The following is a 144,179-nucleotide window of genomic DNA, read 5'->3' as shown; positions in this document are numbered from 1 at the left end:
GTCCACAGCTGTTGAATGTGTTTCTTGCAAAAAATTAAAATTGTTCTTACCGCCTTTACAGAACAAAAAAACAGATTTTCTTTTAATATTGTTCCTTAAGCCCCTAGCATTAACAGATAAACAAGAAAAAGAAGACATAACACAATGTTGCTCAGTAACTACTAATTAGTGCAACGTTTTAGAAAAATACCAAAAAGTGTCAGTAGCTCAAACGTAAACCGTCCCTTATTAACATTTACAATGTAAACCATCCAACCGGACATCTTATTTAAAGTACACAACTTTAAGTCATTTGAATAATTGCATACTCTGCCGAACCCTGTTCACCTGGTGATTTTTCGCCCGTTGATGAATCCATCTCCACCGCGGTAGTGCGGTAATAAGCTTGTTTACCTTCTGCTCTCGCTTGCTGAATTTTCGGCCATAGCGCCGCACGCGTCTCCCGGTCAGCCGGACAAAGATCTTCGGTGAAACGGACGCCAAGCTCCCTGCAGACCGCACACTCCTTGGTCTTCCTCCACAGCATGTCGCGGTGTGTTCTCTGTGTAAACTGCACAATAACTTGCCTCACTCTGTTCTCCTCCCGCCGACCGAGACGGTGAACTTAGGCCGTAAGGTGAACCCCGTTTTCGTTCTGATCCGCTCCGCGACCTCCGAACTACATGCCCGTTAGCTGATAAAAACGATCAGGTTATATTGCACTTACCAAAAAAGTTTCGCGTCACAGAATCCTGTACTTTGTTTGAACCGAGACGTTTTCTGAAGAACTATTTTCCTCACGCTGAATGACGATTTTGACGTCAAAAGACACCGCGTGACCGCGCTAAACCAATCACGTAACCGATTTACGACAACAAACGGGAAAAAATGACAACCTGCCTAGTGCTGTCAAATATAATCTACAGAAAGAAATCTCCCAAAATATAATTTTATAGTGTGCATAAAATAATTATTATCAACAATATCGTTGATTAATATTATTTTATGCCCACTTTATATACAATAACGCACTATTTAGTATTTATTTGGCCCTCAGAAATACATGAATGAGCATTATCATAATCCTCATTCATGTATTTCTGAATTGGGCCAAATTAATACTAAATATTGCTTTATTTACAGCACGAATTACAATTATGCAAGTGACCTTTCATGTTGTCAGTTGATCAATTAATGGAAATAATTCCAATAATTATTGATAGCCATCCATGTGTTTGTAACAGGGGCTAAATGAATTCCAAGCAGCGCTTTATTTATAGAACAAACAACTATTGTGCAAGTGGATGATAAGGTTACCCTTTCATGTTATTTTTATAAATAAATGGAAATAATTTTATTTATCAATAATTATCAATAAGGGAGGGAGGCCACTCAGGTCCTTGTCCAGTCCCTTGTTATCTCAAGACTGGACTACTGCAACTCCCTACTGGCTGGTCTTCCTATGCATGCCATCAAACCCCTGCAACTGATCCAGAACGCTGCAGCTCGGTTGGTCTTCAACCTTCCCAAGTTCAGCCATGTCACTCCCTTGCTGTCCTCCCTCCACTGGCTTCCGGTAGCTGCCCGCATCAAATATAAAACCCTGGTGCTGGCCTACAAAGCAAAGAATGGTCCAGCTCCTCCTTACTTGATGGCCATGGTAAAACCCAGATGCATACCTAGAACCCTCCGCGCCTCAAGTATGTCTCGTCTTGACCCTCCATCATCCAGGACACATGGGAGACAAGCATCCAGACTTTTCTCTGTCCTGGCTCCAAGGTGGTGGAATGAACTTCCCTTGTGTGTCCGAACATCGGAGTCACTTGCTGTCTTCAGACGCCGACTGAAGACCCACCTCTTTCAAGTGCACTTTGCATAATTATGCTTTGTCTATTGTACTTTATCGTCTCTTTCCTCAGGTATTGTGCATAATTGGGTTATAGGAATTGTTTACTGTCTTTTTCCTCAGGGGATGTGTATATTCAGGTATAATTGTTAGGTATCATTTGACTTTCGTCTAGTGGTTTTTCCAGCTTAGAGTACCTTGTGTTCAGGACTATCTATTCTACCTTGGAGATTCCAAGCAACTACATAGCACTTTTGTAAGTCGCTCTGGATAAGAGCGTCTGCTAAATGCCATAAATGTAAATGTAAATAAGGACCCTTCAGGTATTCATTTATTCACTAACAACACATAAAAAACTATCAAAACAATGAGGGTATACACATCAACTGGCATAAACTTATGTACGTATATACATAACCATAATAAAAGGAATGACAATGACACAAATAGAATAGAGGTAAAATCTCACACACACACACACACACACACACACACACACACACACACACACACACACACACACACACACACACACACACACACACAGTGTATGACATGTAGAACAGAATCAGGGGCTGGATTTCTTGTCATCCATGTCACTTGAAGATTTCCATCTTCCAGTCTCTGTCCTTGATGTGAATGAGGATGCTCTGGTCATCCTTCACCTCAGCAGCTTCCTGCAACTTGCCTTGTACAAAAGAAAAGAACAAAGGATGAATAAATAGGCAGGCAAAAAATGAAGACTTCATTTTTCCTGGTGGTGTGGTGTTGTAAAAATGGTGCTAGGTGTTGCACCCAAAAAAAGTATTTCTTGTGCACACAGATGTACAGCACTGCCAGGACACACCTCTAGAGACAAGTCTGGTTGCTGGGGCTGCCCAGCAACACACAGGGACAGTCCCAAGTGTTCAAGTGTGAGAGAGGGGCAGTGGGGGGTGGGGGAATGGACCGGGGGATGGGCTTGCTGCTGTAAAGCAGTGTGTTGACCAGACAGGGCATCAGGCTGAGGAGCCACAATTCTAAACAGGTATTCAGTGGCATATTAACATCAGGCATGCTATGACATTTATACAAACATACCCAGTACCCCATTAAAGTCAAAGTGTGCTTCATTCTATATCAAAGATCTCAAAACAATGGCAACACACATCACATTATGGCAATTCAGACATACATTGATATTAGAATTAGACAAATACAAGGATTGTGTAGCAGTATAGGCTACATAGTCATTCAACTTCTCCCAACATCTGTGTGTGTGTGTGTGTGTTGGGGGATGGGATGCATTTGCATAGACTACCTACTGTGTGGTGGGGGGAGAGGGTGATACACAGTCTTACCTGCAGTTAAAGTCTGTGTTTTTGTCAAAGCTTCTTTATGGCATCTGCCACCCGCGACGACAAATTTGCAGCCTTTCTTGCAAATGATGCAGATGGCAGGAAGAACGGGGCCAGAGCTGGAGATGGACAGGCTTGATCTGGACCGAAGTGTCCTGGTCAGAGTATTCCCAGTAGTTTGGGGGTCCTGTTGGTCATCTCCCCTCTCTGTTTCTCGCACGAGACGCCGTTTAGTTCTTCCGATCTCTCGCTGGTCAATAATCATCCGTTACATGTGAGATGTAAACCCGTATCATCGATCATCGGGAATTTCTTCAAATGCAGTTCAAGAGTGTTTGAAACTTTCTGCTACGTCTCTGCACTCGCCCCGCAACTCTAGCCACTGCCGAAGACTATTTCGAAAATTATTCCACCTTGTGCTGGTGAAATTCTGTATTTCCTCATGTTTAACAGATGATATATGCATGTAACCATAGACATATATACATAGACGCCTCATCGAGCAGGGCAGCCCGCTGCTGCGATATGTAACAGCGTCCGCCATATTGGTGAGGGCATATGTGCCAGTAAGGCTAATGCAAGTGAATGGAGCGAACTTCAGAAAGTGCTCTTCTACAAAGTATTTTTAGCTAATGTTCGTCATCGACCCACTCACATATAAACGTTAATATATTTGGAAATTAAACAATCACCAAAGACAACATTTATGACTTTTCATTATATTTTAATTGTAATTTCTGAATAAAAAAATGTCAACCTATGATACAATTGATTCCGTTTTTATATTTACAGTAATTAACATTTATGAACATATGTACACACACATCATCAATATATGAAATAATAAATAAAATATCTTTTTATATATGTACACATTAATATCTATATCTATCTATATATATATGTACACATTAATATCTATCTATCTATATATGTACACATTAATGTCTATATCTATATGTACACATTAATATCTATATCTATATATATGTACACATTAATATCTATATATCTATATATATATATATCTATATATATGTCTATATATCGATCTATATCTATCTCTGTATATACTGGGATCTCTATTGTTTGAAGCTAATACCCTTGGAAAAGAACAGTCTTGCACAGCTTTTTCCGTGTGTTACCACTCTGCAACTTAAGAGTGTTCAGCTTGGCAATATGGTGCAGTCTCAGTTTGTGGAAGACAGACACAACTTGAGACATCAACATGAAATGAAAATTTTTTTGTTTATACCTGAGTATATATCGAGCTGCTCTTTCAAATCTTCATTAATCAGTTTCTTCATCCTGAGATCCTCCAAAAGACCACTCACAGTGTTCTTTGCCCTCTTCTCTCTGTCCTTTGCATTCCTCCTCTCCCTTTCCAGACTCTCCACCCTAGCCAAGGCTTCCCTGAGTCTGGCCCTCAGATCCTCATTGGATGAAGGCAGAGCATAGGAGTGATCCTATAACAGAGATGTGAATATTGTTAATATCTGTGTGTGTTTGAAGAATGCTCCATAATGACATGCTTCAGCGTTTGTTCATGGCTGTCATAATGCTAACAGCTGCTTAAGACAAAGTTATCATGTATTGACTCACATGTTTGCCCACAGACACTGGCTCAGCCTCCTGAACAGGTTGGGAGCAGTCTAGTGACGGGGTCTCCTGAGCCTTCTTTGAGCTCTTAGATGTCCTGGTAGACACGTGCTAAAACCAATGATAAAAGATAAAAAATTATCTAACAAGCAGATCCAAAAAGGGAAAATACGTTTTCCAGGATGGTGTGGCTCTGAATCTTGGCTTTCTAGAAGCACCGACCTTTTGGAGGTGAGCTGGGAAACAGAAGACTGAAGGAACAGCTCCAGTTCTGATCCTGACTGCCTGACCTGTATGGAAGTTATTCTGTGTCAATATTCAAATGAAAATGTAATACGCATTTGCATTTACATGTTCCACTCATACAAGCAACTTTGAGCTCAAAATTCAAATTCAAATGCAATAATTCCATTTACATTTGCAATGTGATGGACATCTATTCACATTTCATTTACACATACATTTTGATGCTTTATTTGTGCCTTTATTGAAATGAAAATGTATTTCCCGATTTGAATTATCAAGTTCATGTGATCATGCAAAGGTTGTATCAAAATTATAATTAAAATGCTATTCGCTTAATATGCTGTACATTTCGTGATAACGCGTTTGAAATGTAATTTTCAACCTCACCACCACGCTAAAAAGATGTCAATATTCAAACGTTAAAGGAGAAATAGCGCCACCCCTGTTTGCAATAATATTACGATACCAACAGCGCTCAAAATGTGTCAAAATGCATCTTGAAAATGCAATCCGAGCAGATTGCATTTTCATTTCCATGGTCTTCCACTATAGTCAAATTATAGTCAAATTAGATCCCATCAGCCTTCCAATCAGATTCCACAGTCCTTCACTTTATTCAGCCAATCGGGTTCCATAGCTTTCCACCTCAGACAGCCAATCAGGACAGGACTATAGCACACTAAGCAGTACAGACGAGATTTTTAAACATGGCAGCAGAAGAACTTATCAGATTAATCCGAAGGGTAGCAGACGAGGTGGACGAGAGTCCTCATGGTGAAGTTACATTTACACTTGATCAGTGTGAAAGCTTAATCGATCAAGTATCAGAATTCTCGGCTTTATCTGGCACTGATGTGACTGGTGTCATTGCCAAACTGAGAGCCGTTGCACAGCAACTGAGTGTGCCCATGGCGGTGGGAAGACCCGCTATAAACATTTCGGCGGATGCCATCGAAGGATATCTTCTTTTCGGAATGAAAATTAAAGATATTGCAACTGTGTATGGAGTGAGTCGGAGCACTATTGTTCGTCGTATGCTGGAGAATGGATTAAGGTAAATTATTTTTGTTGGTTTATTCATTCACCCGCTCACGCACGGCATTTTTGCGACCGTGGTTAAACCACCTGTGTTTCGACAAAAACATACTGGTCGCACGTAAGATATGAGTGCGCGACTACAACACACTTAGCGGTAAGAGTCACAGCACTTGATCTGAGAAAAGGTGCAGAATTAAAAATCACCAGTTGATAAGTCATTTCTAATAAATAGTTCAGACGTCCTACAAATATAAATTCATCATGCTTTGTAGCTATAAAATATGAAGTGGTTTTACTCTAGAATTTAAATATTTGACATTCAAATTTTGGATTGCATTTACTTTAAACCTGGACAGTGGAATCACTTCATAATTAATGTCTATATATGACAGAATTGAACTGATATGTTGGATTTATGCTTATTATAATGACTACTGTGGTGGAATTGATGGCACAGAAGTTGAGGTCTCGTATTAAACAGTATTTATTTGATAGCAAGAGAGTTACAAAATATAAAAGTATAAAAGTATGATGTGAAGCTTACGCTTCATGCAGTAACTCTGAACTGTCTCTCAGTCCAGATTCTTATAGTCAAAGTGTGTGTGTGTGTGTGGGTAGAAAAAACTAAGGATGCCTGCTTCCCAGGAGCAGTTATCAGTTTCCCTGGTATTCAACCTTGGGCGCACATGCTAGATATCTGCCAGTCGTCTGCGATCAGTCGGCGACGGCTCGGCGAGCGTCTTTCAGCAGTTCACACTACACGACTGAGCGAGTGACGAGTGATCGCCGATTTGCCTCCGACCACAGTTTTTGTCGGCGATCAGTCGGCGACTGAAAAACCAGCCTAAAATCGTGTAGTGTGAACCAGGCTTAAACGGATAAGCAATATTATCACTAACTCTGCTACTGCACAGAAGACTTCAGTCTTACAGATAAAACATCTTCAATATGGTCATAGTTCATTACTAAGCAGTGCTAGCAGTACTTTTCACAGACTGCGCTATAGTATCTGCATTGACATGATTACAATGAATTACACATGAATATAACAGAAGTGTCAATTCCAGGTTTAGAAAGTAAAAGTCCTCACCAGGATGTTGCTCAGGCTTCCTGGATTGTGTTGATTCCACTAATTTTACCTGGATTGCACTAATTAGAAAATCTAGAATGCTTGAGCAAAATCCTGGTGAGGACATTTACTTTCTGAACCTGGAATTGACACCTCTGGAATATAATCAATATTTATTTCACACTACTTATTTGAAATTTAACTTGAATCCAATTTCTTTCTTTTTGTATTCCAGAGTAGCAGCATTGTACTCTAACATAAGTAATGCAGAGCTGGATAATTTGGTTTTACAACTTCACCAGGCTCACCCACAGTCAGGATATCGCATGATGAGAGCCTTACTCCAAGCAAGAGGACATATGGTACAAAGTATGTTTGAAAAATGTTTACTGCCACATTTCATATCGCCTTTGTTACAGCAATATTAAATGTCATGTATTACACTAATCATTTGCATGGTTTTCCAAAGTTACTAGAGTGCGAGAGTCATTGAGAAGAGTGGATCCAGAGGGCACTGAACTTCGAGCCTTGGCCAACCGAACTCTTCATCGAAGATCATACTCAGTTCCTGCTCCAAATTGCATGTGGCACATTGATGGAAACCATAAACTAATCCGGTATTATTTGCTTTCTTACACCTACTTTTTTGCTTCACTCATTAGCAATTTTATCAGGTATAGTTACCATATGAGTGTGCTTATACCATATAAGTGATATCTGCCATGTCCAGACATTATTTGGGTGGTGGATGATTCCCAGCACATCAGTGACACTGACATGGTAGTGTGTGTGTACGTGTGAAACTCAGTTTCAGATGCTCAGATAAAAGTAAAAAATACTGTTATTAAAGTGGGGCAATCCAAAACACACAGGCAGTGAACTGACAGTAAGCAGAATCCAATAGTACAGCATCAAAATAGTCCAGGGTCAAAGAACAGGAGAGAATAGAAAACCAGGCATACAAACCAGAGGGACTAGGCAGAAACAAAATCCAAGATGATCCAGGTAAATAGGTGGGCTACACAGAAGAAAACACATGGTATACAGACAATCAAAGAAAGCTGTCAATAGTCTCAGTGGTAAGAGACATAATAGTGTGGTGCTGGTACATGTCACAGCAGTGTTACTGGGTTTTTACAGGGTGTTTTTAACTTCATCTGGTATCTAATTAAAATAAATATTTAAATCTTTGTCATTGCACTCAATATGCTGTTTCAACTTGTCATGTATTTTCCTCTTCTCAATATTTTTTGTCTTACATCAACTGGCGATTCGTGATTCATGGAGGGATCGATGGCTTTAGCCGTGTTATCGTGTATCTTGCTGTTGCAACCAACAACTATGCTACTACTGTACTGGATGCCTTCCTTGATGCTGTTAACCAGTATGGCATGCCGTCTCGTGTTCGTTCGGATAAAGGAGGAGAAAACATTGAAGTGGCACACTTTATGGTACAAAACCGTGGAGAAAACCGGAATTCTCACATTACTGGGAGAAGTGTTCACAATCAACGGTAACAAGATGTCTTTTTCCTTGTTTTACTTTGAAGGGGACAGTTTTATCCATTTTTGTATTCTGCATTATCCTACACTATTGTGTTGATTACCTTTTATACTGCAAGATTATTTCAATGTTCCAATTATACTATAATGTACAATCTTATTTTAATGCAAAATAATAGCTTGAAAATGTTGTAAAATGGAAACCATATCAAAGTACTGCTGTTTATTTTATTTTTTTTAGCATTGAGCGTCTTTGGCGAGATGTGTACACACAGGTTCTTGACTTGTTCTACACGCTCTTCCACAACTTGGAGGCAGAAGGGATGCTGAGTCCTGATGATGAGCTACATCTGTATGCTCTACACTGGATTTTCCTTCCCCAGTTACAGCATCATCTCAGTGTCTTTAAAGAAGCCTGGAACTTGCACAAACTAAGAACAGAGAACAATCGATCGCCATACCAACTTTGGCTACAATACAGAGATACTGCAGAGGATCCCGAGATAGTAAGTATACATGTTTAAAAAATGAAATAATGAGTGATGTGGGATGTTGTGCAATGAAGCAGGATAGTAAAACCATTTAAAGGAAATATGTGTATAATACTGAGGAAGAGTATGTAATCTGTTATTTTAGGTTAATGCTGAATATGGTATTGACTGGGATGGCCCACATGAGGTGGAAGATGTAGACTCCCTGGCAGTACCAGATGCCCAGTTACCTCGTGATCTCACTGCAGAGGAGATTGCAAGCCTGCCCAACCAACATGTATCCCTTACTGAAGCAGTAGACGTTATTTGTTGACAATAGAGCGTCTGGTCGATATATTTAGTGTAGCTTAAAAGGATTGATCTTGGCCAGAACATCTAGAATAATTAAGCAATAATAAATGCAGAAGTGTATTTTAATATTTTTATTTTTTTCAAAAAGCCAATTTGTATGAAGTACAGCTTTGCATCTGTCGTGGTAAGATTTCAGTATTTAACATTTGATTTGAAATAAAAGTCACAAGTACAAAATGAACCATGTATTTTGTTAATTCTTGTCTAACAAGTATGCATTTCATAGAACTAATTTCTTGAATACGTTTTAGTAGAATAAGCAATTTTCAGTTTTTCAAAAGCTTAATGGCTTAATTCACACTACCTGAATATCTAGGGTCTCCCTATGCTCAGATTAGACCAAAGCCAAACTTTGTGGATTTCACAGCAGCCTTCATGTTTTGTGTAAAAACAAGGAAAGTCTCACATTTCAGAGGAAGTTTAAGGGTCGTAAGGCAGGTTGAAGCCACTGGCAAAGACAGGTCAGGCATTACTTCAACATAGAGATGATCTGGGAGGACTGACCAACCAGTCCAAAACTGCACCAGCTCATGTAGTTCTGATGGAGAACCTGCAAGAGGTTTGTTAAATTCAAACGTTCAAATTCAAATTAAAAAAAGCAAGAGTGCTTAGCATCACTTCTATTAAGGAGAGGCCTGTTTGACAGACGAACCTTTCTGAATATATTCTCTCAAAAAGCCTGTGACTTGGCAAGATTGTTCCAAGTTGAGCTGGTCCTCCTCTTCATCACTGTCAGGTTCAGGCCAGATAACCCTTTTAAGTATCATCTAAGGGGCAGAAGTTATTGAATTAAGTCTAAACCAATCATGATTCCAAAAATGAAGTTTGCCTGCATTTCATCAAATATCAAGTTATGTGACTAATGTAAATCACCGAGTGTTGAATTCTGTTCCATTCATATGCATAAAACAAAAATATTTAAAAATAGGAGGATGTTGGGAATATTACCTCTGGGTCCAGCAATAGAGCAGAGGATCTGGGGAACAGCACCACTGTTAAATCTGGCCGTTCTTTGATCATTCGCAGCACCCCCGTGTCCTTCAGCCCCCTTAGAATTTGTGCAAGCTGCTTTTCACGTCTGCCAATAACCTGAAAATATTTATTAAAAATAGACTGAAGAGAAAATATGCAAAGACAACCATTGGTATGAGAATTACTTTGATACAGATGGAGTGTGCACCCACTGTCTGAGACAGCACATACACCACCATAAATAAAATGCAACGCCACAAAACAGCACCCTCCAACATACCCCATGGTGGAGGACAGCTTCTGCTAACCACCTTCTGTTCGAGTTGGTGACTGGAGGCAGATCCCAACTTAAGGCCAGGCTGTTTATTTAGGCTGTCTTTTTCCTGTGGGCTCAGCTCACTCTGGCTTTCCAGCTGTAAAATTATAATTTGTGAGACAAAACCGCCAACAGGCTTTTTCAATTTCTGTTTTAAGATAATGTAAATTCTTACTAGAGTCACAATATTGGCCACATCTATATCAGGGCAGTCTTTCAACTCCAAAATAGGAGCAGCATCTTTACTGCCACTTAGAAGGGGAAGGAGAGATGGGCTCAGCCCTGAGAAGAGTGGACCTCCATGAATAAATGTGTGGCCAATCATTCTTCCCACAACTCTAAACAGGTCACCATCTACAAGTGCTCTTGATGTTGAAGGAACCTTGTGATCATCTTCTCCATTGAATAGAAGTGTTTTTCCACAGTTATCTGGGGGTTAGAGGTTAGGAGACATTTTAAAACCTAGATAAAAAGTCACACTAATTCTTTGAATAGCAATGTTGATTAAGTGAATAATTAATTGCCTGAACATGACTGCCAAAAAACTGCAAAAAAAAATTGCAATAGCACAAATCACCCACAGTCTGAAACAATCAGTGGTTTACCAAAACAACCAATTGAATAGCGCTGTACATCGTGGACGTAATTCTGAACTTGAAATAATGTCTGCTAAATCCTTTTCAGGCAACATTTACCTTTTTTGAAAAACTGCACACATTCCATCTTATGGGAATTACATCTACTCACCAAGGTCAATGTCAAATCCAAAGTGCAGCTTGTCCATTAGTAGGGAGAAAAAATGTCGTGTTACTCCGTCCCCCATTGCAGCATCTCCTGTTTATGATTATAATGAGCAGAAAGCTATAAGAATCATTATTAGTCTATAGCAACAAAGTCAGTCAAATGTAATTACATAGACCATGTTACCTTTAAATCTTACACTGAAGGGACTTGTCCAATCAAGATTTTGTCGTTTATAGAAGGTAAGCATTTCTCGTTCACGATCCTGTTCACTGGCATGTACATCAAGTGTCACAACTACATCTGGCTTTTCCTCAGCATTCCTTAAAATGTGCCTTCGATACATCTTGGCAGCTGTGTCAAGATCAGGCTCCATCTTCCACTCTGTGGTGTTTGTGTGAAATATTAATAATACAATAAGTTAAATATCCACATCAAAAAGACAAAGGGCTTTTATATGATGTAAATAATGTTCAGAACAGTTCTGATTCATTAAAGAAAAAGTTTATCATTGGTTGGCCTCTTAAAATGCAAATGAACACATGTACAGCTCTGCGATATGATTAGGACTGAACCTTCAATGGCAAACTCTGCTGTTGAACAATGACTGGTTGAGGGACCATCAGACACTGATGCTGAAACCCTGTCCTGCCTTTCAGTGTTGCTCTCCGCCACTATTACTGATGTTCCTTCCTGCCCTGCATCATCATCATCCAACCTCTCTCTGTCTCTCTCATACAACCTAGTGTAATCACCAATATGTTAAGGCTTGTGACATTTTGCAGTAGACATTATGTTCACTGGTGCTGCATTTTAATGCCCAAGTAATTACAAAACATCAGAGATGTGTATTCCTTTAACACCAATGCACCTCTGGGGGAAGGAATAAAAAAAACTAAAACAGACACCACTTAAAAATGACCAGCTTCTTTGCTTCTGATATTTAATATCCAATCACTGACCGCTTGTGTGAAGTGAACCATTCTGCCTTTGACCCGCCCAAGCAGTGAAACATGTAAACAGAGCACAGGGGAGCAGATGCAGGTTAGGTGTCATGATCAAGGGCTCTTCAGTCACATCCTGGCAGGTCGATTTGATACAGTGACCCTCCCGCTACCCTTCAGGCTATGCTTGCCCAATTTATAATTGCAAAAAATAGCTAAATTATTATTCATTTTGGAATTGGAGAAATGTTTCAATAATTTATAAAATAAAAACAAATTCAAACCAAAAACACAAACCTAGGTCAGTCATTTTTAAGTGGTCTCGATTTTTTTCTAGAAATAATTTTTGTAGCTAAATGAAGATACCTAAAGGGAAACAAAATACCTAATGTATAATTTTAGAATAAAAGTATTATTCTTGAGATATGTAAACCCTGCCACTTACTTCTCACAGACATCAACATGGCCTGGCATTTCTGACAGGCTGTATTTCTCATTGCAATACAAGCATTCAGTCAATGGGCCAGATGATATGGACTGATCATACCCAAGCTCAAGGCTCTGCAATATCATGTAAGCACACAAAAAATGCAAGCTTGAAAACAGAACTCTGCAAGACTCCAGTCCTCTAGCACAGGGGTTCAACAGACCAGATTTTAGCACATGTACCCTTCAAGTCATGCTTATCCAGCTATTTTCCACCATGGACATCAGCACACCAACAAGCCTGTATTGTCAGAAACTAGCAGAAAGATGTGCATGCAGAGTTTCATCTGCACTTCAACACATGTAACATTACAAGTTGTTTATATACCTGTACATCTATGTCCTTCTGTAGTGGTCGTATATATACAAGAGCTTGTCCAACCATGAGTGATTCACTCAAGAGATACTCAGGAGAATAACCATCATCTGGACATGGTATTTCCTCAAGCAGTTTACAGCGAGTGTATCCCTTGGATCGCAACAGCTGAAATCCACCACATTCCTTCAAGGCAGGGAAATTTAAAAGTATACGCTCTGAAAAATCCTGTGGACTGCAGCATTTGTCTGAAATGAAGGGACAATTTCAAAGTTCATTAGCAAACCTTCTCAATAAAAAAGGCAATTTAACCAGCTTGACCAGCTTAAGCTGTGTTTTGGAACCTGGTAGCTGGTTTGTAGCTGGTAGCTGGTTAAACCATTCAAAACCAGCTGTTAGCTGGTTCATAGGTGGTAGCTGGTTTATAGCTGGTTACACCATCTTAAACCATCTTGTTGCTGGTGGGTGGTTTTACTGTCCAAAACCAGCTTGTACCTGGTATTCTGTAAAATAACTAGTATTTTAAATTTACAATTAACCTTTGATAGCTTGTTGCAGAACTGTCAAGTGACCAGAATATTATACAATGTGCCTCAACCATGGTCGTGGATTTTCTGTCTGGAACATTTTGATGTTTTCCTAAATGACAATTAAATTAGGCATGCTGGAGGAGAGCAACACTAAAACAAGCAGGGAATGTTTAAACATGTGCACACCTGCCCTAACACCTATGCTTTACTGTTAATAGACCAGTTTGCAAAATAGGCAAGAAACAAAGACAATTTTAAAAGACAACTCAAAAATATTTATTTTTCTTAATTTACTGAGAAATTATTATAACAGCTGCTTTAATAAAATGCTATTTGTACAAACGACATTTTAAACAAGTAATATAATTTTATCAAATAACAAATCATGTACTTATTGATTTTGTTTTTTTTGTTTTTTGTTGATGTCTTGGATTTTTTCTGTAACATAACGTCCAAATTTTCCTGCTCTGGTCCTTAGCTCGAACTCTTCCAGGTTTTTTGTCTCGAGCCACTTTTGGAAGCAATCTTTAACAAAACAAAATAAAGCAAAATGTCATGAGAAAACTTTAATATGCATAAAATATGCATGTTACTGCACAACAATAAAATCATATAGTTTTCTAAAGACTTCAAAAACTATTTACTTGAAACAAAGTACAAATCATTTACTTGCATGTATAGGCCTTCTCAGAGGAGCTAAACTCCTAAATGTGAGGTATAAACTTCTAGCCTATATGAAGACTAGATAACCTGCTCAAAGGCCACATGACTATTATTATGAACAGTTTTATTAAATGTCAACATTTTGCACAGAAGATATGTATAAGATTATTAGCAGGTCATTGAGAAATTTTAATAAAATTCAAGTGTCCTGGTCCAAAAGAGACACATGTAATATTTCATGCAGCAGTAATATCCTCCATCATTTTCAGATTAGTATTCTTTATCAACATTCTTACTTACTTTTTAGTGCTCTTAATTTGTGAGGGGTTAGAGGGGGCCTGGGGGTTGTCTTTGTTGTTGGACAACTTTTACCCTCCAGACTCCGGTTGGCCAAAATGTTTGTGCCCCAAATGCACACTGCCAGCTCCTTCACAAACAAGCTGTCCTTGCTGTTTCCTTGGACTCTCTTCCACTGATTTGTATTGATGTAAATTCCTTCACCAATGTGCGTCTGTGTGAAATTTTATTTTATTTCACGATTATATGTAAATCATATCAGTATAATCAAAGACAATACCACCGTTACTGTACATTTATAATTAAATCTAAAATACCCTTTCTTCTTCTGAAGCTTGCTCTTTCTGTTGGCTTATTTCTACTGCAAATATAAAATAATTGAATAATTATTACCTTACTTTTGGTAAATGACAGTTGTAGAATGATTAAATAGTACAATATTATTGTGCATGTCTCTTATCTCTTATCAGAGATAGGATGAATGTATAAGTGTAACCAAGTCATTCATGTTTTATTAGCAATATACTTACCAACTGTTGCTTGAGAAGTGTTTAATGGGGGTGACAAGTTGGATTGCCCTGAAATGTATAATATAATGATAATAAATCTTCAGTACAAGTTTGTATCACAGATTAAATGAACATTAACTAGGGCTTTTTTATTAGACAATAGGTAGACGCAACAAGCTGTTAGTGTTATATGCAACAAAACCACAAACACCTTCTCAAGCAAAACAGATAATGTTCAAAATATAATAACAACAGTAATAGTAATAGCAGTATAACTGAAAGGTCTTACTAATTGTTTGAGGGGTGTCCATAAAATCAGGAAGGCTGTTATTCTCTATAACATAAATGAGACCTTAAATGTAATTCACTGTCATTACATTCAATAAATAGTACAGCTTTAAATTCCAGTTTAGATAAAATGATAACGATTGTTTTGTGTTTTGTGAGGCAGCCTTTTAGGAAAGAAGGGTGAGTGTTACAAACTTACCAGGAAGGATTTTGGAGACCAAACACTTTTGGAGTTCAGTGTTCAATTTTCTCAGTTGTTCCAGTTCACTAATGGCTTCTTGATATTTATGCCCAAGTACTGTGTGCTTCTTCTTTAATTCATCAAATTCAGATTTGGCAATTAATTCATCATCACTGCCACTAGATGTTTCATCATCCAGCAGAATCCTCTGCCTCTTTGATTGACTATTAGAGGCACACAGTGGCTGGATTCTTTTCTGGCTTTGCCGCTCTTTTAAAATTTCTATTAGTGAGGCCCGCTTTCCCTCAATAATGCTTGCCTTTTGTGACATCTGCAAATAATAATAGCACATAACATCTCACTTGCTCTTATCATATATATATATATATATATATATATATATATATATATATATATATATATATATATATATATGCATGCACATATATACTTACAGCAGTATCTTCAATTTCTTTCCTTTCTGAGTTTCTCTGGCTCTCCACAGGATTTCTCTCCAGTAACTTTGGAACCCGAATCCTTTTCCCTGCACCTAGAATGTCCTCTATTTCTTCAGAAGTGTCTGTGAAGAAAAATATGTAACACTTTAAACCGTAATACTGGTCAGGCACACTCAAGTCTTCCCTCTTATAATTTTTATATATGATTATATAAAATTTATATACAAAAAATTTATACAAACATTTATATTATGCTCAGTTTCTTTTTCATGCTGAATGTCGAACCCAGAATGATAGTTTAATCATTGAATGTTCAGTATTTGTCTTATACAAATGGCTCAGCTAAAACATGAAAATCACAGTTTACAGACCTCCGTGTTTAATTATAATTAAAGAGCAGATATTGTCAGTGCGCTTGCGGCATTTTGGTCCTCAAAAGGGAAGTGAAAAGTTCTCCACCAACATTCTCAGTTAAGTATTACCCAAGAACAGGTAGAAGGCAGCCTTTCGGTTAAATCGTGCCCTTTTAAACTTGATCAACTAATATGATTCTCAGACCAGACTAATTATAAGAATGTAAAAAATGAAAGACAACGCATGGGATGTTGCATCGGCTGTTGGTGCAGAAGGTAAGTCTTTTGTTTTATAAATATATTTTAACGAGCAAGGTGGTCCATGGTCGCCAGGCTACCGCACGCGACACAACTAACTATATAAAGGCTTATTAGGTCTTATTAGGTTCGTAGATGATGTTGCTGAGTAACCCTCTTAATGGTAACACGAGTAGCACAACCTGCTAACTAATATCCAGTTTTGACAGTGTAGACAGCTTCATACAGACAGATCAAAGTAACATTTAATGAACAGACCACGGACGATTTTGATCGCTGCGACAGGTAATGTTTTGTAGATCCCGGTTCGGGTAACTTGTAGCCAAATTGTATCAGATAGCGACAAGTTTAACTCACGTCGTACGTCAAACCAAATGTTGAATTGTTATTATTATACGATATACTATTATTCTGTATTATAAAAACGTTAGCTACTTACCTTTTAGCATCAAGATTTGGCCAGCGAATAACTCCCCTTTCCACAGAATCCAGTATGCGTGTACTGCAGAATAGTCTTCTGTATTTTTTGGGTCAAAGTTTTTGATGTCTTTAATATGTACAATATTTTTTACTCCGTCGTCGATGTATTGTACGTAGGCAAACATTTTATTAATGCGAAAAAATCTTAAGGAAAGAACAAGGAAAAATATGAGAGAGCTAGGTGGCTAACAAACTTGTAATGGTATTCGAACGCAGCCTCCATTCGAACAATTCTGAGGCTCGCGCAGCTCATCAGTGCAGGACATTAAAGTATGACACGGTGATGCGATTTTATAGCCAGCAATAATGAGGACACACAGACACATACATATATAATTATGCTGTGTGTGTGTGCGTGCGTGTGAATATGTGTATATATATTAGTGGTGGGCCGTTAACGCCGATAACGGCCGACCACTAATTAAATTTAACTCGCTTGCAGACCGTTTTTATCTGTATATATATTCATGAACATTTACCTGATGCATTTTAATGTTGCTTTGTGTTTCAGGTTTGAAAAGTGCTGGAATTTAGGCTAAAGTACATTAAAATGTTGAAATTACGTTAACAAATACGAGCCTCTTGTAATTCCAGGACGAAACATGAGAGAACGTGAAGACGTTAAGATTGAGCGTTTTGAAAATAAACAACCATCAAATAATGTGATAAAAAAGCGAATTATTTTGAATCATTTCGAGTATATGTATTAATATTTAACTTAATTATGTTTATCATGCTGGAAAATATTGAAATGGACCTTGAAAGTGCCGTACAAGTGCTTTAATTCCACCTTGTATAGGTGTATGAACCCTGCAAACATGACTTTGTCGATCGCGCTGAAGCGCAGCGCACGCGCGAAGTTACAAAATTCGACAGGTGCACGACCGCGCGAGGCACTCGCGCACGGGCGGAGCCTCAGCGATTACGTAATTTTCGCCGCGCGGACCCTCGCGCCGCTCGCGGCGTGTCAATATTTAACTGAATGAATTATGTTTATCAAGCTGGAAAATATTGAAATGGACCTTGAACCCACTAAACATTAGACGTCTTATGGACGTGCAGATCAAGTCTATATTGCGTCCGTCGGTCCAAGACCAATTCTGGACTTCTACTCGACGTGCAAACTAGGTCCGTTATTTGGACGTCTAACTATGACCCCACTTGGACGTCGATATGCAGTTAAACACTTGAACGTCGGAATTTCAACGTCACGGAGACGTCTAAGAAGGGTACAGAAATGTACATGATACATAATATTTGTTTTTTTTATATTAATGAACATTTCTAAATGTTGAGTAAAGCGGTATGAGAAAATTTGTCTTTTGGGCGATAAACACTTTTGCTCGACTCCGTCAACCTAAAACTCCATGTCCTCAATGGTGCAGCCTGTGAACTGTAATAAATCCATATTATTATACATTATTTAATGTAGACACGTATAAGAAAATGTATGTATTATCAAAATATTTGTTTATATATAATATTTATGTATAACTATTATGTTAAATACAATCAATTGACTATGATACAAAAGTGAGCCTACATAAAAAGCTCGAGCGAGTTGCCTCGCGCATTTAGGAGTTTAAATTAAAAAGAAATCCGTTACTTTTTACAGTTATTTACTGGCGATTTCAAGGTAACATTAACAACTGGTCTTTAACAAACCTCAAAATATTAACCTAAAATGTTTATATGTTGTAGTAACAGATCAATAGATATAATCACATTACCTTGTACTTTTGTAATGGATTTTTGTAAGGTTTGTTACGTTTTAACGTTAGCCAAAAGGCTAGCTAGCTACTCACGTATTGGATGGAATTTACCACAGACATTACTACTTTTATAAGTTGGCGTTTTGGCCAGTGATCAATAAAAATGAAGGTGGAAAGAAATTGGAAATGCCATTCATGTGATTTATTTGTAAAGCATATACAATTGTAACGTGTGTAACTGGTGCCAGAAGGTGGCGGACCTGTTTATTGTTCCCGTTCATCTTTCTGAAGTTCGTTAGGCTCAGCAGATTTGAACCTTACACTTTTGTATACGTTTCCAGTTATCTGCTGCGACGGAAAGGAAGCTAGGAAAATTTACCAGGACAAAATGCTACCTTCTAAAATGGCACTAGTTGTGCACAGAAACTATGAATCCCCATGGAAATTGTGTTTTAAGAAAGCATTTCCTTCGATATTACAGCTCTATTTAGAAATAGCTGTTGGTAGGCTTATAAAAACGATGTCTAAAAGGAGTCAACGTTTTACGCAAAAAAGACCTACACAAGACTTCATTTGGACTAGAAATGGCCCTTATCCGGACGTCCCGGGGTCGTCGATACACGACGTGCAGAAGACGTCGGAAAAAAGACGTCATCTGGCGTCACAGTCTGCACCTTCAGGGGACCAAAATCCGACGTGCAAAAATGACTTGGAAAAGACGTCGTTTCAACGTATCTTTGCGCAGTGGGAAAGTGCCGTACAAATGCTTTAATTCCACCTTGTATAGGTGTATGAACCCTGCAAACATGACTTTGTCGATGGCGCTGAAGCGCGGCGCGCGCGCGGAAGTTGCAAAATTAGAGAGGTGCACGACCTCGCGCAGCGACAGCGCGCGAGGCACTCGCGCACGGGCGGAGCCTCAGCAATTACGTCATTTTCGCCGCGCGGACCCTCGCCGCTCGCGGCGCGTCAATATTTAACTTAATTATGTTTATCATGCTGGAAAATATTGAAATGGACCTTGAAAGTGCCGTACAAGTGCTTTAATTCCACCTTGTATAGGTGTATGAACCCTGCAAACATGACTTTGTCGATCGCGCTGAAGCGCGGCGCGCGCGCGAAGTTGCAAAATTCGAGAGGTGCACGACCTCGTGCAGCGACAGCGCGCGAGGCACTCGCGCACGGGCGGAGCCTCAGCGATTACGTCATTTTCGCCGCGCGGACCCTCGCGCCGCTCGCGGCGCGTCAAGTATAAACCAGGCTTCAAGTATAAACCAGCTTAAAGCCTGCCCTGCTGGAAAAACCAGCTCATACCATCTTAAGCTGGTCAAGCTGGTTAACCAGCTTGACCAGCTTAAGCTGTGTTTTGGAACCTGGTAGCTGGTTTGTAGCTGGTAGCTGGTTAAACCATTCAAAACCAGCTGTTAGCTGGTTCATAGGTGGTAGCTGGTTTATAGCTGGTTACACCATCTTAAACCATCTTGTTGCTGGTGGGTGGTTTTACTGTCCAAAACCAGCTTGTACCTGGTATTCTGTAAAATAACTAGTATTTTAAATTTACAATTAACCTTTGATAGCTTGTTGCAGAACTGTCAAGTGACCAGAATATTATACAATGTGCCTCAACCATGGTCGTGGATTTTCTGTCTGGAACATTTTGATGTTTTCCTAAATGACAATTAAATTAGGCATGCTGGAGGAGAGCAACACTAAAACAAGCAGGGAATGTTTAAACATGTGCACACCTGCCCTAACACCTATGCTTTACTGTTAATAGACCAGTTTGCAAAATAGGCAAGAAACAAAGACAATTTTAAAAGACAACTCAAAAATATTTATTTTTCTTAATTTACTGAGAAATTATTATAACAGCTGCTTTAATAAAATGCTATTTGTACAAACGACATTTTAAACAAGTAATATAATTTTATCAAATAACAAATCATGTACTTATTGATTTTGTTTTTTTTGTTTTTTGTTGATGTCTTGGATTTTTTCTGTAACATAACGTCCAAATTTTCCTGCTCTGGTCCTTAGCTCGAACTCTTCCAGGTTGTTTGTCTCGAGCCACTTTTGGAAGCAATCTTTAACAAAACAAAATAAAGCAAAATGTCATGAGAAAACTTTAATATGCATAAAATATGCATGTTACTGCACAACAATAAAATCATATAGTTTTCTAAAGACTTCAAAAACTATTTACTTGAAACAAAGTACAAATCATTTACTTGCATGTATAGGCCTTCTCAGAGGAGCTAAACTCCTAAATGTGAGGTATAAACTTCTAGCCTATATGAAGACTAGATAACCTGCTCAAAGGCCACATGACTATTATTATGAACAGTTTTATTAAATGTCAACATTTTGCACAGAAGATATGTATAAGATTATTAGCAGGTCATTGAGAAATTTTAATAAAATTCAAGTGTCCTGGTCCAAAAGAGACACATGTAATATTTCATGCAGCAGTAATATCCTCCATCATTTTCAGATTAGTATTCTTTATCAACATTCTTACTTACTTTTTAGTGCTCTTAATTTGTGAGGGGTTAGAGGGGGCCTGGGGGTTGTCTTTGTTGTTGGACAACTTTTACCCTCCAGACTCCGGTTGGCCAAAATGTTTGTGCCCCAAATGCACACTGCCAGCTCCTTCACAAACAAGCTGTCCTTGCTGTTTCCTTGGACTCTCTTCCACTGATTTGTATTGATGTAAATTCCTTCACCAATGTGCGTCTGTGTGAAATTTTATTTTATTTCACGATTATATGTAAATCATATCAGTATAATCAAAGACAATACCACCGTTACTGTACATTTATAATTAAATCTAAAATACCCTTTCTTCTTCTGAAGCTTGCTCTTTCTGTTGGCTTATTTCTACTGCAAATATAAAATAATTTAATAATTATTACCTTACTTTTGGTAAATGACAGTTGTAGAATGATTAAATAGTACAATATTATTGTGCATGTCTCTTATCTCTTATCAGAGATAGGATGAATGTATAAGTGTAACCAAGTCATTCATGTTTTATTAGCAATATACTTACCAACTGTTGCTTGAGAAGTGTTTAATGGGGGTGACAAGTTGGATTGCCCTGAAATGTATAATATAATGATAATAAATCTTCAGTACAAGTTTGTATCACAGATTAAATGAACATTAACTAGGGCTTTTTTATTAGACAATAGGTAGACGCAACAAGCTGTTAGTGTTATATGCAACAAAACCACAAACACCTTCTCAAGCAAAACAGATAATGTTCAAAATATAATAACAACAGTAATAGTAATAGCAGTATAACTGAAAGGTCTTACTAATTGTTTGAGGGGTGTCCATAAAATCAGGAAGGCTGTTATTCTCTATAACATAAATGAGACCTTAAATGTAATTCACTGTCATTACATTCAATAAATAGTACAGCTTTAAATTCCAGTTTAGATAAAATGATAACGATTGTTTTGTGTTTTGTGAGGCAGCCTTTTAGGAAAGAAGGGTGAGTGTTACAAACTTACCAGGAAGGATTTGGAGACCAAACACTTTTGGAGTTCAGTGTTCAATTTTCTCAGTTGTTCCAGTTCACTAATGGCTTCTTGATATTTATGCCCAAGTACTGTGTGCTTCTTCTTTAATTCATCAAATTCAGATTTGGCAATTAATTCATCATCACTGCCACTAGATGTTTCATCATCCAGCAGAATCCTCTGCCTCTTTGATTGACTATTAGAGGCACACAGTGGCTGGATTCTTTTCTGGCTTTGCCGCTCTTTTAAAATTTCTATTAGTGAGGCCCGCTTTCCCTCAATAATGCTTGCCTTTTGTGACATCTGCAAATAATAATAGCACATAACATCTCACTTGCTCTTATCATATATATATATATATATATATATATATATATATATATATATATATATATATATATATATATATATATATATATATATATATATATATATATATATATATATATATATGCATGCACATATATACTTACAGCAGTATCTTCAATTTCTTTCCTTTCTGAGTTTCTCTGGCTCTCCACAGGATTTCTCTCCAGTAACTTTGGAACCCGAATCCTTTTCCCTGCACCTAGAATGTCCTCTATTTCTTCAGAAGTGTCTGTGAAGAAAAATATGTAACACTTTAAACCGTAATACTGGTCAGGCACACTCAAGTCTTCCCTCTTATAATTTTTATATATGATTATATAAAATTTATATACAAAAAATTAATACAAACATTTATATTATGCTCAGTTTCTTTTTCATGCTGAATGTCGAACCCAGAATGATAGTTTAATCATTGAATGTTCAGTATTTGTCTTATACAAATGGCTCAGCTAAAACATGAAAATCACAGTTTACAGACCTCCGTGTTTAATTATAATTAAAGAGCAGATATTGTCAGTGCGCTTGCGGCATTTTGGTCCTCAAAAGGGAAGTGAAAAGTTCTCCACCAACATTCTCAGTTAAGTATTACCCAAGAACAGGTAGAAGGCAGCCTTTCGGTTAAATCGTGCCCTTTTAAACTTGATCAACTAATATGATTCTCAGACCAGACTAATTATAAGAATGTAAAAAATGAAAGACAACGCATGGGATGTTGCATCGGCTGTTGGTGCAGAAGGTAAGTCTTTTGTTTTATAAATATATTTTAACGAGCAAGGTGGTCCATGGTCGCCAGGCTACCGCACGCGACACAACTAACTATATAAAGGCTTATTAGGTCTTATTAGGTTCGTAGATGATGTTGCTGAGTAACCCTCTTAATGGTAACACGAGTAGCACAACCTGCTAACTAATATCCAGTCTTGACAGTGTAGACAGCTTCATACAGACAGATCAAAGTAACATTTAATGAACAGACCACGGACGATTTTGATCGCTGCGACAGGTAATGTTTTGTAGATCCCGGTTCGGGTAACTTGTAGCCAAATTGTATCAGATAGCGACAAGTTTAACTCACGTCGTACGTCAAACAAAATGTTGAATTGTTATTATTATACGATATACTATTATTCTGTATTATAAAAACGTTAGCTACTTACCTTTTAGCATCAAGATTTGGCCAGCGAATAACTTCCCTTTCCACAGAATCCAGTATGCGTGTACTGCAGAATAGTCTTCTGTATTTTTTGGGTCAAAGTTTTTGATGTCTTTAATATGTACAATATTTTTTACTCCGTCTTCGATGTATTGTACGTAGGCAAACATTTTATTAATGCGAAAAAATCTTAAGGAAAGAACAAGGAAAAATATGAGAGAGCTAGGTGGCTAACAAACTTGTAATGGTATTCGAACGCAGCCTCCATTCGAACAATTCTGAGGCTCGCGCAGCTCATCAGTGCAGGACATTAAAGTATGACACGGTGATGCGATTTTATAGCCAGCAATAATGAGGACACACAGACACATACATATATAATTATGCTGTGTGTGTGTGCGTGCGTGTGAATATGTGTATATATATTAGTGGTGGGCCGTTCACGCCGATAACGGCCGACCACTAATTAAATTTAACTCGCTTGCAGACCGTTTTTATCTGTATATATATTCATGAACATTTACCTGACGCATTTTAATGTTGCTTTGTGTTTCAGGTTTGAAAAGTGCTGGAATTTAGGCTAAAGTACATTAAAATGTTGAAATTACGTTAACAAATACGAGCCTCTTGTAATTCCAGGACGAAACATGAGAGAACGTGAAGACGTTAAGATTGAGCGTTTTGAAAATAAACAACCATCAAATAATGTGATAAAAAAGCGAATTATTTTGAATCATTTCGAGTATATGTATTAATATTTAACTTAATTATGTTTATCATGCTGGAAAATATTGAAATGGACCTTGAAAGTGCCGTACAAGTGCTTTAATTCCACCTTGTATAGGTGTATGAACCCTGCAAACATGACTTTGTCGATCGCGCTGAAGCGCAGCGCACGCGCGAAGTTACAAAATTCGACAGGTGCACGACCGCGCGAGGCACTCGCGCACGGGCGGAGCCTCAGCGATTACGTAATTTTCGCCGCGCGGACCCTCGCGCCGCTCGCGGCGTGTCAATATTTAACTGAATTATGTTTATCAAGCTGGAAAATATTGAAATGGACCTTGAACCCACTAAACATTAGACGTCTTATGGACGTGCAGATCAAGTCTATATTGCGTCCGTCGGTCCAAGACCAATTCTGGACTTCTACTCGACGTGCAAACTAGGTCCGTTATTTGGACGTCTAACTATGACCCCACTTGGACGTCGATATGCAGTTAAACACTTGAACGTCGGAATTTCAACGTCACGGAGACGTCTAAGAAGGGTACAGAAATGTACATGATACATAATATTTGTTTTTTTTATATTAATGAACATTTCTAAATGTTGAGTAAAGCGGTATGAGAAAATTTGTCTTTTGGGCGATAAACACTTTTGCTCGACTCCGTCAACCTAAAACTCCATGTCCTCAATGGTGCAGCCTGTGAACTGTAATAAATCCATATTATTATACATTATTTAATGTAGACACGTATAAGAAAATGTATGTATTATCAAAATATTTGTTTATATATAATATTTATGTATAACTATTATGTTAAATACAATCAATTGACTATGATACAAAAGTGAGCCTACATAAAAAGCTCGAGCGAGTTGCCTCGCGCATTTAGGAGTTTAAATTAAAAAGAAATCCGTTACTTTTTACAGTTATTTACTGGCGATTTCAAGGTAACATTAACAACTGGTCTTTAACAAACCTCAAAATATTAACCTAAAATGTTTATATGTTGTAGTAACAGATCAATAGATATAATCACATTACCTTGTACTTTTGTAATGGATTTTTGTAAGGTTTGTTACGTTTTAACGTTAGCCAAAAGGCTAGCTAGCTACTCACGTATTGGATGGAATTTACCACAGACATTACTACTTTTATAAGTTGGCGTTTTGGCCAGTGATCAATAAAAATGAAGGTGGAAAGAAATTGGAAATGCCATTCATGTGATTTATTTGTAAAGCATATACAATTGTAACGTGTGTAACTGGTGCCAGAAGGTGGCGGACCTGTTTATTGTTCCCGTTCATCTTTCTGAAGTTCGTTAGGCTCAGCAGATTTGAACCTTACACTTTTGTATACGTTTCCAGTTATCTGCTGCGACGGAAAGGAAGCTAGGAAAATTTACCAGGACAAAATGCTACCTTCTAAAATGGCACTAGTTGTGCACAGAAACTATGAATCCCCATGGAAATTGTGTTTTAAGAAAGCATTTCCTTCGATATTACAGCTCTATTTAGAAATAGCTGTTGGTAGGCTTATAAAAACGATGTCTAAAAGGAGTCAACGTTTTACGCAAAAAAGACCTACACAAGACTTCATTTGGACTAGAAATGGCCCTTATCCGGAAGTCCCGGGGTCGTCGATACACGACGTGCAGAAGACGTCGGAAAAAAGACGTCATCTGGCGTCACAGTCTGCACCTTCAGGGGACCAAAATCCGACGTGCAAAAATGACTTGGAAAAGACGTCGTTTCAACGTATCTTTGCGCAGTGGGAAAGTGCCGTACAAGTGCTTTAATTCCACCTTGTATAGGTGTATGAACCCTGCAAACATGACTTTGTCGATGGCGCTGAAGCGCGGCGCGCGCGCGAAGTTGCAAAATTAGAGAGGTGCACGACCTCGCGCAGCGACAGCGCGCGAGGCACTCGCGCACGGGCGGAGCCTCAGCAATTACGTCATTTTCGCCGCGCGGACCCTCGCCGCTCGCGGCGCGTCAATATTTAACTTAATTATGTTTATCATGCTGGAAAATATTGAAATGGACCTTGAAAGTGCCGTACAAGTGCTTTAATTCCACCTTGTATAGGTGTATGAACCCTGCAAACATGACTTTGTCGATCGCGCTGAAGCGCAGCGCGCGCGCGAAGTTACAAAATTCTAGAGGTGCACGACCGCGCGAGGCACTCGCGCACGGGCGGAGCCTCAGCGATTACGTAATTTTCGCCGCGCGGACCCTCGCGCCGCTCGCGGCGTGTCAATATTTAACTTAATTATGTTTATCATGCTGGAAAATATTGAAATGGACCTTGAAAGTGCCGTACAAGTGCTTTATTTCCACCTTGTAAAGGTGTATGAACCCTGCAAACATGACTTTGTCGATCGCGCTGAAGCGCGTCGCGCGCGCGAAGTTACAAAATTCGAGAGGTGCACGACCTCGCGAATCGACAGCGCGCGAGGCCTCGCGCACGGGCGGAGCCACAGCGATTATGTCATTTTCGCCACGCAGACCCTCGCGCCGCTCGCGACATGTCAAGTATACTTTCGCGAGCGACCGGAGTGCGCGACTTCGCCCACCTCGCGCGACCCTGCGCAAGCGGTGTAGGCGTTTATACTTTCGCGAACGTCGCGAGCGTCGCTGCAGTGTTCTCCGAAACGATAGGTGGCAATAGGTGGCAGTGGAGAATAAAAAACCTCTGCAAAAACGGGGAAAGAACATTTTTACCTGACCAGAGACCGTATATATACACCAGGCATCAAACATAAATATGGCTTTGCAATGTTGTCCGAAACGATATGTGGTAGTATAAAGAAACACCCCTCAAAAAAAGGGGAATGAACATTTACCTGACGCATTTTGATGTTGCTTTGTGTTTCAGGTTTCAAAAGTGCTGGAATTTAGGCTAAAGTACATTAAAATGTTGAAATTACGTTAACAAATACGAGCCTCTTGTAATTCCAGGACGAAACATGAGAGAACGTGAAGACGTTAAGATTGGGCGTTTTGAAAATAAACAACCATTAAATAATGTGATAAAAAGCGAATTATTTCGAGTATATGTATTAATATTTAACTTAATTATGTTTATCGTGCTGGAAAATATTGAAATGGACCTTGAAAGTGCCGTACAAGTGCTTTATTTCCACCTTGTAAAGGTGTATAATCCCTGCAAACATGACTTTGTCGATCGTGCTGAAGCGCGTCGCGCGTGCGAAGTTACAAAATTCGAGAGATGCACGACCTCGCGGACAGCGCGCGAGGCCCTCGCGCACGGGCGGAGCCACAGCGATTACATCATTTTCGCCGCGCGGACCCTCGCGGCGCGTCAAGGCGCGGCCCCCCCGCAGTGCGTGCCTTGCGTGCCCCTCCCCTACGCCAGTGGGGGCCACATGATATCTTGAACTTGAGCGTCCATACAAATCAACGGTGAACATTACATAATTTATACTAGTCAGAATGTAATTGGAGATATCTCAAATAGACATTTTACCTAGTTAAAATATAGAGATATCTTAATTAAATATACAGATATCTGTAATGTAAGTGGGGTGAAGCCCATTTTATGTTAAAACGGCCTTCCATAGCGGTTTGATCCGTCAAATTGAAATTGAAGATATTATTATTTTTTTTTCATTTATTTATTTTTACAGGGACAGTACAACAAGACATTATCACCCATGGGCAAAAGATGCAGCGTACACAGGGATTCTAGCCAAAGGCTAATTTACAACCCTTGTCCCTGGTTAGGCTTTTAATAAAAAAATTCAAGGAGAATAACAGATAAATAAGTACAATGCAATCACAGGTTAGACAAATACACTTAACAATTACATATCCAGTTTGAACCTCAATGTTCACAATGTTGTTGTTCTTTCAGCCAATGCTTCAGTTTTATTGTGAACAACCTCATGTCTGACTTTAGATCCTGTGGTAAAGCGTTCCATAACTGTGACCCTTTAACTGAGAACGATGACTGTCCCATGGTGGTTCTGCACCTTTTAACTCTGCAGTTCCCACTGACCCCAGCTTTTGTTCTCACAACTTCAGTATTATGTTTTTCTATTAACTGACAAATTACTTCAGGAGCAAGACCATTAGTACATTTAAATATTGTTTTTATAAATGAAAATTTAAGGAAATTTTCAAAACTCAGCAAATTATATTTTTAAATAATTTGGCAATGATGCCACTTTATTGGTTTCTTATCAAACACTTTTAGGGTTTGCTTGTATAATGACATTAATGGCTTAACGACAGATTTAGAGGCCTGACCCCAGATGATAGAGCAGTACGACATATGTGATATTACCATTGCATGCATATACATTTGAGCGGCTTTGGTAGATATACAGGGTCTTATCAAACGGAAACAGTTTATATTAATAGTTATTATCTTGGACATTTTTTTAATGTGAGAATCAAACCTTAGTTTAGAATCTAAAATAACCCCCAAATATTTGAACTCAGATACTTCCTTGATTTCCTGTTGGTCCATATTTACTTTAAACTCTTGAATTGTTCTTCTTACTAGGTAGAATGTAAATGTAGATATATTGAATTGCTATTCCGGATCGTCAAATTGTAAATTGTTACTAGTCAAAACTAATATTTAGATATCCAGAATGTAATTACAGATAATCAGACGAAGCCCATTTTATGTTAAAATGGCCTTCCATATGTTTGCAGGTTTCAAGCACTTGTACGTCACTTTCAAGGTCCATTTAAATATTTCCCAGCATGTTCAACTTAATTAAGTTAAATATTTATACATATACTCGAAATGATTCGAAATAATTCGCTTTTTTATCACATTATTTAATGGTTGTTTATTTTCAAAACACCCAATCTTAACGTCTTCACATTCTCTCATGTTTCATCCTGGAATTACAAGAGGCTTGTATTTGTTAACATAATACAAGATAACTAACCCTAACGCTAACATACAGCTATTTGTTGTGAAACTAAGTAGTTACAATTTCAAGCATTTTCAAGTACTTTAGCCTAAATTCCAGCACTTTTCAAATCTGAAACAAAAAGCAACATTAAATTCGTCAGTTAAATGTTCCTCCCTCTGTTTTGAGGGGTTCTTGTTTGTTGTATTCCTATAAACTTGATCAGCTGTTTGTTGTATTTCCATTGTTTGTGGAGATGAATGATGAGTAAGTTAAAAAATATTTGCACTGATTTAATGATTGTGTTTTCTTCTCTACACCAAAATTTCACCACTAATTATACATATTTTCACAATAGTTTTACCAGTACCAGCTATTCAAAATGTATAATTTGGTGCGTTTTACAATTGAAGAAAGTTGAGTAGAATTAAGTTCAAGTTATCATTTGTGTGGTCCTCTGACACAATTCAGGTTTCTCATGTGGCCCCTTGTAAAAAATAATTGCCCACCCCTGATTTAACCTGTCTGCATTCACATACTCATTATGAAGGACTAGAATGTCTCCTTCATGCATACTGATGTGGGGCTTTGCTTGGTTTGGTGTCATTTGCATTTATTTATGATTTGTTTATTCTATTAGACACTTTATTTATTATAAATGTAAATTATGGAGTTAATGAAGAACATGGCAGCAAACAACATGATTAATTTTCATAATTCAAACATGGTTTATTAGTCATCATTAAAGGGTAAAGAATCTCCAGACCAGTCTAGAAGATGTAATGGAGAAGAAGGAACGTTTACTCAGGGTGGTCCAGTCATCACAGCAGAGGTTAGAAAACAGGCAGACAAATGAGGCAGACAGGCAGACACTGGGGGCAGTGTGATCTCAGTGTGTCTTCATGCCCAGCACACTTTAACTCCTCTCAGTCTGTCAGGCAGTGGAGGTCTTTGGCTCTTCCCATCTTCAACCTGTACTACAGGTGTTTGGCTCCTTCCACCTCCCACCAGTAGTAGAGGAGTTTGGCACCTCCCACTTTCCTCCAGCTCTGCAGGGCCTTTGCCCCTCCCACTTTCTACAGCAGTGGAGGGTCTCTTGAAGGTCTGGAAGCCCACTGCTCTCCCCACTTGTTCTGTCTTCTTTGCTTTCTTTTCTGCCTTCTTCTCTGCCCTTTTCTCCTCCCACTTTCTCCATTGAGCCTCCCACTCCTGTCTCTTTTGCTCCTGTTTTATCAGCTGTCTCCTCCTCTTCTGCTGAACCTGAGCCACGGTGAGCACTTCATCACCGTGCCAGATTGCAGAGCCTGTTTGAAGAGAAAACATCTTGAAAACTGGTTGGAATTCATCTGTTCTCTCTTTTCTCTCTTTCTTCATCTAACACACTGATTCTGGATTTTATGTAATGCATGTTAACATACACTATGTACTGTTGAAAAAGGCCTTAATTACATCAAACTATAATGTAAACAAACTGTAAAGTGTTTATATAAGACACTTATGGATAGAGATGAACTCCAGATGAATTCCATGTTTTCTCTCCTTCCTGATGCTGTTCTGTATCGCTCTGTTGTGGCCCTTTTTTACCTCTCTGTTGACCCAACCAATCAGCCTCCTCCTCTTGCTCTTGTATTTGGGCCCATCACCTTTACCAGCTGTGGGCTGAGCCTCCGTGCTCTGCCCCTTTGGCCCACTAGAGGTCTGAGGCTTAGCAATATGTACCTCAGGCTGAACTCCATCCAATAAAGAGGCATGGTTGATATCTCCAGCAGTTTTCTGCTGATCTCTCTTCTTGGGGGTAAATAAGGTCAGTCTCTGAGAGAACATGTGTTTCACACGCTCTCTCATGCTCTGCCTCTCTCCCCCCATGGGTTGCTTTCTTCCCTCTTTTATTTTCTGGAGTTCCACGTGTCCGTCTTTCCGCTCTGTCTCCTTTACCTTCAAATCAATCATTGTTTCTTTCTCATTTTCTCGAAGCATCTCCAAATATTTTAGATGCAACTTATCTTCCTGTTTCTCCCATCTTTTCTCAATTCTTCTTAGAAATTCTTGTCTTTCCTGTGTCATGCTTCTCTGCATTTCTCTCATTTTCTGTTCCATCTCAGCCCATCTCTCATCCCTGACCTCAAGTTCATACTGCAACCATTCCCTTTCATAGGCCAGTCTTTTTTCTTTATATATTGCCAGCATTCTGGCCTTCAGTTTTTCCAACTCTCTCTTCAATTCCTGTTCTGTTTGATCCTCTCTGTCTCTCCATCTTGGGAAATCAGAAATAACAGTCTGTTTTCGTAACACATTTTTGACAAATATGTATGACAACGTAGGTTTACCTAATTTCATATAAAAAAATTATGCTTCTGAAAGTTTATATGATTCATTTACCCTCTGTTGACCCACGGAATTTAATCACTCACATATCGCCATTGAACAAATCCTAATCGCCACCATGCCGATTAGAACTACTTTATAAACGAAACTAATATAATGTTTTGCACAGCTAACCAGACATCACACTCAATGGCCTAAACCAGAGGTGGCCAACCCGTCAGAGACCAAGAAACAATTTTTTACTGTGTTACAGCAAAGAGCCACATCAGTACGGCACTATCGCACTAAATCTGTATCACTCCGGACGCGTTGCCAGTCATATACACACACAAGAGATTTTTGTATCTGCGCTTAGACAACCTGCAAAAATTATTCAAATGGATGCTTTTAACATAACGTTTGACCTGCAGCCAGTTTGCACAGACTCAGAAAAAGAGTGTGACTGCACACTTACATCAAATTCTGAACCTAAAATTACCACAACAACGATTAAGTCGACTGCAATGACAGCAGAACAAATGAACGCGCTAGAACTGACTCGAAATGAGCAAAATACAATTCGACCAGCAAAGTGCTTCACGGACTGGCTCTTACAAAAAGACTGTTCTGTTCACTTTTTGTGAAAGTACTTTTTGGCGGAAGGCACAGTCCGTATTAAAACATATTCATTATGAATATCTTGAGGTTCTTGGATTTATTTTCTTCATTTATTTTGTAAAAAAACTGTTGTATAAAAGCAAAAGAACACTCGGGGTCGTGTGTTATCGCGAATAACATCACGGCTGTGATGATCTACGACCAAATCACAATAGCACAGATACTTCATGCCGCTAGTCTCCCGTTTTCCACTACGCCGGCAGTAGCGGCTCGCTTGTAAACAAACCGCGCAGCACGAAGATATATCAGTGTGTTGCCCTCAGAACTGATGAACTAACTGGGCGGCACAGATCGTTAGTGCAGGTGAGAGCGCGGACCGGCTGGGGACTCGGACCTCTCCCCAATCGGACCTGGACACAGCTCGGTTAGCCCTAAGAGCCGCATGAAAACCACTCCTGACCTAAACGTTTGCTACCATTGCCTCAATGTGTATTAATGGACATTTAGCTAGTAAATGGAATTTTTCATTCAATCCAGCGACCTCTCGTGGGGATTTTCAACTTGGTGTTTGCGCCACGAACTAACGCACGCGCCTAAAAGACCGCAGCGAGAACTGTGCAGTTTCAGCAAGCATGCTCAAAACGTTCTACGCTCGCATTTCCTTGTGTTTATAACCGATTTCAGATCACTTATTAAGTATACTCTGTACACTTTTTTCTTTTTCAGACTTCGCTTTCTATGTATGAGCGGAGGGTTAGCCTCCGCCTAGTAGGGGATTAAAGGAAATCCCTCACCTAGGATGACCGAGAAAGCGACAGGATCTGGGTCCTCGCTTCCGATGCTTTAGGTCTCATTTACTCACTCTTGCAAGTATATTTGTGTCTGTCTCGCTGCAAAGGACTATCTGAGTGAATGCTAGAGATGTGACAAGGGGGGCTTCAGGTATAGGGAAAATCACGGTGGAGCCTGAAGTAGAAAAAATATGTCAGCTGAACACCTCTCTAGTTATGGTGTTTGTCCCGCCCTTCTCAGATCTAGCGAAACAGGAGAGACGCCCCTACTCCTAGGCAGGTCAATCAGGCAATGGTGATGGGAAAAATGCAATAGATTATTTGTTTGTATTACTATTACTATTATTACCATTCATTTACTATTTCTCCCTGTGCAGTTTCAACTTCCCCTCTCTTATTATATCAGTCAATCACACAGTCAATACTCAATTCAAAATATTTATAACAATAACAACAACAAAAAAAATCTTTTTAAAAATGTAAAGAAAACACTGCATATGGTAACACAGCATACACATACAGGTCGTCCGTTGCTCCTCCCCTTTGAGCGACCGGGAATTTCAGTCCGTAAAATCAAAGAATTAACATAAACAACAGCGATCTCTCTACTCCGGGTCTAACACCAGAGTGTACAACACAACATTACAATATTACACTCACTTATCAACAGAAAAGAACTGAGTCTTTGGTTTGGGTGACAGGTGAAGCTCAATTACCAGTCTGTAATGATGGGGCAGACACTGAAGGATGTCAGTATGGCAGGGTACCTCACTCCGACAGGAACATAAGGAGAATCACGTAGAGGCAAGTCTGTGCGAACTCTCATTTGCTGAATGAAGACGGCGCCGCTGTAACTCCTTCCCCTCTCCCACGTCACCGACAACGGAAGGGCATTCAGCACTCGTTCTCCTTCTCGGCACGGGAAAGTTTACTGTAGGATATGTGAGCCACTAGCCCGCCTTCTAGTGCTTCTCGTAACGGACTCAACTCCGTTTAAAAGAGAAAAAAAAAATATATAAATAAAAACCACTGTTACGCAGAGTTAATGAGCTTCTCCTGCGCGTTGTGAATGAAGAGAAACCGTATGAGCCCTCTCTGCCGTACGGTTAGACTCCGTCTTCATAAAATAAATCAGTTCGACTTTGGCGAACTAATTCTCCTTGGCCATTAACGGAAGGGCGATTCTGGCGAACCAACATCGGTTTTCAGCCCCACCAGACAAGTTTTCGCTTCCCCACTCGCTTTTCTCCACACACCTCTCCTCTTTTTTTCTCTCCACTCCGCTTCCCCCATCTCCTAGCGACCGCTTCACGAGCCCCAACCCGTGCCCACCAGGCTCAAAACAAAAGGATCACTCGCGTTTCAAAATAAGTGTTCACATGCACTTTGCATCCCCTACATATGGATCAGTTTTCGATGTTGTATTTGCATTCGAAGTATTTTAAGTTTTTAACTAGACCCCGCCTCTTTGAAACAAATGTATAACAGTTCCAAAGGTTAAATAGTGGGTTGCACATCAGTAATAAGCAGTGTTGCGAATAACGCCGTTAAAAATAACGACACAAACGGAGAAGAGGCCGAAATGGCGTCAGGTGCAAGCCGAAGAAAACTAGAACTTTCAAGGCGATATAAACATTATTTAAGAAAATACTTGAAGTTCCTGAATGTCTACCAGACTGGGTATTTGATTTATTTAATTAAGAATAGAGGTTTTATTGTTAAGTTTACTTCTGTTGTAAACAAACCAGTTGTCTCAGGTTGAGAGAATTTAATTTAATTTCATAGATGTAAATGCACTTTATATAGTGTAACTGTTTACTTTTGCTTTTTTTTTCCAAAGATTTTGGGATTTTAAAGGATTTTATCCTGCACTGGTCTGTGGATGTGCAATAAATATCAAAAGTTAAACAATTTTCTCATCTACTAATTTCAACTGACTGTGAAAACTGCTTAAAAAAAAAAACTTAATTAATTGGCATATAACCTTTTTTTAACTGTAACGCAAATAGTTACTTTCCCTGGTAACGAGTTACTTTTATTATAGAGTAATTCAGTTACTAATTCAGTTACTTTTTTGAACAAGTAGTGAGTAACTATAACGAATTACTTTTTTAAAGTAATGTTCCCAACACTGGTAATAAGGCACGTCAAAGTCACTATATATCGATGCTCTTTCCCAAAAACAAATGTTGAATCTATAGCTACTTTAAAAACCGCATTTAAAAACATAATTAAAGTCAAAGGAACGTCAGAAATCCTTAGCGCTAAAAGTCCTAAAGACATACATACCTCTGCAGCAATCTGCTTGACTAAAGCCTATATGTTGTGGTAAGTAAAGTTGTATCTGTGTCCAAGATTGCTAACTGCTCTCCTCTGTCTGTATACCGCAAATGACGTGAGTCATATCAGCGTGAGTTTATATACAGTTGCCGCTTTGTGACGTCATGCTAATTCGGTGACGTCACAATCAGAGTCTGTGTTTGCGTAGAGGCATTGCTAGGCAACTTATTCCTCGCAATGTTGATGGGCCCCCTAGCTAAATTCGCCTTGAGCCCCCAAATTGCTATGTCTGCCACTGGTCACAATGTACAACTTCAGTCTCCCACTTCACCTGCGTGAAGCTGGCCCCCCCTCATACCCAAAATGCTGAAATAACACTGCAGTTCGTTTGTGCTGGGTTTGTGCCCATTTGTGCTGCAAATATTTTCGTTTGTGCTATTAAGGCTTTTGAGTAATTTAAAAATGCATTTTCTGACCGGTGACGTCACGCAGCCCCCCCTCCACGTCCAAATTTCTCCAAAGTAGTCTCATTCGTTTGTGCTACGTTTGTGCTCGTTTGTGCTGTTAAAATGAACGCTTCAATCACTTGCTTTGTAAAGTTACAGTCGTTTAATTTTACACACGCGTGACATCACCAGCCCCCCCTCCACGTCCAAATCACTCCAAACTGGTCTCGTTCGTTTGTGCTACGTTTGTGCTCGTTTGTGCTGTTGAAATTAATGTTTGTGCTTTTATGGTTTTTTAAATATAACCGATTCTTTTTCATACGCGTGACGTCACCAGCCCCCCCTCCACGTCCAAATCACTCCAAACTGGTCTCGTTCGTTTGTGCTACGTTTGTGCTAGTTTGTGCTGTTGAAATTAACGTTTGTGCTTAACGTCACGAGCGCACCTCTCACATGTTTAACTATAGCTATAAAACAGAATGGGCTGGATGATGTTGGACTACAGAAGGGACAGGAGGTGAGGGGTAACACAGAAGGCAGAGTTTCTGGATGACATCAAAGCTTCTGTTGAGAGATTTAAGAGGTAATATTTATGACATTTATAAGTAATATTGATCTTCCAATAATGAAATTGAATGACAGGAATCTTTGTGTGAATCATTGTTTCTGTGGGGATGCAAAAACACAAACACACAACCCTCATGCAGGAATCTGCACTTCTGCAAAGTGCTAATCATTTTCTGAATACATGAATCAGAGGTAGGAAATAATGCATCTTATTTGATGGGCACTCAAAAACATTAATAAGTGAAAACACAAGTCATACAACATTTTTTTTCTTAAATCCATTTTTACTGTAGAAAGTCTTGTTATTTGATGGAACATGTACTTTTCTTTAGGTCAGAGGGTTGCAAGTTTGGATTCCACATTGTATCTAAATAACTCAGTGGCTTTGAATAAAAAAAAAAACATCAGCTAAGTGTAGTGTAATGTAATTTAACTAAAATCTGCTGCTTGTTTTCCCAACCTACTCTTTCGTGTAAAAAACACGTGATGTAATTGTGTGCTTGTCAGGCACAGTGGAAACCCCATTGGAGAGGTCGTCAAAGCATTGCCACCCTGAGAACGGCCTCCGGCAGTAGGCGACGTAATGCCCGAGGGCTGCCCAGTAAGGCACCAGACGGAATGCTACAACACCCCTTAGAATGAAGGGCTCATTGCAGGTGAGGTTGATGGGGAAGTCTTGCAGCACATAATCCTTCTCTGCAGCAACTTCAATGGACAGTGCTGCCCCAGCAGTGTGGCTGTGGGTGACCACACCATTGCAGGCCTCGTCAGTAATTGATTGTGCTGCTTTTGCAGGTCGCTGGCAAATTGAATACTGCAACTGCACTCCATCCTCAAGAGCTGCTTGAAGACCCTTGATGCCCTCTGTTTCTATGTGCCGTATGTTTAAGGGTGCAAGGAGACATGCTCTGAAGCTGGCCATTGCTCTTGAGCATTCTGGGTTCCCACACTGAGCCTTGGTAATGAAACTTGGGGAATGATCCATTGCTTTTGTTATGATCTAGGCAATGTTGCATGCTGCGTTGATCTTCAGTGTTCCAGATCTTAATGTGTTGTGCTCAAAGATGTTGTGCAAAAATATCTTGACATTTGAAATTTCCTCCTGTCTGTTCCATCTTTGATTAAAAAGCGCACGCTGTAGTGTCTCCTCACGCCGACTCAGGCCGACATGGTGGAGAAACCCTCAGCCCCACATACTCTAACTTACACCAGTACACTACAACTACTGAACACACAAAATACACTTACCTTACAAAAAAACTTGTCCTCCTTGGAAGGCCTGTAACATAAAACACAATAGACAAAAAGGGGGGGAACAAAAGGGAGACACAAATTCACAACAACAAAAAAGGAAATATAACAAAAACAATGAATTTCAATTGATGTTCACCACAAACTGCTGTACAATATACTCTCTGAAAAAAAATGGCCACCGCCACTAGTCAGGCTGCAGTTTATAATTTCCAAAGAGAAGCGATTACTGATTAACTCTTTAAATCAGTTATGACAGCAACATAATCAAGTATGAAGCTATGATCACGTAGAACAGTCTCAAATATTACACAACCATGAGGGCAAGGCATTAACACAACACTACACAAACACGGCAGGGGATACTCACAACTGTACACATACACAAACTGATAAGGGGAGACTTAAATTACATAACCCACATAATTACACACATATCCATCATAACACAACATAACTTCAACATCACGTAGAGCAATACCGGAGCCGCGGGGGCTCATGGGTACGTAGCACCGCCCCCCATTGGACCGACGCTACAATATTGTCCATTTACGTTTCTATACATAAATAAGAGCTAGACTTTAATTATCCATCACAGCAAATGGCACGACATTATCTATGTCCAAAGACACACTGGCTCAAGGGTGTTAATTATTTTAAATAAAAAAACACACTGGCTATATGGAAGTTCACATCTGACCACATGACTTTGCAGTATTACAGCAGTATTATGTCTAAATATCTAGTTAGGACAAAACTAAAGTGCTCAATGAAGTATGTTATAATCACTGTAACTTCCGAATATCATCTGTAGCGTCTTCTTGCGTGTGCAAACGAGGGGAGTTGGAAATCAGCACAACACATGTTGGTTTGAATAATGTCTCCGTCGTGCCTGCTGCTTGCATGTGCTAAATGAAATTGAACACTTTCTTCTTTGATTTACAACTTTGTCCTACCAGGTTCACTTTCTGCTCCACCCCTGACGGGTGAAGAAACATCTACAGAAAAGCCGCACCTCATTAAGCAGCATGGTTCAAAGCGGGCAGAAAAAAAATAGCGGCTTATAGTCCGGAAAATAAGGTATTTGTTTTATTTACAGTTTTTTACGACTGCTAAAATGCGTTTGTCCAATCTGTAGTCACATTTTCAAAACTCTGAACACAGTAGACACAACATCAGTTTTCAGTGGCTATACAATTAGCACAATTCATGTTGTTTTGGCACAAAATGCAGTCATTTTACATGTTTCTATAATGCTTACATTTTCTATACACACAAGGTTATCCAATAACAAAATTCTGGATCATTTTTGTCTTATCATGGATGTTTTCACATTTTGATTTTTGTGAAAAAAATCGGTGATATTTGAAATTATAAAATTGGCATACTAGCACAAATAGAGAAGGCAATTTACATGTGCAGCTTAAGAGTCATTCAAATGAAACGTAAAAATAATAAAAATTTGGTCGAATGGTACACATTTAAAACCTAAATCTTATTGTATTTATTTTGGGATAGTAACCCGAGGCAATGGGTTTTTGTGGATTTGTGTATATATCTTTTTAATGAGTTACTGTATATAGGTCACTTCTTATTGGTGAGCGGTGGACAACCCCAATTCAAGTTTGGCCAAGATAGGATGGTAGAAAACTAACTCTCACAATCTCCCTCTGTCTCTCTATGAATTAGTGCTCATTTAGTATTCTTATTTTTATATATTTACACAAATTTACTGAAATGTTAAAAAAATCCATGAAAAATGGACCATCCCACAGGAACCAAAACCAAACAAGCTAGACAGAAATTGGCATAGTAATATGTGTTACATTGGAAAGACTTTTCAAAAGAGATCAACAATCTAGAAAGTATTACAGTTTTTGACTACTGCTAACATGCGTTTCCCAATACTTGTGATACATTTTCAATAAACACAGCAACACATTTACCTCACACAAATAGCCAAATAGTTAATATTGTGTTCAAAAGCACATTTTCTTAAATAACAACTCTACATTTCACAACACAAACAAAGTTTTCTCTTTATACACCAACTTTGTTAAAACACAGCAAACCTGGTTCAGTATCCAATCATTCTTTCAAACACTAACACATATTCTCTATTCAAGATGAACATAGTCAATCACTGCACAATCACTGTAAAAAAACTAACATTTGATGGCAATACAGAAATAGTATTATATTTACTGTTAGGTACTATATGGAGTGTAGATTAGACAAAAAAGGAGTCACTAACAGCTTTGCAGTAAAGTTGATATTTTACTGTATTAGGGACTGTAAATTGTGGCCTAACCCAAAAAATTATTACCAAAATTGTAAACATAATTAGCCCTGGTCCCATATGTGTAAAAATACACATATACAAAAAAAGCCACACACGAGGAAAAAACAGGATACAAAACTAAAAAGTCTTGTTAGGTGTAATGTAAACGGTCTTCAGCAGTTGGCCACATGTTTTCATTCACATCACATCTGATGTTGGCCCTTGCCATGCACCTGGGATAGAAAAGCTTGGTATGCCTTATTCACCCCTGGCAGTCTTCAGCTGAAATGTCTCTGCAGCTGGGATCTATTGCATCCAGGAGGGACATTTGGTCATGGGGCCGATGATCATACACCTTCAACCTCCAGACTGAAAAAAGTTCCTTAGTGGGGTTGAGGAAAGGCGAGTAGGGCGGGAGGAAAAGGGACATCACTCTTGGATGGTCTATAAACCAGTTTGTGATGACATGAGAATGACAGAATGCTACACTGTCCCATCACAAATGTCCTCGTGTTTTCTCCCACCTGTTCCATTTCTGCTTCTGGAACCAGTTGTTGGTAGAGTTCATTCAAAAATGAAAGAAGGAGGTCACTGTTATAGGGACCAATCTGGCATTTGTGAAGGACCAAACCAGCACTTGAGATTGCAGGACAAATTATATGTTATGTTATATTTGCTACTGTCTGACCCGGTATATTACTATACTTCATTTTATTTCGTTGATCTATATGTGCAAAAAATATGTATTACAGAAATAGCTTTTCAGCTGCCTTTGTTTTTGCAGAACTTTGCATTTTATACAATATTTAAGATTTTGAACCTTAGGTTTTCATTTTTGACATGCTGTGTACAAGCAATTGTAAATAAGACAAAAATGATCCAGAATTTTGTTATTGGATCACCTTGTGTGTATAGAAAATGTAAGCATTATAGAAACATGTAAAATGACTGCATTTTGTGCCAAAACAACATGAATTGTGCTAATTGTATAGCCACTGAAAACTGATGTTGTGTTCACTGTGTTCAGTTTTGAAAATGTGACTACAGATTGGACAAACGCACGTTAGCAGTCGTCAAAAACTGTAATAGACAGTACGATGCAGGAAATGATGTGCTGGTGCCCTGATGCTGGTGGTGAAGAGACCAGGGCAGCTGAGAGCTGACAGCCAGTTAAAATATGTTCATAATCGATAAAAGATGTTCAAAATCTGTTCCTTTCTGTTCAAAACAAATTATGCAATCAGACCTAATCCACTGTGTAAATCTGCAGATGAAAATCTATGGGTATGACTATTAATAGCAAGATATCACACATAGTATCTCCCTTGGCCAGGAACGACTGTCCTGATTTCTGCTGCCAATCTCATTCCTATGAGTAATCTGAGATAGCAGTGTGTTGTATTACTGGCAATAGGCTTTGTAGTGAGAATTCAATTTCCTGTGCTGAGCTGATATGCTGCCAGTTGTGTTTTCTTGTGCCTGGTACATCATGATAGGTAATCTGGTGTTTACTCTTACATAACTGGAGAGGAGAACACACACATCAATAATCAAACGCCATTTTCTTCCTGCCACTGCCTAGACACTAGTCTCTACAGTGCACTGGAGGCTAAACAAGTCCAGCATGGCTGACCCCACATGATATCTGACAGCACACTGAAAGATCTACAGTGTGCAGGATTTGTAGTGAGTTGTCAGCTCAGTCAAAGATTGTTAGGATTTCTTGATGCATATGGATGTTTTGAAAAATGTCTGAGTGATTTGATGTGTGTGTGTGTGTGTGTGTGTGTGTGTGTGTGTGTGTGTGTGTGTGTGTGTGTGTGTGTGTGTGTGTGTCAATGAGTGATCGAGAGAGAGAGAGAGGGTGTGAGTCAGTGAGTGATAGAGCGTCTGTGTGTGTCTGAGTGTGTGTGAGTCAGTGAGTGATAGGGAGAGAATGTGTGTGTGTGTGTGTGTGTGTGTGTGTGTGTGTGTGTGTGTGAGTGAGAACTGTAAGACATGCAGGGTCAGAAGGCTGACGTCGAGGAGCTGCTTAAGCAGTCTCAGACAGAACTGTTGTGGATCCAAAGGCAGCTGTCAATCATTGCACCACGGGATGCTAGCCACGCCCAGACCAGAGAGAAGGTGAGTCACACACACTGAGACGCTCTTAGTTATGAACATATTTTCATCTTCACTAAATAATTTCATACAGTTTTAAGATTTGATGTTATTGCCTGAAAAATACCAGTACTACTTTCTAAGATGCGGTCTACGCAAACTAACGGTCTAATACAAACAAGGCCTTTAAATGGGGGTTCGTTTGTGGGGGAAAAGGGATGTTGCCATATGTAAACAACAGGTTTATGTTGAAGTTTGCATGGAATAAACTTTTCATCCCAAAAGCAATAGAGACCTCGGGCGATAGGTGGCGCCAACATACCGATTAACATTCTGCTCAGATCACGGAGCCATGACCTACCAATCAAAGTACAACAAACCAAGGATGAGTCACTGTGCTAACCAATGAAAGGTGTGGTCGTGTGACGAAGGCTGACGCACACAGGCAGCAGGTGTGGTTGCAGTACACTGTATCGTAGACATGCCCCCCCTCCTCCGCCTGAGCAGTGATACGGCACACACTGATGTATAAGTAGACGAGTGTCCCGGTAGAGGAGTAGGGATGGGGAAAGTGTGTGTGTGGTGGGGTGTTACTACAGGAGCTAGTAAGGTTGCCAGGCAACAGAAAAAAGGAAATTGTAACGTTCTCTTTAGAATCCCCCCCCCAATGGCGCAACCGCACCTCTGCCTCTGCCTAAGTAATCCCTCTTAATGCCTCCGCGGGCAGGCACGTCTCTGATGTACTGTGTGATAAACAGTAGGAGTGGTCTGATGCTCAATGGCCTGGATGGGTGTTGGTGAGAGCACAGTACACATCCCCCGGCTCCAATACAGTTTCCCGAAACTACATATAAATAAATAAACAATCAGTCACGTGGCTAACATCCCTTAAGCCTACCGATGAAAGACGTGGACCAAGGGAAGGCTTGCAGGAAATAAAAGAGATAGGAGAAGGATAATAGGAGACATGTTTTATCTGAACGGGGGATCGGCGCGGCAGGACTGCACACACACACACACACACACACACACACACAGTCCCATCACATTTACGAGCGCCTGAGCGGAGCACGGTGTTCCCCAACAGGCAGGAATTGGGGAGTGGGTTGCATCCAGTGTGAGGCAGCCAGGAAGAAACAGTGGGCATGCGCAAGTAGCAGGGGTGCGCGTGTGTGTGTGTGTGTGAGGGAAGGAGAGAGTGAGCAATTCCATGCTTCAGCTCTCTCACAGAGCCTAGAGACTCACTCTCTCTGCTGCTGACTGTTCTCCAGCTGTAAGGCTGCTTTCAGCAGTGGGCTGGGCACGCGCGCGTACACACACACACACACACACGCGCGCGCGCGCCACAGACGTATCGTCATTGCCTCCGTCCCTGCCAGTCTTGGCAGCTGGTGATGTGATGTGATGGTGTGAGAGGGGGGGGGGTGAAAAAAGCAGGAGAAAGAAGAAACCGCTGACTCTCAGGTACCGTAGAGCACCACACACACATGCACACGCGCCCGCGGCCGCCGAGCACACTCTTTAACACGTTTAAAACGCGGAGGCAGTGAGCATGTGCTCGAATGAGGTGCGCTTGCTAGCTGTTGCTGTGCTAAAACGTGTGCATGCGCGCGCGTTACGTGTGATGCCGCGCGGCTGCGATGACGCGCGCGCCCCTCCTTAGCTCCTGGCGGAGGTTCAGAGTGGGCTCCAGGACGGGTTGGTGGAGGGACAAACTGCTTGGTGTGCAGGCTTCTGTCAGAGTAGAACTACACATCAGTGCAGATCCCTGAGATCTACACATCTCTTTTTCTTCTCTTCTGCATGTGTGTTTGATGGAGTGAGACAGAATGATTTGAGTGAGAGCACGCGTGAGCTCTCCTGGCATTATTTGCAACTGGTCAAGGTCAATGCTTAGTTGTCTAGGTGCTTTAATACACTCAAGCGTTTAATACATTGTGGGCGTATGCGTGTGTGGACAGAGCGTCATGATCACAGCTATCACTGTGTTTCTATTTCCAGGGTGGCAAACACCCAGCATCCTCTCATTTACCAAAATTAGACTAGTCTCCTGCAACAAGTTCCTCTTTCTCAGACAACGGGCGCCTTTCTTACAGCACCACGGCTGCCTCTTGGAAATCACTGCACACCTTTGTGCGGATGTAAGTTGGAGGTTTTATTCCATCCAGAACTGAGGTGGAGATTGCGCGGTTAACTCGCTCCTTGGTGGTTGAACAAAGCAGGTTTATAAAGCCTTTAATTAATTGACTTTAAATGCTCTTTAAATCCTCATTAATCTTGTTTTATGTTAATTACCCATTTACCTATATTTTAAACACACAGAAATGGAACAGCTAGTCAGATATTATGTCTTTTTTTAAAAGTCCAGTTTACTCCCTTCTGATAAGCAAACTTCTGGTGTTTTGTACAGTAAGACACTTAGCCTATATGTAATTTACCTGGAGTTTTTTTTCTGACATATGTCATGTTGTGGATATTTGAAAACACGTTAAACGCCGGTGAACAGACTTCAACTCAATTCTTGCTTCAAGGAGCGTGGAAAATACGTGGCTATAGTCCTTGATACTAGAAACAGGAGACAAATATGCCTTTTGTTAAGAGTAAAATAATTAGAGAAAATATGTTTTGACTAAACTACCACAATGTACTGGTGTGTTTATTTCTGCAACACGACGTTTTCCTTAGGATAAAACCTAATTGTAGTTAGTGGTCTTGGTTAATGGTATTATGTGACATACAGCTCTAATTTGCTTTACCTTAACTGAATTAGGGTAGGACGAATGGGTCCATATATCAAGCTTCACAGTCTTCATCACGAAGAGGATGAAGAGGCAGAATAGAGCAGAGACATGTCTGATACGAATAAAGACTGGAGGGACAGTATGAGGAAGTTGGTAGAAATGCATGTCCAAGGAAGGGATTCCAGCAGGGACGGGTCTTCAGGGAGAGCAGGAGGTAGCAGTGCTGATGTTGAGGAAGAGGAGGGGGGAGGAAGGTGAAGGGTAGAGAACAAATCCTGGCAGGTTTGCGGGACCACCAGGTAAGAGCTTAATGATTACGCTGCTACAATATTCACTTTTTCAAAATGGAACTGTTAAGCAAAACATTTTATGTTTTATTTGCAGACATTATTATTCACGGGACTGTACTGAGAAAGTTCCACGTCACATCTTTAAAATAAATTCAGGTTTGATGGATCAGCATGTGCATTTCTAGATAAATGTCAATGTCAGGGTTTGTCTTGGCTTGGCATCATATCTTAGAGTTTCTGCTGCCCCCCCCCCCCCCCCCCCCCCCGATTTTCTCCTGCCCCCCCCCCCCACTGAATGTTGCCTGCTGGCGCCCCCTGCTTAATGTGTTGGTTGCCTGGGTGATTAGTTGACTCTGATTAGCTCACACCTTAATGGATTTATTTGACTGGTTGAGTTATTACTTGTTAGGTGTATTAAGATGCTTTAATGGCTGCATGCTCCAACAGCTCCATTGGCAGGGTCCCAGGCCTCTTTGCTAGTTGGTCTGCAGGGCAGGTTGACAGGCTTGGGCTGTCTGCAGTGATGTAGCTTAGCAAGACTGCCAGCTGGAAATCTCGGAGATTCACAGCCTTGGGAATGTTTGTAGTGCGGTGCAGCAGTGTGAAATTTGGATTGTACAAGATCATTGGAAGATCCACAGACAGAAATACACATGATGGAATGCAAATCTGTTGGTTGTTCAGTCCCTGGAATCTGGGATTGGAAAACGATTAGTATCGGTATGTGCAATGAAATATGTTATTTTTTAAATTGATTTATCTGGAATCTGGATTGATTCCCTGGTCTTAAAAATGCTAGGAGCGTTTAAGGACACTAGCTAAACTTTAAAGTCTAATAGCTGCCATTACATATCTGAGAAAAAAAATGATCCGTTTCAGTCCTCATCTCTGTAATCAGTTACTAAAATTTGAGAACTGTAAACCTTCCAGCAGCCTTAAACTGCTCCGTCATGTCACACTACATGCCATACAGGCAGAAAAAATATAGTTCTCCATATGTCTCATTTCTACTTCCCCCATGGAAAATATCCAATAAAGAGATGGTTCTAGAAGGGTGATGGAAAATGAAATGCATGGAGTGCACATGAACCTGGCAAGCGAATGTAGTGAGAGATGCTCTCCAAGTGGAGGTGAAGAGGGTGTTTTTCTCTATACTTAGATCTTTCATTTAATATCCCTCGTGCTTGAAGAGCCTGGCCATGCTTAAATAAAGCTCTTTAGGGTTTAACAGCATCCCACTGCTGGATTTGAACCAAAAACGCAGTATCTTTTCACTGATCACTGCTTCTTATAGCAGGGTTGTTCCAGGGTTACCGCTGCCTTCTGTAAGAACAGAACAACCTGTGTGCAGTATGTTCCGTGCCTACAGGTACGTTGCAGGTGTTAACGGCAACAGTCGGTGTGAACGGGAGGTGTAAGGGCCAAGCGTAGCAGAGAGGAGGTTACCCATGTCTGGACACTCTCTGCCATAACAGACCGATCTACCAGCTCTCGCCCTTTGACCTGGGCTGGTGCAGCGACCGGCCCTGAGCACCTGTAATGACCAGTCCAATGTTTCTTAGCCCACTCCCACGGACATGCGGCATAGCTACATGTACTTCCTGTTCTGGTTAACGATGGCTTCGTCAAATCAGTGTTCTGGTAAAAGATTCTTTTTTTTTTTTAATAAACAATTGAAAACAGAATATTTTGTTTGATATAAGGCAGCTGTTTTCACACAGACACACACTGTGTGTGGCCTACAGTACTGAAATATTCTGTCCATTTGTGAACCTTAATCTAGTATATCAAAATTCAGTGGCTTGAGATCTGAAAGTCATTATGATGTTTACTGAATTGAGTAAGTATGTTACATATATTGTTTGCAATTAGGTGAAGCTGAAGGCATCAGAGGCAACTGAAGATCAGATCTTCCCTGGCTTGAACAACTTGGGCTCAGTCATGTGATGCCACCTCGGTTCCTTTTGATAGCGTATGCACCATTTCTCACCGATCTCGCAGTTGTCTGGGGAGGAAAAATCGAAAGCACAAGGGCTCTCTCTCTGAAGGCCGCCTGACTGCGTTTGACACTACTGGATAGTCATCATGAATAAGTGATCAGTAATGGACAAGGGTGAAGATGGACTGGTTTGCAGGAACAAATCTCCCAAGCAGAGCTCCAGTTTGATTCAATCACTCACAAACTTGGTATTTCATGCAATTCTGAAGTTTTGACGGCCACTAACACCATGGCAAATGCTTGATACACTAGATATGGCTCTGCATGTATGATGTATTATTAATAGAAGGGAGAATACCCAATCCAATTGTGGGTAAATTCTGAATTTGCCTGATTGTGGTGCTGTTCACAAAGACCTTGAATGGGTCATCGATCGCTGGTCATCCATCTCACAGACAGACGTCCGTTCAGTTCTCGTTAATGTTCTTGTTAATGTCTGATGTCCTGAGTGTTTGCTGAACACCGTTTTCCTTCCTCTTTCCTTGATCTTTTCCTGTAGCTGAAGCGTGAGCTCCTTCCCCAACACCTGTGCAGTGCTTCAGCTCACAATGTGAACCGCCCTCGCCTTCTGGAGCCGAGGAGCAGAGCCCGTAAGCTAGAGGCGGCCGCCCAGAAGCAGCAGAAACAGCACCACAGATCCCTGGTAGGTCCTCAGCTGATCTGTACACTCTGCTTTCTTACTGGTCCGGGCATTTAGCATGAGGCTTGTTCGCTGGTCTCCAGCTCTCCAGGATTGCAGGCTTTAGCGAGGGAAAGATGGTCAGCGTAGAGAGCTTGGACTGCAGACCTCCACGAGCAGAAACGGCACAGGTGGAAGCGGTCCAATGTCTCAAGTGGTGTTGTCGTGGAGCCACTGTTACCCTGGCAACCATCCCACTAGCAAGGGAGGGCAGATGGGTAATGGGTAATGACTGACCACGGTGATGCCTGTTGTCACAAGCTTCTGTTGTATCATTTTTTAAAATTTATTTTTATTTTTTGAAAAGAGAACTGTGCGTACCCGCTATGTCTGTTTTCCTTTTCTGACAAAGGCTAATTGAGAGGAACAGACAGAAAAGGGTTCAAAGTTGATGGAAGTCATTTTCTTGGTGATTAAGGTGTATAATGTCATGTCTCCACATTTGTCTGCCAGCACTAACGTTCTGAAGAGGTTCAGTATGTAAATAAGCCATCAATTATTCAGTATGGAAACTCTATTATTAATATGCAGGGAGATGAAGCTACATATGTGAGTCTCTGTGTGAGAGCTGCTGCATGATGCATTGTGCATGTGAATATGACGGGATGTCAGGGAGCCAAGAGAGAGTGCACATTTGGAAAAGCGTTAGCATTATAATTTTAATACAACAGATAAGCACACACACACACACACACACCGTCTGGCTCCTGTCCAGCGTCGTCTTCATCAAACGCTCTCGTTTGTAAGTCACGGTCGTGAGTCAATTATGAGGCGCGTGTGACTGGAATGAGCTAGATGGACGTGTGCAGGGCCGGAGTGGGACACATTTTCAGCCCGGGAGTTTCATGTCCAAATCCGGCCCAAAATTATTTTTCCCTCCCAATCGGCCCAAACTAGAGATTGACATGAGCCGGCCCATCGGGAATCCTCCCGAATCTCCCGATTAGCCACTCCGGCTCTGGACGTGTGTGCCGACGCACGTGTGCTGATGGTATCTGCGGCGTAAGCCCCGTGGCGGGTCGCATGCTGTCATGAGGGACGGCGAAGAGAGTTATGAACGACCCGCTGTGCCTGGAGGAGGAGCTACGCTCCTGCGGCCGGAACCCGGGACCCAGGACTCTGGACCCGGCTACTCCGCTGTGGGGGCATGGCAGCTTCCGTAGAAACATGCAAGATGGTGGAGCGTCGTCTTCGGCATAATTGTTTCAAGGATAATAACAGTCATGAGTATAATGACAATAGCTGATAATTAATAGCGACTAATAACTGTGGTGAGAGAGACATAGTCTACTTAATTAGCAAAGCCAATGCACATTTCAGTAGAGAATTACGGAGCATGCAGCGGGACTGGGTGCAGATATGAGCACTGAAGGGGTGATGTGAGCTGGGTCAGTCCTGGCCAGGTTTGCCATGTCTCCTAATACAATTAGACTCTGAATTAGACTCCATGTTCCTCAGCTGGCCTATATTGCTCCCATAACTCTATTATCCTCTCCATTGCATTGACTGGAACAGACATTAAAAGCAGAGGCCAGGCTCTTTTCCAGGCTCATGGAGCGTCAGAAGGTCTGGGGCTGTTTGCCGTGAGCCTCCGTGCCTCGTGCATGGATTGATCAGTTCTTCAGTGTATTAAGAGAGGCAGTAACACGAAACCCTGATTCTCAGGCCCATGTTGTATAGCAATCGCAGGATAAGTTGAGAGATGTGGAGAAATGGATTGCATGAATATGAATGGTAGCCAGTGGCTGATGATATTTTAAGGCGTTTTATTAATTGGTTATCATGGTTTAAGTATTTGGCAAGCATTTATTCTCTGGGAAACCTTGAGTCTCGGGGGTGTCCAGGGTAATCTGTCCAAGCCATGACAGTATGATAAAATCATATTTTAAAGGCTTGAATGGCCACTGGGAATACGGTGACCTCAGATACTCTGGGAAGCCATTTCCAGAATTGATTTCTGCTTGCCTCTTGCCAAATTAGAATGAATCGTCTGCTGTAAACTAAAACCTAATATTAATATTCATGTCACCTGTAAAAACACTGGCTTCCAGAGTGTGACATTGGAGGCAGAGTTTCCTTTTAGTTGCCAAGGAAACTGGTGTCCCATGGCAGAAGGTGATTAAGGTGTCCCTCTGGTGTCCCGGAGGAAAGTCCAGGATTCTGTGCAGGCCGGTCAAACTGTTTCGGTGGCCATCCTCATCTCCCACTAGCAAGCTGGCTGTGTTCGTATTACTGTACCTGTTGTACCAAGGCAGTACAAACCGTGAATGCAGATTGTGCAATGCAGTGGTGCGTAATAGTCTCTCTACAGCTTCTTCCCTGCGTTTGATATTCTTCGCACATTACTTGACGAACAAGCGAACAACGAATTTCTCTTTAAATACAAAAGTTTCTTTTTTTTTTTTTCACCGTCATCTCAGGCCAGAGCTGGTGATTAATTAAAGTATTGCTGTGATTAATACTACATGATAACCGAGTGCCAACTTGAGGCTGATGTATTGTTCCTCCGTGAACACAGGGAAACAGGGAGCACTGTTCCATCATGCACTGTACAATTCTCACCCAACATGCAGAGGCTGGATTCTCTCATATTTCCTGTCCATTACTCATCATGTAGTGGATGCGGTTTCAGCAGTGCGGCTGGACCAGAGCCCCATATGGCGTCTTTTTACACCTCGTCATGCGGAGTGCGTGCCAGCAGAGGGACTCTGCCGTCTTCTTCAGACGTGTGCGGGGGTTCCCTCTAGCACATGCCTTTTTTTTCCCACCGCTAAGACGCTTCCTGAGTGGAAGCTCCCCCTCCCCCCCACAAAAAAAAATAAAAAATCAGGTTCTTTCCTCCACTGTCCTCATCACTGTGCTCACTGCAAACCTGTGTGTAGCATTAATCAAACTCCTCACTAATAAACCAGCTCGGTTAGCTGTGCTGTCTTTGGTAGCAGAGAGGAGGAGTTGTGGGTTCAGGACAAACCCATCCTGCCTTTAACCATCCCCTCCCACACACACACACACACACACACACACACACACACACACACACACACAGCCTCTGTAGGAGGTAGGTGGAGGATGCAGGAGCAGCCATAATGTGTGGTGGAGGGATGTCCACGCTGTGTCTTCTGCGGCGCACAGCACGCCTGGTGGGTGTGCGGAGAGAGGGAGCGAGGGAGCGAGCAAGTGAGTGAGTGACGGAGGGAGAGAGAGAGAGGGGGAGACACGCAGGCCCAGTGCAGGCTGCAGCCTCTGCTGTCTGACATCTCCACGCCCAGAGGAAGCAGCAGACAGGAGAACGGGGCTTGTGGAGGGGAAAAGCCGCAATTCGCGGCCTAGATGGTGTGGAGCTAGCAAAGCGAGACGGTAAATATCTCCCTCTCTCCTTTCTTCCTCTATCCTGTCTTTATCGTATGTTCTGGCAGCAGCCTATAAGGCTTCCAGTATCTGTTTCTGCAGAAAGGGCTGTACACTGGGAGCATGGGGGCTCTCTCTCTCTCTCTCTCTCTCTCTCTCTCTCGTTCTTTCTCTCTGTTTACAGCAGTGGATTAGAAAGCAACTGCTGGGGTTTTGCTACTTCGCTGTGCTCTGCGAGATATAATTGCATTATCTTCTAACAACTTCTGGTATCCTGTTAGACCTGATCAAACCCACCAGTGGTACAATTTGATGGCTATGTTTGTGAAATACGTAAAAAATAGGTATTACTTTATAGTTGCAAATGATCTGGTTTTGTCTTGTCAAGTTGTTTGGCTTGTGAGAGACTATAACCTGAAACACTTTAATGCTTCTGGATGGTTGTAATAGGAAACTGTCAAAGGTGAGTGACAATTGTATATCAAGTTTTCTGAAGTCTGTACTTTTAGTAATGCCCAGTGTTTGGTTTTTGGGTGCACACATCATAAGCTCATATGCTCCATTTTGGCACCCTAATGTCACCGCTATATTGATAAAGCCTGAGCTAAAGGCAGTGTTAATGAGACAGTAATCAAAGCGTGCTACCTTTTTTTTCACCTTAAAATAATACGTTCTTGTAGGCAACATGTTTGAAATTGGCGTTTTTTTGTGCAATCATAATTGTGGTCAGGTTTGATTACAAGGGAGTACACATGTTTTCTGCTCATGAATATTAAGTTGCTATTAATCTTCTGCTAACACCTTGGCAGGCATGATTTTTCCCAATCCGATGTAGTACACATTTCTCTTTTTGGTAGAGAACACATGGCATCTCTGTACCTCCAAGGCAACGCTGTCATCTGCAGTTTAGCAACAGAATGAGACAAATTTTAGCTTTGGGAAGAGATGAGCAAAGATGTAGTGCAATTTGGACGCAGACAGACAGCAGATGGATGGAAGAGACAGAATGAACCCACCCAGCACACATCTCATGAACACGCCCAGCACGGTGCTGATGAGCTGAATCCAGTGTCACGCACATGCTGCAGGGTAGTTAGACGTCAGGACAGACGGCTCGGGCTCCCAGCTGACCCGTCATCAGATGCTTTGCTGTGCGAGTGTGATTGATGTTAGTCACGGACAGTAAGGGAGAACGTGTGTGAGCTAGAGCGGAAGACGGAGACGCAGATCGTCTCGGAGAGAGAGCGTAAAGGGTGTGGCAGAATCCCGACTTGTAGCTCTTCCTCTGTGCAGCAAGTGGATTCACTTCCCTCTCTCGGTCTTCGTCTGCATGTGGGCGTAAGGTTTCAAACAGTAGCAGGAGGCAGCCGCAGCTAATAGGAGCCCCGTTATGAATCCCAGTGCTCCAACATCTCCACCCTTCTTATCTTCTCCCTCCTTCCTCTCCTCTGCTGAAGCACAGCTGGCTCTGAAACGGCTAGTCCTGGCTGGCGCGAAGGAAGGCAGGTTGCACGTCTACGTTGAAATCCCCCGTAGTTTTCCTGTAGTCCCTCCCTCTCCCTGTAGTGAAATACCTCTCCTGTGGAAGAGAGAGCTCTGTTTTAGTCTTCCCGAGTCTTAACAGATCAAGACGATGCAGCAGGGACACTCAAACTCCTGTACACAAATACTGCCTTTATCACAGACGTCCTCGAGTGTTTTTTTTCACACAAATACACAGAGAAAGACTTCACATACTGTACAAATGCTTCCACAACAGGTTGTTTGAAGGAAGCCAGCTAGTGAAACATGGCATCTCAGACCTTGACCATGTTTAATTACTGTGTTTCTGGCAGAGAGAGACGGTTCATCCTGACATGCAGTACGTTTTTTCCCTCCATCTTTCTCAAACATATGAGTCTTGTCCAAGCCAAGGAGGCATCCCAGAATGAGCCTTGTTTAACTGTGGCAGACCACTTGTTCTCATGGCTACAGTTTCTACCTGGACGAATAGGTTGCTATAGCAACTCCGGGGTTCCCCTCCCCCCATGATCACACATACAGCATGCTCTGCATTCACCGCTGTTAAACACGCCAGATGTATTTGGCCCGCTGGTCTCAAGTAAACATCTGCAGTTGCCTGCTCGTGATGTCTCTCGCGCGCCACGATTGGTGCTTCCGTTCGGATTAGCGGGTGGAGACGTCGTCGCCTCTTGCATGCGGGACCGATCTGAGTGACAAACGAGCGCGTGAGGAACATGTCCACGCAGATGAAAGGCTCATTGCCTCCGTCCCCCTGGTCTGCTGTTCCCAGCTGTTCCCTCCCAGGCGATGGCCCAAATGCCCCCCCCCCCCCCCCCCCCAGTTTTTTGCACGGCTGCTTTAAAACATTCATCATGAGGACACCCATGCACACGTACAAGTACATGGGCATTTGCATGTGCATTCAGACACACACACACACACACGGACATGAATATTTTAATGTAAATACATGTATGTACAGTGTATACATGGTGCACATTATCACATATGCACACTTGAATGCATGTGACCCGTACACATGCCATATCAGAGGAGAGGGTGCTTTCTGTAACATAACTGTGCGCTATTCATAATGGCCCGTAGAGATTCCGACTCTGTTGGGATTGTCCCACAGAACTGGCAAGCGGTTACTGGCCACCATACTGGTCATAGAGGAAGAGCATCTGTTAAGTGTCGTGGACACTAGGAGAAGAACACGGAGTGTATCCAGTGCATAACCAGCAAAACCCTTTAACGTTTTAGATTTGGATGATGGCTAAATTATGCATGTAGGATTGACTTTGTTCAATCTGAGAGCACTGTAGAAGACAGTGAAGACGGCTTGAACAGGTCTAAAATCAACCAGTTGGGTAACGAGCTGTTCTGATAAAGATTTGGGTGGGGGGGCGGGGGCGGCGGGGGGGGTTCTAAGGAAAGCAATGTCCCTAGAAGCCTAGAAGCTCCACGTTACAAGCTTTTCTCTCCCGTCTGTTTTTCAAACAGGAGACAGGAGTGAGTGACAGGAAGAGGTGTCAGCTCCTCGAGAGGGGGCTGCACAACAGGATCTTGGCACGCCCGACTTTGGTAAACACCCCAAATAAGCACCCCCCCCCCCCCCCCCACCTGCCTGCTCACACCGCTTCACTATTTGCACGTGCACCACTCTCCCTCCCTTCCCGCCCGCCTCTCACACGTCAGCGCGTCGTGCGCCCTTTATTCAAACGGGATCAGCTCTCCGCTGCTCGGTCGGGCACGAGGAGTGCGACGACGTTTTACGAAGGCTTTCGTGCTCAAGTCTGCAGCTGTAGCCGCTCCGCCCAGTTTGAAAGAGTTTGCCTGCTTCTTAGCCTTAGTGTGTGCCACACACACACACACACACACACACACACACGTATAGGGTTTGGGGTGTTCAGACTTCCATGTATTCCTCACCAGCAGCGCGACTTTCTCCAGGTCCTTTTGAAGGGCCATGGTGGGGGGAGATATGTGTTGAAACTACGCTTAGTCGTGGAGAAGGTGCAACCTCCCTCCATACGGCTGGGAAAATAGATGCTCGAACACATTTATTGGACTTGTATATCCCCGTATGTGTTTAAACAACCAGTTTCAGGATCAAAGTCGGGGTCAAAGGACACAGACCTACCCAAGAAACTCTTTGCTGCAAGTGAGCAATATATATTACTGGCTTATACTCGAAATAAAGTTAGACTGTCAACAAATAACATGACTAGACAGATTTGATCACTACCAGACTTGTGTAGTCACAGATCCAAGCAACACCTCTGCACTTCACAATTAAAATGTGACTTTATTTTAGTAATATTTTTGCTTTGTCTAATTTTACCCAACACGTGTGCTATTGCACCGTTGTTGAATGCTCAATGTGGATGGAAGATTCTGTCATTTTAACGTTACATACTGAAGGAAAAAAAAAAAACCTTAATTTTTAGTGCGCTAAGGTTATTCTTACCTAGGTGTACCTGGGTCTATGTCTGCATTTACCCCCAATCATAGCTAATATCCCAAGCTATTCTTTGTTATTGCTGTATTGCTTAGGAAGTATCATCATGGATTTTCATTGTATGATAATTTCCTATGGATTCCGCTTAGGGAACTCAGCAAGCATAACATTACATGCACTAACATAATCTAACTAGGGAGCTAACGTGGTTTTCATAACGTTAGTGTTATGGGTGGGATCATGTTAAGTATGGTTCCAATGCGCCATCGATCCATGATTTCAGGCCTGCCCCAAAACACCATTTTTTATTTATTTTTTTTACGGTCTTGGTTCGCAATTTAATACTACATCGTTCACATCTTTTCACGTTTTCTGCAACTTGATATCAGACATTGCCGAGGCGGGAGTTACTGGGAGTCCACAGTTATGTAACGTGAGCAGGTCTTAAACACGCTGCGATATGTGAATTGGAAAAGAAAGACAGCTGTGGTTTCAGTGTCCTCAGATTCACCCCCATGTCAGTTATGCCTGCGTCCAGTTGTCATTTCTGGAGCTGCTAGGCACAGTGCACACAGTTGTGGCATTCATACTCTGCGTCTTATGGGCGTTTAGGTACAGATGGAGACCTGAAAAGCAAAATAAACCATTCACCCTTGCTCTACAGAGCTGCAAAGTTCCATTGTGTCCTCTGTGATTAACTCGCCTGAGATGGAGAGTTAGAGTTTGAACACTGAAGAAAGCCAGTGCACTAACTTTGCTTTGCATTGCCTATTTAGTTCAAATGCCTCTTTATATCTGTGGTATATCGGTGTCTGTAGACCATTATCTATGGTATCTTTAAGAGACGATATCTATGGCATAATTTGTGGAGTAACTTTGCATTGCATTTTAACGTATGTAGTTGCCTCTTCAGTGGCCTTGTCCAAAGGCCAAATAAGTCACCCAGTGTATCTGCAAATCTCGAAGGAGCGCACCTGTCCGTGATCGTTCGCCGTGATCCTCTGGGAGCTTAAAGGGAAACGATTATTCTGTGTCGATATTTCACACACACACACACACACACACACACACTCTTATTGCACGGATTAGTCTTCAACCTCAATAGTGTTATGTGTTTTCATTGTGCGCTTATATACGCAATGCTTTTGTTTTCGTACATATCTCAAGAAAGCCGGCAAAATTGTCACGTGTAATTTAAAGCTCCCTCACGCATAAGGTCGATGTATCCCAAGCTAACGCGTGAGCTATGAGGTAAGCAGTGTTGGTCTGTGAATCCCACAGATGTAAACACTTGTTTAGTGTCTCACAGAGGGAGCAGCCGGTCAACAGCGTGCATAATTTGAGTGGGTATGTGAGCAGAGACACATGGAAGCTGAATGTGGAGACGTGGTCTTGACAGATGCCCAGGCCAGGTATTGTGACAGTGTTCAGATGGGCTTCTGGAGAGGGTTTTCTTCTCTTCTGCAAACGGATCCCTTTGCAGAGCTAGCTGTCATAGCAACCACCTGCTCTCAGGAAGAGTGGAGAGCTTCAAGATTAAGGTTGTGAGAACCTGCTCAGTTTAGACGGCGAGTGGCGGGCTCTCCCGTGAGGGCGACGGCTGACGGTGTGAGGGGCGTGGTCGGGTGTTCTGTGAGCTTGTTGCCTCCTGCAGGACGGATGCAGGTTGCTGGACGCAGCCGGAGTGACAGGCTGCGGACGGCTGACACCTGACCTCTGTCGGGAAGCAGGAACAAGGGGAGAAGCGACGCTCAGGCAACGCTCAGGCAACGCTCAGGCAGTGCTGCAGTGCGGAGCTGTGTTGCAGCTTTTCAACCGTCTGATTTCATTTTCCTCCCTACACAATACTGAAGCTCCTTCTGCTCCCCTGTCTCCATCTTTGAACGCACGCCCTCTCTTTTCTTCCGCCTTGTTGCGTTCCCGTGCTTGTGTAACGACGCCCCCACGCAGGCGCTGCACATCCACAGCGCTGTTGTGGAGACCCGTGTGAAACAGTGTTGCAGCTGCAGTCTTGAAGTCAGCTGAGCAGCAAACTTAAGGCCTGCGATCCAGCCGCAGTGTCGGTATGCCATCTCTGCCCCCACCCGTGGTGTGTGTGTACACCATCTGTAGCCCCACTTGAGCTTCTCCTCCACCACCAACGCACTATTCTCACCCTCATGGGTGCACAGCTCTAGCCGGTGGAGTAGTGTGGACAGGTCTTGTGAATTTTGTTTATTACTGAATCTTTTGAGGGGGTGTATTTAGGTCTTTTCATTATAGTCGAGAGGTCTCGGTAAACGTATTATTTAACAGTTATTTTGAGCGGAGCGAAGAAATGGGAGTCAAAGGTCAGAGTATTCTCAGCTACATTCTGACATAAGGGCTCGTGTGGGGGAATCCTAACAGCTGCTATTTGCAGGTGATGTAGTGGGCAGTGGCCTGTCGTGCTGGTGCTGTGTGGTAGGCGCTAACACTACTGCCCTCGACAACTACCCAGGGGGGACCATGGGGAGTCTGACCAGTCCAGAGACACCCTGAACACCTGGTGCCTGCATGCACTCTGACATGTGAGCCTGTCAAGAGGGAACAGAATACGTAGTGTGAGCTTGGCACTCGTGAGTGTGCACAATATTGCACCGCTCCACACCGGTTCCTCTAGAGTCCTCTCCCCTTCTCCAGGGACTGTGATAACGTATGACACACTCATAGTACATACCTTTCTATCATTTAGCAAATGAATGTTTTACTGACGTCAAACACGCGCGCAAGTCTTTGGATTGAAGGATGAGATGCAGTATTTTTATTTATTTTTTCATAACCTCTGTTATTCTGAGTAGCACTTAAAGCATGCGGGCTGGTACTGCCCAATTGTTCTTTCACCTTCTGCCAGATATGTATCCTCTTCACATGAAGACTCTCATCTTTTACCGCTAACGTTGTCCACGGCATCACTTTAGGTTGTCAATTACGTTTAATCAGAAAAGGATGCACAACCCCCCCCCCCCCCCCCCCCCATCCCCCCCCCCCCCAAAATTTAGCAACAAACTGAATCCTGCTCGTGTGGTGATGTCTGGATGCTGACCTTGCCTTAGTTGCCGGTGTTGAGTGCCTGGCCTGTGCATGTATGTGCTGTGAGATGTGCGCCATGTGCGGGGAGAGCGGAGTGTGGCCTTTTTAATCGCTCTCACAGCACATTAAATGAAGGGTGACAAAGTGAGGCTCGTTTGTAGCTTGTGCACAGTAAAAGGGTTTGTGCCCTGGGGGTAAAGCTTATCTGCAGATGTAAGCCAGCCGCTGTAGTACAGTGTGTCTTGTTAATTATTATCAGCTGCTAGCTCGTAATGCATCGACCAGGAGAAACGCACCGCCCCGTTCGTTCTGGGAGCGGCACTGTCTGGAGGCATCAAGTCACACTTCATTATGGCTGTGCTTCTCAAGCACACCCTAAATCAAACGGACCTTAAAATTCGTCATGATCAATACATTTTCTTATTAGTTAAATAATGAATACACAGTGGCTGGGGTGGGCGTGGGGTCCTTTTAATCCCCGTTTGTGTTGTCTAGGAGCAACCCAAGGCCAGATGGCCACCCGACACAAGGCGTTTGCCTACCGCTCCGCTACGGCGCCCTAAACCAACGTGCCATCTCCCTTTCTGTCCGACAGAGGCGCGAGGTGCGGGATGTCTTGCAGGAGAGGAGTCGCGTCCATCGCCGTTTGTACAACCACAGCCTGAAGGCAGCGCGGCACGAGCAGGTAGGAGCCAATTGCGCCAGCCGGACGATCAATGGCTGGTTATTAGTCCGCCCTCCTGGACACGTGTGGTTCCGCGATTCTCGTCCACTTCCACTGCATCAATCGAACGCAATCCAACGCCACGGCTTGATCGATAACCGCCTCCGTCCTGGCCTGATTCGAATAGGTGCGGCTCAATTATACATGTAAAGCACAGGCGCTTGTTCCAAACGCAGCTTCTAAAAATGCGCAACCTTAACAGAACAATACGTCCCCCCCGAGGCATGAAGCAGAGAACAGCAAGTGTCTCCATGTGTTGGAACTGAAGGAAAGATTTGGACGTGAGCGACTAGCTGTTGTTTGCGTGAACTCTGGTGACATCAAAACAAGCATATCAGTGCAAGTGATGAGCCCCCACCTCCTACGCCACTGCGTGCTCTGTTGAGGAAAAGGATCTCGCTCTGATGTAGCACTACAGAGTGGCAGACTGGAGTGCCTGCCACTAATGGTGTCATTTTCACTGGTGTTTTTTGCCAAGCGGCCTGGCCACCACTTGACTGTCTCTCTCGGCGTAATCCGCGGCTCCGCTTCTCTCCCCGGCCAGCAAAGAGGAACCATCTGTCGCGGCCCTGGAGAAGTGTCTGACATAAGCAGCCTTCTGCTTAATCAGGTAGTGGCGCCCAGGAGAGCTGCCCGACGCCCGGCCCCTCCGTGATCAAAGGATCATTGCCTCGTGTGGGGCGGCGTTTGGGTTGAGGAGTCAACGAGACCGGTCAGCGCGGCTAAATAACCTCAGGATGGATGCCTGGGTTTATCACGCCGTGTTTGTCACGCTGATGCCTGCCTGGGCGCAGATCAATATGAGATGTGAATCAGCCCGTCCATTTCTTCTGGCCTGTTTTATCCTAATGAATGAGAGGGAGTGCGTGCCTGGTCCAGATTGATGCTCTTTCAGAGCCTGGTTGACAGTGGAGGATTATGGGAGAAACTTTTGATTGGTGAAGAGGGGCTTCGGTTTAATTGGACCTTTGAGAAATCTTTAGTGTTTCATGATCTTTAATTAATTTATTTTTTTTTTGTTAATGATGTCAAAACCACAAGCCAATGTGAAAGTGGAATTTTAAAGTTCACAAGCTGGTTGTCTTTGAACTCTCATCACACATTTGCATCTTTGATACGTGTGTAGTGCTCTACTACTTTGCGGTTAAAGATGAACCCCTGATGTAAAGACTTTTCTGGAAGATCCTATGGAAAAACTGTTCTCAGATCTTGAAACCAGTGCCACATGATCTTGTTGTACGGTCAGTTCCCATGATTCATGGAAACGGGCTCCTGAGCAGTGGTGCTGAATCAGTTTTGTCACCGTTGTTGAGGCCTTGGTCAGGATTTGCCTTGCATTACGGCCCCTGCCATGGACTTTACTTAACCTCTGTTTTGTCACTGCAATAAAAGGGTAAATGAGCGAGCAGGATCCTTACTAGTGAGTGGAAAAGCCCAGAAGAATGAAGACAACTCCTCTGGTTTCTGTTCACTTTGCTCCCACAACTCTTTCTTTCTTTCTTTCTTTCTTTCCTTCCTTCTTTTTCTTTCTCTCTCTCTCTCTCTCCTGTAGGTAAAGTCGGACTATGAGCAGCTCAGAGAGACGTGTAACACTGTAATTCAGGAGAGAGACGTGGAGAGGCAGGAGAAGGCTGAGCTCCAAGACGAGCTGGACAACCTTGGGCAGGTCTTGAAGGTAGAGACCCCGGTCTTCCTTCCTGCCTCTTCACCACTGCGTACTTAAAGTATTTCCACCATGTAAATTTCATGTTTAACATATATTTCAGTATTTCTTATATTTCAGTATATTTCTTATACTGACAAAATGGTAGTAACTAACCAACTGGATGGCTAACCACTACATGCTGGTGGTAGTGGTTGACGAGCAGCAGAGAAGGGTTGTAGTGATGGATGTAGTGACAGATGTAGTGATAGATGTAGCAGTGCCAAGCAATAGCAACATCATAAACAAGGAACATGAAAAGCTCAAGAAGCATCAAGGGTTGAAAAGATACGATGTGGGAGATGGAGGCAACGGTGGTTTAGTTGGTTGAACAGTGTCGCTGACTATATATATATATATATATATATATATATATATATATATATATATATATATATATTTATACACACACTATGCTTCACGTTTTTCAAAAACATCTCATGGTGTTTCTCTTGGTTGTTTTATATTGATTTATTGTTTGCTAGATGTGTCTCATCAAGAAAAAAATGGCTTGTCAAGACATTAACTTCAGACCTCTCAAAAATGAAATATTTAACTTTCCTATATTACTCATTATTGATTACAAAATAGAAGAAATGATGGAAAGAAACCATCTTTCCAAGGAGGGCAGGAGGAAACAGGAGAGTAGGGGATTCTTCATTTTCTTAGCATTTAAATTTTATGCTCTTATGTTTATGTGGTCTGCCACAGCTGCTTAAACTGTTGCTTTCAAAAGTTTTCAGAGGTTGAGGACGGATTGCAAATGCATCTTCATTCTGCACAAAGCTTTGTGCTGAAAAAGAAACCTGTATTCTTGCCAGTGAGGGGGACAATTTCTAAAGTACTGATGCAGAAAACTCTAATGTATTCCTGCAGTACACTGTACCCGAGATCTTGTGTTTATTCATTGGGTCAGCTTTGCTAGCTCTGCTGAATTATTGAGCTGATAGGTGCACTTATTCCAGGATACCGCCACTCCCCAGTCACTCGCCACGGTGATGAAGGAGGCTACTGTGTCCTGGACACCTCCAACATATTCAAAGGGAGACGGAGGCTTTGCATTCCTCAGACTGGGGCGAAGAGACGGATAAGCTAACCCTAGCTTTGTGTTTGTAAGCCTTACAACATGTTTGATTTACTAAGGTCCGACTCCAGTTCTTTAACCCTCTGATGGCGAGAACGTTGCTCCCGTTGAGATCCCTGCAGTTGATGTCATATTTGCGCATTGTTTGAAAAGGGTCCCCATGCATTACCCAGTATATGTCAGTGTCGTATGTTGTTATTGGGTGCAGTTGTACCCAGTGTATATGGTAGTTATTATTATTATTATATAATTTTACAAACCCATTAATCTTCCCTTGCTCTGAAATCAGCAAGTTATGACAGTGATTAATGATTACGGCAAGTCAGCGATATTCTGTGCAGAATCAGGAGGTTTTGTACTTCTTTGCAAAAAGTCATTCTTTGTGTGCCCCCCCCCCCCCCCCCCCCCAACTCCCCCCCGTACTCAGTATATGCGAGAAGCTGCAGAATTGAAGCAGCACTTGGAGGTGGAGCATGAGCAGGACCTGGATCTTCTCAGCTCCACACAGCAGGAGATCTGACTTCTGCAACAGGTAACGTACCCAACAATGTTCATGCACGCATGCTCACACACATGCATGCACGTGCGTGCACACATGCACTAATAGGGGGCTCGGACGGCAGTAACCCAGCTTTCTCGTGAGCGTTATGAATATGGGATGTGCAGGCACGGTGAGTCGAGGTAAAATCAGAGCTGTTGTGCGACTGCGCAGCTGTAATCTAAGCCCCAGAGACCTGCTCGCTTCCCCTCGTGTCTGCGTGTTCTTCAAGGCGGAGCCGCGACAGGTAAATGAAGCAATTAAAGCAGACAGCAGGCACATCAACACTGCAACTCCACTGGGACACAGTCTGAGCACTCACACACACACACACACATCCACACATCCTCATAGGGACACAAAGAATAATCTGAGCAGAGGGTGTTGTGCAAAGGGAAAGCCCGTCAAAGCCCTGGACATACTCTAAACTTTCTACTTTTAGCTAATTGCTTCTGCTGTGACAAACACAAGGGTCAGATGAGTTGAAGGAGCACTGATGAGCGATTATTAATGTCTTATTAGGGTTGCTTCCTGCCCCCCACATAGTGTCACTTTGTACTGGATTTAATTCCAGATAAGTCAGAGATCTACACACACACACAAACCTTTTAAGGAAAGTAGCAGTGTTTTATCTCAAGCATAATTTAATATAACGGGAGACATAAACCTTAGTTTGTTATAGTGGAAGGCATGTGTTATAATAAATACTGTTTTAAAAATACATCATAAATGAAATGTTTAAAGAAGAATATTTTGGCTCAGGAAACTATTCCCTAACTAGAGTAAAAATGAATTTGTCCTGTGTGCTGAAGTTGGAACTGTTGTGTCTTGTTTCTAGGCTCAGGCTGAGAGTGATAGAGAACGTGAAGGAAAGATCTGTTTGCTAGAGGTAAGGGAGGCTCAAACCCCCCCCCCCCCCCCCCCCCCCCCCCCCCCCATCCGCCGCGCCCTATTAAAGAGCACCAGCATGAGGCTGCCTATCACAGACATGGTCAACAGAGCCTGCTGTAGCGCCCGATGAAGAGAACCCATCCGGATAATCTAATGTCTACTGAAGGGTGGCAGAAACACCAGCTTGCATAGCTGTCTTCTCAGACAGCCGAAACTAGGGCGGGTGCTGCAGGACACAGTGTAGTCTGTGCACTGTCTGTGACTGCCTGCCAGCCATCTGACTGCCTACGGCGTCATTTGGTGTATGACCCTCATTCTCATATAAACCCTCACATTCATGTCAACGTGTTTTATTATTTTTTTGTTGTTGACCCGGGTTTACTTTTGTAGATTAAATGTTTTGTGTTGTATAGTTTGTATTTTATTTTGATGTATTGTTTTGAGCGCAGCCATTCTGTTTTGTGGATGCATGTTTGCAAGTTTATGCCATTTTGTGCATGTGCTGCTAAAGCTCCCTGGGCTCCATTACTGACCGTTCTTTTCTCACTGAGCTTCCATGAGGTCAGCTCTGACTTAGGAAGCACATTTGAAGTGATCGATAGTTTCAAACCTCAGTCTTCTAAAAATAATTGTATTCTGGTCTGATTATATTGTTGAATGTCCCAAGAAATTAAGTTTCTCAGCATCAAGACCTCTTTGCCTGGACGAAACTGAGGATTTCTTAACGCTCCTTATCTGCATAATGGTTTGTTTAGACAATGGTCTTAACACGCATTAGGGGGCTTTATCAGCTTAGTAATGTCTGTGTAATGCAGTGTGGCCTCATTATTTAACACTGCTTTCTATGGATGTGCAGAGTTGTTTCCACACAAAAGCTGCAGCTCATTTGAGATCTCAGCCAGTAATGGGCTCTTCTTATGTAAAGCCCAGACAGATAAGGGTTAACATCCCCGTGGCCTGTGCAGGAAGTAGCATAACGAGCTGATTATGCGAATACTTAATGAAGTAGTAGAATCGCAATGGCCCACTTTACAGGGACATGATGAATATTAATTAGCAAGTTACATAATCTGATGTTTGTTGCTCTTTTTCTCTTTCCACTGCTTCTCCAAACATTAAAGGTCAAAGTTCACAACTTGGAACAGAAATGCCGGGTCTGAGAGTGGAAAGCGTTACATTTTGTCAAACGAGCTGAAGAAATTTCACCTGGAGTCAGACACTGCAGAATTTATGACTCCTGATCCCAGGAGCTGGCCAGAGATTTGCAGCTTGCCCCAGAACGCTCTCTGCCACATTCTCAGCGAACTCCACAGTGGGAAAGGTGAGCTAAGCATATTTAAGATGACTACAGCTAACCAGATATAATATGTACAATACATTTTGCATCTTGACAGCTGGATGGGGCTTCGGTGGCAGAGCATTCTGGAATATTTCTGATGATCAGTATCGTGAATGAAGCTGAAATGATAAATGAACCCACAAATGTCGGGTCTTTCTGTCTTAATTTTTTTTGTAAACCTAAAAATCTGCTGCTATAATACTCAAGGAGCATCATCTTGTTACCATTCCACCAACCGTCTTCCAAAGCACGTGGAGAGGCTTTGTATCGTCCGTCGATATTTCAGAGTAATTAAAATATGTCAGATTAGTGACCTTTGGAGGGAGGCAGCTGTGAAGAGACAGCAGTCAGGTGTTGGGAAGTTAATGCGATGATTATGGCCAAGTTAATGTGGTCTTCTTATCAACATATGCAGGTCACATTTCAGCACTGTGTTCTCTGACAAGAAATACATCAGTTCAGGTTGCAATAAGTATGTATGTCGGTGATAAGGTGCACAAATTGCCATTATAACATCAACAGGCTCCTGTTTTCAGACACGGAAATGCAACAGGCCCAGCGGAGGCTGAAGCGTGGTATTTTGTGCACAGTGGTAGGCTGACTCCCGCCTGCATGATTTATGACCTTCTATAAGCGAACTAATTCGGTTTCAGTGCATTTGCTCTCACTATGAGTGATGTAGCTCGTGGTAACATGATCTCTTCCCTTGTGCTAACTCACAGCCTCCCTTTCAGAGTTACCTGCGATCGCTTTGGGGCCCTTGTTCACCATGTCCTTAAACACAAACACCTGTAAGACAGGTGGTGACTGACAGGCACTGCCGTTGGGATGTGTTAATCTATGTTGTGCAGGTGATGACCGATCTGCAGACCCAACGCTAATCTCTCAGCTCCTCCAGCCACTGCAGGTCAGCAAAGACGAGCCTGAACTGGTTAACAAAGCCACCGTCCCGACCCGGAACCAATCCCGACACCCTTGTCCAATGAGCACCTCAGAGGTGTGACAATCTCTTCTATTATAATCATAATACATATATGTAATTCTCTGCTAGGAAAACAGATCAAATATGGGCAGAGGTAAGGAAGTGTGGAAGGCATTTGCACAGCAGACTCTTCATTCTTTGTAGTGTGCGACCTAAACATTCCTTCAGACTGTGGTAAATAGAGGAGCTTGTTTTGTTTTGTTTGTCTTTTTTTTTTTTTTGTTTTGTCCTTCCTTCACCCCACCCCACTTTTCTTTTGCAGTTTTAGAAAGTGGTTCTTTCCATTTTCCTATTGGCTCAGGGGCAGGTAATTAGGAGGCCTCCTCTGTAAAGGACAAATGGCCACGTCTCTTTTTAGGTTGCCCTCTGAGCTGCATTCTGGGTAATGTTGCTCCTGGAATGTGTTGTATAGGGAAGGAATGTTTAAACTTCATGTTAGCGAGTAGTCTTGTTTTGCATATTTCTAAAATCTCTTTGGTTTTATGATTTTGTTTGTAAGACGTGACAACCTCTCCAATCTATGAAGGCTTGCCGTGTTCATAGGACATATGTTTGTTAAAGGTGTTTTTATATTGAAAGGTCTATGCTTTTGGTGTTTGACAACAAGCCCATTGGGTATTGTTAAAGGTAGACCCAAGCCCTCCGGAAGCTTCCAGAAGGGCTGGAAATCTTGTTGGTTTGTGTTTGGTTGTTGTGTGGATTTTTGTCTGGTAAAAGCTTGTCCTTTTTAAAAACTGGCATTGCTCCAAGGGTGCCTGATGGGCTTAGGAACAGGAGACGATGACTGGCTCAATTTCACACTGGCTTGTGTGCTTTTTTTCCTTACTAGTGTGTGGTTTGAGGATTTAAGGATTTGAATTGAATGCACAGGGGAAGGACTGAGTAGTGAAATAGGGAAGTGTTAAGCTCCATGTAGACTTATTCTCTCTGTTCTTTCCCTTTCTATCCAGGCCCCATTGTTTCTGACCCACTGGGTTCCAAATAGCAGTGACTAGATCACAGCTTTGGAAGCTTCCTAAGGGGGAACCCCCCCCCCCCCCCCCCCCCCCCCCATTTTTAAAAATAAGTAGACATTTTGGGATTTTTTTTCTTATATAACAAGAATAAAGTAGGTTGTCATTTTTTAAATTTGCACTCTAAATAAATCTTTTTTCACTTTGAAAGTCAGGTCTCTGTCTCAGTAAAAGTGAACCTGTGATTAATATTGCGACCTAGTGCGGGTGCCTGTTCTGTACAGTTGGATCTGTCTGCTTTACGAGCACACTTATATTTTGGTCACAACATTTTTGCTGATGCAGGTTGGACTGTTCTTTTGTTAGACTGTTCATTTGTCTGTGTTTGGTATTCTCTGTGAACTGGATTTTTTTTTTCCTTCCGGAAAAATTCCAGTTAGTGCCTCTGCGAGTCACGACAGACTGTTGGGACACTCCGCAGACTGCCAGCAACCTCTGACTGCTGCTGTGAAGCTTTAACTATGGAGGAGGCACTGCAGCAGCGGAGAGGCCTGGTTCAGCAGCTGAAACACGAGAGCGATCTGCTCTGGCGGGAATGGGCAGCGCTCTGAGGAGGTTCTGGTCCTGCTGCACCTGGATCGGTTATGGGGATTCCTGGCCAAAGAGAAACCGGGGTCAGTGTTCACGGGTCCTCAATTAGTGTTTCTCCTGTACTACCTGAAAGAATAGATTGATTTAAACAGAATGCAAGGTTCTATTTTTAGAGGCATTTCTGATATCTGAATGATTGAAGGAGATAAACAACTGAACGTGTTCGTTTGTCCTCTGTTACTGGGCAGACTTTGTTCATGGCCGTTCAGAGGGAGAGGCCAGTTCAGAGGCATAACATAGAAAGACCACAGATACGATTATTGCCATTTTGTAGGAGTTGAACGGGCGTTCAGAAATCTTGTTTGAAGGTTTTGTGCTCTTTGCCTGAGGGCGACAGTAGTTAAGAGCACCATTACCCAAATTGGAGACTTCCTGTGACCTTTCTGTTGAATGTCAGGGTCCACCCCCCACCAACAGGAGCTGAAAGTGTTGATATGTCGTCACGTAACATCACCTTATTGGGGGTGAGAGGTGAGGCTAGCACACTGGAAGTGGAGAACATACCTGAGGGTGGCTGAGGACGTGGTCTTGGTCATCAGGGTCTGGGGAGAATTGAAAGCACATATAACGGGAACGGATACGTCAGCACATCTGTGGTGTTATTAGGATACGGCAAGTCCCTTTGCTAACCCTAGAGCTCCGCCTATAGGTCTCAACTTTATGTCCACAAAGTTGGCCCCTCCCCTTGACACCTGAAAATGTTCTTCTGTGAAATCCTTCTACAACTACAAAATCCTATCTGGGACCTTCTCGGTCCTCCCCCTGGTCAGCAGGGGACAGATGATGAATATGTAGTGCTTTGTATCTGCATCATGCATTCACATACCAGAAATGCTTCTGAAAATAGAATGTTTCTGAGCTTTATGGAGATAAATCAATCTTCCATTTACTACAGGAGCAATGTTAATTGAAGGCCTGTGAACAATGGCCTCGGGTTTTCTAGGGCCAGGAGAGTTTTTTTTATATTGAAAGGTTCATGCATTGGAGGTTTGTAAGAGCAAACTCAAACACATTTTTTGGACCAATGCTCTCCATTACATTGCCGGATAACCTGTGGATCGATGGTATTTTGCTTCCTAATTAACTATCCCTGAGCTGATATAAAATGGAACAATTTTACAAACTTAAAACTGCAAAAGTGGATAAAGGGGGTTGGGGTGTTGAGGGAGGAGCTCAAAGTGTCTCCACCTATTACACGTGGTAATTAACTGTTTATGAAGATTGGGGATCAACCCCCCAAAATGGCGAGTGAACTATTGCACCTCCTGTTTCTACAGTCTGTTCCTTCCTCTGTAGTTGCTGGTTAATAAACAATGTTTTAGGATTTAAAAATTGTGCAATTTCATTGAAATTCTAATCATAAAAATAGCCGAACCCTTAATAGTTAGAGGTTAAAATGTAACTTTCTGTTTATTTTGGTTGGTTTGGGTGGAAAATGTGGATATCATGCAAATAGACTTGTTTCCCTGGATGATCTGTTGATAGATGGATGATGAGGTGAGTTCAGCTCCCAGGTCTAAGGCGCGATATACTGGTCCGGTTCGCCTCTGCACTGCCCGCTACAGGTGAGCTCGGGGTGGGGAGGGAAAGAACATTTTTAAATATAAAATATAATAAATTATATTATATAATAATATAGAAATGTGAATACATTGTCTACATACATTGGCTACATACATTGTCTATGCCCTTTTCTCATTTTATTCCTTTTTCCTTTGTTTATCTGGTCAGCTATAACCCCTATGATGGACCCAACGAACACCCGGAGGCTGAGCTGCCTCTTGTTGCTGGGAAGTACCTCTACGTGTACGGAGACATGGACGATGACGGCTTCTATGAAGGTGGGACACGTTTGAGCTCTCTTGTTTAGTCGTCAGTACTGGCACATTAGCTACATGTCTAAATTAAAATGTGTAACATTTAATTGCATTATAATGAATTTCACTGTGTGATCTCAGATGATTTTAAATATTTCAGACTTCAAAGGATCTGATTGTACATTGTTTAATTTGTCATATCATAATTTGTCATATCACTTTTCAGTGTAAAGCAGATTTAAAAGTAATTCCCCATAGAATCACCAACACATTGTAGTGCAGATTGTTAGCTTTGCTAATTTGTCACACGTCCTATAGTTAGATGGCCAAAAGCACTTAAGTGCACTTTCACCGGGTGGCTAGGGCCAGTTTTGTCATGGTTTCCGTTGTACTAATTAGATGCTCTATTTTTAGTGGTTAACACTTATAGCAGACATGGCTGCGGCTGTAAATTATCCTCCTGTGTCGGTTGTGTTTAGTATCATTACAGGGAGCAAAAGCAGTTTGCTAGGATGGGCACCTGGAAACATATGTTTGTTGACTTTATCTATATTGGCATATGTTCAAATAACATGTTTAAGGGGAGAAGAACGGAGAACGCTTACGTACCGTAATCTGCGTTTGCTTTGCTTCCAGGAGAGCTGCTGGACGGCCAGCGTGGCCTGGTACCCTCCAACTTTGTGGAGTTCGTCCAGGACAAGGAGAAGCCGTCCGTGGACGGGCCGGAGGAGCACGAGCCTCTGGAGCATAGCTGCCTGAGCCTGACGACCTTAGACGGAGGCGTTTCTCTGGACAGCCTGAGCACCGATCCCCTCGGTCCCTGCAGGAACGGAACCGGGGTTCTGGACGACGAGGACCTGGCCGACGACATCGTGCCTTATCCGAGAAGGATCAACTTGATCAAACAGCTGGCCAGGAGCGTGATAGTGGCCTGGGAGCCTCCTCTGGTCCCCCTGGGCTGGGGCAATATTAACAGGTACCACGTGTTGGTGGACGGGGAGGTACGTTCCACCGTGCCCTTCGGGGGCCGGACCAAACTCCTCCTGGAGAAGCTGGACCTGGCGGCCTGCACGTACCGCGTGTCCGTGCAGAGCGTGACCGAGCGGGGTACGTCGGACGAGCTTCGCTGCACCATGCTGGTGGGCCGGAACGTGGCGGTGGCGCCCACGGGCCTGCGCCTCGACGACATCTTGCGGGATTCGGCGGAGCTCTCCTGGCTGCCGAGCAACAGCAACTACTCGCACACGGTGGTGCTGGACGGGGCGGAGCACGCGGTGGTGAAGCCGTGCTGCTACAGGCTGCGCTTCGCCAACCTGAAGGCCGCCACCGTGTACAAGGTGAAGGTGGTGGCCAAACCCCACCAGGTGCCCTGGCACATGCTGCTGGAGCAGAGGGAGAAGAAGGAGGCCGGGGTGGAGTTCTGCACCCAGGCTGCAGGTCAGACACCACTCCAACGTCCTGCAGAGGAACTGGAACTTAAAAACTTTGTAACTTTTCTTTAGAAGCATTTAATTTACTGAACAAGGACTTTATCTTAATCAGCTGGTCAGCCTGTCCATTTAAACGGTCACGTTGCTGTATATCTCTGTTCAGACTTCCCTCCTCTGCATGCCTTGAAGTGAGAGGAGGTGCTTTATTCTAACGTACGGTGGCTCTGCTGGACTATGTCTTACTCTGACTGTTCCCTCCCCCTCCTCCCCCATCCAGGACCTCCTTTACCGCCCCATGAGGTGCATGTCCAGTGTGGTCAGGCTCCGGGGATTCTCCAGGTCCACTGGAAACCCCCTCCGTTAACTCCCACAGGGACCTCCAATGGTGCCAGTGTCATCGGCTATGCAGTTTGCACTAAGGGCCAGAAGGTGAAGACACAAATGATTTGCACACCCAACCCCAGCTTTCTTTTCCAGTTGAATTCATTCATCTAAACATCCCCAGCTCTTTTTGTTGATTTAAATATTTTACATTTATTTAGAAAATGCTCTTGCCCTCTGTTGGGGAATGAAAGTCATTACAGTCAGTAATGTTGTGCAAAATACTATCTTGAAATAGCCCCAGTTTATTCATTGCAGCTATAATGTGTAACCACATGTGTATCCTGCGCTGACCTGTCTCTGACTTGTTGGCTGTAGATTGCTGAGGTGTTGTACCCGCTGGCAGACTTTGCAACAGTGGAGCTGAACCGTCTCCAGTGTTTGGAGGCCCATGAAGTTGTGGTCAGGACTTTATCAGCCCATGGAGAATCCCAGGACTCCCCGGTCGCTGTCATCCCCAACAACCTGCTGGGGCCCCCACCTCAAGGTCACCCTCCCCCTCACCACATCCAGGCCCCTCTTGCACTGCAGCCGGCTCAACCTCTGCCCCCTCGCCCCGCCCTAGCGCCCCCCATGTCTGCTCTAGTCCCTCACACCTGTCCACAGCCACACGCCCACCTCCAACCCCTCCCGGTTCACCCAAACCAGCTGCCCTCCCACCTGCAGCCCCATCCGATGCCTCCGCCCCCACACCCATTTCCCCCGCCCACCATCCCAATACCCCAGCCCACCATCCCGATGCCCCAACCCCACATTCCCCAGCTGGCCCTTCCTCAGTCCCAGAGACCACTAAGTGCCAGAGAGCTGGAAACCAAAGACCAGGTGCCAGGCATGCTTCATCCTCCGGGGGGCCCTCACCAGCCTTGGGAGCCTGCGTGCTCTCAGCCTGGCCTGCCCTCGACCCTGTCGCATGGGCACACCCTCGAGGCCCCGCCGTGCCCTAGCCGACGCTCGCCGTCTCCCCAGAGAATCCTCCCCCAGCCCAGGGGCACGCTCATCCCCGACACCATGGCCAAGGCCATCGCCAGGGAGGCCGCGCAGAGAGTAGCCGCAGAGAGCGGTCGGGTGAGTGTGGACCGAATCTCCGAATTGGTTCGAAAATCGGCGATATGTGAAATGCGTAGAGCAGTTTCTGACGAGACGGAATGCGATTAGAAAACGACGCGCTGCGAAATCTGTTGGAGCGCTACGGCGTCAGCGATGAGGCGTCTGAAGTAATCTGCATGTATCTAGATGGAGAGGAGAAGTCAGGGCTTTCACTCTCAGAACTCAGATGAGGAAGAGGATGAGGAAAGCTATCAGTCCCGCAGAAGAGGAACATCTGTGGATGACTTCCTCAGGGGTTCAGAGCTGGGCAGGCAGGTACGGGAGCTGTGGGTGGGGCTACCATTTCTTCTTATGCCATGTTTTAGTCAGAGGCCACAGGCAAATGTCCAAACAAAAAAAAAAGATGTCTTCAGGTTGTGCGAGGCTTGTTTTGTCTGGTCTGATTGGCTGTGTCACCTCAGTCCCACTACAGTCACAACGAAGACTACCACACAGAGAGCAGTCGGGGCTCTGACCTGTCTGACATCATGGAGGAGGATGAGGAGGAGCTGTACTCCGAAATGCAACTCGAGGAAGGGCGTCGGCGTGACTCGCACGGCGCTCATAAGGTGGGGCTTCGGCGGGGCACTGCGGTCGTAAAGCCTGCCGTCACACACCGTCACGTAAAGTTTCACGTAACATTTCACGTAAAATTATTAACAATGCATAATACTTGAATATTTGAACCAGAACGTCAAATTAAATCGTGAAACTGTCTGTTATTCTGCGGATTTAACTGGAGTTTGTTTCTACGTTCTTGTTCGTTTTAAGGCCGGAGGGAACACATCTTCAGGAAGGCTGATTCGGAACACCAATCGGAGGCCCGCACAAGGTTCTTCTCAGCCCCGGCGACCTCCCCTTATGGTCCCATCTATTGGTCAGTGGCCTCCGCACCCAGCATGTGACTCAATCACTTGAGCTCTCAGTTCTGCCTGTCTGCAAACATGTCCCCTTAAAAAAAAAAGTCTTTCATCATAGAAGAGGACAGGAAAACGTCCGAGCTCCTCAGTGAACTCTGATCTCCCCTGTGTTTGATCCATGTTCATACTGTCAGTCCTTCTATTCAGTTCTATTCAGGTTCTATTTACAGAAACAAAAGTTGTTTTTTGTTTTCCCGCAGATTAGTGATCAATCCCGCAGACTGTTTCTTCCCATCTTATGCCATCCAGGGGTTTGTGAGGTGGCTGCTTACCTGCGTAGCGTCCCCCGACTCTGTCATGTGGCCACTGATTGGTTAGGCAAAGGCGGCGAGGGGCACTTTGCATGGTAACAGCTCTATGATTGGTGTTTCCCTCAGAGATAACCACTGAGAGTAACAGTGAGGGCAACCTCTCTCCGCACACGGAGGATGTTTACTATGCCAGTGTAGCGCGGCACAGGACGTGTTCCTCACGGAGGCACGGGGGCGGCAGGCCTCCCTCTGGTACGTGCTGCGGGTCACGCCCGGCGCGGGCTGTCGGAAGAGGTAGAAAGAACGGAGCAGGCTTGGAGTGATATGCCTTTAACAGCCTTGAACTGCGACGCATGAGGCACCGGACTGCAGAGATGGACAGACTGTGTTGAGCCTCAGTGATCCTCAGTACCTGCGAGGTGGCTGCCCGTAGTGGAGTGTTTGCTTCCTCCATACAGAATGCTCCCACCTGACCTTGCTGTGAAACACCTGCTCTACCCCAACCTCACACCTGTGCTTTCACTTTGGCTGTGCATGACTGGGAAGTTAAGTGTGGTGCCGTGGACGCTAAACCCTGCAGACGTAGAGGAAACCAAGAACCGAAACTGTCTGCCACACAGATTCCGTTCCAGAATGTTGGGCGTGTCTGACCAACCCTTTTTGGCGTCAGTAAGTGCTGTAAGACTGAGAGAAAACAGGTGCAACTTTCTCTAGGACTAATCGGGCCCATCTGACTGGTCTCCCTCAGGTCCAGCTTTCTGCATGGTTACGGAAACCCAGGCTGTGTGTTCTGTCTGCGTCCGTTGGACACTGTTGCATGTTTCTGGCTTGTTGCTCATATGTAACATGTTGCCGTGTCGAAACACTAGCCCACGCCATATCCATTTCATTACATCGTCAAATGTTTGTCTGTTAACCCACTTATGGAGGAAATACTGTGTAATGGACTAATGACTGCAAGAATTATTACAAAAGTACTAAGCATGGACAGTCTTACTGCATCGTCAAATGCAGATGACCACATTTCGAGTTCATCTTTATAGGGTTATTTCTCTTATACAGGTTGGGTCAGTGATTTAACATGGTCAGTCATAGTGCATGTTAACAGAGGGACTTGGATGTGCCCATATTTGGCTTCGCAATGATTTTCCACACGTTTGGAAACACGAATTCTCCCGGCGCTGGTAGCCCAGTTCTCAGTGTTTTGTCTACTGTGCCTCAGATGCTTACAGGGATCAAAGACGACGTTCTCCTCCCAGCTACGACGAGTCGGAACCTGAAGACTCCTTCAGAATCTTCGTGGCGCTGTTTGACTATGACCCGCTCTCCATGTCACCGAACCCAGACGCTGCTGATGAGGAACTCCCTTTTAAAGAAGGACAGATCATCAAGGCAAGAGATCTCTGGGCCAAGGGTGTGCTGGGCCAGTCGTTGAGGACAATATTACATCCGTGTGGGGGTACTGAGAATTTATAGAACTGGGATGAAACCGATCCCTTATGTTAAGGCCAGGGCATTCCTGTAAATCTTTTAACACTGGTCTGGAGTTCAACCTGTTTGCCATCAGAGTTCCCAACACTAACACATGCACGTATGCTGCAAGACACGCACGCACACGCGCACACACGCACACACGCACACACACACACACACACACACGGCATATCTCCATACTTGCCCACGTACACAACTCCACCAACACACTTGAAATAGACACTTGGCCACTTAACATTCACTTGAACTATTGGTATCATCCCCTATTTAATACCCCCACATTAGACCTGCATAAATTGGTAATATATTTGTACCTTATTTTGTTCCTATATTTTTTCTTTGTTACTTTTATTTATACAAATACAAATAGGATTTTTATAAGCATCTACCTCTCACACTGGCATTTCTAAGTTAGTCTTGGTAGTATGTTTGACTGGACTTAACTGCACCAGTTACACCCACACACACAACACGTTCTTGAACCTTGGATATCTTCTGCTCTTCTGCTTAGGTGTACGGGGATAAAGACACTGACGGCTTTTACCGGGGCGAGATCCGTGGCCGATCGGGCCTCATCCCATGTAACATGGTGTCAGAGATTCGAGCTGATGATGAGGAGACTATGGATCAGCTTCTGAAACAGGGTTTTCTTCCACTCAACACCCCTGTGGACAGAATAGGTACTGCGTTCCCTCTAAATCCCCACAGTCCCTCATCCAAGCCCCTTGATACATTTTTATTCTTGTTTTCTAGTGACTGCTCAGGAGTTCATCCTTCTTGAATGAGAGATGCTTCTTTCCTGAGAAGTGGTGTATCTGAATAAACTCTCCTTCCTTACAGAACAGAACAGAAAAGGTGGTCGCCACCCTGTGGCTACTAGAAGAATGGTTGCCCTTTACGACTATGACCCCAGGGAGAGCTCACCAAATGTGGATGTTGAGGTGCGCACAGCACGTCCACACACTCGTGTGTTGCTATCTTCGCATACAATAAAGTTGGAAACCCTGACTCTAAACCTAACCTCAGTAACCAAAATAGAATCCTTTGCCTAAAGTGTATATTCATGGCACTGTATACATTTTTATTTAGACATGCCTAGGAGACATGTCTCGCCATGAGCCTTCAACTAACATCAAATCAAAAATACAGGAGAAACCAATAATGAACCACATAACAAACCATGCTATAAATAAGATGATTTATCCCATGACTTGGTTTGGAGTTTCTTAGAAATTCTCGAATAGAAAGCAAATAAAAATAAAAATACACAAGAATACAATAAACCATACACTTAGAAAAGAAAAGGCATATGCACACTAATAATATAGCATTAATTTACCAAGAGCAGATCAACACAATTATACCCAAGACAAGGGTCTGCCCAACCCTAGAGAGTAACATTCATAAATATGGTTTAAAACTATCTTTGTGTAATCCAGCACGAATAGATTTCAATGTGTAAATCTAAAGTCTGAGTTTGCTTATTACCCATTACCAGTATTGTTATTTATTAGCTCTTCCACATGGGTCTGGAATATCATCAAAATAATATTTTAAGCATAGATGGTTTTGAATATTTTAATTGAAAATATCATGCCATAGCATGCTCATTACCTTTTCCGATGGCATACTTGAGTTGTAAGCAGTTCTTTGTTTTGACAAAACAGCATAACTAGCATAATTGTATCATCATTTTATGTTGAATTACATTGTCATTATCAGTCACATTTAAAGCTGTTCTCTTTTAATGTGGCAGAAAGATAATTACTTGTTATCTCTAAGTGTAAGACATATTTTAAAGCTCATTACTACAGGTGGAATTCAGAGTAATGAGTGTGTTTCAGATCTCAAATTTAGATATTGTTGCATCATTGACAGTGCTTCATATTCTGTAACTATATATAATGATTTGGTTATTGCCAAAAACTACTTAGCTTCTGTATTAAAATCAATATAATGAAATAGGCGTCAAATAGTTATTCAAACAGTTATATGTACTATAAAACCAGTACTATGCATGCCTACCATATTTATCCAAAAAAATGCACACATGACAGCACTACTAAATATTTTTGTGAATTATATTGTGGCCAAAATGAAAATCACTGTTAGATCTCATTCCAGTCACAGCGGTAGAAGGAGGTTTCACTCCAACTGGAGTTTCTCTGACTGCTAAAGGGTTGCTGCCTTCCAGAACATTACAGGAGCATCTTAAAGGAGCCCCACCAGTCCCAACTGGCCACCAGTTACCCTTGGATAAGGCAGAATGCCTCACAGAGTGTCCTTCATTTAGATGGGGCACACCCCCTGCATCAAGTCAGACCTGCTGAAGCAAACCCATCTGTTTAGTCTCCACCACAAAACTGTACGCGGATTTCCAAAATCATGGGAGAGATCTCAAATTTCTTAGTCATTAGAGGGATACACTGGCTTTCAATGAGTTTCAAAAGATGTGATGGTATATGGTCATCTTGCCACGTGAAGAGTATTTGAGACGTGAGACTAGTGGATGTTTTGGTGAAAGGGATTGAGGAGTATGTTGTGGCGTGACCTGTTAAATGGAAAACACTCAAATCCACCCAAGCATATAAAACATCATTCCAGACCTGTGTCAGAAAGGTAATACGTCGAAAATTAGTTTTTACGCCAGATTAAACATAATTTTAAACCATATTAATGAATGTCTGGCACCCTCTAGGGTTGAAATGATGCTCGTCTTGTGTTTAATTCTTGTTCTTGGTAACAAGAACATTTACTGGTTCATTTTAGTATTTTCATTTCTAATTGTATGATTTGTTGGCTACTTGTGCTTTTTTTATGTGTCCTTCCTGCTGCAGGCGGAGCTAACCTTCTGTGCTGGTGACATCATTGCTGTGTTTGGGGAGATAGATGAGGATGGATTCTACTATGTAAGTGATTGTTCTGAGGCTCAGTCTATGTTACAACACTGGAGTAAACCTACTTGAACTTAAACCATTTGATTTTTTAATTCATCTTCTCTGTGCATCACTGAGTGTCTGATCTTGCTGAGCTCACTATGCGCAGTGTATTAGGACAGTGCGCCTCGTGTACTGAGCGGTGGCAGAAAGATAATTACGGCTGTGTCTCTTGTGTCTCCGTGGGTTTTTATTTATTTTTTTGCAGGGTGAGATTAACGGACACCGGGGCCTGGTTCCTTCCAACTTTCTAGAAGAAGTGCCTGATGACGTGGAGGTCTATCTCACCGACACGCCGTCACGCTACGAGCAGGAAGAGCCTACGCCTCCAGCACCACGCCCCGACACCAAACGGGTAGACCATCGCCGCTCCCGGCACTAGACCCTGTGTTCATCCATCCTCCGTTTGAGTTCCGCCCGCCCGCCCGCCGTAACCGTGGTCTCTCGTGTTTGTTCGTTTTGTGTGGTGCGTAGTGCTTCCCAGTTCTTGCCCTTTCTTGCGTTTTTGGAGAGAGAGAGTGAGAGAGAGAGAGAGAAGTGGAGTCCAGTTGGGCCCCGAACAGCACCCAGACCCAGTGGCATGACCCGCTGCAGTGGGCCGTGTTGATAGGGCATCCTAAGAGGACACTGGGACAAAAGACACACCAATCCTCATTCCCAACATTGGGGAGGGAGTGACACTTAAAATGTCCTTGCACTGAATTGCGACAACCTGCAAAGTGGCCAGTATGCACATTTAGCTTCACTGCATTATGCATATGTCCAAAGTGTTCTTGCCAAGTGATTTGTAACACCGTTTTGAGTGGCTAATCTAGAGAATAATGTAGGCTGCCTTTCACTAGACAAGCATGCCTTTTACAAAATAAACTTGATAACTTTTTATATAAAATAAAGGTAGACGTTGGCCTATGTGTTATCTTGCTTTAAAAAGGCTTTGTTTCTTTTTGTATATTGCACACTTCAAAAATTCTATTTTTCAGATCCTAATAACTTTGAAAACCAAAGTTTGAAAAATAATATCCATCTGGTCTCCTACAAAAAAAATAACACCTTTACTGTTATGATAAAATCAAAGAAATAAATGGAATCAAAATATTAAGATGACGTATTAGTAAAAATCTGTTCATTTGTGTATTTGTGGTTTTTTTTTTAATATATATATATTTTTCCCCCTCATGTTTGGTGTGTGAATGTTATGGAAATGATGCTGCCCCCCCCTTTCCAAACACCCCCCCACTTGGCAAAATCAGAGGGAGTTTGTTCATTTCCCATCTTAACAGGTTCTGTTTTAGCTATGCAAGGGAGCAACTGGGGATAACGCTGGTCTCATGCAGAGAAGTCCACTTAGCCCAATGACTTGAAATTATACAAACATAATTACATGAGGTTAAGGAAGTTTGCATTTGGTTTATTAGGTTTCGGCATTTTCACAAGACGTAAGGTGCATAACCCCCTCCGTCTACAAACACAGCAGGCTCTGTATCAACAGACATGCTGTGTGAAGCTTACTCTGTGCTCTGTGCTAATCTTGAGTCCACATATTTGTTCATAGGCTGCAAACTTAAAAGTTACTCTTTGACTTTCACTTAAGCATAGCTAAAGGACATCGTTTTCCACTGAAGTTACAAAGGCTGATCTGGCACCCCATTGCATCAGACGTTATTATGGTATCTGCGCTTTGTTCCTGTTGTGTGGGATTTTAATGTGCATTTAGATTGTTCTGCTGCTAAAAGTAAAACCCTGTCCTCATGGGTATCCTGCAAGTCTCTCTTCTGTGTCTCCAAAATGGCAGATGGAAAACTCGTCCAAAACAAGTTTGTTTTGTGATGGGCTTCCTGGAAATGTAGTTCTGTGGATTAAATTAAGGGGTTATCAGAAGATATCCAACACTGGAATAGATGTGCGACTTTAAGTGCAACCCAGGACCCCGTCTCCATTTTCCAGATGCCCTCCGTGCGTCTGCCGTTTCAATTGGAGCATTGTAATTCATGGTGTGGTAGGGCCTCTTCAGCAAGCTGACTCATGGTTTGTGTTCCTGCACACTTTGTACTCGGTCTGTACACAGTTTTCTGAGTCATGGCCGAAATGAGTCACTGTATGACAAAAAAAAAACTTTTAGGGCATTAGGTAGCAATGTATATAACTAAATAAATCCATATACAGTCATGTATATCGCAGTCATGGCCTGGTGGTTAGGGAACTGGTCTTGTGACCGGAGGGTCGTGAGTTCGATCCCCAGACCTGAGGCCATGACTGAGGTGCCCCTGAGCAAGGCAACTTAACCCTCAACTGCTCACTTGTATAAAAAATGAGATAAAAATGTAAGTCGCTCTGGATAAGGGCGTCTGCCAAATGCCATAAATGTAAATATACAGAAAGAAGGCTCAAAAAGTAGGACTGTAGTGTCTCCCCACACACACACACACACACACACACACACACACACACACACACACACACACACACACCGTCTAAGCTAGAGCAGGCCAGTGAGGTGAAGTCACACTCGCTGTTTAATGTCCTGCACTGTCCCCTTCCTGATGGGTGTCTCATTAGGTGCCTGTGGAAAATCCTGTTCCCGCGCCAGCTCCCGGAAGACCAGCGTCCCCCACTGTGCGTCCCCTGCTCCCTGTGGGCCCCATCAGGCCCCTGAGCCCTGCCCGGGGCCCCCGAGACATGACCTCCAAAAAGAGAAAAGGACTGCTCTCCAAAGGGAAGAAACTGCTGCAAAAGTTCTCAAAGTAAAGGTCACTGATTCCTGTACAGACAAAAGAAACCTCTTTATGTGCTGTTTAATGAAAAGACGGGCTCTGATGCATCAACGAAGTCAAAAGTGCAGCGCGGATCTCATCAGTGAATATACAGTAATGTTCGCATTCATGTGGCAAGCACATATATTAGGATGCTTTGCCGTTGGGGCAAGAAGCATTGATATGTGGTTTAAAAATAGCTTTCTCCTGATTAAAAAAAGGATATCTTCTCACAAGGATGTAGATGATGTTAAAGCAAAGACGTTTCCTACATTCTTGTACAAATGAACCAGATTCATTGCCCTCGTGCATCAGTTCTTGACAGATTATTGAAAATGGAGGCAAAAATTATTCAGTTTATTTGGCAAGATATTAAAAATATTCAAAGATAGCACACAGACAAAGGCCCTGACCTGTAATAGAATATCGCTATGCTCACTAATGTCCTAAATGGTAAACTAGATACTATTGAGAGAGACATTCAAAATGTCTAAGCTAAACCAAGAGGAAGACCTTTTAAATAATGCAGTGGCCTTCATCAAAACACAATAAGCATGATCTTTTACATCTGAATTTTTATCTATACTGGTCTTGGCCAAGAAACCATGTATTGTTCTCTCACCTGTGCATACTTGTGTGTTTCACTATAATAACACATAATGAAAGGTTCCTGAAATACTGTGCTTGCCTTCCAAATGCACAAAGGTGTGGTGAGTGACACAAAAGTGGTTATGTGAGTGTGTGTGTATGTGAGTGTGTTTTTGAGAGTACACGCATGTGAATGTGTGTGTATATATATATATTTTTGAATGTGTGTGCATGTGAATGTATGTGTGTGTGTATGTATATATTTGAGTGTTTGAGTGCGTGTGAATGTGTGTGTATGGACGGGTAGAACTTGCCCTACATGTTCGTGCATCCCTTAAACTGAAAAGCAAAATCATAGTTAAGTGCTGTGCTGCTAAATACACAGTGTCTCATTTTTTTTTTGTAGCCTGTTGGTAGGGGTGTTGTCCTCTAAACAAACAAACATTTATAGAGAGATGTTTTCACGTTTCTTATTTGGCACATGCCTTTCTCTGGGCGCCTGGAGGCGGCTGTGTGATCATGACCATGGCATGAATGACTTTTCCTTAGCGCTAAAGCTATCATGCGTGGCTTTTCCTTAGTGCTAAAGCTATCATGGGTGGCTTTTCCTTAGCGCTAAAGCTATCATGGGTGGCTTTTCCTTAGCGCTAAAGCTATCATGGGTGGCTTTTCCTTAGCACTAAAGCTATCATGGGTGGCTTTTCCTTAGTGCTAAAGCTATCATGGGTGGCTTTTCCTTAGCGCTAAAGCTATCATGGGTGGCTTTTCCTTAGTGCTAAAGCTATCATGGGTGGCTTTTCCTGAGAGCCTCACTGCTTCCCACAAACCCTCAGTAACGATGCACATCCAGCAAACACGTAGCACAGTGAGGTGTCCAATCAGATGCATTGGCAGACCAGCGGAGGTGTACACAGTAGTGGAAGAACACCCACGATAGCTTTAATCAAACAGCCTGTACAATGTCACCTGGTACGTGACTTCAAAGGGGGAATCTCCTGGCACATTACAGAGTTCTGTTGTATGTCACATTTGCAACTGCAAATGCGAGATGGGCAAACCAGTGTTTGGCTGAATCTTCCTGTGCCTGACACTGGTTCCCACTGCACTCCTGTGTGGGTATAACCAGGGTATATATTATGTGTGTGAAGCTTGTACTCATGGCAAAGCAAGTAGATGTTCTAATATAAATCAGTTCAAGTGTTTTGACTGATATAAAAATTTCTATGGAATGAGTAGAGTTTTTTTATTTATTGTTGGGGGGAAAAAAAAGATTATTAAAAGAAACAAAGTTTGACTGCCAAAAAGTGACGTGTAAAATGTTCAGCTGTCTGTACATCATCAATTTTGCCAAAAAAAGAAAAAGGAAATGAGATTCATTTGTAAGCGAAATAACCTATAATTTTAACTATACTATGTTTGTGCAGTATAGTTTCTAATATAATACAGTACATAAACTATACTGATGAATACAACTATACTGATGAATACAACTATACTGATGAATATAACTGTGAATCTCACGCACTCATTCTTTGGTATGTGTGGTGTCTTTTGTTTGCATCACTCTTACTCTTTTGTACTTTTCTCCATTTGTAGATAATTTATATATGTTTATACTTGATTTTCAAACTTCCTTTTTTAGTGCATTGAAATTTAATATTCGACTGTGCATTGTTATTCATGGTGTCCTCAAAAAAAAAATGCTGAAGTCTGCAGTTCTGTGCTCGCTCAGTGAATTATAAAAAAGATAAATCATTGGCCTATATTTATGACTACAGTGTGACTGTGCATGTGTAATGTACACATTTTTTTAAGTAAATAAATTTGATATTTTTCAAATTTTTGTTTTGAAAATGTTTGCTTTGGTAAGTCCTCTCAAAAACTGGCAGTACACCCTTCAACAGCAGTACGTGTCGCACTGCATTTGCAACGTATGTCCTCAAGATGGCAGTAGTGACATGAACATGCAGTGAGGACGACAGCACCTGCTACCTGCTTCTTATTACCATAGATGTGAATAGTAAGTGATTCTTATTGAGATGAAAGTTCCCCCTGTGGACAGGTGAATCGAAAGCACATGCTGAAATTTGGACAAAAAGAAAACGAATACTCTGATTAATAGCACATGAACTCAGAAAGCTTACATTTTTTACTCAGTTGCAGATTGCCCGAGTCCTAGGAAGCGTAACTACATAAGAAATCAAATTGTATACAATAATCCATGCATGTAATAGTAAACCCTAACCATTATATCAAAAGAAATTTCACTCACTGGGCCATGTAGACGGTGTTGCTGAACATTGGCCAAAACAGGCATGGTCTGTCTGCTCAGAATGGCAATGCAGAAGCTCTTGTGCAGAAATGCGTTGTATTAAAATGCAAGACGAGACCCAGCCGTGGGATAGCCCTGTTCTGAAAGAGAGAGAGGGAGGCAGGGAGAGAGAGAGATGATTATGCTCATATATCACTGAGGCTAGGTCTTCTGGCTCCCAGCCCTAGTCTCCTACCAGTCAGGACTGAGCCATAATGATCCCACGGGGCTGTGGGCCAATGGATGTTTAAAATTCTCTCTGGATTTGACCTCTCGATCAACGCCTACTTTTAACACGCGCCCCAAGCTGGGACACGAGGACTCGTTCATCTTGCTGCTTTTCCCCGTGAATATTTCAGAGGTTTTAAAGAGCACTGTCTTCCTAGCCCTGGAATGACAGAGGTGTGTTCGACTGCGACACACTCAGGGCTAAAGCTGGACATATTTCTCACCATCGCCTTGAATACACTTCTAATATTTCTCAGATGAACTCTCTGGGCTCTTTCGACATGAACTTTCCTCGGAGCTCACGATCACCTTAAATGAAGTATCATATCCACAGGCAAACTCCCAATAACTTTTAAAAGTAGCTCCTCCGATAACCGAGCAACATGTCTGCAGGCTTATTCTGGTATTAGTATCCTGAGGGTCCTGTCTACCACACCCTACTATCCACACTAAAGTCTGGGCTAGAAATGTTACGAATTTGCTGCAATAAATAAATAAATACTGCACGTGCGGCTGCCACGCTTAGTTTTTGACCTCTGTCAGTCTTTTCATCTTTGCTCAGAGAAGATGGAGGTGGAGCAATATTGCAGCTTGGCTTTAACTTATCTCCTCGTCCTGTGGGGACTAGAGTGATATACATCCACAACACGCTCTGAGAGGCGCATCCATTCATCACCGCAGGAGAGACGCGGCTCGCGCCCAGGGAGGCAGCGCGCGCCAACGCGGCCTCCACCATTCATCAGTGTCACTGCACCTTTAACTGAGCCGCGGCAGGGGCCGCACGCACCGCACGCACCGCACTCCTCCCCTACTTCGGCCCGCCGAGCGATCTACTCACCTAATGCACTGTAACGTTTTAACAGGGAAGGGGTGACGCAATAGCGGGTTTTTTCAATATTTAATAAAAGATACGCAACCAAAACCAAACAGAAGCAGAACAATGGAAGGAGGACACAAACAATGACAGGGGGTATACACTACCAGCAATAATTAAGAGGGTCAATGAAGCACTTACATACACAAGCAACGAAACATCAACCAACCAGAGAATACAAAACACAGGAAAACCAACAGCGACACTAACAGCACAGGCGTGAACCACAATCTAAACAGAGAGACAGTGAACTAAACACAAACGCTACTATAAGAAATCTAAACAGAGAGACAGCGATCTAGACACACACTACTAAACACGTGGGGAGGGGAAGAACGGAGAGTAAAAGCAGATGAGAACAAAATGAACTTTAGAGAACAAGACAGACGTAGAACACGAGCCGAAGACTAACCTGGACCGGACAGCAACACACTCAAAGAACACAGGGCAACTCTACCTACAAACCAGAATCATACAGCAAGAGGGAAAAGGAGAGCACGGGGCAAGGCGAAAGGGAAACAGAACAAACAATGACCGACACGGAACAAAAACACTAGGGGGGTTTTATACAATGGAAACAAGACGGTGAAATGAGACTCAGGTGTGTGTGACAAACGACGAGGGCGTGACAGACAGGGGGAGGAACGAATCGGAGCGGGAAGCTAGGCGGGACCAGGGACGAGGGAGGGGCTGGACGTAACAGAACCCCCCCTCAGGGCGTGCAACACCGGGGCACGCCCAACAGGGACAAAACAATCCACACGGGGAACAGCGGGCGTGACCTGGATAGGGACGACAGGCCCGGGGCAGGACGGACGCAACGGGCCACTGACTGGACGCAATGGAGGACAGGGACAAGGGATGGGAGGCAGCACGGGGACCGGAGCAGACGGGCCAGGACAGGGGACAGAAACAGGGGACGGAACCAAAGGGGCCGGAACAGAAGGGACCAAGGGCACCGGAGACAACAGGCGGACAACAACGGAGACCGGGACGGGGACGAAATGGGTCACGACCTGGGGAACCAACACGGGCACAGGAACCCGGACGAGACCACCAGACACAGACACAGGGACGGGCACAAGGACACGGACAGACATACACACCGGGACAGGGACCAACAGGAAACCAGGGAGGGGACAGGGCAAAAAGGGGAACATAGGCGATCGCAAAACAGAAGTCACAAGAGCGTCAGCGTCCGAACAGTCCAACACGGAGCCAGCCCCAGGCCCACAGGCGGGCAAAGCAGTCACTGTGGGGGCTGGCGTAGACCAAGGAGTGTCTCGGGGAACCGGCGGAGCCGGAGGAATGTTCAGGGGAGCCGGGGAAAAGTCCAGGGGCACCGGGGAAAAGTCCAGGGGCACCGGTAGGACCGGCTGAGGGACAGCGAAGACAGGGGAGGCCGGCTGAGAGGCCGCAGGGACCCGGGAGGCCAGGCGAGGAGCCGCAGGGACGGGCCGGCAGGTCGTGGTGACGGGCTGTGTCCGCTGGCGGGCAGCGGGAACAGGCGGGGTCCGTTGGCGGGCTGCGGGAGCAGGCGGGGTCCGCTGGCGGGCTGCGGGAGCAGGCGGGGTCCGCTGGCGGGCTGCGGGAGCAGGCGGGTCCCGCTGACGGGGAGCGGGAGCAGGCGGGGCCCGCTGGCGGGGAGCGGGAACAGGCGGCGTCGCCGTGCAGACGTCATCGGCGGGCGTGGCAGCCGGAGCGACGTCATCGGCGGGCGTGGCAGCCGGAGCGACGTCATCGGCGGGCGTGGCAGCCGGAGCGACGTCATCGGCGGGCGTGACCGCCGGAGCGACGTCATCGGCGGGCGTGACCGCCGGGCCGACGTCATCGGGGGGCGTGTCCGCCGGGCCGACGTCATCGGGGGGCGTGTCCGCCGGGCCGACGTCATCGGGGGGCGGAGCCTCCGGGTCGACGTCATCAGGGGGCGGAGCCTCCGGGCCGACGTCATCAGGGGGCGGAGCCTCCGGGCCGACGTCGTCTGGAGCAGGCGGGTACGCCTTGCAGGCGTCGTCTGGAGCAGGCGGGTACGCCTTGCAGGCGTCGTTTGGAGCAGGCGGGTACGCCGTGCAGGCGTCGTCAGGAGCAGGATACGCCGAGGCGGCGTCGTCAGGAGCCAGGGATGCAGAGGCGGCATCATCAGAAGGCGGGGACGCCAAAGCGGCGTCATCCGGTGCAGGGGCAATGTCTACTGCAGGGGTTTTACCTCCAGTGAACCTCCTACGCATTAGGTTGTAGAACCCCTCCACAGTCCATGCCTCGTCTATACGAGTGGCTAGTATTATGTCCGCCCACTCAAGTGCTTTACCTTTTAGCAGAGATCGCAGAAACAGCACAAGCACCTGGTTTGGAGGTGGGGGACAAGTTAGGAGTCTAATGTATTCCGTACATTGCAGGACATATTTCTCCACTGGTGTACATTCTCCGTCGTACGCTTCTGGGCAGCGAGCCAGAGAAGGTAGGCATATGGGATTTCCCATAGGATCCCTTACCAGAAACGACTGGAGATTGTTGAGCTTATCCTGGAAATAATCGCTTACTCTAGTCTGTGCGAGGTTAGCGAAAACTGGCTTCACCTGCTGCGTCATTTCAACTTGGTCGGTCATTATGTAACGTTTTAACAGGGAAGGGGTGACGCAATAGCGGGTTTTTTCAATATTTAATAAAAGATACGCAACCAAAACCAAACAGAAGCAGAACAATGGAAGGAGGACACAAACAATGACAGGGGGTATACACTACCAGCAATAATTAAGAGGGTCAATGAAGCACTTACATACACAAGCAACGAAACATCAACCAACCAGAGAATACAAAACACAGGAAAACCAACAGCGACACTAACAGCACAGGCGTGAACCACAATCTAAACAGAGAGACAGTGAACTAAACACAAACGCTACTATAAGAAATCTAAACAGAGAGACAGCGATCTAGACACACACTACTAAACACGTGGGGAGGGGAAGAACGGAGAGTAAAAGCAGATGAGAACAAAATGAACTTTAGAGAACAAGACAGACGTAGAACACGAGCCGAAGACTAACCTGGACCGGACAGCAACACACTCAAAGAACACAGGGCAACTCTACCTACAAACCAGAATCATACAGCAAGAGGGAAAAGGAGAGCACGGGGCAAGGCGAAAGGGAAACAGAACAAACAATGACCGACACGGAACAAAAACACTAGGGGGGTTTTATACAATGGAAACAAGACGGTGAAATGAGACTCAGGTGTGTGTGACAAACGACGAGGGCGTGACAGACAGGGGGAGGAACGAATCGGAGCGGGAAGCTAGGCGGGACCAGGGACGAGGGAGGGGCTGGACGTAACATGCACACATTTCTCCCCAAAGAGTATCAGTGCAAATGCATTACTTATCGGTGCAACAGTACAGCTAATAGCACGACCATCAGACATCCTAAACGGCACTGCTCTAGTGGACAACATAGACAGCTGTGGTGGGTGTGGTATGTTCTTCCATTATGCTGTGCACTGCTAAGGTTTGGGATTTTGGTTTAAATGGATGCGAAAGACGCGCCAAAAATGGATGGAAATCTCACCAAATCGCTCCTGGTGAGATTTGGGAAACTGTGTGCCTGAGTTTAGGATTAACGCCTTTTCTCTGATAGTTTGGCGCTAATCATGATATGGACATGAAAACTCTAAACAAATTATTCTAGAAATGCCAACCCCAGTGCACTAAAACCAAACATTCTAGACAAAAATAAACCAGTAAATGTTGTACGCAGTCATACAACAGTCATGATGTCATGATGACCTCTTTATGTTATTGCCACCAACTCGTATATCAACTATAAAAGTATATTTCATACGAAATGTCACGTGCATGGCGTGAGAGGAAACGCGAACGTTTGTAACGTTTACCATGACTTGATGAATGCCGATGATTTGAAAAATACACTATCAGAGCTGTATTGACTGGTGCCAGCCAAATTTGAAATAAACATCATAATTAATTCCACCCTTTTCAGCATGCAGATTCATTTGTCACCAGCGGAGTCCTTTAATGTTGAAGCCCGCCCACCTCCCCTTTCGTATCGGGAGACGGGGCGAGATCACAACAGCTCCCCGCGGTTCGTTTCACTTTCAGCTGATTGGCGTCTTTTTCATCACACTTATTTACTCTGTCGCGCGCTTTTCTCCCCCATTCTAAGAATAACATTCATCTTGACCCACGCGCACAGCAAGACGCATTCTTTTCGTTGGCAAACGAGCCTTTTATAAGCCTTTATTTTGGCGCCAGGTGCATCCGCATTTGTAAGCTGTGCGTTTAAACCGCAGCTTGGCACGGGAGACAGCCCCGTCTGATTTATTCCGCACATTAACGGCCAGTGCGGCGTGTGTCCTTGCGGAGGGATGTGTGGCACTTATCAAACAGCAGGACATTAACCCATGCTTTGTCATGCATGGAGCTGACGGGAGACGTCGAAGGGTGCGCGGTGGGGGCAGAGAGACAAGGGGACAGGTTTTACTGCATCTTCTGACTGACATCTGATTAACGAGGCACTGTCCAGAGAGGTTGCACTACTCACAATTCCTTAAGCGTCTCCTCATAGTGACCTTGATCGCTACACAAATGCAGTGAGGAGTCATATATTTCTTTCTCGGGACAACTCTTCCTTAAACAAACATAATAAACAATGTTTTGTACAAGGGGTATGTATGTATGAGTATGTATATGTATGAATAATATGTATATAATTAAGTGATTTGCATGTTAATCGTGGCACCTAATCAAAAGGAAAACTACAGGCCCGTCTCTCAAAGCAAGGTCCTAACCCCAGAAAACTTTGCAAGGATGCCTCATCTCTCACATTCCAATTTAGTCCGAGACTAGTTTCAACCCGTGTCAAATAAACTGGCCTAAAGTGCAAAAGCTGCAATTGTCCATGATGTTAAATATTATTTTCTGCTTTTAGGCACACGATGGCTTGCATTAAGACGTCGTGACGGTGGAGGGGGACCCCGTAAATCTACAGCAAGCGAGCCAGTCTCAGGATGAACAACACTCCCCTATCGAATGCGACTATGGTGATTTTTTTTGTTTTATGAGCATGACCAACAGGGGGCGCTCGCGTCCTATTCTGCATTATCATCATCATGCGCGCAAGCCACCTGTGCAGTTTTGACATGGCGCAGCTCTACGAACCCAAAGTTATATACTGAAATCAAATACAGTTAAATAAATTAATCAACCGAAATAAGCTGATATTGCAATTCATATTAACTGCAGGCCTAAAGAAGACCTATATCTGTTTGTGTAGACCTAATTATGAGCGCAGAAAGATATCGATTTACCTCGATAAGATATATTTCAAAATTACTGCGTTTGCCTTTATAAAATAGCAAAAAATAAATCTCCCCAAATTAACTTTGTTTGTGGTCGCCGAATTCTTAAAACTTGGATTTTGCAACACGAATAAAAATAGGACCAGAGGGGTGATCGCAGATTCCTCTCAGAGCTGTCTAACTTGGCGGATGGTCTAAAATCGTTGAACTACTGACCTCGATGTGTTATATTTAATTTCTTGGCAAGTCTGCGCATGGTGGAGATTACACACAGGACCACTAATTGTATCGACTGTTGGATATCTTCCCTTAAAATGCGCTTGCTGATTAGAGCTTTTCTCCACTATTTCAGATGTGTTTTCCCTCCTTTTATTCGGCTACTGATCACATGACTACAGAGAAACGCACAAACTGTACATTTTTACACGTCTGCAAGGAATTCTCCGAATTCTAAATCCGGCCATTTGTATCCAAACCTGAACTGAATGAAACTACAGGACCGAGTGTTTTGTTTGTAGTGCGTTGTGTCACTATTTCAAAGTGAAGATGAATCTCGTCTGTAATCTTGTATGTTTACCTAGTAAAATGATGCAGGTGACTGTAGCCATGTATCTAGTTACAGTTATACAAGGTAAGGGTCTCCTTGTGGATTTAACTTCTTGCTTTCTTATAAAAAAATTTAAATTTTTAAAATATTAAACATATTTTAACAACTGTAAGGTTTCAAAGTCTTATACTGAAAACAAAACCAGTCAATTGGAGCCACATTTTCACACAGGAAGTGTGTATGTCTCTTACATGACTCGGTGATGTTGCTGGGGATTATTCCTTTTCATGTTGGCATTGAAACTTGCCACTGTGCATCCTCATCGTGAAATATGGTTTTAACACTTACAAGTGCGGCAGTTTAGCCATAGATCAAAGTGACTTATATGCAAATGGGTCTTCTTCATGCTTGGCCTAATGTGTTTGGACACCGTTGTATACAGAAGTTCATTGCATCCCTGCAGCTGTGGTCATTAACCCAGTTTGAGCTGTCCTTTCCACATGGGAATTCCAGACTTGGTTCAAGATGGGATTTGTTTATTAGGCTCATATTTTTAATAGACATTTAAGTCAATATGAAGCAAGTAGAAAGGTTCATTAACTGGATTAGTGAACTGTGATTGAGGTGTGCACAGTGTTTGCTCAGAGATAACCTGTATAATAATTAAACAGAAATTCAAGATTGTCTGTCCAGCTCAGATAAAGATTAGTTGGTGTTTTGTCGTTGCCTCTCTATAAAAGGGCATTTTGGTTCTTTGCCATCACCCTCAATTCAATATGTATGCTAGATAACATCAGTCCTAAAGAAACACTGTGATTTTAGTGCTTACTGTGAAAACCTAATTAAAACGTGTTCCCTTGAAAGTCGTGCACAGTAATCTGTAGGTGATGCTGATATGCAATCTATTTTACTCACATTCCTCTGGCTCATAGCAAAGAGTAATATATCCTACAACACTGCATGACATGGGTCCGGCATAAGATTTAGACACATCATATACATAAATTATATACACAGACATTCATTTTGAGAACAATATTATTTTGGAAATACCATTGAGGAATAGCAAGTTCATTCTTGAATCATTGTGGCACACAGAATGCCTTTTGACAAAATCTTCAACGTGTCAAGATCAACCTTCAATTTCCAACACAGCTCTTTGGCAGGCGGATGCAGCGGGCTGCCCAGGTCCTGAAGACCACCAGAAGGGAAAGGTTAAGTGTGTCTTCCAGTCGAGGGATTTGACAAGTTGCTTGTCTGGACACACTAAACCCCTGATGAGAGCGTTTGGGACTGTTTTTCCTGCTGCTTTCTTTGCCAGACTGCATGCTAAGAAATCCACTCACACTTCCAGAGTGAGAGACTCAGAGGGAGGAACTTCTGTCTGCTGTTTCTGTTACACTGGAGCTTGGTTTTTGCTTTTTTTTTTTGTTTGTTCGTTTTTTTGTTAGTCCAAAGATGGGTTCTGTTGACATCTCCATAGAGCACAGTGAGGAGGCTGTATAAAACACTTTAAATCAGTTGTAAGTGTTTGTTCTGTGTGGATGTTGGGTGATGGGGTGAGTCTAGAAAGGTCTTGAGTTTGGCAAGTATAGGGAAAACCCTAAAGCAGGTGTCTGCACACAGACTACTGGAATATTCAAGAGGAGTGTGCTATGCCATCAATATGCATTTGTATCTATAACCAGTGTCTTCTAAAATAATTAGACTATTCCAGTCATTAGATTCATATGGGTTATAAATGACATGGCCCAAATTATGTTTTGTTCTGTATGCTACTCTATTTTACAAAACCGATCTGCAAAATGGTATTGGTTTTAACCCTTATATGGTCCAAGGGTCTGTGGGACCCATTTTTAAAAAATCAGCTTAAAAAAATTCTACAATTTTTTTTTTTTCAAACTGAGATTCATTGGTCCTTGGCTCATTTTCTGTGAGCAACATAAATCAGAAAATATTTTCAATGACCACCCCCCCGTACCCCCCCCTTCACATTTGTATTACATACAGGGTCCAGGGTCCACTGGGCCCTGGGCTAGTCAAAGTGGGCAATCAACATTGGGTTGGGTAGTTGATAGTCGTCTGTATGACTTTAAAGGATATACAAACAAAGGACAGAGGAGTTTGGCATGCAAAGGTGAGCAACCATCAACACTTTTGATGGTTGTCACATCAGGGGTTGATTGCATATTGTCAGACAGCAGACGAAGAATCTCTATAGAGACAAAGGGGTGAGATCTGAATGAAGCATCTTTTCTCTCAGCCCTCATTATCCCTCCCTCCTCTCTGGACCTGTGTGTGTGTGTGTGTGTGTGTGTGTGTGTGTGTGTGTGTGTGTGTGTGTGTGTGTGTGTGTGTGTGTCTATGTGTGTGTGAGTGTGTGTTTCATCCAATCATGGGGACATGATGCTATAAATGCTAAAAATGCTAAAAATGCTATAAAAGATGGCAAAGCGATTCTCAGTTCAGACTGCCTTACAGCTGCTATTGGAAGAGACAGAGGATTTTGATGGTGATTCAGAAGAAGAAATTTCAGGATCACATTTCTGAAATATCAGAGTCTGATAGTGATAATGAAAAGGAGGATGAGCAGCAGCCAGCTCTGTTAGCACCAGCCCGTCAGCAGCTAGCCATAGGACCAGCCTGTCAGCCAGCATGATTTATGATTCATTTCCTTATTGTGTTACATTTTAATAAAAAAGTAACTAATAAATAAATGAGAGCAAACTAATTTAACATATGTATTGTTTATTCTACTTGCAATTGGGCTAAATCTGCTGATTATTTTAACAAAAAATGCAATGGGTCCCCCACGCCCAGCTGGACCCCAAGAAGGTAGACCACGCCCGGATCTCATCAGGGTTAATGTAAGAAAATATTCTGTGACAAATTGCGTCCTGAATAAAACTTTTTGGAATGGTGTATTCAGTGCCATATTCTGTGCAAGATTCACATTCTCAGAGTAGAGAGATATTGCAGTAATGAGGACACAGTTGGATTACAACCGGCCTCCACCTGTGAATCATTAAAAAAAGTTCACATTGTCTGAAAAAAACCTGTCCCTCAAATTTCATCATCAGAGTAAGAAGAGGATTTCTGATGGAAGCCACAGAGAGGCCAGCGATCACTTTAATGGAGTTACAGAGTTCAGTCGCCAAGACTGCAGTGGAGGTTTATCAGTCTAATATTAAGAGGCCTGCGTAATCTGGTCAGCACTGTAGAATGTACAGATGAACCACTACTCAAGAAACGTACACAAGGAATGTCTAGAATTTTCCAAAGAGCAATGCGACCCAGCTAAAGTGCGGAAGAACGTTTTGTGGTCAGATAAGACGAAAATCCAAAGCGCTGGTGTAAACCCAACACTGCTCAATTCTCAATAACCACCATTCAAATAGCAAAAAGTATGAGGGTTTGCAGCCTCATGTTGTGTGGTTGCTTTCCATCAGATACTGGGCATCTGGAGTAGAACTGATGGAATCAAGAATGGTTGCAAAGTACGGGGAGATGCTCCAAGATGCCATGATTCAGTCTGCTAAAAAAATCAACAACCTAAAACTAAAGTTCACATGTCAGTACAATCAAGAATCTTTGGCACTATTTAAAATTGCAGTGCACAAGCCTTATCCAACTCCCCTCAATATAAACCACTGCCACACTGCTAGAAGAATCGTAGGTCAACAGCCTTGGAGTGGATATTGCATGTAGTTCTACCAAGTACTAGTCTAAAGGACATTTTTATGTTTTACTTTTGTGAAAAATTGCTGGCAATGAATTTGAAATTTGACAAACAAAAACATAATGGTGTATTGATTTGGATTAAAACTATTGGCTGTAAAATTCATTTGCCAATCTATATGAGTCTGATGCCTTTTAAAATAGGCTGAATACTTTTGAAAGGCACTGTAGCTATTTTATACTGAAATAATACTGCATGAGGAATTATGCAACTAACACTTTGCACTATATGCATAACCAAATTAAATAGTGGCATTCCTTAAATAGTGGCAAATCTTATGGCATTCCCCACCCTTACTCAGCCCTCCAAACATCAAACAATATTTGCAGCGTAATCCATAAGCTCCTGTAGGAATGAAGGTGGAGAAGATACCAAGATCCCAAGATCCAGTTCCTCACTTCATGTTCTCCCGGAGCTGAACTATCATATCCTCGATGCTGACCATCTCTTTCTGAGAGACGCCAGTGATATCTCTATGGGAAACCTTAGCTGGCAGCTGCAGAAACAAGCTTTCATCATGACTGGGCTATCTGGGCATCCAGCCATGAATGTCAGCTATGGGCCCATGTCTGTGGAGCAGGCTGTCCCTCTGGATCTGCTCCCAGCCGATCCCAGGGTCCGAGCTGTCTTACTGGCTCGTCAGGTGCACCCCTCGTCCCCTGTCATACAAGTGCTGTTTTATGCTGCCAGCAAGACGGAGGTTATGAAGGATGTTTTAGGCCAAGTGAATCCAGGCCACAGTGAGGTGGGTTACATCTGCGTCACAGTGCGCAGCTTCTGGGGACTAGAGGAGACACGAGGTGCCTGTGCTGTTCTTGTGAATGGAGGCTTCTGCTGGGCAAATCTGGCTGTGAAACCAGCATGGTTCAGTCCAGGCAGAGAGTGGAGATGGAATTTCACGTGGGACTGTTGTGCCAATGTCTCCTTCAGACCAGCGAACAGTGGTGACCTCGCCGTTTGTGTCATTTGAGTAGACAGGCCATTGAATCCAACGTGAATAAAGTTGGCAATGTGAAACTCCTGTACTCACCTCCAGGGAAGCTCACGTTTACAAGGCTGCTTCTAGGTGGAACTCCTCTAAACATTTGAAGACCACAGACCCGATCACCTTCTACGTATTTTTGTCCAGTACATTTACTGCATAGCACTTTATACTCAGGTGGGTACTTTAAACATGTACACTTGTTATGCATGTATAAAATCAACAAGTATTTTGATTCTTTCAGGAGAATTTGTCAGTATACCTGTTTGTGAAACAGAATATACCCTTCACTGTGTTACTGGCTTCCCAGTGGTTCAAATATTATCACTTATTATTATTAATCTGCTGTTGTCTGGCAGTGTGCATGAGTCTGTTATTAATGAACTAGGAAAAGGATTTACTGTATTCAGGATTATTAAATTCTTTCTGAAGACATTACAGTTATGGGACTTTTTCATCTAGAAATATTCCTCTAAATCTCTAAATCAAAAATAAGATAAGTGATTACGGAGCACTCCAGGGGCTGTCGCAGCGGGATTACTCAATGCTTTGTGTTTGCCCTGAAAAACATTTCATATATTGTCTCACGTGTGTCCCTCCAGCAGTTCTACCTTATAGCCGAGAGAGGTTTGAATTTCCACCCAGTATAGAGATTACGGCACCATAATAAGCTAGTACCCGTTCAATTCATTTATCTAACACCAGGTGTTTCTAAAGCACTATTCCATGAATAGGAAAATAATGAAGAGATTAGTTGGCAGCATTCATTTCTTAACATTCCATTATTTGTGTGGGTTTTCTCCCCATAAATAATGCATCAACTTAATGGAGCAAGAAAACAAATACCTAATAACTACTTGACTCCTTTGGGCAGAGACGATCTTATTACAGAAGGAGCCGTCGTGCAAAAGCACACAGTGCAATCTGTTTTCTCCAGCCTACAGCCACAGAGGCGAAACGAAGAGGAGAGGAGTTCGTTGTATTTTCATGCATTGAAATACTTTTCTTTTGTTCTTTTTTTTTTGAGCACTTTGAATTTTTTGTAGTGTCTGGAGTCTGTTGCATTGTTTGCTTAGATATGAGATAAAATTAGTGTAAAATTAGATATTATAAACATGCGACATTTGAAACCCTGTTCTGACCCACATCCTGTTATTATTACTCATACGTAACAGCAACGTTGCAGCTGACGATCAGACCCTTTGCCAAAAATGTACAGGAATAATGCCAGTACACTTGACCTAAATACCAGGTTAGAGAGCGATTTCTGGGCTGAGTGTTGTGAAGCACTGTTTACAGTCTGACATAAATCTGACTGGCACCTTAGACTTAGCAGCAGCCACCCCTCCCCCAGAACACACACATACACACACACACACACACACACACACACACACACACACACACACACACACACACACACATATCAAAGCTCCGCATTTCCAGTGGAAGCTGCAGCTCTAACCCTGCCCTCTCAAAAGGACGTTTCTTTCAGAGAGGGGTTAAGCCAAAGCAGGACCCAGTTTCGTGGAGAGATTGATTTTATCCTGGGAAAACTCTCTGCCCCACTTCACTCCTCTCTCCAAGATTGAGTCCAGACCCGCAGGGTTATGATGGGTAATCCCAGCACTGATTGAAAATTAGTGGAGTTGGTAACTCTTTGGAGACCAATCTGTTCTCTATTTGGGACAAACGCTGTTGCAGTTCTGTAAGTTAATGGCTGCTGTTGAGACCGTCGTCTGGACCCAGACTCATATCTATTAAAAAACAAGTGATAAATGCTTCCTAAATAAAATAAGTGACCTAAGGGAACTTCCATTTATATATAGCTGCAGCCCGTTCACAATCAGAAATTAATCTACGTTAATATCACAAACAGGAAAACAGGTACAATGGAAGAATAAACAAAACATTAGAATTCCACAAGGTTGTCCAAAAATGATAAAGTCAATTCTATTCTACTATATTCTACTCTACTCTATTCCATTCTACACAGGAAGTATGAGCACTCTTCCCTAGTGGTTTCTAGTGGTTCCTGATTTGTCAGTGATTTATTCCATCAAGAGCCCCATTACAGATTCTGCTGAGCTCTTCCTCTAGTTATGCATACAATACCTATTCTTTAGGCATGTTGAAAATAGGCCACACATACAGATGTGTTCCCTCCCTTCCTCTCTCTCTTTCTCTCTCTCTCTCACTATTTCCACCTTCGCTCTATTCTTGTATCTGTCTCTCTGAAGGAGCAACGTATCAGAGGGACTGGAAACCAGTCTAGAATGAAACGTATCTGTACAGTCTACAAAGTGAACAGTCATCGGAATCAAACTGGGTGGCTCATGACTGCTTAGGTGATGTAATTATTATGCACGGTGTTCTTGAAATCCAACATGAATCCTGATTTGCTGTCATCACGTGTCTCTGTCATCACAGGCCCATGTCAGAGAAGAGAGCGTGGACCGATAAGTATTGATCACAAGCTTTTACAACTGAGTTCTTCCAAAATCTCATTTCAGTTAATACTAATTAAATGCATGTGTGTTTACCACTACTGACTGTGGAAAATAAAGCTAGTTATTTTTTTAACAAAAAATTATATTACTGCTGCTCTTTTGGAGATTGATGGATTGTAGCTGAAATGTGGCATTCTGAACATGAGTAAATGCCACACCGGTGACATTTTGTCATGTTAATCGAAAGAACATGTTACGCCAGGGCTCGTATAAAGGCTCTTAGTCTTTAAACGACTGCATTTTCATACCTATTACTGTTGCATGTAAATGTTGCTCGTAAATGAGCGGTTCGAGCCGGTGCATGAGGAGAGCGCGCGCTGGCAACAGCTGTGTGGTGGAGTGCAGGACAGGGCGGACAGGGAGATGGATGAGGGCTGAGACGGAGATAATGCGGCTTGTCACGGAGCTGTCGGCCACTCTCGCTCCTGCTTCCTGTGGCGGCCGCTTCGCTGCCCGCTCCGCCGTTACACGGGCATAAGTTCCGGGGAATTTGGAAGGAGCTCGAGTCCTGCCCACGTGTCGGGCTGGCACGTGACTCTCGGGTGTTGTACGGAACCGGGGAGGAGGAGGAGGAGGAGAGAGGCGTCTGGCTGCTGGGTGAAGCGGCGGAGAACAAAGGTGTTTGGCGGACTCTTCAGCCTGAGGAGCGTGGGCTCTGTCTCCGAGGGACAGGCTTGATAAATGTGGCCCACCGGAACACACCGCTCCTTCCTGCCTTTAGTCTCTGTACCGACGCTCGTCACCGGTGAACACTACTCCGCGTGCATTGCTGCACGAGCGCAATCTCAGTCTCGTGCTACCCAAGCTAGAAATCACGGTGTGTGTGCGCGCGTGCGCGGCGCGCGCTAGTGAAGCATGGACCGCCCTAGGAAATAAAACGACTGGTCAGAACTTTGCGAGAACTCCGTGGGGGGGAGTCCGTCTGGCAGAACTCCGTGGGGGGGGGGAGTCCGTCTGGCAGAACTCCGTGCCGGTCCGCTTGCGTCCGTGGGCTTTAATGAGCGTGTGCGTGTGAATGTTTGTTTGGGAGAAGCGGCGGATCAATCAACCAGCAGATTAAATGAAAAAGGTTGCTCAGAGCTGACGGACAGAGATGGGAATGAGATGCACCAGATAGCCGAAAGCACCGTGTTGATTTTCTGTCTGTCAGGTTAACGTCTTCCAACTCAGCCCTGTCTCTGACACCACATCCTAACCTCTTTAACACACGCACACACACACACACACACACACACACACACACACACACACACACACACACACACACACACACACACACACACACACTGGTAGGGGTGCCTTGACACATAGTGAACCAAACATATTTGCTTAGATTTAAGTAAATATACCTTTAAGCCCAGGCAAAGATCTAGTAGATTTCATTTGAGGTGCCTTAGAGGCCTCGGCTCTATAAAAATGCCTGCTGAGAATAAATATTCTCTCCAAACCTTAGACTTGTCCCCTTTTAACAAGGCTAAAATTGAGAGGATTGAAGTCTCTCTTTTGTGATAACTTGACCATGGTGATATGTAACTAAAGAAGATTGAATTTCTCACAGATTAAATTATTGCCTGACTGCCACTAGCCGTGGCTCCACCGATACCCGCGTTCAAGGTCACCAACATCTTCTCACCCCACCCATGTGTGTGAAGACCTGCCTCTCCCTTTCACCTCTGCTGTGTTCTGCTGTTATTTATTGTTTACAGTTCTACCACACACACACACACACACACACACACACTTCTGGAATCGTATAAATACTGCAAATGTTCATGTTCGCTGATGCTCCAATGTTAAATTGTGTTCATACCTGCTTGCTGTGCCTCACACGCACTTTACTCAAACCTGGACATAAATGCTACATGTATGTATCCAAGCTGCTCGCCTGGTCATAACAATTCGTACTGTTAAGGACTGATGTCATAGCTTCTATTCTAGAGAGTGATGTCAGAATTTCTGATGTATAATGCCAGATAATTGTAATGTATTTACAATCAGTTATAAAAGACATACTGATGTAATCATACTGATACATCATACTGGTGGAACTAGTGTAATTTGGACAATGCGTTCACATGTTTTCATACAAGTTCTACCCTTTAAGGTAGATGTATTATGGCATAAAAATGTGAGATCACCAAATATATTTCTTTTTTGATATTGCCTCACATCAACTATAGATATACAGCTCTATGGAATAGATTCTGCAAGTTTGCCACACCTGCGTCACGTTGTTATAGGCTAATCTACAACATTTATGGCTGAAGCTGTGTGTGTGTGTGTGTGTGTGTGTGTGTGTGTGTGTGTGTGTGTGTGTGTGTGTGTGTGTGTGTGAACTTGATCTGACAGAGCCACAGCAGAGAGAGGCATGTCATTCAGCACTGCCAGACCAAGCAATTCTAAGCTGTGGGATATTACCCTGAGACCTGGGAGTGGGTCTTACCCACAAACCACCTCTGTCATCTGCCAAAGACGAAGCATTTCCACAGGGAAAAGGCGAGTCTTAAACATGCCTCCTCTGTTCAAGGTATTTGTATATATGGATTTTTTATATATGGAAAAAACTGTCATGTGTAACTCACTGAAGTGTAACAAAATCACAAAACGAAATACTGTAAAGGTGAGGTTAAATAAATAAATTGAACAAATAAAAAAATGAAAGTGCTCTTCTGTTTTGATTGCCTCATTGTTCACCCTGCAACAGCTGCTCAGAGAAGCTGTTCCCTCTGCTGCAGGTTGGGATTGTGAATGAAGACAAAGTGAAGTCTCACTGTACATAAACAATAAAACAACCACAAGTTTTCTGAGCAAACACTGGAGATGTTTGATTAGGGCTTTGAGAGATTATTTGAGCAAATGCCATAAATAAATAAATTAAAGGGTAACGTCTTAATTATTCAGTACCAAGCCCCATTGTGATCATGTTCTCATTATGTTCTCTGTTGGACATACACGCTCTGTGTGCATCCAATGTGCTTGCATGGTCACCACAGTTCTTACTGTGAGAGTGATGTCATAGGCTCTACGCTCAGGTATAAGAATCTGTGGTAAATTTTGTGTTTGAAGTGTATTCACCATTATAAATGGCACACGAAACAAACGATTGTACTGACATTACTAGTGTCATTTGCACTCTGAGATAGATGTTCACAGCCTACGTGATTCTCTGTATGTTCTCCCCTCAAACCCTTTAGTATCTGTCCCATTTTACAAGACATTTTATAAATGTAGCGTCGCTTAAGCAAATGCACACAAACTGCAAACGGATAGTGGATATACGAACAGATCAAAGTGAGAGTAAGTTTGCACAGTGCACATAAGGACTTGTGAAGTGTCTCAGTGCAGATGAGTAAGAGGAGCTGCACTGTCTAATTGGCGTGCTGATGTATTTTACAGGGATGCATACCTAGTGACTGGGGGTGGAAAAACTCCAGAAATACACATATACTGTGTAATGAAATGATTCCAGTTTTAGGCATGCATGCTTCGGGTGTTTGGATCTCAGATGTTGAGGTCCAGCTCGTGGCTGATTTTCCAGGAGGTTCTTGGAGGCCCTGCAGCTGGACTTCAAGTCACGACAGCTAGAGGAACATCTGAAGAACTGGATTGTCGTGTGGCATCTACAGCTGTCTGCAGACGTGATCCAGGATGAGGACACCATGAGGATTTACACCGTGCAGAGGGAGTATGCGGGCCTGGCTCCTCTCGCTATGGTGAGTTTGCATGTGCGTGTGTATGTGCCTGTGAGAACGTGTGTGAACATGTGTGTGCATACATTGTCTGACTAATTCCATATAGCTACTAGCGCCTTAATGATAAACTTTGTAGATGATCCTTTCATAATTCTAAAAGAAAATCCCAGCTGAACATGGTTAATGTTACTGTTATAGAGCACATGGTACATGTAGATATTTTTCATTTGATATTTCTGTATTGATGCCTTCAGCTAAAAAAGCATAATAACCCATGCAAATGATTCATGTGTTTGCGTGGCGCCGGCTGTTGGTGGGTGGGTGGTCTCAGGAAGCAGGATTATGTCTTCAACTTTCCAAAACACGGTCATCATCTGTCTGGCCGTGTGCTGAGGCTTGCTGAAGGACGTCTGGCGGGGCTGGGAGCTAAATCAGCCCTCGGACCTAATCGGCACACGCACATCAGTCACGTGTGCCGTGCTCAGCAGAGGCGTCATCAGAAAGCAGGCCACATGGAACCCTGTTCCACACAATACTCGATGTGTTCCACAGGGGGCTAAGGCTGACAGACCGGGCTTACCGAGTCAATTACCTCTGAATTTAGATAGACACAAATGAGGTCTCGCAGGCAGGTCTAAGATGCAGATTACAGCGTGTGCTTTTGAAAGCGCATTATTTGAAGTCGCTCCTCTGAACACAATGAAACCAATGAAATCAAGTTGCTCTTCTGATGTAGAACCGAAATTAAAATTTAGAGAGCAAAGCTCTCTTTTAAGATCAGCACGTCTCGCCGATTGCTTCGTTCTGAAATCCAAACTGTGATCGAGTGGACGTTCTGGATCCAAGTGTGCAGAACAAGGGGCTGCTGAGCACGGCGGTGCCGACTGGTTAGAAGGTGTCTGTGCCAGCGCAGGTCCGCCGATGAAGGGGCTCTGAAGGTCCCGAGCCGTCCCGCAGAGTCCCGCCACCTGCTGCTCCCACGATTACACTCCCCGTGTGCCGCTCATTACCGCCCTGACACCCTCGACAAATGACATCTCCATTACGGCTCCCATTGGCCAGAACACTGGAGTCGTCCTGCGAGGGATCGCTAACAAGCCCCTCTGCTCGACTGCCCGGTACATATCAGAGACTTAAAAAAAAAAAAAAAAAGAGGAAGTGAGAAGAGAGATGGAGAGATGGAGCTGGACAGAGAGACCCAGTAGCCTTGGAGAGAGTCTGTGCTTTTTCTTAACCACAGCACATCTTTGCCCCAGGGCCCTGTGTCTTTTCTTTGTGTGTTTATTATGAAGAGCCGAGACCTTTATCTGGTTATTATTGGATCATTCTCTTGAGTCTCCTTTCCCAGGGCCACAATGATTTAACAGAGGCTTTAAAGTGCTTAAAGGGGTCAGATTTCAAAATGAATCTGTACTCTACACTCTCAGTTCATTTCTGGTCTGAGGTGCCCTAGACATCAGGCTCACACACCAACACAAAACCATACACATTCAGTGACCGAGATTAAATGACTAGAGTTACCAGGAATAACTAGATGCTACCACACACATGCGCGCACACACACACACACTACTGTACTATGGACCCTTGAATGCATGAAGAAAATTGGTGCTGATGGTTTTTTAATGATTATTTTGACTGAAAAAAGACTAATTGCTGGAGAATCTGACAGGCCATGAAGCATCAAGAGGAAAGTAGAGCTATCAGCAGTAATAGATTTCCTAAATGAGACAGTAGAGCCATATGGAGGAGCCATTTCTGCTGTACTACAAGGCCTTTTACGGCTGCATTAGCATAAAGCTGCTAAACGCGCTGGTGGTGATTTTCAGTGTGGATGTGTCTTTGCCTTTAATAGTATGATTTAACGATATTACACCAATTTAGCCATTGTTTTACAGTATAAAAGCTAAGTTATGTCTTCAAATATTTGTTATTGGTTTGCAGTGTCCATGAATTGGTGTATTTATAACTGTTTATGTTTATTGTTCTGTACAAATAGTGGATGCCAGTGTATTCACCCTGAGCATTAAACCATGGTAAATAGGTTCTCTCTTTCTCTCTTTCCATCTCTCTCATATGCACAGGTGTCTAAGAAATGTGACAGTCTGTATGTGACTGGAGTGGAGATGAAGGGCAGGGTGAGGATGATGGTGAACTTCACCTACAGCTACCTGAGTGCCCAGCTGGAGGTGAGCGTGTGGATTCCTGGCCTCCCCCTGCAGGTGGACATACCTGACCCTGAGCTCAGCCAGATCAAGGGCTGGAGGGGACCTGTCTCTGGGTACGAGAGGTGAGACAGGCTTACGCACCTGTGTCACACTAAGCGTAAACAAGACACAAGACACGTTTTATCTACTCAACATGAAGACACGAATATGTTTTATGCATTTACATATTTGACATAGATATTTGCTGGATCACTTTTTACTAAGCTTATTTGATCTGTGATGTTTAAATATCAATATCAAGCAATATCAATAATGGCTCATCACAGAACATCAAAGGAATTAACATTCTATGGTCTATGGTTCGTTTACAAGTACCATGTTTTGACTAATACTAAATAATTAATAAGGAAACTCATTTACTTACAGAAAAGTTTCACTTTTGTCCACATAACAGTGCAAAATCATGGAAATTAAATGTGAAAATGTTATATACAAGATACGATATTCTATACTACATGGAAACATAATGTACAATATTTTTGTTCTTTTGATTATTTAAATTTTTGACATTATACATTAATTTTAATTCATGCTTATTGACACTAATACTTATTGTTACAAGAAAAAGTTTTTCCATTTCTTTTAGAATGGTTTTTATTTTTAAAAAGGATTGCTGAATTTAATTCAGTACACTTCTAAGTCTAGAGGATAAAGAAATATGATTACATATTAAATAAATAAGATTACATTTTAGGTCTCTCTGAAGGTAATTCCAATAAGATCACACATTTTCTATTTCAGTGTGTGTAAAAGTATGCAAAAACTCAGACATTTTCTTTCTATAATATTATCCAGTGTTCTAATGAGAGAAAAGTTAGATAGGAGAATCTCCCAGTTATGATAACGAGACAGAGGGAAATGGGAGTGAGAAGAAAATGAGACAGAAGGAGATGAGAGTGAGAAGAAAATGAGATCGAGGGAGATGGGAGTGAGAAGAAAATGAGACAGAGAGAGATGGGAGTGAGAAGAAAATGAGACCGAGGGAGATGGGAGTGAGCCGCAAAAAATGCTGCTTCTCATTTTCTCCTGTGTGTCCCCAGGAGCGAGAAGAGGAGGAAGAGGAGGATGAGAGGATGAGAGGAAGGCCAGAGGTCGCTCGCTGCAGTACCAGCACAGCCGCGTCCGGGTCTTGGCGACCTTCACGGCGGAGAGTGCTCGCTGGGGTCGTTCCCCCGTGTATTTCCTGGGCTTGGGCTGGCGGGTGGACGTCACGCGGCTGGGCTGCTCCTCCCTGCGGGTGGGGGACATGACCGTGGTCTGGCAGTGGCGGCCATGGTGCTCAAAGGCAGGACTCCTGGAGTCACCAATGTGCAGGTAACTCCCCTCACAGTGAAAACACTTTCCATGCAGTAATTTATACTTACTTACCTATAGAGAAACAAAGCTCTTTAAAGCTCTTTAAACAAAGTGATTATACATGTAGATACATGTGATATACAGGCATCAGTTCCTTTTGATGGAACACCTCCAAACCCCAGGTGTGCTGTGTTCTTTCACACCTGCCCAGGTGATGTCTCCACTGTCGGACTCGGTCCTGGCTGAGAGGGAGGTGCGGGTGCTGGATGATAAAGTGAGCATCACAGAACTGGGAGTGCAGCTGGTCTCGGGTCTCTCACTGAACCTGCAGCTCAGTGCTGGTAGCAGCAGGGCCATCGTAGCCACCACCACCACACAGGACAGCATGCACCACCCAAAACAGGTACACCACCTCCACCACCACACAGGACAGCATGCACCACCCAAAACAGGTACACCACCTCCACCACCACACAGGACAGCATGCACCACCCAAAACAGGTACACCACCACCACCACCACACAGGACAGCATGCACCACCCAAAACAGGTACACCACCACCACCACCACACAGGACAGCATGCACCACCCAAAACAGGTACACCACCACCACCACCACACAGGACAGCATGCACCACCCAAAACAGGTACACCACCACCACCACCACACAGGACAGCATGCACCACCCAAAACAGGTACACCACCACCACCACCACACAGGACAGCATGCACCACCCAAAACAGGTACACCACCACCACCACCACACAGGACAGCATGCACCACCCAAAACAGGTACACCACCACCACCACCACACAGGACAGCATGCACCACCCAAAACAGGTACACCTCCACCACCACCACACAGGACAGCATACACCACCCAAAACAGGTACACCACCACCACCACACAGGACAGCATACACCACCCAAAACAGGTACACCACCACCACTACCACACAGGACAGGGCAGTATGCACCACCCAAAACAGGTACACCACCACCACCACCACACAGGACAGCATGCACCACCCAAAACAAGTACACCACCTCCACCACCACCACACAGGAAAGCATGCACCACCCAAAACAGGTACACCACCTCCACCACCACCACCACACAGGACAGCATGCACCACCCAAAACAGGTACACCACCTCCACCACCACCACACAGGACAGCATGCACCACCCAAAACAGGTACACCACCTCCACCACCACCACACAGGACAGCATACACCACCCAAAACCGGTACACCACCACCACCACCACCACCACACAGGACAGCATGCACCACCCAAAACAGGTACACCACCACCACCACCACACAGGACAGTATGAACCACCCAAAACAGGTACACCACCACCACACAGGACAGCATGCACCACCCAAAACAGGTACACCACCTCCACCACCACCACACAGGACAGCATACACCACCCAAAACCGGTACACCACCACCACCACCACACAGGACAGCATGCACCACCCAAAACAGGTACACCACCACCACCACCACACAGGACAGTATGAACCACCCAAAACAGGTACACCACCAACACTTCCACACAGGACAGCAGCCACAACCTCAAATAGGTGCACCACCACCTCCATACAGGGCACACCAACCAGGTGATTCATCAGAAACAAAAGAATCCGGTGTCTGCAAGAATCTGAGTGTCTGCAAGACACGTGGGTCTGCAATAGGGGCGTTTAGCTCCGTGAAGCATCTGGTAACTGAGATTTTCTCTCTGTGGCAACTCGCAAAACTTGTAGCATGCTGAGCACTCAATAATATACACAGATTAATAGAGTTCGCACTTTCACCGGGCAAGAATCACATTTCACAAAACGTGTCAGGGAAAACCATTAGATGCTCTAAATTCCTTTAGATGACAGCCAATTCAGTAGCAGCGTTTTAGTAATGCGGCCATTCGGTTGACCCAGTCAATATCAGGCTATTAGCACTCCCTGTGCAGCCCCATCCGTTTATGTGACAGCCTCTCCTCCTGCAACTCCACAGGCTATGCATAATGTATTTCACCTCAAAATATAGGACAGCCTGTGGCAGCAGTTCATGGATGTTCGTTCTACATCTTGTTACAGTGATTACTCCCTGCCCTCCGGTGCTTTTTCAGATGAGTTTCTCTCTCTCTCTTTTTTTTTAAACCCATAAATATTGATCCATATGGTTAAGTAAAGCTCATTGCAGCATTTTCTTAGGGCTGTCGTGTACTGTATCCAGACTTGGAGCTAATTAATAAAAGATTAACATGTTAATTTCCTTGAACACGACACTAATTGTCTTGGTTATACATATCTTATCAGCATCGCAGCAAATGGATTGTCTGTCACGTGACGCTGTCTAGAAGCTTCTACGTGCTTCCCGTTACGCCTCAGGATGCTGAATGTAGACAATCATCTTAAGCCCTTGTATGCTGTAACCTGGGTTTCTTGGTCTTGCATCATAGGAGGCAGTGGTTGCCTGCTGGGTGCAGTTCAGCGATGGCTCTCGTGCGCCCCTTGACCTGTTAGATCCCAGCAGCTACACCCTCACCCTCAGCTCCTTGGATGAGAGCGTGGCATCAGTGCGGAAGGTTCCGGGCCCTGCCGCGGTGACAGAAGCGGAAGGACAGGGCCTGCTGCTCCGAGCGGAACTGGCCATCTGTGACACCTGTCAAAAATCCAAAACGCAAGCCCGTGCCGGCCGCGGGTGCAGGCGGCGTCAGGGTCAAGTTTGTGTCGGCGGAGCAGCGGGGCGGAGTGAGAGGGAGGACACGGGCTGGCGACCGGCGCTTGGCCCACCACGCCACCTCCACTGAACCTGCGGACAGCCCCGGAGTCCAGAGGGAGCTTGACTTCCTCGCATGGCCTGGTTGAAATCCTCAGGAACGATGGTTGCTGGCATGGCAGAGAGCAGCATCGGAGCGATCGCCACAACCTCAAAGAAGTCAAGCCTGAAAGAGCCAATCAGAGCGCCCCGCCTCCACCTTTGGGGCAGCCGGTAACGTGGGCAAGCCTGGGACTGTTGCTGGCACGGTTGGCCCAGCAAATGTTCAGAGGAAGAACTACAGTGACCCGGTCGACATCTTGGTCTCCCCCCTCCAGAGGGACGTCGTCCACGGAGGATCCACCCTTAGTGGAGAACTATTTGGTGGGATCGTTTATATTTTTTACAGACTTGGAGTTCTGCATCTAAGCGCTTGTAGTGATCTCCTGCTTGGCAGTCATGGCCTTCCTGCTTACCTGTGCCACTCACAGTGCAGGGTCACGCGCTACGGAGCCCCCAGAGCGGTGTCAAGGCCCTGATGAGAACAGGCATCACTGGGTCCACCTGGGCATGACTGCAGGGCCCTGCCAACTGCAACCATATACGAGCAGCAGGTGCCAAGCTCTGCGAAGATGCCGAGGGGCATGAAAAAGCAGACGGCCACGGAGGGGCCCGTAGAGATAGAGATGCCACAAGCAAAAGGCATGTCGGCAGGATCACGTGTGGACAGGGCCGCTGCACTGAGCAGCAGTGAGAGCCCCGGAGAACGGAGAGCGTTGCAGTTAGATCAGTTACTGCAATGGCGGAGCCAGCACACAATGAACCACCACACTCCCCAACTAGGAAGAGGAATCGGGTGAAGTTCACTACCTTCACTACTTTTGACATTCATCACTTGGTAGCACTCGAGAGGAATGGGCTGGAGTTCACCCGGATCAACCAAGCCGCTAATGAGGCAACAGGTGCCAGTCAAGTAATTTTAGCCAATCAGGGAAAGATGTGCGGTCATGTTGGCAACCAATCAGAGAGTATGCTGTCAGATGGGAGGGCACTATCACACAGGAGATTCTCACTAAAAACTCGTGGCCAGTGGTTAAACCAGTACTACAGGGGAAACCAGAATAAACCAGGGGCGTGTGTGCGCGCGTGTGTGTGTGTGGTGGGCGGTATGTATTAGTCACATTGTATTCACAATTAAATATAATTTTCTTAATGCGAAATGAAACATGGGACCTTTTATAACTTGGATTATTATATATGAACGGAATTATGTTAATTCTTTTTTAATAGTTTTGTACAATTTATGAGAATTTAGAGATAGATTTACAAAAATTATCTCATGAAATTATTGAAAATTCTATATAAATTTTGATTGCTGAATAATTATTTAAATTACTAATATTATCTATGTATTATACATTATATTAAATCTCTGTATTCATGTCTTCAAATTAGTTATTTGTATGTGTATATATCTTTCATGTCTATTGTATTAAAACCCTACACGACCTTTCTTTTATCATAAATTAACATTTAAAACTTTGAGAGGAGTGTATAATTTTTTTCATTCAGTAGCACAGCTTTTGTCATCTCGAAATAAAATAAACTACATTAAACCCATAGCTACATTTTGTAAAGATATATTTTCTGATGAAGATTTAGTGACCACTATGAGACTGTCAGTAACGGTGCCGCATCCCCAGAAGGTTCTACATTCATCAGCTTGTAGAATAACTCCACTGTCTGTCTTGTGTGTGTTGATTTGGTCCCAGTGACGAGGAGGTTCTCTTGGTTCTGACCTGTTCACCATAGAATTGGGAGCACAAATCTCTGCCCGTACATATTCCTCCATTATTGTGATAGTGCCAGAATGAGGGGCTGGTGAATGCAGTGTGAGGCCACAACTGAAGGGAATCGATAACATCGTCTTGAGTCAAAGCTGCAGATACAAATTGTATTCCAGCTTGGCGTGCAGTGACGGTGCGGTCTTAGGTGATCTGGGATAATCTGGTGCACTGATCAGCGCTGCCTTGGGCAATCTCTGATAATCTGGTGAACTAACGGACTTGGATGCTGTGAAGTGTCCAAGGGGCAGTCATGGCCTGGTGGTTAGGGAACTGGTCTTCTCACCGGAGGGTCGTGGGTTTGATTCCCAGACCTGAGGCCATGACTGAGGTGCCCCTGAGCAAGGCCCTTAACCCTCAATTGCTCACTTGTATAAAAATGTAAGTCGCTCTGAATAAAGGCGTCTGCCAAATGCCATAAATGTAAATGTAAGTGGGATCATATGCTATGGGTAGATGTCCTGAGAAGCTCAGAATAGTCTAAAAAAAGCTTTTCTTTTTCTCATTTGGCTTTTATAGCAACAATCTCAGAGTTATTAATGCAGGCTAGAGTGTTGTCAACAAAGGTTCAGAGGAAACCAAATCAGATTTTGAGTCACAATGTGTAACTCTACCACAAAAGAAAACAGCGGCTGTACCTCCTAAAGGTTTGCATCTGTTTCAATGGTCTGCAAGAAATGTCTAAAAAGGAATGGAAGATTTTTTTTTTTGTTTTTTTTTTCCAGGGAATGGCTGACTCCGGTGCCCCTAATGTTACGGTGACCTCTTAATCCCAAGTACCATATATTCTACTGATTGAGATTTGAGGTCATTGTGTTTCTGGATTAACATGCATTAGTAGAACAGATCCCTCCTCACATCTCAGTGCACACAGAGCCTTGTTGACTTTTAGTATAGGTCGAAAGTACCAACCCTTCTCCTGATACATCAGGGTTCATGTGTATAGGACAAAAAATCCCAATGTCAGGAATTTGCTCAGTTGATTTGTTTGCGAACGACCATCGTTGGAGGGCTTGATCGGAGTTGTGCAGCGTCAGACGCTGTGAAGAGGCGGAACGCGGTAGTCGTGCCTCCGGCATTTGTCCTCTCGTGAAACCCAAAGCTGCACGATCAAAGAGCAGCGAAAAGGCGACCGTGTCACGGCGCCCGGCGAGAGGACGAGATGAAGGAGCGACCGCAGTCCTCCAGGAGTGCGAGCTACGGACATCAGTGGCCGAGAGCACGCCTCGGTACGGCCTCCCCGCACCAGAGCGCCCTCGCCGCCCCCCGCTCCGAATCCTTTGAATGCGAGAGCAGAGGGAGAAGGACTCTTGTAGCCTCGGAGGAGAAACTTAAAAACCTTGGCAGGCAACCCAGTCTTTTGAGGATTGATAAGGGAGCGAAGGTGAATGGTAAACACTGAGGGAAGAGAAAGCAATTGATTTTTAAGAGGAAACGGTGAGGCGGTATCGAATGCCGGGCCGCGAGAGCTGAGTAATGAACAGCAGGACATGTCCCGTGAGGGAGGAAGGGGTCAGAGGACACAAGACTGAAACGGACAAGGACACGCTTTCACCCTCTCTCTCTTTTAGTCTGTCCTTCCCTTTTTCTTTGAGGCTTCATCCAGAAGATCGGTGCTAGGTGCAGGAGCAGAAGAGGGTGGCTCTTTCTGCATTTTCTTGCGTGTGTTCAGACTTGGCAGTGTAATGTTAGGATCGAAGTGGGTTGGACACAAGTGCATGAGAAATAGCATTTAGTAAACACTAACGGCAAGAATACAAGAACACGGAGATTACATACAACTAAACCAAACAACAGCTAATATACAGACACTACTACTAAACAACACTAGGAATAAGAAAAGGGGAATACCGGGAATAGAGAAGTGAAATAATTAGCGTGACACTACACATAATAACTAGGACTAGAAGCAGGCTGCACAGAGAAATGACAACAACTATCAAAAACACGAACCAGAAAACTCATGAAAGTCAAAATCCAAATACTTAAGGTGCTTAGGGTGCACTAGATAACACAGGACATGAGGAATACACACAGACACAAGGTTAGCAGGGAAAGGTCCAATAACCAAGAAATGTGAAGGGCAAAACCAGGTAATAAATACAGAGGTGAAACAAGGAACTTAACGAGACTTAACGAGGCTGGAAATGGTCATCAAAGGCAGGGACATAAGGTACATGGGCGTGACAGACAGAAGGGAAACCAAGGAAACCAAAAACAAAGGCAGAACTAAATCACATGACCCAAGACGGGCGGAGCTATACATGACAGGCAGCTTTGGCGTTTTTTTTATTTATTTCATTTATTTTAAAACAAACCCTGGTGCATTTGCTCTAGTAGTGAGTACAGCAAGCATGGACTTTTTCAAACCGTGGTGCACACAAGATAAGCAGATGGCCCTGTTGTAGTTGGTTTGAAGTACGAACAAAGTACAGACCAAAGGCGCCAACTTAACCAAACATGGGTGCAATTCCTGGTGCTGTTTTGACCAACTCTTCACAAACCCCTTTAGCATGTTTACCTTAGCATAGTGCATTGTTTTTAAAGATTGGTTGGCGTTATCAGTTATTATCACAAAATATGTACCATAAAAGCTGTCCAACCAGGACGTGATTATGACTATTGTCATGACACCTTTTGGTTCATTGTTGGATGTCAGTGTGAATGCTAAGCAAACCAGGACCAAAAAGGAAACAGTCATTTTGTGCAGACACAGGGAACCAAAGTACGAATGTAAACACCCTTGTACATGTAGAACATCTTAAATCTATCTTGTTTTGTGCTGGGCCATTGAAAGATTCATTGCCTTAAATTCAAATGCCTGAATGATGAAAAGATGGTGCCTATTGTATTCATTATTCTCAAATACATACACTTGACTAATATATGAGTTTGTCACATCCCATTCCTAATCCATAGGGTTCAATATGACGTTGGTCCACCCTGTGCAGCTAGAACAGCTTCAACTCTTCTGGGAAGGCTGGTTTAATAGTGTTTCCAGAAGCGCATTTGTGAGGTCACATACTGATGTTGGACGAGAAGGCCTGGCTCTCAGTCTCCACTCTAATTCATCCCAAAGGTTGAAGTCAGGACTCTGTGCAGGCCAGTCATGTTCATCCACACCAGACTCTGCCATCCATGTCTTTATGGACCTTGCTTTGCGCACTGGTGCACAGTCATGTTGGAAGAGGAAGAGGCCAGCTCCAAACTGTTCCCACAATGTTGAATTGTCCAAAATGTCTTGGTATGCTGGTACGCTAGGCCCAGCTCCTGAAAAACAACCCCACACCAAACTCCCCCCTCCAACAAATTTTACACTTGGCACAATGCAGTCAGACAAACCCAGACTTGTCCATGAGATTGCCAGATGGAGAAGCGTGATTCGTCATTCCAGAGAACGCACCTCCACTACTCCAGAATCCAGTGGTAGTGTGTTTTACACCACTGCATCTGATGCTTTGCACTGCGCTGGGTGATGTATGGCTTGGATGCAGCTGCTCGACGATGGAAACCCATTTCATGAAGCTCTCTGCGTACTGTTCTTGAGCTAATCTGAAGGCCACATGAAGTTTGGATGTCTGTAGTGATTGACGCAGAAAGTTGGCGACCTCTTCATACTATGTGCTTCATTGTGAAAACAATACTGATTTGTCTTATTTTTACTTGTACTATTTAGGCTATGTATTCAGACATTGGAGATTTTGATAGAGCTGTGAGGTATTCTACAAAATAAATATTATAAAACCCTCTTTAAAGTAGTTACATTGCACACAAGGTATATGCTTTTGGAAACATAAATACGTAGTCTGTAGTGAATCTCACTGCCTGTTTGTGCTGTAGCTTATCCAGAAGTGAGACTGTCTCCTTGGCCTTTAGTTCAGGAAGCTTGTTGGGGCTCTCTGGAAGGTGACGATTTCTAAACAGCAGCATTTTGACAGGATTTGGACTCCACTCGTGAGATTTAAAAGATGAGGTCTGTAGCCTCCAGCTTGTACACTAATCCAGCCAGCGTGCCTGACATGCTGTTCTCAACTAAAACAGTAGCATGTTTGCTTTAAAACACCATTCAAATTGAAACCATAGTGTCTCTGAAGTACCAGTATGGGATATAGTAGATTTAAATGTCAGAATGCATTTCAAAATGAGGTGGACAAGTTTACTGTTAAGGAACTTAAGTTGCTGGCGTGCCCGTAAATAAAGAGTGCTCTTGTCTGAAATGGAGTTTAGTGAAATGAATGAAAAGGGGACGGAAGGTGTCGTAGAAGAGCTGGAGACGCTCTCTCTCTCTCCACAGGAAAGCACATTTGGACAAATCGGCTACTTCAGCCCATACGGTTTATTTGGATCCTGTCTCCTATTTCACGATTGGCAAGTGAAGCTGGTGTTCCTTATCCCTTTGGTCTACGACAGTTATTTCTCCCCTCTCTCCCCAGCTGCAGTCTGACGGACTGAGACCGTGGACTGCCACATCCACACAGCTCCAGCAAACACACATCACCCAGCAAACACACATCACCCAGCGCCCAACACGGCTTCGTCTCGCTTGGTTTCTGTCAACGCCGCTCACACATGCTTCTCAAAAACACATAAGGTATAATCAAACACACACACACACACTTTCTCCCCACACAAAAACAATATTAATCCATATTGCCTGTCATCTTGATGTTCTTAACCTGCGTTTTGAACCAGTATTGGGGGCAAATACTACGTGACAAATGGCAAAGGATCTGATGTAAAAAAAAAAAAAAACCTAACAACAACAAAAACAAAAAAGGGAAGGAAGGAAGTATATGAGGGTGTAAAACATTGGTCCAGAGGATAACCATAATTCTGCGCTCGTTTCTCCTTGCGTATGTAATGAAGCTCAGACGATAATCTTAACGTGATCAGTGGCTTCCTCTTCCATGTCAAAGTCACTTTTTAATGAACTTCCATAACTAGAAATCATGGCTGCTTCACAAGTCAGCAGTTAGAAGCATTCGGGATGCAGGAGAGCTGACGTGCACGTGTGGATCAGGCCCGGTGTGAAGGAGCTGTCACATGAAACGTGCTAGCGTGCCGGGTGAGGATGTTGGTGACAGCAGGGGCCCGGCTGAGGGGGACTGTAGGCTTTAGGTTCTGACAGGAGCGGCGGTGTTGATGCAAGTGCTCATAAAGAATTCAACTCTTTCAACTCCCACCGCGCGCGGCTCTGCCTTTGTGCTGGAAACGAAGGCAGAAAATGATGGTAAATATGTAGTGACAGCCAATCTATCACTTCAGTTCTATTACCCCACAATTACTCCTTTTAGTATATGTCAGCCCATGTCTGGCTTTTGAGGTCTTTTTTTTTTTTTTTTTTTGGCAGTTAGCGACTAGTTTGGGCACCACAAAGCAATTTGCATTTCTATAAACTGAAGGCTACCGAGAGAACAAAGTGCCTTTCGTCTGCCTGTTTGCTCCGGCTTCTCCTGCATGTTGTTCCTGCCCCATACGGTGGAGGCTATTATCAGTGTAGAGAACGGAGATGCTGATTTATCCCCGTCGCTCCCGACGCATCCGTTCACTGATAGTCTCATCAGCGCCGTTCCCCTCCGTCCTGCTGCGTGAAGCGTGCTTCTGCTCTCCTGGCCTTTTCTCACCTTCGGGTGGTGAAGCTCTCCAGCGGATCGAGCTGCACGAGCGCACACGGCCTCCGACCTTCTCCACCAGGCGAGGATGCCGTGGGCTTCGGCCTGCGTTGCCCCTGAGGGCAGTAGTCTATCAGTGGTCATCTCTTAGCCATCAGCAGTGCTATCTCCCAGGCGGCTGAGAGCCTATTTGTTCCGCCAGAGTGCAGCTCTGCTCTTATGCAGGAGAGGCCCTGGGTGCTGATCAATGAGACGCTGGAGATATCCGAGTGGCTCACAGGACTATTTGCTACAGTAGGGTGTGTTTTTTTTTTGTTGTTTTTTTTTTTTTTTTTTGCATTAGCTTCTTGTCATGAACTTCGAGATGGCTCCCTGGGATAGCACTGTGTGTCCTTGTTTCTCTCTCTCTCTCTGCTGAGAGATGGTTATTGACGTTTCTTCTGCAGATCAGGAACAGAACGAAAAGAGAAAAAGTGGAAAAAAAGGAAAGAAGCTCTAACGGCACGACGTGCATACTTGATCACATCAGCACAGGAAAAGCTCCGTCATCTCAGATTCAACGCGTAAGCGCCGCAGATCTCCTCAATCTGCTGCCACAGCCGAACATGTTAACACGACGACTTTTCAAATCATCATTACCAGTCTGCTCACTTAGGCGCATTTCATGGTTATCATGTCTGCGGTGCTCAGAGTGAACGTGAAGACGTCCGTACGTCTTGGACAGGTGCGTGGAGAAAATAAAGAAGCCCTGCGTGGAGGAGGCGGCTGAAGTGGATCAGTCTGTAGTGGATCAGTCTGTAGTGGGCATGGCAACAGCAGCCAGTGGTAATGAGGTGGGCAGCTGGACTCGTGGGCTGTGAGCGCCAGTGGTGGTGCCGGTCCCTGAAGACTATGGCTTGCGTGTGCCCTGCTAGCACACAAGCGTGGCTTACGTCAGCTGGCATGAAATCACTCACACTTTTTATTTATTTTTTTGCTGATCAAAAGCTGCCAGAGGGCGGAGCCTGCAGGTGCAGCAGCAGAGGGGTGTGTTGATGATTCAGCCGTATGAAGTCAGGACCACGTAGACAGGTGTGGACCTGCTGGACGTGACTGCGGGACTCTGGGGTGAGTAGAGACGACTCTTCTTGGGGGAAAGAAGAAGTGGGAAGATCTAACATCTAACGTCCCTTCCAGCTCATGTAGATCGGCTCCATCATAGAAATCATTTTCTCGCCGTTGTAACTTATATGTCTGTCAAATAACAATAATACAATAAATTACTCTGCAAATGTCAGTTCATACGTATTAATGAAATCAAGCACGACCATAAATAATTTGATTGTGGTACCGTTAAGGCATTTCAAATGTCAGTTCTGTTTACCTACAATTTGCAATGAAAGTTGATCACTTCACATTACAAATTCTTTTATGTTTTCTTCACTCCAGACACTCAGAATCTCTCTCTCCTCTCCTCCTCCTCGTTTTAGACTGAGACACGGAGCTGTTTCTCTTCTTTTTACTCTTTTCCAGGCAGTTTTACGGGCTCTCATCTCGGCCTCTCCACAGAAGCCCAAGAAAGGTTTGCTCTGATGTAGCCTCATAGTCTGTCAGCCTCCCACACTCTAATCAATTAGCCTGAAGGCACAATGGGTGCAGTGAGCAAACAGCATGGCAGCGGTTGCCAGTGAGTGGCCCAGATCTTCCATCTGCAGAGTCAGTGCAGCAAATCGCTCCGTGCAAGCAAGCGCACAGCGAATCGTGACGCTGATGGTGTGGACCCGAAAGACCGTTACTGTACAATTGAAGAATTTTAGTAATTAAGATAACGAAGCCATTTTAATTGGTCACGCTATTGTTAGGAGCATTAGTAAAAAAAAAAAAAAAGATTCAGCTGAAGACGGCTTTCAAAATGTCGTCAAATGTTAATGTAAATGAACAAATACTGAATGGTGTTTTGCTGGCATTTGAAAATCAAATGCAATGTTGCAATGCACAATTATTAAATGGAATATTGCTTTTATGGTAATAAAATATAACATCCAAGAGAAACAACAGCAGGCTAGTGGCAGCACTGGTTATGGTAGTATTGCATTACTGCAGTGTTGCTTCACACTGTAGTCTTTATTGCCAGTATTTTGGCCTCACACTGTAGTCTTTATTGTCAGTATGTTGGCTTGACGCTGCTACTCTTCTGTGTCAGTGTTTCTTCTGATCATGCAGGTGGCTGTCAGATTAGCACACTTTAAATGTGCAGAGTTATAATTAACTGCATAACTCTATTTACACCGTTGCCGTGGCAGGGTAAATGAAGGGGCACTTATAGCCTCATGTAACGAGTAGTGAAGTGCAGGTAAAGATCACTATCACCACTGCGTCGCTCTATCACTGCTGTGTCACTATAGCCCCTCTGTACTGTGTCAGTATATGTGTTATAATCCAGGCACCTCGTGTGGCATCTCTCCAGAGTGTTGATGAACCTTCACAGCTCACGTGTGATGAACTAGGCTCCCCAAGCAGGTGTTCTGTCTTCCTAATCTGTAATCTGTGCCAACACACAAACAAACAAACAAACATCTAGACAGGAGCAGACAGACACACACACACACACACACACACTTTCAGCTGCTAAACTGATCAGAACGCATGGTAATTGGGCTGTTTTCATCAATGTCAAGCATGATGGTGGCTGATAGGAAGCGAGGCAAGGAACAAGCTCACACACACACACACACACACACACACACACACACACACACACACAAGCTCACACACACATTCACGAGCTCACACACACATATTCACGAGCAGAACCCAAAATGTCTGCAAAACTCATAAGTGTGTTTGCAAATGAGTTGCGTTTTGAGGGTAAATACTTTGAGAGCATAACCAAATGAATACGAGGGCTGAGTGGCGCCTGAGGGATTATGTCGCGTAAAAGGCTGATGATGTTGCAAATTGAATTGGCCAAGTAGCCTCCGCGTAGTCGAGACATTGTCCTGCAATTCTAGCAGCTCGTGGTACAAAAGGAATCCATCAAGTACCGTAATACTCGCGTTTCTCGCAGGTGCCAAGGTGCGAGCGGGGAGCTCGCATGGCGTCTGTGCCAGGGAAGCTGTGAGGGTTGCTGGCTTGAGCGCACACAGTGCTGGACGCGGCAGTAGCAGCCTGCCCTCTACAGCGTTCTCTGAGGGGTCATTTAGGCTCCAAGCCTCTTCCTTGTGCAGAAAACCGGATTAGTTCTGACCCACTGAGTTGTGCGGGACTGGGAGATCCTCTGCTCCACAGGCATGGCGGTGTGTTCCATCACATCTGGGCCTCCGAGCACCTTCCAAAGGTCAGGGTGCTGTGGTTGGATGGTGATGAAGACATTTAGCTTCAAGTCACACAGTGAGAATACAGCCGTACCCAGTGCCCCCCACCCAACACTTAGATTTACCTTTCTTTATCGCACATTTGTGGGCTCGTTGTTGGCATTGAAAATATCTGACATTTGCACAACTGTTTAAAGTTCGTGTTAAAATTGCAGTAAATCCAAAAGGCCAAACGCAAGTCATCTGAAATCGTTTGGTCTGAGGAAGGAACGAAGGAAGAGAGAAAGGAAAAAAATATGATCAACATCTGCGCAGTGGTCAGAGCAGATGATGAACAGATGAGTGTTTAATGCAGCAGTTGTGTAGCGGGCAGAGTCTTTGGTATCTGCCCTCTGAAGAGTTGACCTTCAGTGCCTGTGCCATGCACCAGTGGCCAGCAGGTTGTCTGCCTCAGACACATTAACATTCTCTGTATAGAAACAGCTCCAGCATGCTGCACTGGTATCACACAGGTCTGTAAGAGCAAAGGTGCTTTTTGTTTCCAAAGGCACGGCAGGGGACTGACGGAAGCTGAGTCACCCCCTGTCTCTTCTTCTGTCTGATAGAGCCGCCCACTTCCTGTCAGGTACCTGCTTCTCCACTTTCCAGTATAAATACGCCGAGCTTGCTTTGCTTCCTTTCAACAGTTTCTTAAATGGGGATTCAGAACCATGCGAAGCAAGTAGAAAAATAGTGGAACTGTCCAAGGTCCTGAAAAGAGAGACATGATTAGTGACTGTTTAAGAGGTTTGAGATGTTGTTCAAATAGTTTGCTCTCATTTCAAACTGAGCACACGTGTCTGATCAAGAAAAGAAATCTCATTATAGGCAGCGAGGGCGTTAGATCAGCATAACAAATATTGTGTGCTTGATGTCTTTAGGTGTGATTTTGATGGTGAAAAGGAAAACACACCTTTGAAAATCACCTTGTGCTATCACTGGTGCTATCACATTTTTTTTAAATCATATGTTCTATTACCCACATCCCCCTTTCCATTCAGAGCCAGTTTTCTAGACACAGATTAAACAAAGTCCTTCACATAAAAGGCTTTTTGGCCCCAAATCTCTACTGACAGTATAATTTTCACCCAAACTTCTCTTAATCTATTTCCAGAAACCTTATCCTTAAAGTCTTCATGTGTATTGAATTCTATTCAAATTTCAAGCCAAACCATCTCATGCAACCTTTAAACTGGAGTCCATGCATTTTAATGTCCATAAAGACCACCACACATCCTCACACATAAACAGGGAATCAAAATGATCCTGTGTGCTTTTCTTTTCCAATCAGGTACCACGCTCGCCTGTCTGGTAAAAAAAAAATGGCGTTCTGGCTGAGCCCAGTGGGAAAGCAGAAAAACAAAAGCTACACATTCATTTTCTCCAGCCTCCGCTTTGTTGAAAATCCACTCACGCAGCAGCACTTGGTCTCAGTTAAGAGACCATCTGCCATTTTTCACCTTGTCTGACTCCACTGGTAATTGCATGCTGTTTATTTCTGTCTCTACACTGCTGCTGCCCCCTCCCCCACCCTTGCCACGGCCTGGATGGTCGTGCATGTAGATTATGGTGATGATCGTGGCTCAGTCCCCCATGCTTAAGCCCGATAAACACCAATGCATGTTGACTCTTTCAGCAGCTGGGCCACACAGTTGCCATCGGCTGTCACGGGGGTGATGAGAACTGACATCCGGGCCCCTAACATGCTGGAGAAGGGATCCCACCAGCCAACCCCACCACCCCCGCCCAAACCCCCAGCTCTCCACCCCCCCCCCCCCCCCCCCCCCCCCTCACTGACTCCATTGCGCAGCATGTGTTTGCTGTTATTCCAACTGATTTCCCTTCTGCACACCATGTAATAAAGACCGGAGCAGAGAGGGGAAGGGGAAAGTCCCACAATCCTGAATCAAATCAGCATTAAGCATCAGCTTAAATCAACCTTATTTCATGGTAAGGTTGAGACTTCCCTGCAGCACTATAGGCTGGTGCGCTGGGTTAATCACAGTGGGAGTGTGTGCTAACAGAGCCAGCGGGGTGCCTGGGTGGCCTGTGGAGCCACGCTGCTCTTAGCTCAGGGTCACTGGCTGGATGTGAGAAAGGGGTTCTTTTGGAGCTCTTAAACCAGCACTTACATTAAAAGTAAGTACCAGCGAGCTCTGCAAGCCCTCATTCTCTTCCTGATTAATTTGCGGCTAAACACACTTCAGCCAAACTTTTTCTGTATAGGCGTGTGAATGGGAACAGTGTATTTTATGAGTTTAAGAATCAAAGCGTCTAACATACAACCTGAGCAATAAAGATGTGAAAACCCTTGCTGACTGGCTAAACTTTGGTGGATAGCAAACTTTCTTCCTGTGCTGTAAGCTGTATAGGAACTGATAGTGTTCCAACAGTTTCCAAAGCCATGGTCAGTGAACACAGTGATAAGGAGGTTATTTGTCATAATTTCTAAACTAATAACTTAAATTTAAATAGCTAACAATGCAGCAGCTGTTACTTTTGCCACAAATGGCGTTTGTGACTTTCGGATGGCATCTAATAGAATCTTTAAATGTTTTTTCTCACTTCCCGTGTGAAATCTGGCACCTGAGGTCGATGCTATTTTGACATAGAATTCAGCTCTGCTATGTCCTCAAGTGTCCAGGATGATCTAACATATCTTACAAACATATATCAGTTATACGCTTGCTCCCTTCTGATCTTGATAATTAAATTGACTCATGTCACTGTAAAAAATTTCAAGTCTCACCAACCCAAAAAAAATCTTAGTGACCCGTTGCACCTAATTTTTTTAGTTGGTCTAATTTAAGCTCTGCAAATTGCAAATTTTAAGTTCTGCTGACAACTACAGAATTTAGTCTAATTAAAGAAAATAAGTTGAGTCAACAAAATGTTATATATTAACCAAATACACCTAGTGAGTCCAACAAAATGTTTTATGTTGTTCCAGCTACAATTGTTTAGTTCAGGTAATTATTCATTAGTATCCAAGTTGCCTGAACTATACATTTTATGCTTTATGAAGTAAATTCAAAATATACAGAATATAATTAAGTAATTGTGCATTTTATTTGCATGTCAAAAAGTAAACATAAAATATTACCAAACAGGCATATGAGAGCTGCTTTATAAATGTAATAAAAATTGAAACGTCGTCGAGTCAGGAGTACAAGAATGAGCCATGACACCAACGTTAGCTCAATGCTATTTTATTAGCAATACGCTAACGGCAAAAATACACTGGTTCTAAGGGAGGGGGGACACTAACACGCATACAACACACATCCAGGGAAACGGGAGAACTGACCGCGGAGCTGTATGTGGTTGGAAAAAGTATTTAAAAAAAGTACTTAATTAGAAATCGATTGAGCTTCAGCAAATGCTTAATTACTACGCAGATCTAGCTAGCTAGGTAGCTAACGTTAGTCCGCATGCTAACAGTTTGCCGACGTGAGGAGGTTAAATTCCAAACGGACAGTTAACGCGTAACGGTTAATTAACCGTTAATCGGTAGCTTGTCCTTGCCAACAACAACAGTATTAACACTAACATTACTAAACTCATAGCAAAGTTAAACACTGAAAAACAACTTGTTGGCTTAGCTCTAGTTTTGATAACTATACGTTTGGAAAATATGTTGAAATACGACCTAGTTCAAAATTCAAACTCAACAAATACCACCAAGTTAGTTGTGTTAGCTTAGTAAAGATCCACATTAACTTCACTCAGTGAACGTTTGAAGTCCTCTAGTTAAATGGTGAAACGCTGGGTCTTCATTTTAGTTTTGGTGCAGAAGGCGCCAAGAAAATCTTCTCTCGAGCATGCGCATTAGTTTCACCACTACCACTATTGCTCGCCCAACAGTTTTTTACTTTGGACTTGACATGTTGACTGAGAACCATAATGCTCATTCACTGAACACAAAATATTAAGTTGAATGGTAAAAATGCAGCAGCTGATGGCACAACTCGTTTTTTGTTTTTGGAGTAACTATTTTTATGTTTCATGCTTTGCCCACATACATTTTTATATTCATAGAACATAAGCAAACAAAGATTTTTTACAGTGAGAGGTTTGGAGTATATGCTGCTATTATTATGAGAATCTATTTTAAAAGACTGTAATAAATCTAATCTTGCATGTTTTCATTACTGCCTTAAGCTGTTGAATGAATTGATTCCATAATGTGGAAGAATAGCATAAAATACTGCTCTCATTGCCAAAATATACACAAATCCTTTCGGTATTGATTATACTGACCTTATACAGTCCCACCCATATTAAGCAATCTGCTTTTAATCAGTCAAACAATCTGTTGTGCCTTTAAGACATACACTTTATTGTCAAAAGTATGTAGGCATCCATCCTTATTTTTGAGTTTGTGTTTCAACCATTGCCCACACCCATTGTTAACCTCTGTAAACCAAGCACATCCATTCTCCATAGAGAAACAGGAGCAGTAGGTGCCATTTTTGCGACGAGTCAGTTTGTGAAACGGCGCTTACAAACCGACCCTGGTCACACTGCTTAGCTGCAAAGCAGTGGACCATTGCGAACTCACAGGGCGGTGCCACAAAGTCCCGGAGCATGTAGTGCACAAAAAAACCCACCGGTCTCCGCTTGCGTCAGTCATCGGACGTCTCTACACTGCCTCCGCAAGCGAGATATCAGCAGAAGGGCTGCGCATAGGAAGCTCCGTAAAAAAACTAGTCCCGCCGGTTGGGCGGACGCACTCAAGCCTGACATCACCACGCACGGCGCCGAGTGTAAGTTGGAGTGGTGTAGAGCATCCTAGCGCTGGACTCTGCAGCAGCGGAGACATATTCTCCGGAGTGATGAGTCACACTTCACTATCTGGCAGTCTGACGGATGATTCTGGGGTTCGGCGGATGCCAGGATGATGTTACATATCTCAATATATAATGCCAAACTGTAAAGTTTGGTGGAGAAGTAAAGGCCTAGGACTGTTTGGTTTAGGCTCATCAGTGCCAGCCCTCCAGCCAATCACTACTGATATTCATATCAATGATAAAGCATACAAAACCATTAGTTTACAACTACAAGCATGGGGATGCCCCTGTGCACACAGCGTGGTCTGTAATGTCAAGGGCTCTGACTGAAATGCATTACCATCTGCAGTCCTGTGCTCTGTTACAGCTATATCTTCCTTAGTGTCCCAGTCACAGAACATACTACAGTGAGGGCACATCAATTTCCCACAAAGCACTTGTAATGACCTAGTATGCCACAGATCACTACATCAGTTAAACACTTGCTGAAATGCATTACGAGTCTCCTATTAGTAAGCAATTGTGTTAATGCTCAAGAGCTAATATTATCTAAACCATATAATTCTTCTCTGCACTGTGCCAAAACAGCCTGATATAGTTTGTTGTATTGAGCACAACTCCAGCTATTTATGTTAATTCATTAACAACAACAACAACAACAACAACAACGGATGAGGGAGTAGAATTCCATTTCTGTGCCAGTCATGGTTCACTGAGTGTACTGTGGAGGAAGTCTAGTGGCCTGTGCAGAACTCTGACCTCAACCCCCTCAACACCTTCGGGAAGAACTGGAACATCGATTGCAAATCAGGCCCATCAATGACCTTCACAAATGCTGTGGGCTTCCTACACAGGAGGAGGAGTTCTCACTGCCATAGCTCAGACATAAAATTCACATTATGCTGAGGATAACTCCAGTTTTGGGTTTTTCCTTTTGGATACAGTAATGGGGTCTTTTCAAAGGCTTATCAATAGTTGTTGGCCTATCAAGGCTCAAGATGACTGGCCGTTCCCCTACATTCCTAGGCCACCAGGTCATTCCAGGACTGCCCAATACAGATAAAACTTGGGCAACGACTGACTTTAATATCCCAAAACTAGTGAGGTTTTTGGATCTGAGAAGTTACTACTGCTGGTTAATGTAAGATTTTGCCTGCTGCAGCCACTCACGAGAAATGATGTGACTATTCAGCAAGAAGGCATACCTGCTAGGCATTATAGGTCAACTTCTTCACCGGTCCCAAAATATCCTGCTTTCAGTTGTCCGTTCCTCATTCGTACTCATGCCTGTGACAAAGGGCCTTAGAGGTGGTAAGATGCGGAGGGATGAAGAGGGCTGCGATGTCACAGTACACGATGTGCTCCACTCAAGTCAGCTCTCTATCGGCCGATGCAGTACTTCAGGCTATACACGCTCAAGGGCTTCATTTGACTATTTTCATGAGCCACAACAGCCTGAAGTGGAAGATGTTCCCAACACTTCTGACATGTTTGCTAGATGGCTGCTATGCCTCCAAGACTTTGATTTCAGGGTGGCCCACCAAGCCGGAGCTCAAATCAAGGTGCCTGATGCCCTTTGCCTGGGGATATTTCCCCAGAATATGTAGTGCATTAGCTACATGCATCTTCATTCCAGAGATGTTCAAAAGTAGAAATACAAGTCCAAGTCAAATCACGAGTCTTAAGGATGGAGTCCAAGTCAAATGATGAGTCTTTTGGCTAGAGTCCACGTCAAGTCTCAAGTCAGCGTAAGCGTAAGAGATAAAAGAGGACAGAAGATGGAAAATAACTATGTAGACTAATATATTTCTTTAGGTAGTAATAGGCAGCTCCTATTATAGGCCACTTCCACGTATTGCGTATTATCTCTTACCATTGAGAACTAAAACAAAGCAAGCTCCCGTCTTGGAGTGACATTTTTATTTTAGCAAAATCCATATTTGAAATGTGTTTAAATATCCCTAACAACGTTGTAATTTTGCATGCTCAAAACCACACAGAACGTCTAACTCATTTTCCTTCCGTGACGGAAGGAGTTTGTGTCGGTGTAAAACAATGTTAACGCGGTGGCCGGTATTTGGGCAACATCCATCTTTTATTGAGTTAGTAAAGTCAAAGTAAACAAAAATATCATGAAGTCAAATGAGTCTTGGATATTCATTTACACATGTATCACTCGTGTAAAACAATATGCTACTACACTACGCTAGTAAACAAACGTTTGTTTGTGTTTCAGGTGTCTTATTAAGTTTGATGTGGTCGCTCCAGTGTCTTTAATTTGTTTCTTTTCACTTTACGTCCTTCGGTTTTGTCCACAAATTTAAACTCCCTGAAGCCACCAACTACCGCTTAGCCATAGCCATGACAACCCCGTTAACGTTTAATGATTCTCTCCGTTTTCCCGCTTGAGATAAACGGATGTTGTGATACGTCACAAGAAAAGGGGTTGCGTCCCAAATCACAGAAACAAAAGTAAGGAACCGGGAGGATTCCCAATGGGCTAGCTCATGTCAATCTCTAGTTTGGCCCGATTGGGAGGGAAAAATAATTTTGGGTCGGATTTGGGCATGAAACTCCCGGGCTGAAAAAAGGGCCCACTCCGGCCCTGGTAAGGAATAATGGCAAAATAAACACACAAAGAAAGTATTTTTTCCATAACTCGCACACAGAACCTGCATAATGGACTTTTCATTAGGGACGAGTTTCAAGTCAAATCTGAAGTCGCAAACTCGACGGTCCCATCTCTGCTTCATACCTGTCATGATGCTGGATTGGTCATTGTGAGACTCATGTCATGAGCAAAGCTGTAGTGTGACAGCTCCAAGAAGGAGAAAAAGATCTCCTAAAGTATTCCGTTCACAATGATCTTCGTTATTTCAATGACCTGAAATCAACCTGTAGTCTGCACACAATGAAACAGCTGGAGAATTATGCTTCAGTGGTTATTTGGGAGGCACTGTTTAAGCAGTACAATGATCAGCCAATGCCTGAACACTCGAGTAAGACTCTTCTGGCAAACATGGCATCAGACATCAGGAAAATATGTTGCTTTCTGCACTATTTGCTAGTTTATGAGCCAAACCAGCAGATGCCCGTGGGGCATAAGGTCCTTATTTGTCCTCAGAGATCTTGGGAATACACTAGAATGGATTTTGTGGATTTTTCATTGGCTACTTCTCCACTTAGGTTGAAATGAATGCTGTAAGGGACGTAACTGCTCAGGTTACCGAAAGTCTTTACTGGAGTCCTTGTATGCCATTCTGCACCCACTTACCCAATATCAGAGGTTCACCTCATGTGAGTGATTTCTTTGAAAATACTGGGTCTGCACTTTGGTCTGAACACAGGCATCGGTTCGACCACAGAGGCATGCATCTGAGTGAGTGAATCAAACTGTGAGGGTATACAATAAATATAATGTTAGCCAGAATGGTAGTTAATCAGTGTCATGTGTGGGGTTGAGCATGCTCTCATTGAGCGGTTGTTTATCTTTATTTATTTATTTTTGTGTGTCTGTAGCATTCACTGGAACAACTCCAGACTGCAAACAGGTGTAAATAGTCTGTTCATGAGAGCACAGGCCATAGTGAATCCAAGGTGATGCATAATGAGTTGGAGACCCCTCTTGACCTAATCACCCCTATGGTGGCAAGCAGCGACACGGCAACAAATAGATGTTTTCACGTGAGAGCATATACGAAGACTAGAGCAGCTCTCCACACGGCAGATGGACAGAGATCTCGTTGCATGTCTACTTTGTGTCTTGAGGGATGGCAATTCACACTATTACAGGCTAGAAGGTAACACAGTGCAGACCTGAAGACTGGCAATGACACTCCAAATAAGAATGACACTAATTGTGCTAAATGTGATTTTCTCAATGTAAACCATTTCAGGGTGGTCAACAAATAAGTAGACCAACACCATACTGCAGTAATTTAACTAATAGTTTTATATAGGAGTTATAAGAAAATAGGAGTTGCTCTGATTGTTTGTAAAATAAGAAAGGAAAGGATCGGGAAAATGAACAAGAAAAACGAAGAGTTGTTTTGAAGTTACTTTTTCATTTTCAAGATTTACTATTCAGGTGTTGAAGAGTACTTGATGTGATACTGTGCATGTCTCAAAGTAGCTTTTTGCTTTAGATTCCCAAAGAAAAGAAGCATTTCACTTTAGCTCTTAGGTGATAGAAAGCCATTTGTGATTTATTTCTTTATGTTCCTAATGGTTTTCCATGTGCTCTGTACAGACATGTAAACGTACTGTCTACAGTTCTGACAGCTTTGTAGCTTGGCCATAAATTTGTGTGCTTTTCACTTAGACATGACTAGAAACAGTCACTGAGGGAATGAGGGTTGGTGTAGTAGTCAAATAATTTGCTATGCCTTTAAGCTTTAAGACTTATTTTATTTATATATTACCATATGTGAACCATCTTTGTGCCTGTCAGAGCTGAATAGAGACTATTGTTCTACAAGTTTGGACCTTCCAATTCTTAAAGTGATTTCCAGAGTCGCAAATCTGTTTGGTTAAGAAAACCAGACCTGCCAGCTATGACTATCAGCCCGTGTAAGGTGCCAGAACTGGCAGGCTTTGTTAGGTTAATGTCAGGCTAATTAGTCAGGTGATTTAATCCAATGAGACTAATGCAGAATGAACCCTATACCATGATGCTTTCATAACATGCTCCCATATCAACAATGAGATAACAATTTCCATGGTAACAATGTCCCATGACAATTATGTAGTTTAGTTAATTAATTAAAAAAAATGAAATTGGATCTTCTCAAAATATTTATTTATTGGATGTTTTCTCACAGATTGATTACATTTGATCTCAAATTTCCATATGTATCCTAAATTTCCCTGTAGGATAGTCTACTTCACACACTAACATTTGCAAAAGTTTAAATAACTTTTTTTCCTTGAAATTATTTCAAATCATCTTATTATAGATTTTTATTCTTATTACAGGTGCTTTCCTAAAGCTAGTGGAATTAATAACTGTTGAAATGTAGAGTAAGCTGTTTGGTATTACCAAGTGGATGCTTCTACATTAAGTATTCTGTAAGTGCAATGTTGATGGTGTGTGTGGATCATTGCTTCTTGTGTTTACTTCCATTAGCTTTACCTGTAGTACAGCATTGTAACCTACTCTACGAAAATCACAAACACATTACACTTTTTCAGAAAACCTAGCAGAAGGTCAAAACAGTCTCTAATCTGAACTTTATGTAATTCAGCTCACATGGTAGCAGAGGAGTGTGTAGAGGTTTTGATTGAATTATAACTGTTAATTAATATGCTTAATAGGTAGTGTTTATTAATAATAATGATTATGATAAATGGGGATCCAGTCCAACTGGGCAAAATAGTATCTGAATGAGACACAATTGATGATTATCATAATAGTATCATAATATAATTTTCACAATGTCTGAAAGAAAATTTGATCATTTAGATTTTATGGAGTACTTTTCCTAATAGTTAGAATTCTCGTGATAAGAGACACACCCACAGGTAAAACATTAAAAAAGTTTGATAATGGCAGAATTAGGAAAAAAAATACAAGACAAAGATAATTAAGATAAGATATAAGATAAATAATAATGTATGAACATACAAGAGTAAAAATCTGCACACTGACTTTTATGAGAAAATTGATTACTTCGAAAAACATGAGACAAAGTGTAGGAGTAGTTTAATTACAACAACAGCACTTTCCTTGTTCTGTAATGTCACAACATTGGAGAGGAAACGTCATCACACATCATTAGCCTAACAACATATGACATGTCACAGGATGTTATGAATGTGTGGTGAAAGTTCCATTTCAGTGTTAAACAAATATAGTATTTCTTTACATTTTGTTTTATGAAAGTGTGTTTGTCCATTGAAAACTCAATTGCATGAGTCAACAAAGTATACATACCAGTCTGTACCAGACGTACCAAGTCAAACACATTCTCATAGAAAAAGGTCCTTAAATGGTGTCCTGTTCAGGGACGAACGATTTATGGATAATTCATGGAATTGGGCAGTTGGTGCTTCTCCATGGAAATGATGTAGAACCTTTTAAATGTTTTTTTTCTTAATGCTGAAGGCATGTGAGACTAAATATTTTAATAACCCATCTTAAAATAAGTTGAACGTGTTCTTTCATTAACGAATTATTAAACCACAAGTATATAAAAAAAATTGGACTGTCATTGATAGGGAATAAAATTCAATATCTGTCTTTTGACATGTTCGTAAGATCTGTCCTGGGATATGTGTGGAAGCTTATTATGGTGCTGGGTGATGTTACGGGCTGAAGACTATTTTTGAATGCTTTTAGCAGTAGTGAATGGCATGGCTACACTGAAGTGAAATTCGAAGCCTGCATACTACACAGAGACTCAAGGAAAGGAAGACAACAGTGAAGATCTAATCAGAGCTCCCAGCATATTTTTGAGGACCTGAGCCTCTCATTATCCATACATATAAAACATCTGATTCTCTCTCTAGACAGTCTGGTGAGAGGTTCCATTTAACTCTTCTAATGGCCAAATGTACCAAAGCACATTTTCTTTCTAGAAGTCTTTGAGTTTGGTTCCAGCTTGGAAGGCATCTCTGGTGCTTTGAACCTAGCCATGAAATACCTGTACAGCAATGGGGCACTGTATGAGTCCAGAGCAAGGGAATCATCCCTAGAGAACCAAAATCTCTTGCCTTATTATGAATGTGTTATTATGAAAGTCCAGTTTTTTTCTGAATCCAGATTAATATTCATCTAATTTTGTCCAAATTAATTACCGACTTAGAAGTTACTAAATTTCCACAGAACATCCTATACAGTCTAGTTCTAGGGTGCAGAAACACAGCACAGTGTACTGTATTTTGAGGGCAAACTGTCAACCTACTGTCAACAGCAGGAGTTGATGAAAATCCAATCCTGTGCTTTGCTAAGGCAGTCATTTACACCTGTTCTCTATTGTAAGAGAGCTCGCCGGGTCGTGGCTGACGCCTCTGCCGTCTGCCTCGTAAGTGCTATCTTACCGCAACCTGACAGGCTGAGGCACTTTGAGCAGTGACACGGCAACAAATAAATGTTTTCATGTGAAAGCACGTAGAAACAGCGGATTCGGCGCTCGGCACGACAGAGGCAGAGTAATGGATCTACCAGCCATTGCCCCGCTCGTGCTCTGTGCCTTCTCTTGACCACACCAACCCCAACCAACAAACTCCATTTTCTAACGAGCCACTCCCAACTGAAGTCTGAGTCTGGCTGCAGACAGACAGGCAGGAATAGCCCAATATCACGAGCTTGTGCCTTTATTGCACTCAGACAGTGGAGTATCACCCTTTCCATTCCCAGCTAATAGTGAGTTCTTTTTTTGTCAGCTGAACACCGTAATGTGTTCCACCGGCCAGACCTGGAGGTGCGGCCGTGGAACAAAGTCACTGTGACACAGATGATCTGATCTTTTTATATGGTCCATTAAATGCCAAGACATCATTTTCTACCACTGTCCCCGGCTATGAAACGTACTGACAGTTTATGTCATCTCAAAAATAATAGCTTTGCAGGAAACAATAGAAAGGACAATGGAAGACACCGGGTCTTCCTCTCAAATTCAGCTGCAGAGAACATACTTGATTTTCAAATTTGGAGTTCAAAATTATTCCTTTTTTTCTAGCCTTGTATGATTTGACAGACACAATGAACAAAGTGAAATATTGCTTTATGGACGTATAACTTTAAGAAATATGTCAAAAGCTATAATGCTATATGCTATATATTAATTTATATTTTAAATACCTGCACATTGTGTGATAGAAGCCACATTATTACATTGCTCTTTGCTAGAATTTAATCAAATCATTTCAAATACAGTTTATTCTAGTCTTTTTCAGTATTCCAGTATAGTATCTCACCTTTTGTCATTCTTCATGATGTCATGATCCGTTACCATTGTTTGATATCAACAGCTCTGACCGTTTTTGTCATCGGCAGCTGCTGCATTAACTCTGCTGTTAACAGGAAGGAAAACCTCCAGTGATGAAGACCAGGGTCTAAGTAGCAGATGAAAGCATGTGCTTAGGCGTACACAGATCAGGCATTTGCAAACATGCATGCAGATAAACACAAATGACTGTATTTGTGCTGTTGCCCTGTTACACTGACACTCACCACCCAGTTTTTTTTTTAGGAACGTTTATTAATGAGAAACATCTGGCAGGTGTGCAGTTGGAGATTACTGCTCAGCTGTTGCCATATGCAGTTGGTGATATCCACCCTCTTTCCACCATTGCTTAGTTTATGACTACCTGGCTGCTTTTGGTTGAATATTTCTGGGCAGCAGAGCACTCACAATCCAACAGTGACACATATAAAAACTCCAGCAACACTTCTGTGCTTGATACTCTCATACCAGTATCACCCACTGTCACACCAGTATCACCCACTGTCATATCAGTGTCACTGCAGTGGTGCTGTGGTCAGAAAATGACTAGAGGTGACCTGAGAACAGGTCTGGGTACAGTATGTCGTTGTATATTACATTTTCCTATAAGATAGGTGTACATAGTACAATAGCTTTTGAGTGTATGAGCTTGCTGAGTGTGGGTGGTTGGTGAGTATAACATTTCAGTCTAGTGCAGTCGCAACCAGCATTTCAGTCTGGGCCATGTCTTTCGTCAGTAACTGCCATCACGAGTGTCAGACAACTGATGCTTAGGCACAAAAGTGTCTCTCTATTACCACCAAGTGCTGTATTATAAGCTGCATTCATTGAATGTAAGATCGCAAGCTATGGAGCTAAATGAATTGCTAAACAATCAGTGGAATGTTGGCATAGAAACTATGAATGCTCAATGGAGTTGATGGATATGTGATGGATATGTGTCATTAAAAAGGGGTGTGGGAGTGTTTTAACTGTGTTTGCTTTGCTACCAAGGTCTGGTGGATTCTTACAATGCATTGTGGAGTCTTGAGACCTGCATCATTCTAGTCCAGTGATGATCTGTTCTCATTCACTATCATATTGATATTTCAGTGATATCTACAATGACATTCATTCATTTTCAGGTTCTCATTAGCACCACACAGAACAAGGACTTAGACATAAGAGTTTTCGTACAGAAGTAACACCCCACAAATGTAAACAGTGACCTCTCAGATAGTTTGAACACTGTGACAGCAAAAAAACCGAAGACTGACAGAAAAGCGCAAATGTCATCATTAGAATCGGAGACAACGAGAGGCCTCATGAAATTCCCTTTGGAGACCCCAAACAGAGACCCAAATACAGAAATATCAACTCAGATAAAAGAAGAAAACAGACCCACTTTCCAAGGAATCCCTCAGAGGTTTAAGTTAGCAGCCTCTCAATTTGGATCTGAAAAAGGCCGGCCCTGTTGGGAGCCACGTTAACCGCACGCATCCAAACGAGAGACGCATTTCTGTTAATGAACTTATATTGTCTCCGTTTCCCATTTCAATATGGCCGCGTGTGAATAAGCTAGCTTCTGTCTGTGCATTGTTAATAGTGTTTAGATAAAACCTCCCTCGTGAGACAGTACCCGCGTATAGAGTATGACACTAAATCAAGTTTGTTTGTGAAGCATGGAGCAAATGTCATGCAGGGAAGGCCAGTATATCATATCTTGAGTTACTAATAGTAGTCTCATTTCATATACCCCATACATATTTAACTGAACAAAGAAAAATAACAAATTGATTCTGGATTTAAGATTCTGGATCTATCCAGGATGGTGGGACAGCTCATATTAGCTGCAAATAATTATTGCAGTCCCCTTCGTATTCAAATATTAACACCATGTGCACACAAATATTGATGCCATTTCTAGTTCCATTTTCATTTTGGTCTCGTACTGTCTTAAAACGCATGTCTTGCAAACACCAACCCAAAGGTTAAGAGAGATTGATGGAGCCAGTGATAGTGATTGAATTATTAGTACATTATTGACAGCTGGGTGGTAAAACGGATACAGTAATTTAGCTTGAAAGACTGCCTGTCACACTGACACGCAGTACAGCCTCACTGCAGGTGTAGTTAATTAGCACAGACCTTTCTCGGAGGAGCCCTTGTTCTTATTCCATGTAGAGAGACTGACTGGTATTAATGAGATACTAAAGTTCTGGACTGAGACCTGGTTCATATATCTTCACTTAAGACATGCCACCTGCATTATGAATACTCTCAAGCTCCAAGCTAATGACCTCAAACCTTTAAAAAAAAAAAAGTGCTAATATCCGTGTGGTTTACTGCCATCAAAATGCCAGATGGTTAACACTTTCCTTGTGATTTTATCACAACAGCTTCTGGACAGGAATTATGAGGATTCCAACAGAATTCTTTTAAGAACTGTTTACCTTTCTTTGAGATTTGGCTTTGTACAGTTTACAATCTGCTAGCAAGTGTTTTGTGCCCAACACATTTGAAGAGCATTTGGAATAATTGCGCCATCAACTGGTACATAAAGGAAATAACACCATTTAGAGTCAGAAATATGGTAATGTACTAACATAGGTAACGCGGGCACCCCCTAATGCTAATACCTTAATTTGACCTGGTTTCCTTAAAAAAGAGAGAGAAAATGAGGCCCATTAGGTTATCATAATACCAAGAGAACTAGCATCACAGACTTTGTGTACTGTGGAAGTCTTTCCATCTGCGACTGGCCGTTGCTTGGTGTATCACGCTCTTGGAACAACAAGAAAGAGCAGGGCAGGCCTCAAATCAAACAGGAATCAGCAATGTGTGACAGAATAACTTTAATCTGTGCATTTGTCAGAGATGGACACCAAAATAAAAGCCACCAACCAATCTGGCATGATGTGCTTTGAGTGTACAGCATAGTATCACTCTAATCTCTAAACTGTTGGACCATTAAATCATTACAAAAGAGATGTGAGAAACACTAAACTACATCTAAAAGAGCAGATGTCCTTAAGTCCTTGAGAAATGCATTGTACTTTTCGTCTGGAACAGCCACAGGCTCACCGTACCTGAGGTTTGCGTTCTGACGTTCACGTTGTGAAAGTCCCATTTTAATTTGGTGTTACAACTCCATTTTAGCATGGACCCGTTGATCTCCTCAGTGATTACGTTCCTGTGTCAACACCTGCCATCATACTCATTTAGTCCCGTTTTTACATTTTCATTGCATTCTGACCATAAACATTTTTGTCCTAAATGAAGAAAAGAAAGATAATTAGATGCACTAGAGGAAGGTTGTGGAGGAGGAACACAGCCATAGACAGACAGGGGGAGCGCTCACCTCCGATCCATCTACTACACTGTAAAAACTCTGTACAGGAGAACGCGACCCACTGAAATATAGTTTGCTTGACAGTTCTTAGGATGTCTCTTGATGGTCCTCTGAAGCGTCTACATATTCACACTGTTAAGGGTCTCAAAACAAACATTTGTGTCATAGCTACCAACAAACATGCATGCACAAACGGAAGGAAGTCTTTGGAGAAGCACTGAAGCACAGCAACAGAGATAGGAACAAAGATGTATAAAAATATGTAAAACTTTACAAAATGTATTTTACTCAATCAGAACCATTAAATGTCCACTGTATTTACAGAATGTAAATGCATTCATTTGCAGTTTGATATTATTTAAATGGTATAGGTCTATATTTTACGTGTGTATTTATATGTGTATATTAATCATTTTATTTCAAACAGTCACACTATAAAAGAAAAAAAAAATCACACACATCAAATACAGAAGATAAATCAGGGTTTAATAAACGAAATAAAATGTTTGGATTATAAAATGAAATTAACTTGCTCAACTGTATTCTTCCTTAAATATAATGAAGTAAAAATAGACATCTAGACAAATGCATCATATTCCAAGTTGTCGATTATATATTCTCTGCAGTTTCATGGCCATCTTTGTTTTCCTTCATTCCTGATGATGAACCCTTATGACAGTTGCCATGGAAACAAGACCAGACGAATGGCCCGTCTTTTCATGGTGAGATATGAGCCCGTGTGAAAGTGCTGGAGCTGGATCCCTGCTCCTTACCCTGAAGGCATATGGGTGAGCTACACTTTGTCCAGAAATAAATAAACAAGTGCAAATCCCACTATGCTATGTTTTTTGTAGCGTTTTCATTTAATCTCTCCATGTAGTTTCGGAGCTCCTCAGAATCCCCGAGTTCAATGTCCGGGCAAACCCACTTGATGTCGTTCTGCCCGATGACCAGCGGGCCGATGGCGGGGCAGCCGTTGTTCGGCTTGGCGTTGCTGAAAGTGGTGAACTTCACCCGTTTTCTCTTGGTGGTGGGCGAGTTCACAGGGTCGCCTTTGTGCTCCCTCCCGGTGCCGGCCGAGTCTGAGGTGGACCTGTGCCCCAGTCCCTGCAAGGTCTTCTGGGCCGCCAAGCCGTTGAGCAGCTGGCTGCCCTCCTCCAGGCCCAGGCCGGAGTCGGCGGTGCCGCCCAGCTCCTCTTGCTGCAGGCACAGGCCGGCGTGGCCCTCCAGGAGCTCGGCCTCGTGGCCCAGCCACACCCAGTCGTGAGCGTGTGCCATGGTCTCCTGGCCCTCCAAGGGCAGCTGCTTGTTGCGATACTTGAGCGCGTAGGAGACGCAGTTGATGAGGAACACCAGGATGGCCAGACAGAAGACCCCTAGCAGGGCGTACATGCCGATCTCCAGGTCCGTGAGGCCGCGTCGCGCCTGCAGCAACTCCTCCTCTGTGCTGCGGCCGTGCGGGAGCTCCGCCTGGGCGGGGAAGTCGGAGAAGTCCGCGGGAACGTCTCTGGCCCCGTGCCTGTTGCCACCGGCCCTGCCTGGGGCGGCCGTCTTGATGGTGGTGGCTCCTTTGTTGATGATCCCAGCCTCCATGTCCGAGATGGAGTCTCCGTAGTACGGTGCGTTGGGCCTGTGCCTCCGGTCGCCCGCCCTGATCTCACCCTCTTCGTCGCCGCGGCCGAACTTCACGCGGACGCTGCCGTTGCCGGCCACCAGGAGGGCGCGTCGGCGGGTCTTCTGGCAGACCTCGGCTCCGTACATCTCCACCCGCAGCAGCGCGCCCTGGCCCTCGCCACGCGCCACAACCACGGGCCACTTCCACCAGGCGTCCCTCTGAACGGTAACGACCTGCTCGTCCAGCGAGGCGGCCGTCAGCACCAAGGTCGAGGGGTCGTAGAGGTCGAGGGGGGTCATGGAACCATCGCTGAACTGGAGCCAGGCACTGATGAGAGACTCCTGCAAAGACCCAAAGGGACATGAACACCTTAGGAGCCACCGCTAGGAACTCCACACAACCTCTCTTTCCGAATAATAACAGGAATGTGGAATTCCTTTTAACATCTGTGATTTTACAAACCTTCCCTGGAGAAATTTAGAACGCGGGAAGTTCTGAACACTTCAAAGCACTTAAAAAAAAAATAAAAAAATCCCACAATGCTGTTGCTGCATAACAGACACTCGGATCAGCAGGAGATTTAGCCAATCTGCTCATTTTATGTCTACCAAGATGGAAGGGAGAGGAAACCCTGCTGATACAAAGGAATGTCAGAATCACCCTAATCAGAGCAGTTCCGCAATGACTCACAATGAGCCGGCAGTCTGAACATTTCTTCCACAGCTTCGACGTGACAACAAACCACAGCTTCATGCCCTCTGCACAACAACTTGCTGCCTGTAGTGTTTGTGATTATAGTCATTGTGCTTGGTGATGGTCAAAGAATCACAGTTACCCTGATGCAATTTCTAGGCACAAGACAAAAACCTGTGGCAACAGGCAATGCATATGTGATTGAAGCACTTACACCAATCCTGAGAAAATGCTCAGCGTTCTGCTTGTTTACTTAGAAACAAGATGTTTTGAGCTTGATTTCTTCTCTCATACAGGAAACCGTAAGAGTTAAAATTTCATCCTGCGTAGAGGGACGCAGAAAGCAGCGTTCCATCTTTGAATGAAGCAGTTGGTAGTGTACCTGTTTAGGGTGGTGCATACTGTCCTGTGTGGTGGTGGTGTACGTGTTTAGGGTGGTGCACACTGTACTGTGTGGTGGTGGTGGTGGTGTACCTGTTTTGGGTGGTGCACACTGTCCTCTGTGGTGGTGGTGTACCTGTTTTGGGTGGTTCATACTGTCCTGTGTGGTGGTGGTGTACCTGTTTAGGGTGGTGCACACTGTCCTGTGTGGTGGTGGTGTACCTGTTTTGGGTGGTGCACACTGTCCTGTGTGGTGGTGGTGTACCTGTTTTGGGTGGTTCATACTGTCTTGTGTGTTGGTGGTGTACCTGTTTAGGGTGGTGCACACTGTCCTGTGTGGTGGTGGTGTACCTGTTTTGGGTGGTGCACACTGTCCTGTGTGGTGGTGGTGTACCTGTTTTGGGTGGTGCATGCTGTCCTGTGTGGTGGTGGTGTACCTGTTTTGGGTGGTGTATGCTGTCCTGTGTGGTGGTGGAGGTGGTGTACCTGTTTTGGGTGGTGTATGCTCTCCTGTGTGGTGGTGGTGTACCTGTTTTGGGTGGTGCATACTGTCTTGTGTGGTGGTGGTGGTGGTGTACCTGTTTTGGGTGGTGCATGCTGTCCTGTGTGGTGGTGGTGTACCTGTTTAGGGTGGTGCACACTGTCCTGTGTGGTGGTGGTGTACCTGTTTAGGGTGGTGCATGCTGTCCTGTGTGGTGGTGGTGTACCTGTTTAGGGTGGTTCATACTGTCCTGTGTGGTAGTGGTGTACCTGTTTTGGGTGGTGCACACTGTCCTGTGTGGTGGTGGTGGTGTACCTGTTTTGGGTGGTTCATACTGTCTTGTGTGTTGGTGGTGTACTTGTTTAGGGTGGTGCACACTGTCCTGTGTGGTGGTGGTGTACCTGTTTAGGGTGGTGCATACTGTCCTGTGTGGTGGTGGTGTACCTGTTTTGGGTGGTTCATACTGTCTTGTGTGTTGGTGGTGTACCTGTTTAGGGTGGTGCACACTGTCCTGTGTGGTGGTGTACCTGTTTTGGGTGGTGCACACTGTCCTGTGTGGTGGTGGTGTACCTGTTTTGGGTGGTTCATACTGTCTTGTGTGGTGGTGGTGTACCTGTTTAGGGTGGTGCACACTGTCCTGTGTGGTGGTGGTGGTGGTGTACCTGTTTTGGGTGGTTCATACTGTCCTGTGTGGTGGTGGTGTACCTGTTTAGGGTGGTGCATGCTGTCCTGTGTGGTGGTGGTGTACCTGTTTTGGGTGGTGCACACTGTCTTGTGTGGTGGTGGTGGTGTACCTGTTTTGGGTGGTGCACACTGTCCTGTGTGGTGGTGGTGTACCTGTTTTGGGTGGTGCACACTGTCCTGTGTGGTGGTGGTGTACCTGTTTTGGGTGGTGCACACTGTCCTGTGTGGTGGTGGTGTACCTGTTTAGGGTGGTGCATGCTGTCCTGTGTGGTGGTGGTGTACCTGTTTAGGGTGGTTCATACTGTCCTGTGTGGTAGTGGTGTACCTGTTTTGGGTGGTGCACACTGTCCTGTGTGGTGGTGGTAGTGTACCTGTTTTGGGTGGTGCATGCTGTCCTGTGTGGTGGTGGTGTACCTGTTTTGGGTGGTGTATGCTGTCCTGTGTGGTGGTGGAGGTGGTGTACCTGTTTTGGGTGGTGTATGCTCTCCTGTGTGGTGGTGGTGATGGTGTACCTGTTTTGGGTGGTGCATGCTGTCCTGTGTGGTGGTGGTGTACCTGTTTTGGGTGGTGTATGCTGTCCTGTGTGGTGGTGGAGGTGGTGTACCTGTTTTGGGTGGTGTATGCTCTCCTGTGTGGTGGTGGTGTACCTGTTTTGGGTGGTGCATACTGTCTTGTGTGGTGGTGGTGGTGGTGTACCTGTTTTGGGTGGTGCATGCTGTCCTGTGTGGTGGTGGTGTACCTGTTTAGGGTGGTGCACACTGTCCTGTGTGGTGGTGGTGTACCTGTTTAGGGTGGTGCATGCTGTCCTGTGTGGTGGTGGTGTACCTGTTTAGGGTGGTTCATACTGTCCTGTGTGGTAGTGGTGTACCTGTTTTGGGTGGTGCACACTGTCCTGTGTGGTGGTGGTAGTGTACCTGTTTTGGGTGGTGCATGCTGTCCTGTGTGGTGGTGGTGTACCTGTTTTGGGTGGTGTATGCTGTCCTGTGTGGTGGTGGAGGTGGTGTACCTGTTTTGTCGTGGTGCATGCTGTCCTGTGTGGTGGTGGTGTACCTGTTTTGGGTGGTGTATGCTGTCCTGTGTGGTGGTGGAGGTGGTATACCTGTTTTGGGTGGTGTATGCTCTCCTGTGTGGTGGTGGTGATGGTGTACCTGTTTTGGGTGGTGCATGCTGTCCTGTGTGGTGGTGGTGTACCTGTTTTGGGTGGTGCATGCTGTCCTGTGTGGTGGTGGTGTACCTGTTTTGGGTGGTTCATACTGTCTTGTGTGGTGGTGGTGGTGGTGTACCTGTTTTGGGTGGTGCATGCTGTCCTGTGTGGTGGTGGTGTACCTGTTTTGGGTGGTGCATGCTGTCCTGTGTGGTGGTGGAGGTGGTGTACCTGTTTTGGGTGGTGCATGCTGTCCTGTGTGGTGGTGGTGGTGGTGTACCTGTTTTGGGTGGTGCATGCTGTCCTGTGTGGTGGTGGTGGTGGTGTACCTGTTTTGGGTGGTGCATGCTGTCCTGTGTGGTGGTGGTGGTGGTGTACCTGTTTTGGGTGGTGCATGCTGTCCTGTGTGGTGGTGGAGGTAGTGTACCTGTTTTGGGTGGTGCATGCTGTCCTGTGTGGTGGTGGAGGTGGTGTACCTGTTTTGGGTGGTGCATGCTGTCCTGTGTGGTGGTGGAGGTAGTGTACCTGTTTTGGGTGGTGCATGCTGTCCTGTGTGGTGGTGGTGGCTACGATGGCCCTGCTGCTACCAGCACTGAGCTGCAGGTTCAGTGAGAGACCCGAGACCAGCTGCACTCCCAGTTCTGTGATGCTCACTTTATCATCCAGCACCCGCACCTCCCTCTCAGCCAGGACCGAGTCCGACAGTGGAGACATCACCTGGGCAGGAGTGAAAGAACACAGCACACCTGGGGTTTGGAGGTCTTGGAGGTACAGTGGAGACATCACCTGGGCAGGAGGACAGATGGTCAAACCCTGCAGCTGCAGGTGCATCTCTTACAAAACTGTGCTGCACAAGACACTGACGCACGCAGAAGCAAACAGCACCATTACAAGAACATCTATGGCAAATCCCATGACCAAGGAGACTGGGAGTGAATGACAGTTAGTCTCTCCTCCAATAATAACACCGCATTTGAAGCTCGGCCATAGAAATGATTGTGATGTACAAAGTGACGAGGAGCCTTCCCATCCAGATCAATTACGGAGGATCCGGCCGCCGCACATTTCCCCATTCCCTCTGTCATAATGGATATTCCTCATCTCCACCAGCTATAACTCACTGTCACACTCCTCCTCCACCCTACGCCTCCTCCACCCCCACACCTCCTACCCACTGCACCAGTCTGCTCCTCCGAGCCCTGACTCAACTCACTGTCACACGTGAGGTATCCTCTACGCTTTACAAAGCAACACAATGTGCATCAAAAAATTGCAAGAAAGAACTTATTCTTAAATTATACATTCCAAACTCTTTGTTCTCCTGAAGTATGCAATTTATTAATTAGACATAAGATCAACCAAAGAGGCCTCAGGCAGTTCTGGGTATTTTATCACAGCCTGTCCTGATTCTCCCGTTTAGATCATATATTAGAATAATGAAATAAAAGTGGGTTTCTACTCTTCTTCTTGGAAATGCATCACGTCTGTGGAAACAAAACTTCAACGGTTTTATGCAGGCAGAATTTTCCAACTCTAATTGCAATTCACTCTGCATTGTTTAGTGTAATTAGTCATTCAGTGATCTTTAATGAAGTGAAAACAGAAGAGAACACTGATGAAGCTTAACAGAGTATTGGGTCTGAGGCCATAAATTGAATCATTTGCCCATCACTAAGTAATGGGTTCAATGATAGATCTATTAGAAGGCTTCAGTGATTTTTGATTCCAGGGTAGAGGCAGAGATTCCCGTTCACACAGACCCTTTGATTTCTGCCATTTTCCTCCTGTTCCTGTTAGTCCTGAATATTCTGTCTGATTTTAATTTTTCACCTGCATGGAGCGTGTGTATTAAGGCATTAAAACAAGGAGGAGGGGGAGGGAGAGAGAGAGAGAGAGAGAGAGAGAGAGATGGAGAAAAGAGTGAGAGAAAGAGCAATAGTGAAGAGAAAATTTTACTATCAAATAAAACTTCACTTCAATTAACTGTCTTGTCAGTACTCGTTTGAATTTGCACTTCATTTGATATGTAGAACGTCAGGTATGATTAGGCCTCAACTATTACTGTGTGTGTGTGTGTGTGTGTGTGTGTAATGCACGAGAGAGAAATGGAAATAAGCAGAATGAGAGAGGTTAAGAGAGAAAGAAAGCAGAGAGAAGGAAGGAGCACACCCGAGACAGGAGGACACTGATGGAGAGCTACGGGGGGAGATGTGGACAGGCCTCTGTTCTCACAGTCGACTCGTCAGGTGAAGAATAGAGCTAACCCTCCGCAGACGTGCCGCGTGAGCACGGTGAGGGTGTGCGGCGGGACAGGGGCGAGGTCGACAGACCGATGGCCCCGCCGGCCGGCCCTGCCGTGCCACTGTACACACGCCACATCTCTACCCCGCGTAACTCTCCAGTCATCAGTGCACAGACAGACAAACGACTGGCTGCCGCTGCTGAGACATCACCGCCACATCCCTTCATTTGTCTCCTCTAAAGAAAGCGAGTGGGCAGAGGGGAAGGTGGGCCTCATCCATCTCCCGCCCGCCGTGCAGGTGCCTCGGCCAGGGAGCTGCTAAATGAGTTTTGTTTTATGGCGCAGGAGGCCATGTTTACTTTGTCCACCGCACAGACAAGGTCTCGAACTGTAAACACCAGGGCTGGTGAGACGTTTCGTGGACTCCAGGCCATTTACTGCAGTTTCATTCACAGCTGGATTTGAGCGCCACATGGCATACTGAGTGACCACTTTGGCTGAATTTCTTCAGCCACTATCTCATGTCCTGGTTTCTTTTGTGCTGTCTCTTGTGTGTCCACACTCCCACACACTCTTGCATATCCACACTCTCACACACACTCTCTCTTACCTGGACCTTGGCAGTGCCGGCATTCAGACCCGTCAACACCGGGCCCTCCAGCAGGCTGGCCACACTGGCGTCATCCACCTTCAGAAAATCCCTCACCAGGTCAGTCACATCCACCTGCCAATCGCTGCCCAGCAGGAAGTCCGGCTGGCCCCTCCCCTCTTCTGGCTCCGCCTCGAAATGTGTGAGCACACGGACAGTGGAGCTCTGGTAGTGTGGAGCACAGGCCCGGTCCCTCCGGACCCCCTCCACGTCCTCCACACTAGACCTGGATGGGACAGCAGTCAGGATGTTCACACAGTTACATCCAGAAACCATAGTCTGATCACCTTCTGGCTGTTCTTCATAGTCTGATCACTTTCTGCTCATTCATAGTCTGATCACCTTCTGGCTGTTCTTCATAGTCTGATCACCTTCTGGCTGTTCTTCATAGTCTGATCACTTTCTGCTCATTCATAGTCTGATCTTAGTGTACTCACCTTCTCTCCTAGATTCTGGTACATTTCTTGCAGCATTTAATATGTTGCAAGTAATCTTTAAGAGCATATAAAACCAATAGTATTTGTTTTTTTTTCACTGATTATTGGCCAAATATGGAAATCTTTAGAATAGTATATTTATATATAAAATTAAAATCAATGGTAATTTACAGGATGTCCTGTATTCTTTTACTAGCATTACTTCATGCAATTTAATTAATAATTTTTTAAAATAATAATTTTATAATAATTGCTTTTTAATTTATAATTTTCTTCATAATAGTTAGCACTCGTAGATCAATAAATTAGAACCCTAAACTCAACCACGCTGTCTTTTTGAGCATGACGTGATCTTGTTCTGTTCTGTTGTGCTTCTGTAGCGAATGCTGCTCACAGCTGCGCGCTACTGGTGGGGTTTATCCTCCTGTAATCCCGTGACCAGCGGGACAGGGTGAAAACAGTAGGCTTCCAGGTCTTCTATTCTGGGCTTGCTTTCACTTTCTCCTACAGCTACAGGGAACCAGGCCTGACACACTCCATGAGGCTTGTGTGGAGAAGCTGCCACAATTACTGCACAGTAGTGCGGGGCATGTGGGTGACAATCCACTGGCAAACTGGCCCCTGGATTAAGGGCTCAGGAGCAACGTGTTCACTGCTGACAAACATAGCACAGCTGTGTTAGCTTACCGTGTCAGCTACAGTCCTACAGACCATGTGACCAAGAGTCGGACCAACAGGACGGCCGTGGAGGCGTTGTGTGCCACGATGGAGAATGGAGATTTCTCCATTGGTGGAGAATCAAGGCGGCAGGGATTCAAACCACTTAATTTTTGCAGATGATGCATGGCTTAAGGTTACTGAACTACTGAATGTCTTGAACTCAATCGAGACCACTCGGAAGATCTTTCCTGCACTCTCACCGAGGCTCTGACCAGTGTATTTTTAACTACACATGAAAACTGACAGCCTGAGACATCTCTGGCCCTCGTTGACAAGTTCTGACATTTTCACTCACTCCTTGTGCTGCTTCCCTCCATTGTCTCTCTCTCTCTTTCCATCATCTCTCTCTCATTCTCTCTCTCTCTCTCCCTCTCTCTCTTTCACTCACTTGTCACACATAAATCCGGCTTTAGAATGCTGTTTCCAGGGAAGCATAATTAAAAAAATTGTCTTGTGGGTGCTGGCAGCATATGCCGACATTAACCTGTGCGTTGGCCGACGGTGGCGTGTCACACTCAGATGTGATCGAGAGCGACCCCACGGTAATTAAAAGTCAGCAGCTGGGCCTGCTCGCCACTCAGCCTCCGGCTAAGACCGCCAGTGAGTGGCAGCTTACAGCTCCAGTGGTGAGCAGAGGATGGGACAGCCACAGGGGGCAGGACGGGGGGGGGCACCGTTATGATGAATCTCAGAGCAGGGAGAGCTGATCTGGGATCAGGTATTCAGACAACTGTTGTAACATTATGTGCCGGGACGTATTGGCAGCACTGACTGGGAAACAGTATTTCCCATGGCTTAGAATATGTCTGAGGAATACTGTAAGGTTTGCTGGATGATAGACGATCCGGATGATAGCTATGGGTTTACTTAATGCTTGTAAGTTTAACTACGTCTAACTTTCTAACCAAGTCTCACCTCTGGTTGCTTGG

General features: G+C 43.6%; 6 protein-coding genes and 4 long non-coding RNA genes across 15 annotated transcripts in view; 6 read left to right on the top strand and 4 right to left on the bottom strand.

Moving 5' to 3' along the window:
* Window positions 1-4,218: 4,218 nt before the first annotated feature.
* LOC143482051 (uncharacterized) lies at window positions 4,219-5,109 on the bottom strand. Its single transcript, XR_013122125.1, has 3 exons — window positions 4,984-5,109; window positions 4,765-4,872; window positions 4,219-4,628 (listed from the first exon to the last, which is right to left on the bottom strand). It is a non-coding gene; the product is annotated as an uncharacterized LOC143482051 (long non-coding RNA).
* Window positions 5,110-8,265: 3,156 nt separating this feature from the next.
* Window positions 8,266-9,428, top strand: LOC143481435 (uncharacterized). The gene is made up of 3 exons (XR_013122026.1): window positions 8,266-8,627; window positions 8,858-9,122; window positions 9,253-9,428. It is a non-coding gene; the product is annotated as an uncharacterized LOC143481435 (long non-coding RNA).
* A 131-nt stretch (window positions 9,429-9,559) lies between these two features.
* LOC143482279 (uncharacterized) lies at window positions 9,560-13,504 on the bottom strand. The gene is made up of 10 exons (XM_076980605.1): window positions 13,246-13,504; window positions 12,877-12,992; window positions 12,063-12,229; window positions 11,674-11,871; window positions 11,494-11,580; window positions 10,922-11,175; window positions 10,711-10,843; window positions 10,407-10,547; window positions 10,111-10,225; window positions 9,560-10,008 (listed from the first exon to the last, which is right to left on the bottom strand). The coding sequence occupies exons 1-8, from the start codon at window positions 13,300-13,302 to the stop codon at window positions 10,531-10,533; spliced, it is 1,029 nt and encodes a 342-aa protein (XP_076836720.1). The 5' UTR covers window positions 13,303-13,504; the 3' UTR covers window positions 9,560-10,008; window positions 10,111-10,225; window positions 10,407-10,530.
* Window positions 13,505-35,889: 22,385 nt separating this feature from the next.
* LOC143482318 (uncharacterized) lies at window positions 35,890-37,591 on the top strand. Its single transcript, XR_013122199.1, has 3 exons — window positions 35,890-36,648; window positions 37,140-37,288; window positions 37,428-37,591. It is a non-coding gene; the product is annotated as an uncharacterized LOC143482318 (long non-coding RNA).
* A 6,258-nt stretch (window positions 37,592-43,849) lies between these two features.
* LOC143481698 (uncharacterized) lies at window positions 43,850-62,245 on the top strand. The gene is made up of 6 exons (XM_076979802.1): window positions 43,850-44,405; window positions 47,794-47,937; window positions 54,328-54,408; window positions 58,932-59,021; window positions 60,613-60,735; window positions 61,728-62,245. The coding sequence occupies exons 1-6, from the start codon at window positions 44,232-44,234 to the stop codon at window positions 61,851-61,853; spliced, it is 738 nt and encodes a 245-aa protein (XP_076835917.1). The 5' UTR covers window positions 43,850-44,231; the 3' UTR covers window positions 61,854-62,245.
* Window positions 62,246-62,362: 117 nt separating this feature from the next.
* On the top strand, window positions 62,363-82,692 carry rimbp2a (RIMS binding protein 2a). 4 transcript variants are annotated; one of them, XM_076979797.1, is made up of 20 exons: window positions 62,363-62,378; window positions 62,513-62,631; window positions 63,223-63,273; window positions 64,397-64,596; window positions 65,513-65,611; window positions 68,686-68,765; window positions 68,932-69,041; window positions 69,654-70,454; window positions 70,725-70,876; window positions 71,147-71,893; window positions 72,062-72,190; window positions 72,337-72,483; window positions 72,686-72,791; window positions 73,212-73,337; window positions 74,308-74,477; window positions 75,091-75,259; window positions 75,420-75,520; window positions 77,417-77,488; window positions 77,724-77,870; window positions 80,072-82,692. In XM_076979797.1, the coding sequence occupies exons 5-20, from the start codon at window positions 65,597-65,599 to the stop codon at window positions 80,258-80,260; spliced, it is 3,261 nt and encodes a 1,086-aa protein (XP_076835912.1). In that variant the 5' UTR covers window positions 62,363-62,378; window positions 62,513-62,631; window positions 63,223-63,273; window positions 64,397-64,596; window positions 65,513-65,596; the 3' UTR covers window positions 80,261-82,692. The 4 variants fall into 4 exon arrangements, with proteins under 4 accessions (XP_076835912.1, XP_076835910.1, XP_076835911.1 ...); XM_076979795.1 differs by having other exon boundaries at window positions 65,466-65,611; XM_076979796.1 differs by lacking the exons at window positions 62,363-62,378; window positions 62,513-62,631; window positions 63,223-63,273 and adding an exon at window positions 66,986-67,223 and having other exon boundaries at window positions 64,516-64,596; window positions 65,137-65,611.
* Window positions 78,903-87,589, bottom strand: LOC143481696 (uncharacterized). Of its 3 annotated transcripts, none has more exons than XM_076979799.1 (3): window positions 84,231-87,589; window positions 83,126-83,265; window positions 78,903-79,608 (listed from the first exon to the last, which is right to left on the bottom strand). In XM_076979799.1, the coding sequence occupies exon 1, from the start codon at window positions 86,870-86,872 to the stop codon at window positions 84,929-84,931; it is 1,944 nt and encodes a 647-aa protein (XP_076835914.1). In that variant the 5' UTR covers window positions 86,873-87,589; the 3' UTR covers window positions 78,903-79,608; window positions 83,126-83,265; window positions 84,231-84,928. The 3 variants fall into 3 exon arrangements, with proteins under 3 accessions (XP_076835914.1, XP_076835915.1, XP_076835916.1); XM_076979800.1 differs by having other exon boundaries at window positions 78,903-79,364; XM_076979801.1 differs by having other exon boundaries at window positions 84,679-87,589.
* A 718-nt stretch (window positions 87,590-88,307) lies between these two features.
* On the top strand, window positions 88,308-90,098 carry LOC143481699 (uncharacterized). Its single transcript, XR_013122054.1, has 3 exons — window positions 88,308-88,949; window positions 89,213-89,324; window positions 89,935-90,098. It is a non-coding gene; the product is annotated as an uncharacterized LOC143481699 (long non-coding RNA).
* A 3,517-nt stretch (window positions 90,099-93,615) lies between these two features.
* On the top strand, window positions 93,616-108,638 carry LOC143481534 (transmembrane protein 132D). Its single transcript, XM_076979567.1, is given in 14 exon segments — window positions 93,616-93,700; window positions 94,228-94,830; window positions 94,833-94,937; window positions 94,940-95,007; window positions 97,858-98,105; window positions 99,710-99,991; window positions 100,899-101,073; window positions 103,137-103,342; window positions 104,349-104,536; window positions 104,539-104,594; window positions 104,788-104,979; window positions 107,051-107,266; window positions 107,268-107,441; window positions 107,473-108,638. Coding segments are annotated over 14 exon segments (3,123 nt in total). The 3' UTR covers window positions 107,998-108,638.
* Window positions 108,639-133,676: 25,038 nt separating this feature from the next.
* Window positions 133,677-144,179, bottom strand: part of LOC143482017 (transmembrane protein 132C) — a 91,018-nt gene continuing 80,515 nt past the window's right edge. The window contains exons 7-10 of the mRNA XM_076980263.1: window positions 144,166-144,179; window positions 142,055-142,319; window positions 139,728-139,919; window positions 133,677-136,160 (exon numbers count right to left, since the gene is read on the bottom strand). The exon at window positions 144,166-144,179 is cut by the window's right edge and continues 195 nt beyond it. Coding sequence (XP_076836378.1) covers window positions 135,039-136,160; window positions 139,728-139,919; window positions 142,055-142,319; window positions 144,166-144,179 — 1,593 coding nt within the window. The 3' untranslated portion in view covers window positions 133,677-135,038. The remainder of the gene's footprint in view (window positions 136,161-139,727; window positions 139,920-142,054; window positions 142,320-144,165) is intronic.

This window comes from Brachyhypopomus gauderio, chromosome 18 (genome assembly GCF_052324685.1).
Source record: "Brachyhypopomus gauderio isolate BG-103 chromosome 18, BGAUD_0.2, whole genome shotgun sequence".
Classification (NCBI taxonomy): Eukaryota; Metazoa; Chordata; class Actinopteri; order Gymnotiformes; family Hypopomidae; genus Brachyhypopomus; species Brachyhypopomus gauderio.
Note: the sequence above shows the minus strand (reverse complement) of the source record. Positions and strands in the feature narration are given on the sequence as shown.

Excerpts from the sequence above, each read along its gene's own strand:
- LOC143482279 (XM_076980605.1), bottom strand. The coding sequence starts at position 13,302 with ATGGTTGGACAAGCTCTTGTATATATACGACCACTACAGAAGGACATA. Across the intron at positions 12,993-13,245 it reads AGAAGGACATAGATGTACAG|AGCCTTGAGCTTGGGTATGA; the intron begins GTATATAAACAA and ends ATGATATTGCAG. Across the intron at positions 10,844-10,921 it reads TGGCCAATATTGTGACTCTA|CTGGAAAGCCAGAGTGAGCT; the intron begins GTAAGAATTTAC and ends ATAATTTTACAG.
- LOC143481698 (XM_076979802.1), top strand. The coding sequence starts at position 44,232 with ATGATCACAGCTATCACTGTGTTTCTATTTCCAGGGTGGCAAACACCC. Across the intron at positions 44,406-47,793 it reads CTGCACACCTTTGTGCGGAT|CTGAAGCGTGAGCTCCTTCC; the intron begins GTAAGTTGGAGG and ends CTTTTCCTGTAG. Across the intron at positions 54,409-58,931 it reads TCTTGGCACGCCCGACTTTG|AGGCGCGAGGTGCGGGATGT; the intron begins GTAAACACCCCA and ends TCTGTCCGACAG.
- rimbp2a (XM_076979795.1), top strand. The coding sequence starts at position 64,506 with ATGACTCCTGATCCCAGGAGCTGGCCAGAGATTTGCAGCTTGCCCCAG. Across the intron at positions 72,792-73,211 it reads CCTTATGGTCCCATCTATTG|AGATAACCACTGAGAGTAAC; the intron begins GTCAGTGGCCTC and ends TGTTTCCCTCAG. Across the intron at positions 75,521-77,416 it reads CACCAAATGTGGATGTTGAG|GCGGAGCTAACCTTCTGTGC; the intron begins GTGCGCACAGCA and ends TTCCTGCTGCAG.
- LOC143481696 (XM_076979799.1), bottom strand. The coding sequence starts at position 86,872 with ATGACCGACCAAGTTGAAATGACGCAGCAGGTGAAGCCAGTTTTCGCT.